We start from the raw sequence: 121,896 nt of genomic DNA, 5'->3' as shown, positions 1-121,896 counted from the left end.
TCTGGGGGCAGTCAGGGAGCCGGGGGAGAGGGGGGGTGGATGGGGCGGCAGGGAGAAGTTAGGGGTGGAGGGTCCGGGGGCAGCCAGGGGACAGAGAGCAGGGGGTGTGGATGGGGCGGGGGTCCGGGGGGTGCCGTCAGGGGGCGAGAAGCAGGGGAGGTCAGATAGGGGGCGGAGGCTGGACCACGCCTGGGTGTTTGGGGAGGCACAGCCTCCCCTAACTGGCCCTCCATACAATTTCTGAAACCTGATGCAGCCCTTGGCCAAAAAGTTTGCTCGCCCCTGTACAAGTCCCTTGGGAAGTTGGAATGAGGCTGTCTGAGTAGAACAAAACCCCAAACCTTGGTATCCTCACTCAGTCCGCGAAGGTTTGCAATCAGACACGGAAGGGGTAAGTGGCTGGAGAGGAGATGCAGCTAGGCCCTTAAACTCTACTGGATTCAGCATGAAAGGTCAGAAGAAAGGAATAGCTTCTCCGGGAGGGAACAAGACCAGATTCCACCTAATGTCCTGTTTGGGACTCAGGATATGATTGTTATTTGGGGAAGGGTTTTTATTGGGACAGAGAAGCCTTGTTTTTCTGGTCTGTGAATGGAAAGGAATGGAGAGCGAGGAGGAACCCAACCGTGTGATGAGCCCCATAAGAATCCGTTTACATGTGTTGAAAGCTAGTGTCTGGTCATTGCACCCACTGTTCTGCCAGTGTCCCAGAACCGACCGTGCCGGTGTGCTGTCTGTCCCAATGGACCTCCAGTCTGAGTGGGAGCCTGAGAGAGAGGACACATGCAGGGCAGTTTGCCTAATGAGCAGCTGGAGCTGACCATGCATGTGTTTGCAAACTGCTCAGCTGCTGAGGTCTGGTTTTTGGGAACACAGCTTTGCATGCCACCAAAAGTTGTCTGGGCCCTTTGTTCTTGCTCCTCAACGCCGTTCCAGCTGTGTAATATCCTGGCCGGGCTCTGTCATAGTGTCCAACATGGCTTTTGATTTACACATCCCAGTCTTCTGGCATTCAAGCACCATCTCCTTTCTTTTATGCCCGAGCTGGAAGCTTTGTGTGCTTTTCCCATCCACCACCTGCCAAAGAGAAAGCAGGGCAACTCTGGTAATGACCAGCGCTGGGAGGACTGTGAAGGTAAACCTGTGGGGGAAGATAAGCAAGCAGGGGAATTCCTCTAATGTAGCAGGGGAGTAAAGCACTGCGAAGGATCTGAGGGGAGATATCACAGCAGGGGAACTCCACACCCAGCCCTGCCAAGCTAGGGAAGCTGATCGCAGGGGAGAGATGGGGAAGCGGGGAAACTCAACTCAGTCCCACTGGCCCAAGAAATTCCCAGAACTCCATACAGCTGATAGAAAGAGCAGCTGTATGATGAATGGAAGTGGAGCCAGAGGGCTTCAGGAGGGACCTAGTTCAGTGTGGCCCCTGGGGGCTAAGGAATGCAAGCTGAGTCCAGCCGAAGGGAGAGTGGGGTTATAGGAGATTCTAGGGGGTTGGGGAGAGGCAGAAAGCTGACCAAGAGAGAACTCAGTTGGGGCCCAGTCACGCTAGGTGCTGAAGGCAGGAGAGGCACGAACCAGCGATGGCTGGGTTGTTCGGGGGTAATGCTAAGCCTGAGCATTGCTGAGCACGCTGGACTCTCATTGGTGGCGGGAGGAGTGCAGGCCCCGACTACTTCTTGGGTTTGGGCCTCTGGATTCACCCTGGGGGTCCGGGAAAGAATTCCACAGCATGGCACCGCTGGCCAGGTGCATTGTGGGTGTTGCACCGTCATCTGAAGCAGCATGTACTGGTCACTGCTGAAGGCAGGTTACTGGGTTAGATGGGTCCCCGGGGCAGTTCCTATGACCGTACTGTACCGTAGGCTGTTAGTGGAACATAAGAGAGGAGGGCGTGCTCCCTCACGCAATGGTGAGGAGCTTAGGTAGGCTTGTCTCTTCAAAGCAGTGACACACACACAGTACACCACATGTCAGCAGTGGCCAGTCGCTCCATTCGTCAGCCAAGCAGCTCCCGAAAACAGAACAGCGCACTCATTGTCGCCTGTCCTCCTCCTCTCCCTCTGGCATTCTCTAGTGAGCATCGCAGCCCCTGCTTGCCTGGCTCCAGCGCTGGCCCCAAAGTCACGCTTTCGCTCGTGGGGAATCTTCCAGGCCACCCACTCGCTGCAGCGTCCCTGAGAAAGGTCTTGGCTCACGGGAGGTTTAAGCCCGCAGGTGGACGTGACCGAAGACGACTATTGGTCCTGCATGAACGCCTCCAGCAGAGATCCCTACCCAGGGGCAGCAAGTCTTTTGTGACCATATTGCCACATCAGGGCCAGCAAACTCTCCTGCTGTGCAGGCGACATGCGTGTGATCTCCAGGGTCTCCCTGCTAAGCCTGGATCCTCCCTCAGGTCACTGCTGTCCCCTTTGGACGCCATTCACATGCTCCAGCAGGGTTGCCGTTGCCGTGCGGGAGGCCGTAATGATGCCAGGGCCGTCTTAGCCCTGTGCCCTGTTCATGTACCAGGACACACAAATGTGTATGGTTAACCAAGGGATGGTCAGTTAACCGCAATTTAGGCACTTATTGATTTTTTCACGCTAATTGCTTTAGTAACTGGAAATGGCTTTCCAATTAGCTGGAAGCCATGCTGCCAGGCTGCGTGACGCCTTATTCCTGGAGCAATGGCATCCTCCAGTGGCCAACTGGCACATTGCACCTACACACAGTTCGGCAGTACTCTAAGCCTGGGTGTTTGTGGTCTCAGGTACAGCTACAGCCTAGGTTGGCAGCTACACAGAGGTCTCTGTGAAATTCCCCCCTGCGGAAGTAGCTGCAGCAGATCTCCTTCGGTGGGAACAGGCGTGTAGACCAGGTGGGGCTAACCCTGCTCAGCAGCCCAAACAGAGGCTCCCGTGCCTGGCAGGTTGTGGTCAGTGCAGGACATGAAGGGAGGGAGAGGGGAGGGTGAAAGGGTTGGAACAAGTGCTTTACATCAGTTGTGGCTCCATTATTCAGAGGCCACCTGAGAGTTAGCATGACCCCTGACATAAGTTACAGCAGCCCCAGGGCTGCTCTAACCTATGCCTGGCAGCCCCAGCCACTATTCCAGCAGCAAGAAAGACAAATTTTCACTCTTCTCCAGCCCCCACACTGTGGAGGCGTGGCATAAAGTTGCTATGTCAGTTCTACATTGCTCCAGCCTTTGCCCTACTCCAGGGGAGGAGTGGTTAAGTTGGAGTGGTACAAAGGGGCTGCAGTGGATCTGAGGACAGGGCCCAGGGAGTTCCAGACATGAGACCCACTGTCAGAGAACTGGGGATCTGGAAGGAGTTGGGGCTCAGAGGGTTTGAGAAAGAAAAGTGATGCAGGGAGCAGGGGAATGGAGTCAGTTCACCTCAGGTAGACTGACCGTCTCATAAACAAACTAGGGGAAATGCAACCTTGATGGCGCTACTATAAGGTGGGTGCAAAACTGGTTGGAAACCCATTCCCAGATGGTAGTTATCAGTGGGTCACAGTCATGTTGGAAGGGCATAATGAGTGGGGTCCCGCAGGGATCGGTTCTGGGTCCAGTTCTGTTCAATATCTTTATCAGTGATTTAGATAACGGCATAGAGAGTACACTGATAAAGTTTGGGGACGATACCAAACTGGGAGGGGTTGCAAGTGCTTTGGAGGATAGGATTAAAATTCAAAATGATCTGGTCAAACTGGAGAAATGGTCTGAAGTAAACAGGATGAAATTGAATAAGGACAAATGCAAAGTACTCCACTTAGGAAGGAACAATCAGTTGCACACATACAAAATGGGAAATGACTGCCTAGGAAGGAGTACTGCAGAAAGGCATCTGGGGGACATAGTGGATCACAAGCTAAATATGAATAAACAGTGTAACACTGTTGTAGTAAAAGCAAACATCATTCTGGGATGTATTAGCAGGAGTGTTGTAAGCAAGACACGAGAAGTAATTCTTCTGTTCTACTCCCAGCCTGTTAGGTCTCAACTGGAGTATTGTGTCCAGTTCTGAGAGCCACATTTCAGGAAAGACGTGGACAAATTGCAGAAAGTCCAGAGAAGAGCAACCAAAATGATTATAGGTCTAGAAAACATGACCTATGAAGGAAGATTGAAAAAACTGGGTTTGTTTAGTCTGGAGAAGAGAAGACTGAGGGGGGACATGATAACAGTTTTCAAGGACATAAATGGTTGTTACAAGGAGCGGGGGGGGCAGGAAATAATTGTTCTTAATCTCTGAGGATAGGACAGGAAACAATGGGCTAAAATTGCAGCAAAGGTGGTTTAGGCTGGACATTAGGAAAAACTTCCTGTCAGGGTAGTTAAGCACTGGAATAAATTGCCTAGGGAGGTTGTGGAATCTCCATCATTGGAAGTTTTTAAGAGCAGGTTAGACAAACATCTGTCAGGGATGGTCTAGATAATACTTAGTCCTGCCATGAGTGCAGGGGACTGGACTAGATGACCTCTCGAGGTCCCTTCCAGTCCTATGATTCTATGAAGTGACAGAGGGAGGAAGAAGGTAATTCTGGGAAGGTTGGGAGAAGTATCAGGTGAGCGTCTAAACTCTCTTTTTTGGAGGGAGAGTCCTTCAGCTTGATGTGTGTGTGTGTTGATTCTCTGCCTGGCCATATTGCGGGTAACCTACAGCGAGGAGATACAAGTGTTCGCCAGGCTCTCCCCTACACTAGAACTAGTCAGGGAAGCCATGAGGTTGCAAACCCCACCAAAAGAGGTGGCTAGCATAACTCCTGGTGCACCACCCTCTTCTTCCTCGCTGCAATGCTTCCCGGACCCACTCCCTTTTCTGGGGCAGGAATAGAGGGGCCCACTGAACGGGGAACTCCCGAGCTGCACAAGATCTCTAGAGATTGCAGGCAGGACACGGAATATTGGGCAAAACACAGAGGGGGTGGATCAAAGAGCGAATGCTTGAACCAACTTCACTTTCAAACATAATTTCTCCTTCTTGGCCATTACTGCAGGATGCAAGACAGTCTGTTGCAGTATTTCATGAACAATCTATATGCAAACAGCAAGGCAAATTCTGCTCTCAGTTACCCAGACAACTCCCCATTAGCTTTGCTGGGGCTACACAGACAGAGCAGAATTCAGAGCAATGTATGCGAGATCAAGTAATGCTAAGGGATTTCTGATCTCATTTACATGGACTCAATAGGGCTGCTCTGGATTTATATCTGTTTAAATGAGATCAGGTTCTGGTCCCAGATATTCTCTTCCCCACCCCCAGGAAAGGAGAATAGGCTGCCTAGACATAACAGTGTGTCAGAAACAGATGCTGTTCTAATCACTTAGACCTGTGAAAGACCACTTTTGCTTTCAGCAAGTCTGGTTAATCTCTGTAGAAAATCCCTTCTGTTGTTTACCTTCCCTGACCTTTGTCTACCTGGCCAGCCTTAGCCTGTGAGCACCTTGGGGCAGGGACCAGTCCTTCTTGTGTGTCTGGAAAGCGCGTTGCTCACGGCTGCAAACAAAGGCATAATAACCATAGCAATGACTAGAAGTGTGGCACCACATGGACGCTCCCAGCCAAACTCTGCCCCCTGTCCCAGCTCTGCAGTCTCAGAAAGTTGACCCTTGTTTAAAATATAAGTGGGGGGGTCAAATCTTTCAACCCTTACTTGGAAGAGATTCTCAATGACTCCAGCTGACACCGGCAGGCATTTCCCCAGAGGGCTGCAAGTTTTAGACCTAATATTCAGCAAGGCCAATATCCTCAAAGGTATTTAGGCACTTAACTCCCACTGAAGTCTGTGGGAGTTAGGCACCTGAATACCTCTGAGGATCCAGGCCCAAGGGCCTTCAGCTTGTAAGTACTCACTTTAAGAGTGTAATTAGTCCCACAGGAATCAATGGGTAGCTCACGAAAGCTCGTGCTCAAATAAATTGGTTAGTCTCTAAGGTGCCACAAGTCCTCCTTTTCTTTTTGCGAATACAGACTAACACGGCTGTTACTCTGAAACCAATCAGGCCTGTGTGAGTGTACAAAGCAGAAAAAAAAAATCAGAACAAGGAAGTGTAAAAGATTAAAGTGTGGGGTTTTCTCTGCACTAAATGGAAACCCTGAACGCTCTGAGGCTGTTATTCAGGGGCATGTAAGGAGGGTGCTCATCTCTTGAGCCCCTCCTGCTGTTGTGTGCGAGACCGAAGTCTTTTCCCCACTCTTGGTGCCCCCTGTAGGTTATCAGCCTCCGTTGGCAGGTCACCAGTGGCTCAACCCTCCAGCCAGGCCGCTCAGTCAAAATGGCAAAGAGTCCACCAAGAACTGTCCATCTGCCCTCATCAGGGTCTTCAGCCCCAGCTCTGGGCCTTTTAAACTCAGCCCTTCTCTCAGGCTTCCAGAGGAGCCTTGTCCATTTCTCAGGATTTACACCACATTGTCGGTGGCTGTGCGGGAACCCAGGCCCACCCTCTACTCTGGGTTTGAACTCAGGGAGCCTATCTGCAGCTGCCCCATACCTCTCAATTCAATTCATTGCTGCTACTTCCCTGGGCCCCTTTTTCGCCACCATCTGACCCCTTTTTCGCCACCCCTGACTTTAGGGGTCAAGTTCTCAGGGTCTTTCTCTCCCAGCTTAAGAAATGCAGCTAGAGCCAAGCTCTGGTTGTCCCTTGAGCTCCTTGGGCCAGAGAGATGCTCCCTTCCTTATAAGCTCTGGTCCCAGCCAGGAACTGACCTGCTAAGGTCCTGCTGTGCCTTTTATCTAAGCCTGCTGTGCTCTGATTGACTGCTTCCATAAGGCCTCTCTTGGCAGGTCTGGAGAACTCACCTTTGCTGCTCCTTCCTGGGGGAGGGGGCAGAATAGTAGGGTCCCGGGGTCTCCCATAGGGAGCCACAACGGCCTGGTAGACCTTGTCACAGGGCACATGTTAACAAGGCGTTTGTTCCTAGAGAACACTCCAGCATGAAGGAAGACGGGGATAGACTCCTGTAGCGTCTCACTGGGAAAAGGGACATTGGCCCAGAAACTCAAAGCCGTTTAGGCTCCTAACTGCCATTGCAATCAATGGGCTCGAAGGGCTGCCTAAACTAGCCAATGGGAGACGACGACCAGTGGGGGCGGGAGTGTGCTAAGCCCCACCCCTCATGGAGATCAGCACCTGAATCCAGCCTGCAGGGGGGCCCGTGTGCTAGTGATTCCCAGCTGTGAACCCTCTCCTCACTCGCGGTTTGTGAATTGCAGTGATCTTCTAAGCACCTGAAAGGCAGGTGCTGTGACAGTCAGCGTCACAACACTTAACTCGTTTTGTGCATCCAGGCCCTCGCTCATTATTAGCTTAAGAACAAAGGTTCTTCACTAGCTCCCGTACATGTATTTTGTTGTCAGGAGTGTGACTGCTTGCTTCCCTGGGTTGGGTTCTGTTGACTGATTACTGATCTGCAGGTGAAACACTGCGAATCCGCCACGCACAGGAGGCGATTCCGCAGCGTTGCCAACTCTTGCGATTTGATTGCCAGCCTCGTGATATTTTCCTAAAGGCCACTTTTATGATTTCGTAAAATGTCATGATTTGCAAGCCAAGCTCATGGTTTTTGAACTCATGGGGTTGACAACCCCTGTTTTAAATAAGGGTCAATAAGATCGTTCCAAAAATACATGACTACACTTTGAGAGCCACAAACTACAAAAGCAGCAGCTCGGGACCCAGGTGAGTGGCCAGTGAGAACGAAGACAGAGGGACAGATGGACAAACGGAGGTGGAGAGAGGGTGAAATGCAGAGTGCCAGCATGAGGCCTAGGTACCATTTAATTCCCCATGAGGCTGGGCAAGTCACTTCATCACTCTGTGCCTCAGTTTCCCCATGTATACCTTGGGATTAGGAGACTGACCTCCTTTGTAAAGCACTGTGAGATCTACGAGGTATTATTACTTGAGCCAGGTCCTGGCTCTCAGTGGGGTTTAGACGCCCTGTAGGCAGGGGTGAATTAAACTCAGAGTCACTACTGAGAGAAGGGGAAAGCAGAAGTAAAACCCAGGTAGAAGGGAGTTGAATGGTTAGGGCTCTGTTACCTGCATATTTTGGGCTGGGCTCTTTTTGACCCTGTGCTGACCTGGCAGGTATCCTCCCTAAGGAAGTGTCTAGAGATCTGTATCTGTTCCCTGCTTTGTTTCAATCAGGACAGGGGATGAAACAATGGTCTGGTGTGCACATTCTTCCTGACCACTTCTTTCCACAGTGCATTTAAGGGTCAAGCCAGAACACGTTTCCCTTGAATTTCCCCTTCCCTATTTGCAGAATTAGGGTGTTTCTTTTTTTTTCTCCTGGTGCTTATGCACCGCAGAATTTCCATTCAGATGAAAAGGAAACCACAGCCAGGGCAGAGACTTTCTCAAGCTTCTAGAGGTTTAAGGTTGCAAATCAAGCCTCCCCTCCTGCCCTCCTTCCCCCCGGACACCCCGCCCCTGCAATGAAGAAATCTGTACGTGCTTGTGCAACCCAGGGAGAACAATGCTTATCGGGAGCTGCCAAGTTGCTAAACTGCACGGCAATGCTACAGCAGAAGCATCTTGGGAGTGTGCTGGTGGTGGGGAGGGAGAGTGGGGCCTGCTTCTGAGGGTCAATGGACCAGATCCTCAGCTGGTGTAAACTGATGTAGCTCTGTGGGCTTCAAGGGAGCTACACAGATTTACACCAGCAGAGGATCTGGCCCAAGGTGACCTGTTTATTCCCCACGTCATCTCACACCTCCCCCTCAACAGCCAAAATAGCCCCTGCCTCAATCTGTCCTGGGTTGATGGATGGTCTTGCTGCCCATGGGTCTGGGGCAGGTGTCAGTTCTTTCACATCATGGACCTCTCCATAGCACTCAGGAGGGTCTGTCACAACATGGCCTGAGGGAGGTGGGCTTGGGTTCAAGGAATCTCATGAACATGGTTTGAATTGTTCCTTGAAGGCCGGGGGTAGCGAAGGGAAACTGCACCTCAGCCCCTAGACCCATCCCGGCCTGAGTCCCGAAAGGCTCGGTTCTCTCCGTGACTCTATTCAGTATTTCCACAGGACTCCGTAGCTGAGTGGCCAGCATGATGCTGATGCTACACAACTCGATCTGCGCTTCACAATCTAAGGTAACACCACAGGCGTCCAGCTAGCACAGCAACTGACCGATAGCCGCACCGGGGGAGGAAGGGCTGCTAAAATCAAACAGAGATTGTGCTCGTAGGCAAACGGAGGCATTTCAAAGGGTCTGCAGCATGCAGGGTGATCACTGCTCTAGGATGTGTCCCCACAACCCCTACAATCAGCTCGCCGTCTAGGGGTTCCTCTGCAACCCCTCACAGAGGCAGAGCTCTCAGAGGGTCCAGTTCTCTACCAAAGTGTTGCACCATCTCTGGGTGGCTAGGAGAGTGCCTCCCAGCCTGGCGAGAAGACCTGGCCTTCATCACCACCCTCTGGATTACAGCAATGCAATCGCTCTGGGTTTCAAAGCATCAGTCCCCAGCAAACTGCAAGTGGTGAAAGAATTCAGCAGTTCACCACTCCAGCAACACAGTTTGATTGGGAGCAGGTCACCCCTGCCCTTTGCTCACTTCCTGTGGAACTGAGGGCCAAGTGTAGGGTCTCTGGCCCAGAGCTTCAAAGTTTTTTGGATTCCTAACAATACCTTTGAGGATCTGGGCTTCTGTCCATCCAGGAGACATCATACAATCCACTGTCTCCAGCCAAGCCTTAAGACACAACCATATTTGCTCCAATCCCTGAGACAGAGACAAACACCTACAAGATCTTTATCAAGCATTCTTAAAACTACAATACCCATCTGGGGAAGTGAGGAAACAGACTGACAGAGCGAGATGGGTACCCAGAAGTCACCTACTACAGGACAGGCCCAACAAGGAAAATAACAGAACACCACTGGCCATCACGTACAGCCCCCAGCTAAAATCTCTCCAGTATTATCAATGATCTACAACCTATCCTGGAAAAGGATCCCTCACTCTCACAGACCTTGGGAGGCAGGCCAGTCCTCGCTTACAGACAGCCCCCGAAACTGAAGCAAATAGTCACCAGCAACTACACACCACACCACAGAAACACTAACTCAGGAACCAATCCGTGTAACAAACCCTGTTGCCTACTCTGTCCCCATATCTACTCTAGTAACACCATCAGAGGACCCAACCACATCAGTTACACCATCAGGAGCTCATTCACCCGCACATCTACTAATGTGATATATGCCATCATGCTCCAGCAATGTCCCTCTGCCATGTACATTGGCCAAACCGGACAGCCTCTATGTAAAAGAATAAATGGACGCAAATCGGACGTCAGGAATGGTAACATACAAAAGCCAGTAGGAGAACACTTCAATCTCCCTGGACATTCAATAACAGATTTAAAAGTAGCCATCCTGCAGCAAAAAAACTTCAAAACCAGACTTCAAAGAGAAAATGCAGAGCTACAATTCATTTGCAAACTTAACACCATTAATTTGGGCTTGAATAGGGACTGGGAGTGGCTGGCTCACTACAAAAGCAATTTTCCCTCTTTTGGTATTGACACCTCCTACTCAATTATTGGGAGTGGACCACATCCACCCTGATTTATTTGGCCTTGTCATCACTGGTTCTCCACTTGTAAGGTAACTCCCTTCTCTTCATGTGCCAGTATATTTATGCTTGTATCTGTAATTTTCACTCCATGCATCTGACGAAGTGGTCTTTTTACCCACAAAAGCTTATGCCCAAATAAATCTGTTAGTCTTTAAGGTGCCACCAGACTCCTTGAAATGAATATATATATTTGTGCTTTATATTTGGTGTGAATACTCATTACATTCTTATTATTTACATCAACTGTGAGTGCGTGCAATCCACAGCAGAACCTAGGCCCAAGCTATCGTCCTTCTTCTCTGGGAAAGTCACCTGCATTTGGGAAGGGTTCCCAAGACACATGGATCAGGTTCCCCTAGGCCAACAACCAGGTCACCATCATCCACAACTTCATCTGCAGGACACTTTAGAGACATGACTCACTGCCTGCAATTCAGACCCCAGCCCTTCCTGGATCGTTAGGGAAAGCCAGGAGCAACTGGGTTCCTGCCAGGCAGAAACTGAGCCTCCTTGCCTTGGAAAAAAGCATGCACATCTCTGGCCAATGATGATGTAACCTTATTTGGATGCAATGTGCCACCCGATATCAAATCTTCCATTCCTGAGCTCGCTGCGAAGTTAGCAAAGAACCCTCTTCCAGCTCATCTCTCCACAGCTCCAGTACAAGAAGACAAGCCTTTGCATGCTATTTGCTGGTTTAATTCAGGATTTACTCCTGATTTCTATTTTGTCTTCAAGGTCCACTGGCTCACAAAACTTCACGGCCAGAAGAACTAAGAAGAAACGAAGGCAGAAGAGAGCAAAGGCTATGGTTCAGCAATGTCTGTAATCACAGGACTTGTGTTTGTATGGCCGGCTAGGCACAGCTAAGCACCACGGTTTTATTCCACACACAAAGGGCTTGTCTTCACGCACAGCGCTTCTCCCGTCCGCATAGTTAATCCACCTCCCCGAGAGGTGTCTATACCGGGGATTAGGTCGGGATAACAATGTTGCTCGGGAGGGTGAATATTTCACACCTCTGAGTGAGGTAGTTATACCAATATAGGTCTGTAGTGCAGACCTGGCCTAACTCTTAAACTCGTCCCAGCAACCACTGGGCTCCTTATAAAATCTGGGATGGATTCTCAGGACTGTTCTTTGACTGTTCCTAAAGCCTGGTCTGGTATTGGGAGGGGATAACCCCTGGACATTGCAAGGGTCCTTCCATAAAAGAGATCATCTCACATCCCACTCCCAGCCTCTTGCTTCCCTTGCCTTCCCCACTGCAGTTTGTAGTAGGTCATCAGGTCATTAGAGCAGGACATAAAGTGTTTTTTGGAACACGGTGATGTCCAGAGTTTGAAAAGCACTTGGATCAGACTGTCGAGCCACTAAGCCTAGCATCTGTGGTTACACAAGAGAGGACCCAAATTATACTTGCTATCAGTCCTCATCCTCCATGATATAAACTGGTCATCAGCTGAGCTCAGGAAGACCCTTCCACCTATTGTATAGGTTTGCGCAATTAACGGGGATGTGAAATGTGATCAGCCCTGTTGCTGGAAGCACGAGGTACCGATTTTATCTTGAACCAAGTCTAATTTAAGTTTTAGCACTAGAAAGCTTTTTATCTTTATTTCCCTTGTAACTATTTCTGGCTTCACTGCCTTGTACTTGGCACTCACTTAAAATCTCTCTCTTTGTAGTTAAATAAAACGGTTTTATTCTTTAATCAAAACTAATCCAGTGGTATGGTTCAACTGGGCAGGGTGGTAACTCCAATTAAAGTAGCAGACTGCTCGATATTATTTCCTTACGGGGTGACGGAGCTAAAATAGCTGAACTGCCCAAAAAAGGGCTGGATACACCTTTTTGTGCAGGAAATCCAGGACTGGGAGTCTGTGGAGGTCACCCTGCAAGTGGTAGCCAAAGCTGGCAGAAGCCAGGCTCTCAGAACAGTAGCTAGTTTACTCAGAATGGAGAAGTGAGGTGTTCTGGTTTCCAGGGCTGTTCTCAGGGTTTCCTTCCTCATGAGTTAAAATCAGACACATTTTGTGGAATCTCTCCACACTTTCCGGGTTGGTTTTTCTCCTGAACTCTGCCACATGGCTTGTGAAGGCAGCACAGACAGAATAAATTGCCTGCCTTTGCCTCCAAGATCTAACTTCACAGCTTCTTGGTGAAGAAAGGAACAGTTCTACAGCAGAAGACAACCCATTCCAAAGTCACCATGATCAGCCTGAGGACAGCTCTCCTAGCCGCCTTCATCCTGGGGGTTTCTTATCAATATGCAACAGGTAAGTAGGAACCTTGATACATGAGCAGAGGCCAGATCCTCAGCTGGTGTAGACAGGAGTAGTTCCATTGAAATCTGTGGACCTATATCCATTTACTTCAGCCAAGGTTCTAGCCCCAAGTGTCTGGAATTAGGGACTTGGTGGCCTGCAGCCATGGTTTTTGTGAGGGTTATAGAAACCACCTTAGAGAAGAATAGTAGAGAAAAATAGACTAGACATAATTCAGCCCTGAACTGAGCAGGTCCAGCTCTCAATGGAGTCAATGGAAATTGCTCCCACTTATGGCAGGGCTGAATATAACATTAAGATTTTATTCCTTCCTCTTTTATTAACGAGATTTGCATGTAAATAGGATTTGTGTTTAAGGGTTCATCTCCTCTTGCCGCTAGTCCCCCATTTGATTGCCATACTCCTCTTGTAACCTTATGATCATTCCCAGGGCAAGTAATTGTGACATGACAGACACAGGATTCTGACTTCAGGTTGGGGTTACGCAGCAGCAGAGAGCAAGCTTTTAGGAAACAAAAATCTGTTTTCATGGAAGTGTCCTTAAGTACTAGAGAATAAAGGGAGGGAAAGCCAAAATAATACATTTCAGCAAATTTGTTTCTAATGACTATAATGTACTGGCTACTGTGTATTTGAACCACTGCCCCCTACAGCATGGAATTAGTTTTATTCAACTGTGTGTCATGTGTCCTATATTGCTAACAGTTAATGGAGAGTTTCCTTTAGTTTAAGTGCTAAAGTAAAGGCTGGGCTTTTTTGAATCAGGAGAATCTGACCCACAGTTTCCAAAGTGCCAAGTTAGTTTGGGTACCTGAAGTTCTGGGTAAACAAAGGGAGACATTTTCCAGGGGTCTAGTTTTCAAATGTGGGGTGCTCAGCACTTTCTGAAAAGCAGGCCTCTTGAAGGCATCTCAAATTATGCACCCAAAACTGGAGACACTTGAAATCATTAGCCCGTTTGGAGAAAGATAGCCAGAGCTGAGCTCAAACCAGTGTAGCTGTGAAATTCATTGTAGCCATAGTGCGTCTCAGAATGACACCAGTGAAGTACCAGGTGGCCCAGGTGTGTTCCCATATGCAGCTTCGCCATTAACTTTAACTTGCGCTTTCAGATTCAGGTCTCCAATACAGTAGCCAAATGGACAGAGATTCTTAAACTTAACTGCCTTTGGTACCTGCATCTTAGCCTGGGAATTCCCACTCCTGTGGAGACTGTGTCTCAGCCACACTTTTCACCGGTTTAATGTAGTTTTTCTGAGGTGACTAAAAGGGAGAACAAAGACCCTGAGAAATCCCAATACCAGTCAGTTCTAATGCAATGGCTTTGGGATTAACTAACTCTCTCTTTCACAGCCAAATCGCCTACTCCCAAGGAATGTTGCTTTGATTACGTGACTGGAGCCATTCAGCTTGCTAAACTGGTGGATTTCTACAATACCCCCAGCGAGTGTCACTTACAAGCTGTTGTGTAAGTAAAGACCATTCCCTCCAAGGGCTGATTGTCCTCCGACCCTGTTACAGCGCACCTCACTGGCAAGCCAGAGAGGGTGTCAGCTTGAGATGCCAGCTGTCACATCCGGTTACAGAGACCACAGGGTCACATTAAGCTCTTGTATACGGGAGGTTTTCTTTATAAAAAGAGTAGTTTCAGAGTAGCAGCCGTGTTAGTCTGTATCCGCAAAAAGAACAGGAGGACTTAGAGACTCACCAATTTATTTAAGCATATGCTTTCGTGAGCTACAGCTCACACTGTGTAATCTCCAGAAGTGAGAAGTAATTTTGCTGCAGGGTTATTGAAAGAAACGGCCTAGCAAGAATCAAGAGGGTGACCTATCTGTATGAATGGCATAGCACTTATTAATACTAATTTGCATTATTATTGCATCTAAAGGCCCCAGTCTTGATCATGGCCACAATGTGCCAGGCGCTGTAGATACGTATATAAATTATAGTCCCTGCTCCAAAGAGTTTACAATCTAAATCTACAAGACAGACAAGGGTGTGGGAAACTGATGCAAGGAAAGGGAAGGGCAGGATGTTTCCAAATAAAAATAAAAAGGCGCCCCTTTAAAATGAGCTCTCTTGCTTTTCCATTTGCAGGTTGGAGACCCGTGCTGACCGCAAGGTCTGTGCTGACCCCTCAAAGCCTTGGGTGAAGAGGGCAATCAGAATCTTGCAGGCAAAGAGGAAACAAACCTCACGTTCTGAGAACCACCAATAAACGCTCCACCCCAGACCCTACTGCCTCCCCTTGTCTCTGAACATTTCCTGTCTTCATTCCACATACCTCACTGGACTGTTCTTGTTTCAGCACTGACAGACAGATAGCTCAGTCCTGAGAGAGCGAGCTCTGTGCACTTACAGAAGGACACACTGTGCAGTACAGCCAGATACGTTGTGTTTCAGACTGTAAGTGGCCTTGCAAGAACACCCACAAGCTGTAACAGACGCACAAATAATAAAGCTTCATTGCTACACTCCAAGCGTTTGTGGTTTTTCATGCTCCTCACAGGTTGGCATTAACGGCTGGTCGGGCTGATTCATTGAAAGAGCCACAATCAGGAAGCCTCATTGTGAGTGGGTGGAGGGGGGGGGCGGGGGGCTCCTTTCTGTCAAACTCCCAGCTCCAGCAGCAGGGGGCAGTGCTGCAGCTTATTGCCCTTGTGCACAGCAAATGAGGCCAGTAGGGGGCAGGCCAGGGGGTAGGAATTTAAAAAAAAAAAAAAGCCACCACCCAACCAAAGGTAATTCCTCATGGCACGATATGCATGTGCCCTGGGCAACTGGCTCCCTTGTCAAAGAGGTGTTTGATCAAGGGAAGCTACAGATCAGTGAAATGCTGCCCGGCCTCCAGCTTCTCATCTCTGGCACCTGCCTTCAAACAGGGTGATGCAGAGTTTAGCCCAGTGGTTCTCAAACTCTTGTACTGGTGCCTCTGAGTGAGACCCCCCCCCCGTGTTATAGATTATAAATTAAAAACACTTTTTATATATTTAACATGCTGGAGGCAAAGAGGGGTTTGGGGTGGAGACTGGCAGCTCACGACCCCCCACGTAATGACCTCGCGATCCCCTGAGGGGTCCTGGCCCCCAGTTTGAGAACCCCTGGTTTAGCCCAATCCTTCAACAGAGCCAGGGATATTCCCCATCTGTGACTACTTCACTGCCATTGCCGGACCATTTATTCTTATAGGTCCATCCTGCGTGTAGTCACAGGTTACCTCCATCCCCTTGGGAGTTACTGCTCTGCACTCATTTTGCACCCCCCAATATCTCTCCACTGTTGGCCTCCACACAAAAGGAGGGGCTGCCATTTCTCCACAGGAGCGGCCCATGGGATTAGGGGGCCAGCAAAGCAGGTGGAACCCCAGGTAGAGGTGCACCCTCACAGCTGTAAGGTAGCAGGAGCTGGCTTCCCTGTATAAGCCATGGGCCTGGGGTGGAGCCATAAAATCCTCTTAGTGCATTTCTGTGGCACGTGCCAAAAAGTTCATATAAACACACACACACACGGAAAAGGAGATTTTTGAATGCTCCAACACTCAGCTGGGCAGTGAGATCTTTGCTAGCACAGCTGCTAAGGGTTACAGGTTGTCCCAGGTCACACAGCGGATCAGAGGCAAAACCAGGACTGGACACTAAATCCCCTGACTCCCAGGCCAGCGCCCTATTCTTTGGGCCACACTGCCATCCTGTGGGCAAAGGGGGGAATTGAGCTCTTCCAGGAAGTGCTTAAGAATGAGGACACAGCCCCGTCGCTGACCCTCTTCCCCTCAGCTCCCTGGAAAGAGCCCTGCCCGTCAGCACCACATAGATAGAAACCCTGCCCCCACCTCAGCTTCATGGCTAAACCTGTCTCCCCCCAGCCCCTATTTGCTTGCTCTCACAACCTCAGTACATTTAGAAAGGATTTGGAGTGACAAAATGCGCGTGGAAAAAGAGACTCCCCAAGCCCCATAAGCACAGCAAGCTCACTGGGGCATGTAGCCCAGAGGGAACGGCCCCTGATGGCCTCTCCGGGGGAGGCAGGTAGCATGCACGAGGGAGCGGAGTTGATAATGGCGGGAAAAGCAGCCCACACATGCCAGGAGCGCTACAGTCCAGCAAACAGAGATACATGAAGAGAAAAGAGTGAGGCGGGATTTGATAGCAGCCATCAACTGCCTGAAAGGGGGTTCCAAAGAGGATGGATCTAGGCTGTTCTCGGTGGTGGCAGATGACAGAACAAGGAGCAAGGGTCTCCAGTTACAGTGGGGAAGGTCTACGTTGAATATTCGGAAACACTATTTCACTAGGCGGGTGGTGAAGCTCTGGAATGGGTTACCTAGGGAGATGGTGGAATGTCCCCCCTTAAAGGTTTTTAAGGCCTGGCTTGACAAAGCCCTGGCTGGGATGATTTAGTTGGTGTTGGTCCTGCTTTGAGCAGGGGGGGTTGGACTAGATGACCTCCTGAGGTCTCTTCCAAGCCTAATCTTCTATGATTCTATGTATTAAAATCTCAGCATCGGTCAGGGGGTCGGAGCCTTAGTCTCAGGCCCTAAGCGCTCTGGGTTTTTTATTGAGCCATTCGAAGATCTTGGGCTGTATTCTGCTCTCAGGAACTGAACTGTGCTTGAAGTGCCTCATTCCATCCAAACTAGGCCCCAGGGCGGGTGTCACATGGCAGAAGCATTCAGGGGTGTTGCGGGGGTGACCTTCTGTAAGTCATGATGGGCAGGGCTATGTCTGCATGCCACTCCCATTTTGCATGCCCCCCCCAGCCCAGGCCCCAGAATAGCCCTGAGTTTATCATTCCATGGACAGGAGTGCTCCATGGAAAGGCAGGCGACCAAACTAGACAGGGGTGCTGGTGGCAGGGACTGAAGGGCAAGCGATTTTGCTCGTGAGCTTCCGCACAGAGAGCAGCAAACGGCAGGACACCGGGTGATTGGATCAGGGCCAGGCTGTGCTCCCTGTATCCTCTCCGAAAAGGGGCCAGGATGCAGTGTACACGTCTGGGCGTGTCACCCTGGGAGGAGCTGCTGGTTTTGTTGCCTGAGCAATAGCCTCTACAGTGCTGCTTTGAAAACCCAGGACGACAACTCAGCAAATGAAGTCCACTGCCTGGGGCGGGAAGAAACCAGTGGGCTCACTTTGGGGGGGTTGGACTATTTGCCCTGCTGATGGTACAGTCGTAAGGTGGGCACCCACCCCCAGAGGCTGCTTCCACTCATTTTGGCCTGTAGCAATCAGTCTGCCATTCGTGAGCCTCTGCTGCCCACATCAGGCCCTTCTAAAGTACAGCAGCTCGTTCTCATGCCTCGGCCCCCCTGCAGTCATGCTGACACCAGCCCCTTTCACAGCTGTGACCCTCTGCTGCCCTCGTGCATCCACTTCTCTCCCCTGATGTAAAGCTACAGAACGTCTTTCCAAACTTCCTCCAGCAGCTCCTAACCGAAGTCACAGGGCTCTGTGCTGCTGGCTTTGCATGTGACGGTAGAGAGAAGACGCAGGAAACGTGAGCTGCTGAGAACAGGATTTCCCCAGGGTCAATACACCGCAGGGGCGGGGACTGCCTCTCTGGTCTTTAGTTCACTTTCACCGCTAACTTGGGGGCACCCTTTCTGCCCCAGCCACCTCCCACTCACCGCCTGTCCCCACTGAACTGTTTTATGACCCGGAGTGTTTACAGGCAGCTAGTTAAGCCCTGTTGACAAAGTGTATTTCAGACTGAGAAGCTACCTGACATTTAAGAATTCACAGGTCACTTGTTAACTTTCATTTTTACTTCAAAAACAAAGAAACAATCGGGCTCCACTGGAGTCAGATTTGTCCCTTTCCTGTTGGTAGGGCATGTCCAGTCTGAAAGGCACCTGTGCAAATACCTTTTAAGGGTCCATGTTTGCCATCTCAGGGACCCACTATTAAATGTGCTCAATTTACAATTAAAAACACGGGTTTGTTTCCCAGCTCCCAGGCCTGTAAACGGAGCCTGAGCTCTGAGAATGAAGCTGGGCCTTTTCCTCCTTATGCCTCATCGCCAGCACTAAAGGGCCCGCAGGCTCACTTATGCTCTCCCTGACACTTGTGCAGCAGTCCTATGGTCTTCTGTGCATTTGCACAAGTGTCACTGCTTGGAGCTTAGTAACCAATCTGGTAACTAGATGAGCTGGGTTTAGCAGGCACATGGAAGCTCACTGGCTGCTTGCCTTTTTGTCCTGGTTGCCATATTGTAACCCACACACCTCCGGGGTGTGGGGTTCTGTCCTATCTAGTGGTACAGAGACCCCTTAGAGAGAGATTAGGAGTCTGCTCTACAGCCGTAGCTAAGAGCCATATGGCTTTTGGCTCATGCACTAAGCTCCAGAGACTCCAGATTCGATCCTGCCCGCTGACGACCAGGGTCTGTCGGTGTTACATTATCATGCCTGTCTCTCCCGCGCTCAGGTTATTTCGAGCACTAGGAAGCCATAGAATGGTTTCGGGATAAGAGTGAAAAGGGAGGTAACTTTTCGGAAGTGCTGGTACTTTAGCCGAAAGGCACTGGCTGGGTTTTCTGATCAAAGCCAGTTCTTTCAGCCTTTCCCAGCACTGAGTCGCTAAAATGGGGATGATGCAATTTCCCACCATTCATTTTGCTGCTGTTGCAAAAAGCAGCCTCCAAGCACCTTGCGCTCCTCGGCCACAATTGGCCCGGCTGTAAGTGAGCACATGACGTGTCTCCAGTAGAGTTGCACTAGCTTATGCCAGGGCTGAATGTTTCGCGGGCCATTGTCCAGGCTGAAGCAGTTGTTACATCCCCTGAAAGCTGCTGTGGACTACAAGGCTCCTGCAGATTCCTAGGGTGTCAATCAGAGCAACCTCATGGTTGCTCTAACTCATGTTCTGCTTCCCATGGACCTTGGAAGTAGAGAATAAATTGCAGTGGGAATATGAATGGTGGGAATAATTGGGAATCAGGCCCCAAAAGCCTGCATTGTAACCCCATGCTCTTAAAAAGCAAGGAAAGACTGGCCAACATTTTCATTCCTGGGAGCCTCTAGTGTCCATATTCAGGCACGTAAATAAAGGCCTTTTCAGCAAGGGTGTGCAGGGAGGAAATGTAGAGCCATGCATGGAGCAGAAGGTGCTCACTTCCCTTAGCTCTTCCTAGATGAGGAAGGAAACGTGGACTGAATTTCTTGATTGGTGAATTTGCACAAAGGTTGATTTGCATCTAGCTCCTGTGGCAGACTGCAGGAAATGTAAAAATAGGCGAGAGCGATAGAGAGCGAGCGAGTGAGCGCATGCGCAAACTCAGGCCGGGCTAGGCAAGAACTTCCCCACAACATGGGCTAGTGGGCCTCAGGCTCACTGACTGGAGGGCGAACATGCAAGCACGAGTCTCCTCTTAGGGAAGCAGAGTTTATGCCCACAGCCACATGCCCCCACACCTGGGCCTCTCCTTCTTGATGACTGGGACCCCAGTGCCCAGCCTCGTTAGGCTCTAACTTGGCAGCATGGCTCTCTCCAGCCTGTCATCGAATAGAGGTGCAGGGAGGCCAAGACTCATCACAGTGTGACTTGCTGGCCAAGCACTGGGATGGTCATGTTGTGCCATCACGTCACCTTGGACATTGATATGACAGCCTGAAAGAGGCAGCCCAATGCTGCGTTAAGGCATCACGCCACGGAGGATTTGTGGCTCTCTCTGACCCAAAGTCACTTCTGTCTCTCCCCACCATCACCCTCCATCCCCTCCACCTTGCTGTCCTGGCTTCCCACCCTGCACCCATGAGCCCTGCCACCTGCTCTCCATGCCCCACCTCAGCATCCACCTGCTGATGCATCCTCTTGGTCTTGCAGATTTTCATCCACCCTCAACTTCTGTCTTCTGACGACACTCGCCCCCCACACATACCCCCATTCCCCCCTCCCTGCTCTGGGCTTGTCTGAGCTCCCCCGTAAGCCTGTCCATTAGAAAGCTTATGCCTACCGCATACTTTCCCCCTTACCTCCCGCTGTCTCCCAGCAACCCCGCTCCACCTCACTCCACTTCCACTTCTCCATGTTTCCTGCTCCCTGCCCTTTCTTCCCCACACTCCCCATCTCACTCAGCCTCTACAGCTGCTCCCTCCTCTCACCCACCCTGAACGAAGGTCTCAAGCTCCCATTCTCTGTTCCTGTTGCTTCTAGCCCTTTCCTGGCCAGCCTGCCCCAGTTTGCCCTTCTAAGTTCACTCCAACCATCACTTCTCTCTCTGTGGCTGTGATCAGGCGTCCCTGGGCTCTTCTTTCACATTTCGCTCCCTCGGTCTAGCTCATCAACACTTATGCCAGGCAACATCCTCTCCTGGGTTGCTGGCCCATCTGTCTCCACCCAGTCTCACTTCTTCTCTCTTACTTCCTTCTGTGTGTGCCGTAGGATTTCTAGAAAATGAGAAATCTCCAGTGGTGAGACTGAAGATAGAAAGTGGTCATGCTTTTCCCAGCTCCATGCACCAGACACTGCCCACGGCAGATTGCAGGTGTTCAAAATGTGATCACGTCTGTCTTTGTCTTCAGCTAGCTTTCTAGAAAACACAGGACACCCCCTTCCTGAGGGCCCTTCGGAGCCTTTGACAGACGCTAAACAGTCCTGCTTAAACAGCCAGACCAAACCAAAGACGGGATAGACTCTGCACAACACACATATACCCCTGCCCTCAGCTTCCCCTCCTTCCCCAGATGCCCAGGGAAAGTGAGGGGCTTTGGAGAATGACCTGAAGGTCAATAGATCTGGCTTATTTTGTGCCAAGGGAGCAGGGAGGGAGTTCCCAGGTCCTGGCCCGGTCACGGACAGCACCCTGCCAGCAGTCCCCTCTTTTAAATCCAGGAGGCTCTAGTTCAGTTTGAGATTCTTTCTTCACATCGTTTGCGCCCTGCCCTCTCTCCCCATGGTCTCACCAGCTTCCCCAAGGAGAACATGGAGGGTCTCTGGCGAGACTTTCCTTCTCCTCTCTACAATCCCCCTGAACTTGCCTCGTTTCCTCCCATTCCACCATGCTCATTTTTAACCTGGAGATGTCCCTCTTCTTCCGACTCCTTTTCCTGTCCCATTGTCCTTATCCCCGCCTCGTTGACTTCACTAGCTTCTTCTCTTGTGCCCTCCCTCATCCTCTCGATGATGTGCCTAGTACCAAAACTTTCCATCCCCCTTTAACAGCCACTGGTTCCCTCATAAAACCCTCTCTTGACCCCTTTCCCCTCTCCAAGGACTGGCCCATTGCCTCCCTCTCCTTTTACCCAACTCCCTCACCATGCAGCTCACACCCTCTGCTTTGATATCTTTTCCTGCATCGGCTGCAGTCTGGCTCAGCCCTTTCTGCTCCCGAGAGTCCAATGAGCCTCTCTTGGCCGAATCTAAAAGCCTTTCTCTGTCATGGTCCTTGCTCGATCTGCACCCTTTGCTATTGTTGGTCATTCCTTCATCCTCAGCTCCTCTGTGCTTTCCGGTTTCTCCTCTCTCCCCCTCCATCAGCAGCTGCTCCTGTGCTGCCAACAAGCCCCTTCCCCTCAGGGGTGGGCCTATGCCGCGCCACACAGCCCCCCGCCCAACACCTCCTGACTCCCTATGGCCAGAGCCCCCCCCAGACTCACTATGCCCAGCGCCCCTGCAGACCCACCCACAAATGCACAGCACCCTGCACAACACCACCCCTGCCCACAGCCCCACCACAACTGCCCAGCACCCCCCACAGAACCCCCACTCCCTAGTGCCCCAACACACCCAGATCCTCCCCGCCCCATCACAGCCCAGCAGCCCCCCAGACCCACTCCCCCAAGCCCTGCCTCCCAGCCGCACTCACTGGCCCCGCTGGGAGGCGACTGTGTCTGCCCAGCTGAGTCTGCAGCACAGCCAGGGCCGGTCCCAGGGCCGGGAATCACCCTGGCCCCTCGGGAGTGGCGTGATCAGCCAAGCCAGGGCAAGCCCGGCCAGGCTCCCTCAAGACACACTTGCCGGGAGGGTCCCAGCCAAGCCCTCCACCAACACACACACATGGCTGAGACTGACCAGTCTCCTGCACCAGTCCCAAGCGGCTCAGCTCCGGGGGGACAGGTGGGGGCCCACAGGTGGTGGGAAGCAGAGGCTGCCCAGAGCCAGAGGTGCACTGGGGTCCAGCCAGGGGGCAGAGAGGAGCAGGGGTGGGGGGCCAGAGAGGAGCCCTTGGCCAGCCAGCAGGCAGACTGAGAGGAGCAAGTGGTAGGCGGGGGGAAGCCAGCGGGGTCTTGGGGCGCAGGGCAAGCAGAGCACGCCGGGGCCCCTTCTGAGCATGGGCCCGGCTCCATGGCGCCACTGTAAACCCAGCACTGGCTCGCATCTCAACCTGTTGCTAAGACACCTCTCCCTGGATGTCCTGCCACCATCTCAAACTCACCTGATCTGAGAAACACCCTCACAGTCCATCCTTCCCTCTCAATACACACTGCCCACCCCCTCTTCCGAGCATCCCTTGTCTCGGACCTTCCCCTGTGCTCCTACCTTCTCCTCCTCTTGCTCCCCAGCCACCATCCTTCCTCCATCCTCTCAAAAGGCTGCTGCAGAAGTCCTCTTTCTCCCACTCATCCATCACGTTATTTCCGCCCTGTGGCAAGGCACCCCTTCTGCCTCGCCAGACTTAGCGCTCCCTCCTCTGGCAGGGCAGGGCCCGGGGAAAGTCAGCCACCCACTCTGGAGTGTGTCTGTCTTCCCTCTTCGGGGTTTGGTTCTCAGAGCCTTCCCAGCAGGCAGAGTGCTCCTCTGCCAAACAAAGGGGAAAAAGTCTATAATGCACCGAAACAAAAGGGGAATACCTTGCCTTGGCCCCCTCACTGGGGCAGGTGTTGTCCTGTCACTGGCCCCAGGGCACCAGTCCTTCCCCTAAACAGGTGCTGGGTTTTGGGTGTCTCTCCTATGGGGAGGGGTGCGGGCTCTACACTGGAGAAACCAATCCCCCTGCTGCCTTCAGCCTTGCAGCAGTTTGTCTCTCTCCAGCCCCGGCAGGAGAGATTTTAACAGGTTTCAGGCAGCCCTTAATTGGACTCAGGTGTCCCTAATTGACCTGAAGTAACCCCTTCCCAGCTTGTAGGGAAAAGGGCCTTTAGCATTCTAGGGCTAACGTAGCTGGTTCCTTAGCCCCTCCGGCAGCCGTCCGGCCTGACTGTGTCGTAATCCCTAAAGCCCAGACTCACACGGTTTTGTCTTCTACAAAAATTCAACACCTGCTGAATGTCTTGCCACCGACCCCAGTAGGAGCACAGATGGCGGGGTGGGCCTTCCAAGTGTCGAGAGGCAGCAGGCTCACTCAGGAAGTTGCCCTCAGTGCCGCCCAGAGGATTCGGGGGGCCTGGGGCAAAGCAATTTCGAGGGCCCCTTCCATAAAAAACAGTCGCAATACTCTAGTACTCTGCGGGACCCGGGGGCCTGGGGCAAATTGCCCCACTTGCCCCCTGCTCTGGGCAGCCCTGGCCCTCACTAGTAGATCCACACTTGTTTCGCTACATCTCCCTTTGACTTGTCACTCCAGATACTCCTGACGTCACAGTGAGTGGGGGCACTAGACGTCACTCGAATCGCTGGGTGCGGGTTTCTAGGAGACATTACAGTGACCTGTGAAAGCCACCGCTGAAAATAAAGTCCTCTTGGACAATTTTTTGGCTCTCTCTTTGACCAAGCATGAAACTGCATACAGAACCTAGCGACAAATAGAACTAACGTATGAAATCATATGTGATGGCAAGGAACCAGTACAAGAGGAAGCATGTGAGTAGAAAGGGGAACTAACTGCGAGAAAAGGGGGGAGCGGAGAGACAGAGCAATCTCCAGAATAGTGGCAGGAGAGAGAGGGCGCGTGAGCATTCGCTGACATCCCAGGCTCAAGAAGTGAATATTCTGGTAGAGAGAGAGAGAGAGACAGCAAACCTCAGACTCAGCGAGTGGCTCATAGAAGGCCCTGTTGTACGGTGGCGGCTGCAGAGTCCACGTCAAGGAAGGACTACATTGTACAAGCCAACATGAGCCTCAGGCTGGCAAACATCTTTCTGCCTTTGCTCTTCCACCTTTGTCTGCGTATGGGTGAGTTTCCCCTTTGAACGATGTGTTTTCATTGCGGTGTCAGAGTCAGGAGTCTCCATTGCTTGCAAAGTAAAAGCTTCTGAAAGAAAGAAACCCAATAAAACCCTTTCTCCCAGGGTACTCACAGAAGCTCTGTAAGCGGGTGATACCCAAAGCACATGGGAACTGGCAGAGTGAATGGTGTGAGCCAATGACATACAGATTTCTGATTGTCTTTGGATTTGGGGGTTTTTCTCTTTGGATTTTTGGTTTGGCCATTTCAAAGAGTGCAGGATTAGATGCTTGAGCCGCCCCAATGTTCCCAACTTCTTTTTATCCTAGTTAGTTTGCCATCAACTTAAAAAAAGGGGGTGGGGGTGGAATCACACATCTTTTTGAAAACTTTTGAACTTATTTTAGTCTGTACCAGCAACATAAATGAAAGAGATTTGAGATAAATATGACTATATATTTTTGAAAATTGGTTTTCTTGATGCATTTAACAACAACTTTTGTACGGTCAGTTTCACGGTTTCCCTTGCTTAGTTGTTTAGATCAATCAGATCCGCGCAGGCACAAGGGTCTGCTTGTGTGGCGGTGATTCAGGATCATGGCTTTAGCCAGCTACCCTTGCAATTTGCATGGGTCTTTCACTTGGAAAAAACAAGCTCATTTGACTATAACCACAAAAACTGGTAGGGGAGACTCAGAGGCATGGGTAGTGCCTAAAAATACTCACACTTTATTTGTTTGTTCATTGACTAGGTTTCAAGTTGACTGTGTCTCTGTAAATCCAAGCAGCTGGAAAGGTGGGAATTGGATTTTTGGTATAGTTTTGTTGTGCAGGAACCATCTAACTCATTCAATAAATACTATAAAGACATCTGAATATCATCTAAAATTGCAGAGCACATAATGTCTTTTTAGCTTTCTTCAATTCTGTTTCAAGACACTAAGCAATTCAAAGGTTAATTACTATGGAATGAGTGATTTTTATACCGCAAAACGGTGCTTAGCTTATCTGCGTATTTCTGCCTTGTGAAGTATCTGGTATCATGACACAAGTGGTGTCTGAACTTTCCTTTTCTGAGGGAAACTATCTGGGTTGTGAACTTACGTCATTTTATGCAGTCTGCACTCAAGAAGCTTTCCTCCCATTCCAAAACTCCCCTGGATGGGAAACGAGGGCGGCATGGCCTGGCTGCATTGCTCCTTCCACCCACAGAGCTTGCACTTGGGGGAAAGGAGTCGGAAGGTACTGGTAGAGAATCATAAAAGCATAGGGCTGGAGGGGACCTTGAGAATTCATCTAGTCCAGCTCCCTATGCTGACTCAGGGCCAAGTAAACCTCGACCATCCTTGATAAGTGTTTGTCTAACCAATTCTTAAAAACCTCCAGGCACAGAGATTCTAAAACCTCCCTTGGAAGCCAAGTCCAGAGCTTAACTACCCAGATAGTTAGAAAGTTTTCCCCGAGTATCTATCCTAATTCTCCCTTGCTGAGGATTAAGCCCACTAGGCCTTGTCCTACCTGCAGTGCCCACGGAGAGCAATTGATCTCAGTTCTCTTTAAAACAGTTCTTAATATTTGAAGACTGGAGGTGGGCCTGAAAACAGTCTTCTTTTCTCAAGACTAAAAATACCCAGTTTTTTCAACCTTTCCTCCAGGGTCAGGTTTTCGAAACCTTCTTTCATTTTTGTTGCTCTCCTCTGGACTCTGTCCACTTTGTCCATATCCTTCCGAAAGTGTGGTGCCCACTGCCCAGAACTGAACACAGAACTTCAGCTGGGGCCTCACCAGTGCTGAGTAGAGCGGGACAATTGCTCCTGTGGCTTACACACATCACTGCTGTTAATATACCCCAGACTGATATTAGCCTTTTTTGCAACTGTGCCACATTGTTGACTCATATTTAATTTGTGATCCACTGTAACCCCCAGATCCTTGTCACATTTTGCAGTTGTGCATTTGATTTTTCCTTCCTAAGCGTGGCGCTTGTCTCTATTGTGTGTATGCGCTAGTTTACTGATACGGCTACTGTCCAACTCTGCCCTGAACAGCTTAACATTTTACAGTTGATTGTATTTCCCTAAATATTTGGGCTAATTGAGGCCTAGGAAATTGAGGGGGGAAATTTCCAAACCGATTTTAGCTTTGGCAAACTGTCTCTTCTGTTTGCTTGTACAGGGAGGGCCTGGCAATATGTGGCCCAAATCCTCTGGGTGTCACTAGAAGACGCATAAGTCATCATCATCACAACCTCAAAAATAGGTCATTCCTCGACTTTCTTTGCTTCTGTCTCTTCATTCCTCACTCACTCATTCCTGGCCTGGGCCTCTCCTCGTGGCAGTCCTGTCTCAAGCTGCATGTGTGCAAACGTGACTGCTCTAGCGATAGAAAGAGCTGTTTTGCACATTACTTAGGGATTCAATCATCATCGCTAATCTGGTATTTCTGGACATGGTGTTCTTCCTCTCACGCAGGGCACATCTACCCTCACGGCAGTGTGGCGCGGACAGACATTACACGCCCAGGTAGCACGGCTATAAATACCAGTGCAGCCAGCGAGGCACACCTTGGGAAATAGCGCAGAGGGCCCGATCTGGCCAAACCCCCATGTTCTACTGTTTCAGAGTAGCAGCCGTGTTAGTCTGTGTTCGCAAAAAGAAAAGGAGGACTTGTGGCACCTTTGAGACTAACAAATTTATTTGAACATAAACTTTCGTGAGCTCAATTTCTTCATGTTCTACTGTGGCACTCTGTACCTCAAAATAGCACCCTGGAACGCCCATATTCACCACGGTGACACGATTCGATGCTTTGTCCAATGCATGCTTTGTGAGGTATCATTTAAGAAATCTTGATCGGTTGAACATTAATACCCCGATGAATTGTAGGCACTATCATTGTATCTGAAGTTACCAACTTTTGCCATGTGCACATTACTAAAATATGTAGTGAGGTTGGGAGCAACGAACACTGGCCAGAGAGGGGTTGATGGCCCAGGAAGGAGAATCCACTCTCCCAGTGGCCCTCTGAGAGACTCCTCAGGGAGGGCACATACGCAATGGGAACTGCCTAACCCCCATGTCACAGCAAGCATCGTTCTAGCACTTGGAGAGAAAGTATAAGTGAGGGCTGATGACTTCACCACGGGGCCTCTCTCCTCCCGCATCTCAACACCTGGAAGATCATTTGGAAGACCAAGACTTTGAACTGGGGAGACTGGTCCCCAGCTGAAAGGCAATTCAGCCTGTGTATTACGAGCTGCCTGTAACATCTACTAGAGTGAGAAACTGCTTGATTCAAATCTTGCTTATTCTGTAGAATTTAGACTGCAGATTAAATTTTTTTATTTCTTATGTAACCTACTCTGATCTCTATGCTTGCTACTTATAATCACTTAAAAACCTGTCTTTCTGTAGTTAATAAATCTGTTTTATATTTTATCTAAATCAGTGTGGTTTGGGGTGAAATGTTGGGGGAATCTCAGCTCAGGTTAACAAGGGCTGTTACATATCTACTCCCCTTTGTAGGAGTGGCAAACTAATTAATGAGCTTGCACTGTCTGAGGGATTGGAGTTGAGTGCAGGGGGAGTCCACAGTGCTGGACTGTGAGGGGGGAGGAGTGGAAGGCTGGGGGTAGAGACTGGAGCCAGGAGGTTGATAAGAGTGTGTTGGCGGTGTCTGGGGCGCGCATGGGAAAGAGCTTTGCGACAGCAGCTGCAGGGGAGGGTGGGCGTGGAGCTGCTCGGTTTGCAGTGCTCGTAGCGCCTGGAGCGTGTCCACGTGGCGCTCCATAACGTTTAAGAGCCGCTCCGTGGCTTCGTTCTGGCGCGCCGTGTTCTCCTTTCGGTCCCTCTTCTCACTGTCCCGCCGCTCCTTCAATTCCTGTTTCCTGGCGGCAGAAAGTCCTCCTTAGTTCTTCTTGGCCACTTTCTAATTCTGCGCAGCCGTTCTGCCGCCGATAACAAACAGGGACGCTGGGCTCCCAAGGTCATCTCTGTGAAGTTTACATGCAACATTTTATAGAAGCAGTATTCTTAGCAACACACAGACCGTGGATTCAGTGATTTAAAACACAGCCAGTCCTCAGACACCTGTCGCTATCTGGCTGACCCCAGGCAAGCACACAGGAGCCACAAGACCTCCAACAGGGTGAGTAGCCACAAGGGCAGGGGAAATCAGTGTTCCAGGACGCTGCTGTACACTGGGCACGTGGCTCTTGGGGCGAGCCAGCACTGTAGGGGGGGCCTGATAATCATTCTTGTCCCCACACTTTCCACAGGCTGTGTTCATTATGGAAGATCTCTCGCTGCTGAGGGGGAGCAGGGAATCCAGGGAGGGTCTTCTCCAAGCCTGCGGCTTCCACCCTGGCCCCTGTGTGGCTCGCCGGTGTGCAGCAGTGGTCCCCCCCACCCCGCCCTGTGACAGCACAGTGGTGTGGGAAAGTTAACGTTAATGGGGCAAGAAACAAAACAGCTCTGCCAAGGAACCTGCGGCAGCAGATTGCCCAGTATCTCCATGAGAGTTTCCTGGAGATCTTGGAGGGAGATTCCCATGAAGTGAGGGAGTCAGTCAACACCCTGTTCCGCTGCTCAGACGAGGCATGCGGTGGGAAACAAGCCTGCTTCCTGCAACCCTCCTACCCCCAATAACTCACTTCAGTGATTCTCAAAATCAGATCCACTTACGAGGGGCCTCCTCTCCTGTTTGCACTTTGCCAGTCTCTGACAGCTGTGACTGGCTCGGCTCCTCTGGGGTAGAGGAGAGCTCCTGGCTGCATGCATCTCTGACCTCCGAGTTGTCCTCTGCCTCTGGGTCCCCCTCCCCCTCCACAGCCTCGTCCAAGATTTCCTCCTCCTGGCTCACTCCACTCTCGACTGGCACAGGAGCCAACGAAGTATCCACAGTGGCCTTTGCAGTGGAGGTGGGGTCGCCGCCGAGTATCGCGTCCAGCTCTTTGTAGAACAGGCAGCTCGTGGGCACGGCACCTGAGCTGCGGTTTGCCTCCCGCGCCTTGTGGCAGGAGCTCCGCAGCTCCTTCACTTTGACCCTACGCCGGTCATGGCCCCTTTCTATCATGCATCGTGAAATCTGTCCGTAGGTATCATAATTCCTACGGCGGGAGCTCAGCTGGGACTGGACAGCCTCCTCTCCCCAAATGCTGATGAGGTCCAGCAGCTCGGCATTGCTCCAAGCCGGGGATCGCCTGGTGCGTGGAGCAGGCCTGGTCACCTGGAAAGATGCACTGAGGCCACTGCACGCGTCACCGAGCAAACAGGAAGGGGACTTTCAAAATGCCAAAGGAATTTACAGTGTGGGGATGATGGTTGGTCACCTGAGGGCAGGGCAGGGAGTTCAAACCGATGTCCAGAGAGGCGAGAACAGGCATTGTGGGACACCTCCCAGAGGCCAATCAGTGCTGTACTCACCACGGTGTCTACACTAGACACGCCAGAAAGAAAGACACAGCGCAGAAAGCTGTACGTCTCTCATCGGGGTGGGTTTTTACAGCGCTGCAAGTGCGCCGTTTCTGCGCACGAAGGGGCTTGGCCGTGTGTGCCCCTCGGGAGTTACAGCGCAGGACGCTGCTTTACTGCGCAGAAATTTGCCTCTGTAGGCGAGGCCCAACTCTGATCTCTGTGCCTCCTACTTATAATCACTGAAAATCTACCTTTCTGTAGTTAATAAATCTGTTTTATATTTTGTCAAAAACAGTGTGGTTTTGGTTGCCCTCGCTCGCCAGGGCACACTGCCCAGGGCAGGTGGAGGGTTCAGAGCTCCCCTCAGCAGACCAGACTGACCTGCTCCAGCCCAGGCTCCTGGGCCCCGGCCCGCAGTCGCTGCTCCCCAAGGACTCTGCTGGCCCTGGCGTCAGATCCCCCCCCCACCTCGGCAGCTCTTACTGACTGTGAACAGCCAGCGCCCTGCACTGACCGATTCCTGCCTCTGACCTGGCCAGGAGGCAGGGCCATCGAAAGGGGTGGGGCCTTGTGGCAAAGGGGATCACAGCCCCCCAATTTTCTGTCTGGTCATCCACAGCCCCCACACCAGGAAGAGGCTGGCGGTGCCCCGGTGTATAGGGACTATGTAGACTCCCCCCTTGTGTCTTTCTTCTCCCACTCTTTGTTTAGAGAGTGAGCTCCTCAGGGCAGGGACGGTCTCTTACAGTACGTACGTACAGGGCCTAAAACAGTGGGGCTCTACTGGTGGTTGAGGACTCTAGGTGCAATGGGAATAAATAATAACATGAACTGTCCTTTCCTTCCATCTCATACTTCCTTCCTCACCTCATTTCCTTTTTCTTTGTCTATTTTACTTCCCCTTTCCTTAGGCCCCCTCCATCTTTCTATCCCTCTACCTTGCTTTGCACACATTCTCTTTTTTCTCTCCCATCTGCTCTTTTCCACTCCCAGCTCTCTCTTTCCCTCAGTCTTCTCCCCCTCCACCTTCCTTTTGTCTCCTCTCTCCCATCTCTATCTCCCTTCTTTGAACCCTCCCCCGCAAGTCTTTGTTTGGCCCATTGCTGTTGAGATTTGGCTCCCTGGAGCAGACATTCCACCTTGGGGCCTGCAGGCCCAATTCACTGCATCTGGGCTTCTCTCTAGATCCCTAGGAGCCACCCAGTGCTCTCTCGATGGCCCCATGGAGCCCGTACGGCAGGCTGGAGCCAGTGGGAAGGCCAGCTAACAGTGCCAGTAGGGCAGGCCTGTGCAAACTGCCCAGTCTGAGCCCTCCCCACTCACCGCTCTGAACTTCATGCCATGGCCTTCAGTAGAGAGTTCATGCTCGTGCACTTGGTTTCCTTATAGAGAAATGGAAACATTTTGCAGTGGATCATTTCCAAACAATTTTGTTTGATTTAATTCTGCCTTCAGTTGCAATAATTTCAAATAGTGACACTGAACTTTGTGTTTCAGGAGCTGCAGAAAATACTGCTGTTGTCTTTGTGGTGAATCAGACGCCCCCTTGTATCCGTGCAATGGAAGGGTCAGAGTTCACCATCGAGTGTACATTCACCACAAGCAATAATTCAGACAAGTGGTTTGCTGAATGGTATAAAACCAGAAACAATGTAACAGAAAAGGTGTCCAATGAAACAGATCGAATCATATTATCAGCAGATAAAGAAAAGCGACCTTTTTCCCTCACTGTGAAGAAAGCTGACGTCACAGATTCTGGAACCTACGTGTGTGAGGCTGGGAGCAAACATGGGACATCTCCTGGGAATGGAACCCAAGTGACCATCGATGGTAAATACCAGCATTTCCTTCTCTGTTCCACAAAACCCTTCCGGGGGAGCTCAGGACACTGGCCTGTCCCAGAGAGCTGGGGCAGGTGGTGAAAAGGGCAGAGCAGTGGGCAAAACTGGGGGACATTCTGTGGTACGTACAATGGTCCTGATCCTGCATTCCACTGATTTCTGTGGGGGTTTTGTCTGCACAAGGAATGCAGGGTCAAGCCCCATATATTAAAAAACTGTTTTGAGATCGGGTGTGGGGGGAGGTTTCTAATTGGCTAAGCCTGTGAGGCCTTACACGCAACTTGAGAAACAAGGTGGGTGAGGGAATATCTTCTATTGGACCAACTGCTCTTGGTGAGAGAGACAAGCTTTCAAGCTTACACAGAGCTCGTCTTCAGCTCTTGAAAACTTACGTCTGGTCTACACTACAAACCTATGTCAGAATAACTACGTTGCTCAGGGGTGTGAAAATCCACACCCCTGAGCGACGTCATTAGTTACACCGACCGAACCTCCTGTGTAGACAGTGGTGCAGCTGTGCTGATGAAGTGTTTTCAGTGTAGACGTGCCCTTACTCAGAGTGTCCCAGGTAAATACAAGGTTGAATGGCTGGTTTAGTATAAGTAGTTAACACATTTCAAGGGACCATTCAAGGCGGGGTGGCCCGTTAACACTTCTGGGGTCACAGGACAAAAAGAGGGGTTAGGGGGTTACAGATTCTTGTAATAAGCCATAAATCCAGTGTCTGTTCAGTCCATGATTTTTAGTGTCTAGCAGAGTTATGAATTTAAGCTCCCAGGCTCGTCTTTTGAAAGTGTTGTGTAGGCTCCCTTTGAGGACGAGGACTACCCTGTATCTGACCTGTGAGAAGTGTTCCCCACAGGAGACAGGGTGGTTTTGTCTTGTATCATTTTCCTGTGTGATTGTCTGGTTTCACCCACATAGTTGTTGGGGCATTTAGTGCGTGGGATGAGGTACCCCACAGGTTGTGATAGGCTTGTGTAGGATCTTGAAAGGTGTGTTGTGGGGGGTGTTGATCATTGTAGCAGTGGAGTTATGTCCGCAGATTTTGCAGCTGTTGTTCTGGCAGGATCTGGTGCTGCTTTGAGTCGTCTCTCCTGGTCTGTGGGGAGCTTGCTTCTGATGTTGCCCTTGGAGAGGCTGGGGGGTTGTTTGAAGGTCAGAAGTGGGGGTTCAGGAAAGACTTTTCAGGTTGTGGTCCCCATCTGGGTTATAGTTGTTTGAGGATACCCAGTATGGGTTCCAGCATAGCGTGGTAGGTAGCAACTGGTGTGCAGTCAGAGGGGGTTTTATTTCTTTCTTCAAGCATGTTCTCTCAGGGTACTTGGACAGCCCATTCTAGGATGCAATCTACTGCTCTAGTAGAATGCCCTGAGTTGGTGCAGGTGGTTTTGAATGCGTTAAGGTGTGTATCCCAGACTTTCTCCTAGGAGCGTATTCTGTGCTATCTGAATGCCTGGTTGTAGATTACAGATTTCTTGGTTGTTTGGGATGGTTATGGGGTTTATGAAGGGAGCGAGGTGTGGTGATCTGTGGGTTTCTTGTCTAGGGTTGTCTGTAGGGTTCCATTGTTGAACCTGATGGTGGTGTCCAGGAAGTTGATGCTAGTGTGGGAGTGTTCCACAGAGTTTAGTGTCTGGCTGTCCGGGTGGTGGTTGTTGAAGTTGTGGTGGAAATCTATGCAGGAGTTTAAGCATTGCATTTTGCTGTGATGCTGGGAGGACCTCTCCCAGACCTGAGGAACAGCTCTATGTAGCTCGGAAGCTCATCTCTCTCACCAACAGAAGTTGGTCCAATAATAGCTATTACCTCACCCACCTTGTCGCTCTAATATCCTGGGACTGACACAGCTACAGTGCACTCAACTTGTTGGCATTTCTCTTTGTCTGTGACGCAATAATTTGGAACACCGCAGCCCATCAATTCCAAAATTTCAGGGAGTGTTGAAGGCATCACTGGGCAGAACTCTGTTGATATTGGGGAAATCAGAAAACCCAAAGGGGAAAAGCGGGGGACACATAGAGTGCCTGCTCCCCGTTTAGCAGAGTAACAGCTTGGAGCAAATCCACCTCTGTAACTGTGTAAATCAAAGAACCAGTTTAAGGCACCAATTAACACTTTCCAGTAGAAAAACATTCCCATCTCATCTCTGCTCCTTTCCCCAGGAGAGTGTAACATGCTGACACTCTGGATGATATATGTCCTGGTCAGAAAGAGGAGAAATAACAATAGTGGGGAAGGGAGGAGGGGAAGGCACACAGAGCCCCTGACATGGGGAGGATGGGGGACCTGGTCTGGGAATAACACTGGAGTGAGGGTACATCCAAAGCTCCGAGCATGCAGGGAGAATGGGGGACTCTGGAATGGTGGTAAGGGAGAGAATTAGGACACAGAGCTCCTGGCTTGGAGCAGAATTGGGGACTGTAGCATAGGGTGGGGGCAGGGGAAGAAATGGGGGACACACAGAGCTCCTGGCATGAGGGTGGGGGCTAGGGAGTCCCTGAAATAGAGGGGAATGGGAGGGTGGTACCCAGGGACCTTGTGGGGGACAGAGGGATGCAAAGAGTCCCATGTAGTGTGCTTGACCTACAGATGTAACAAACTGTGGGCATCCCTCTAGTTTAGACCCCAAAGAGTCTAACCCAAACCCACAAATGGTTTAGCAGAGTCAGGATGAAGTTGTATGATCAGTAATAGTTTATTATTGAGCGTTTGCTTTGCAATAGTGCTTAGAGTCCCCAACCAGCATGTCAGGCCCACTGAGCTAGGCCCTGTACACTAGAGCTGGCGGGTTCAGTTTGTGAGCCCCTAGAGACCTGGTTCTGCCACAGAGTGGGGAGCCTATCTGCCCCGAGACTCAACTCCCTGACTCCCCAAGCTGGGGCTCGCAGGACATAAGAACAGCCCTATTGGGTGAGATCAAAGGTCCATCTAGCCCAGTTCCTGTCTTCTGACAGTGGCCAGTGCCAGGTGCCCCAGAGGGAATGAACAGAACACGCAATCATCCAGTGATCCATCCCCTGTCGCCCATTCCCAGCTTCTGGCATCCCCATTCCCGCCCATCCTGGCTCATAGCCATTGATGGACCTATCCTCCAGGAACTTATCTAGTTCTTTTTTGAACCCTGTGGAGCTTGGAACACCAACAGAAACCTCTGTGTGTTTTCACGAAAGTAGAGTCAAATCTGTAGAAGATTTGGTAAATCGGTTCCCTTCAGCGCATTGGCATGTTCAGTCTCAGCTAAGTTTTGCCAGAACATCTGCAATCAGTTCCACTGTACATGGACATAGTGAGAGAGCCCCTTTGCCAACAAATTTACGCTCTAAACAGACAAGAGTGGGGAGAACGGGCAGACATACTAACAGTGGATTGGGAAGTGGGACACAGAGAGATTAAAGGATTAAATCCACACAGGGCTTTAGACCCTTAAATCCAACATCTGGGTGCCATGGAGATCCTCAAAACCCCTGCTCAGCTGCCACCTAGCCCTGGAACTGCTGAAGTTTCCACCAGTGAAACCAGTGTAAAGACTTGCTGACACTCTCTCGCGAGGCTGTAAGCACAGCCCTGCCCAGAATAACGGTTGCACCCCGATCCTCACTCCCCTGCCATTTCCAGCAGAAGTGCGTCACCTCTCAGAACTGCCCATTCCACATCCTTAGGGAATCCCATTTTCCTGTAACGAAGGAGAATTGACCACTGTCTCTCTTGCCCTGCATTGGGCTGGTGGAGCGAAATAGGTCTCAAGAAGGTTTTGAATGTAAGGGATTTGGCAGGCATGTCAGGTGCACACAAGGTTTGGGTAAGAAGTCACATTGTTGGAAGGGTCTAGACTGAAGCCTCTGTGGTTACCTGCTTACTAAGCAGAGCAGAAAAGTCTTGACATGCACGATACAGCTCTATATGGGGCCAAATGAAAGAACATCCATTTAAACTCTAAACAAGCAAGGGAAACTGAATGTCAGGACTCGAGAGATTGATTTTATACATCTGCCCTTGTCTGCTGGCACAATGAACTATTTCTCAACGAAGGGGTCATCATCTGTGTTTCTCTTTCTGCAGAAATTACCGACCTGATGGTGAATCAAAGCCCAACCAATTTCAGTGATTTAGAAGGCTCAGAACTTACCATGAATTGTACATTCAAGACAGTCAATAACCACAGCACCATGTGTGTGCGATGGTATGAGACCGAGGGACTAAAGAAAGAGCTGGTGAATGAGAGCGATGTGATCACAACCCTGCATTTGGACAATGGGTTTGCCTCGCTCACTTTGAAGAATGCAAATTCATCTAACACAGGAACCTACGTCTGTGAGGTGGGGATCACCGCAAGGAACCTCTATAATAACGGATCAGGAACCCAAGTGACTATCGAGAGTAAGGGCCAGAATTTCCTACCTGATCTTCTTGGGGAAATGGGGGCGAGCACATGAGAACAAGAGCACACATCTCCTGGAAGGTGTTGAGTGTCTTCAGTTCCACCTTCCAGGGGAGCTGAGGGTGCTCCACGCCTGCCCACAAGCACTAAATTCCTTGCTAGATAGAGCCCTGTAGCACGATATTAAGGGGGAACAATGTTTCAATTTTAGATCTTTCACAGCCAAATGTTTCACATGGCCTCAAATTAGTCTCTAAACGTATGCTTGCCCATGTTGCATGCACACCCATTGGTACATTCAAAGCCTGCCTGCCTGCATGGAATCCGGAATTTGTGAGAGATAACAGGGTAGTTAGACATGAATTCATGTCTGATTTGTGGATAGGTGAAACCTGGGGCTGCTTCTTATGTCAGATCTGGTTCACATAATGATCCATATTGCAGGAGGGAACCTCTCCAGACTGAACATTCGGGGTGGGGGTGGGGCTGGGTATGAGGGGATGGTTTGCTGGTTCCGGGCCAGAAACAGAAGTTTTGCCATGCATCATAAAGCTATGAATCAAACTAAGTGAAAGCATCACTTTAACCTCTGATAAGCAGGGGATGTTAAATGGCGAGGCTGGGAAAAGAACACAAAATACTGGAGGGGGAGACATTTATTTCAATACATCCCCAGTCATCAGCCATTGCCACTGAAATTCTCCTACATCAAGGTGCAATCGTCTGTGTTTCTCTCCTGCAGATTTTCCCAAGCTGATGGTGAATCAGACCCCAGTCAATATCGATGCATCTGAAGGGTCAGATCTCACCATGGAGTGTAGATTCACGGCATTGAAAAAACACAACACCTTGTATGTGAAATGGTATAAACATAACGGAACTGGGGGAACGAAGAAGGAGCTGATGAGCGAAAGAGGCTGGGGCTCAGCAGCCCTGGCTTTGGAAAAGGGTTTTGTTTCTTTCGCTCTGAAGAACGTGAACGTAACCGATACAGGAACCTACGTGTGTGAGGTGGGGAGCACAGCAAGGAACTGGTCTGCGTCAGGAGCCGGAACCCAAGTGACCATCACTCGTAAGTACCAGGATTTTCCTATCTGATCTTCAAGGGGTGAGAGATAGCGAATGACAGCCGAAAGGACAGAGAGTGAACGACTGTTGCTGGCAAAAGCAGGTAAGATCCAGAGGCGAGCGACAAAGATGATCAGAGGGATGGAATGCAGCCATATGAGCAACGGCTGCGTATGTTTAGTTTGGAAAAGAGAAGATTAAGGTGCCGGACATGATAGCGGTCTTCAAATCCTTGAAAGGCTGCCATAAAAAAGATGGAGAAAAGTTGTTCTCTCTTGCCACGGAGGGCAGGACAAGAGTCGATGGGTTCAAACTACAGCACGGCAGATTTAGAGTAAATCTCAGGAAAAACTTCCTAACTGTGAGCTTGGAACAGAGGCCCAGGGAGGGGGTGGAAGGGCCTTCACTGGAGGTTTTCAAAAGGAGGCTGGAGAGCATCTGTCTTGGATGGTTTAGCGGTTGTCAAACTGTGGGACAGGACCCCAAAGTGGGTTGCAACTGCATTTTAATGGGGTCGCTAGGGCTGGCTTAGACTTGCTGGGGCCTGGGGCCAAAGCAAAAGCCCGAGCCCCAGTGCCTGGGGCCAAAACCTGAGGGCTTCAGCCCTGGGCGGCGGGGCTCAGGTTACGGGCCCTCTGCCTGAGACTGAAGCCCTTGGGCTTTGCCCCCCGCCCCCCCATGCCTGGGCCAATGGGCCTTGGGCAGGCTCAGGCTTCGGTACCCCCCTCCTGGCATTCTGTAGTAATTTTTGTGGTCAGAAGGGGGTCGCGGTGCAGTGAAGTGTCAGACGCCCTGGTTTAGACACAACAAATCCTGCATCTTGGTGGGGGGTGGCGGGAAGACTAGCTGACCCTTGCAGTCCCGTCTAACCCTGTGGCTCTAGGATTCTATGCCAAGGGGGCATCTGCAATGTGTGGGCATGGCAAGACGTACAGAGAGAGGTTCTGCTGTAACTCTCGATGGCCATCCACTGAGCAGGTTCTAGCTCTAAAGGATCCTTCCCATCTGCAAAGTGAAAAGGAAAAGCTCATTTGAAAACCCCACATCCCGGTCACGATAGACCCAACATTTCTACTGCCGATTGCTGCGTCTGAGCTCACAATTCTCACTACTGGCAACGGGGTGAGCATATGCTGCTGGGAAAAGGGAGCGGCGATACATATTGTGTGTGTATTGGTCTGATGATTTCTGGTGCAAGTGGAAGATGCTCAGTTGACACCCTGAGATTATGAACGGGAGAGTGTAACACGGGCAGCTCTCAAGCACCAACTTGTGGCCAGAGGCCACTTTTCAGCACCTTACCCATTTCCCCCTCTTCAGGACCCTTTAACAACTCACTCAGTTTAAAGTTAGTTCAAACCATCACCTCCTGCAGTCCAGTAACCTGAGTCCCCAGGGGCGTATTGGCCCTCTAGGCCCCAGTGCAGTGTGTTGCTCCTGGTAATCCAAAACAACACAGACAAAACTAGAACACAAACTCACCCTGTCTTCATCCAAACTTCAGCTGGGCACAGCCCTACCTCCCCAAGGGACTGTCTTCCTGCTTCCCAGCACCTCCTCTTTGTCCTCCTCCACAGGCCTTTCCCACTGGGCCTTGGCAGTCTCTCCCCTGCTTGGACTGGGTCTCTCCCAGGCTACCCCGCCTGGAGACCTTTCCTCACTTTTTCCTGCTTCTTGAGCTTTCCCCCTGCTGGCTCAGAACCTAGCAGGTGTTGTCTCACTCGCTGCAGTGTCCACAGACATGGCCACCATTTCCTGGGCTTGCCCCTTTCTCAGCAACTTCCTGCTTCTTTTGTACTGGAAGCACCTGATTCTGCTCAGGTGGGACTTATCCTGTAATCAGGGTTAGCTTAGCCCAGGCTCTCCAGCCCATGGGGCAGGCCACCCTGTTGCAGGTGGGTACAGCAGAGGCAGTGCGGAAAGGCAGTATATTGTAGTGGTTTGAGCAGGAGACTAGGAATTAGGAGGTTTGCATTTTATTTCTGACTGTCACAGACTCCCTGTATGACCTCAGGCAAGTTATTTGGTCTCCCTGAGCCTCCATCTGTAAAATGGAGATAATATTTCCTCTCCCAGCTCCCAGTCTTGTCTATTTCGATTTTAAACTCCTTGGGCAGGTACTGGCTCTCTACGTGTACGTACACAGCTAGCACAAGATCAGGGTGTGCTTGGCAAATGCTCTGAAGCCTGGCATGTCAGTATTCACCTGTGATCGTTCTGAGTCACAACTGGAAATGCCAGCATGGGGCAGGTTTAATGCATGAACAGAAATGATGATTTGTTTGTACATGCGAATTCGAGTTTGTTTCCAGACACATTAGTCTGAGGACAATTTGTCCGCAACTCTAAAACAAGAGAAATGGAGTTGGGTTCTCAATTCGCAGTTCCTTTGTCTCCTCCGTTCTACTGAAGCATCTGATAGAGTGTGCAAACCTCAAAGATCCAAAGACCCGAATCCCATCCCACACTCCAGGCTCGGTAACTGTTCTCAAGCATCTTTCCAACGTCAGCCAGTTTTAATTTCCTCATTGCCATTTGCCCCCTTGTGCTCTAACGCTCCTCAGTAACTATATTGAGCTCAAGTTTCCCTCTCACCCATATCTAAGTGTGTAACACAGGAATCCACTAATTTCTCTGAGCGTCACCATAATCATAGATAACACCGTTAATATTATGGTAGATTTTTTCACCTTTTGAGAGCGCGTGAGATGCGAGCTCAGGGGTGGTGGGCAAAGCTCGAAAGATTTGGCGTATTCCTTCACACTCGGGATGCTTATCTGAATATTATCTGATCTGAACTTTTAGGAGGTTGTTTTCAGTCTCTGCGGCTTATAGTTCCCCCTCACTGCCCTCCCACGCTGCAGGGCCCTAGAGCCTGGACCACAGCTCGAGCCCAGAAGTCTACACAGCAATGAAACCGCCCCGCAGCCTCATCCCCGAGAGCTCAAGTTGGCTGGCATGGACCAGCTGCGGGTTTTTCTTTGCTGTGTCAGCATACCCTAAGTTAGTCCTCTTCCTTCTTCCCTTTCTCCAAGTACACTCAGCTGTCTTTGCTAATCTCTTGGGATGGGTTTGGTGACACCTCCCATTTCTAAACCTCTCCTCCCATGTGAAGGGAAATTGAGCTTCAAAGCCACATGAATGGGAGCCTCATTTCCCCTTGTAGTGATCTGTAAGTGTAGCTGGAAGTGACATGTACCCAGAAGGGTTTTTTGTGGTTCTTCTTTTGTGGCACTAACAAGATAAATTCCTGTTGTTCTCTTCAAAGCACGTATGATTCTCAAAGTTCAGGAATACTCTCCAGAGGGAAAAAATGAAGTCTCCACTGAAATTAGAACACAAGACAGCAAAGAGATCAGATTCACTCATTGTGCGACTCAGAAGAGGAGTTATCATCCCAGCACATGACTAGAGGAATTCTACAGTACATACAGAGCTTGCTATGGCACTTTGCCTCATCTTCTGTGGAGTCCTGCTTATGACTTTGTATCAAAAGGCTTTATATGAAAAGACGTTTGAAGATGATGTTTAGGAAGCTGTAATTTTCCTGCTTTTTGTCAATGGCCAGAATTGTTTCTGGAAAACACAGAAATCTTGCTGTGGCTACAAACTGGAGAGCATCAGTTAACTTCTTAACACCTACAGGGGATATTTTAATGGCCAAGCTTCATAAAGGGGCCTGAAATGCTGGAGAGAAAAACTGTTTCTTTAAATATTTCAGCTGATTGGCAGGGGAGTGAGGATCGGGGTGCAACTGTTATTCTGGGCAGGGCTGTGCTTACAGCCTAGCGAGAGAGTGTCAGTGTATGGACTAGCTTACACCCTCACCCAGAATCAAACTGGAACCTGTGCTGAGGTTCAACAAGATTTCTCTTATTTTTTTAAAAAAAATACAGTATTCTACAGTTATGGTCCAAACCACGGCAGTTTACAATAGTGGTACTGCAGTGAGTGGGTTTTTAGGACTGTCCTCTGTCTAGACACTTCTTGTTTTTGTCCAAGAGTGAAAGCAGAACCAGCAATATACTGAGAGGCATTTCCATCCTGCTCAAAATGTGGAAACACTGGAAATCTTCTTACAAGAGAGCCTATCATGGTGAAATTGACTGTTCAACATGGGCGAGAAGAGCTTCTGAACCTGGAGGTGCTTCTCTGAACCTCTGAACCTTTTGTGATTCGCCTGTCACCACATGGCTCAGAGAATTCTGGTGGGCAGCAATGCTGTGCTGCTGTGCGAGGGGCATCAGGAAAAGGGGGAGGGTTGCAAGTACTTGGATGACAAAAAAAAAAAAAAAAAAGAAAAGAAAAAGAGATGGGCAGGATCTGGAAAGCCACCGGGAATCACTGACTTCTCACTGCAAATCTTTCCATAGCTTTGCCTTCTCCGTCTGTTTGCCAGCAACTCCTGTCCAATCAATATCACACCATGCAAAGTATTAGCATTAGCTCTTCCTTTCCTGGTCCTTATTCTTCCCTAGGAAATACAGTGAAGATCTGAGAGGACAATGCTGCTATTTACCCTGGATGGTCACTCTGGTTCCATTTCCAACACCATTTTTACCAAAGTCACATCTGTAGAGCCCAGAGTCGTTCCTATTGATTTTGATCAAGGTGAGAGGCCAGGCCCTTTGAGGAATCTAGGACTGTTGTGACAATGCCTGTTCCATTCTTCAGCTCATTCTCGTGTCCATCAGCCCCCTTCTTATACCACGTAACACTGTACATGGTGCTGGAGTCTTTCACCACCTTGAACCTACACTCTACAGTGAGCTTTTTTCCTTCCAATCCATTCATTACGGCAGGCATCTGATTCACCAGCAGGTCAACAGCTGCAAAGAGAGAAGCAGAAGTGACTGTACCTTGGTGCAGGAACATTTCAGTTGATTGGTGTGTGTATATATACACATATAATTTATATAAAATTATATATATACACATATATTTTAAATGTCATGGATAAAGATGACTGGGCAAGATCTCCAATGGGAGGAAGCAAGATTGCTACTGTGGGTGGAAGGTGTTTCTGCAGGGCTCTGCCAGTAATTTGTTCTCATTTGTTTGCTTTTGGTTCCTCTTTAATCAAGAAGCATGTTGAGATTCTTGGGTGCCTTGTGTTTCGGTGTGGCTAGAATTACAGGTCTTTCATAGAAAATAGGTTCTGTTCTTCACACTCAGAGGCTCGGGAGGAGTTCTTGCTACAGCCCTCGTACCTGGGGTGGGGGTAATTTTAAGAAACTCTCTGTGACAGCCTCATTCAGGGTTTCTTCCTATCCCGGTTGTGAAGTTCCAGAACAAGAGCCTTTTCTGCTGTAATTCAGCATCACTCCTTTGGTATCAGCTGAGGAGAAGGACACTCTTTGCAAGCAGGACTTATATTACATTACTGTTTTGGGCTGGTGGAGCGAAATAGGTCTCAAGAAGGTTTTGAATGTAAGGGATTTGGCAGGCATGTCAGGTGTACACAAGGTTTGGGTAAGAAGTCACATTGTTGGAAGGGTCTAGACTGAAGCCTCTGGGGTTACCTGCTCACTGAACAAAGCAGAAAAGTCTTGACATGCACGATACAGCTCTATATGGGGCCAAACGAAAAAAAATCCATTTAAACCCTAAACAAGCAAGGGAAACTGAACGTCAGGACTCGAGAGATTCATTTTATACATCTGCCCTTGTCTGCTGGCACACTGAACTATTTCTCAACGAAGGGGTCATCATCTGTGTTTCTCTTTCTGCAGAAATTACCGACCTGATGGTGAATCAAACCCCAACCAATTTCAGCGATTTAGAAGGCTCAGAACTTACCATGAATTGTACATTCAAGACAGTCAATAACCACAGCACCATGCGTGTGCGATGGTATAACTATGGGACCGAGAGACTAAAGAAAGAGCTGGTGAATGAGAGCGATGTGATCACAACCCTGCATTTGGACAATGGGTTTGCCTCGCTCACTTTGAAGAATGCAAATTCATCTAACACAGGAACCTACGTCTGTGAGGTGGGGATCACAGCAAGGAACCTCTATAATAACGGATCAGGAACCCAAGTGACTATCGAGAGTAAGGGCCAGAATTTCCTACCTGATCTTCTTGGGGAAATGGGGGCGAGCACTGAGAACAAGAGCACACATCTCCTGGAAGGTGTTGAGCGTCTTCAGTTCCACCTTCCAGGGGAGCTGAGGGTGCTCCACGCCTGCCCACAAGCACTAAATTCCTTGCTAGATAGAGCCCTGTAGCACGGTATTAAGGGGGAACAATGTTTCAATTTTAGATCTTTCACAGCCAAATGTTTCACATGGCTTCAAATTAGTCTCTAAACGTATGCTTGCCCATGTTGCATGCACACCCATTGGTACATTCAAAGCCTGCCTGCCTGCATGGAATCCGGAATTTGTGAGAGATAACAGGGTAGTTAGACATGAATTCATGTCTGATTTGTGGATAGGTGAAACCTGGGGCTGCTTCTTATGTCAGATCTGGTTCACATAATGATCCATATTGCAGGAGGGAACCTCTCCAGACTGAACATTCGGGGTGGGGGTGGGGCTGGGTATGAGGGGATGGTTTGCTGGTTCCTGGCCAGAAACAGAAGTCTTGCCATGCATCATAAAGCTATGAATTAAACTAAGTGAAAGCATCACTTTAACCTCTGATAAGGAGGGGATGTTAAATGGCCAGGCTGGGAAAAGAACACAAAATACTGGAGGGGGAGACATTTATTTTAATACATCCCCAGTCATCAGCCATTGCCACTGAAATTCTCCTACATCAAGGTGCAATCATCTGTGTTTCTCTCCTGCAGATTTTCCCAAGCTGACGGTGAATCAGACCCCAGTCTATATCGATACATCTGAAGGGTCAGATCTCACCATGGAGTGTAGATTCACGGTATTGAAAAAACACAACACCTTGTATGTGAAATGGTATAAACATAACGGAACTGGGGGAACGAAGAAGGAGCTGATGAGCGAAAGAGGCTGGGGCTCAGCAGCCCTGGCTTTGGAAAAGGGTTTTGTTTCTTTCGCTCTGAAGAACGTGAACGTAACCGATACAGGAACCTACGTGTGTGAGGTGGGGAGCACAGCAAGGAACTGGTCTGTGTCAGGAGCCGGAACCCAAGTGACCATCACTCGTAAGTACCAGGATTTTCCTATCTGATCTTCATGGGGTGAGAGATAGCGAATGACAGCCGAAAGGACAGAGAGTGAACGACCGTTGCTGGCAAAAGCAGGTATGTATTCTCAGATGTGTACAAGTAACCCATAGAAAATAGGGGCTTCAGCCTGTAAGGAATTGAAGGTAACATAGTTCAAAGTACCTAAGTGTTTTAGGAGCCTCCAAGTTTCAGAGGGGTCTTAGGCACTCAGGGCCACATTTTTAAAGGCATTTAGGCACCAAAAGTTGTCGTTCGGATTTTCAAAAGCATCTCAGCACCTAACTCCCATTGAAATCAGTCACTTTTGCCAACAGGACTTAGGCTTCTAAGCCACGTAGGGACTTTTGAAAATTTCCCCCAAATGCCCCGAAGAGGGGTGTTCAGAACCTCCCAGGACTCAGGCCTCTAATAAGAACATTAAGGAGGGTGATGAACCTAACTCACCACTGCACCACAATCGCACTGGATGGGATAAGAAGCAGCCCCCAATGTTCATCTGCACCTGGAGCTAAACTGATGTTATGGCTAAAGAGTTGCTTCTTATTCTGTGAGAACATCTTCATCCATGCATAGAATGCATCCCTGTATGGAAAGTAGGTAGAAAACCTGGAAAAGATCCAGAGATGAGTGACAAAGATGATCAGAGGGATGGAATGCAGCCATATGAGCAACGGCTGGGTATGTTTAGTTTGGAAAAAGTGAAGATTAAGGTGCCGGACATGATAGCGGTCTTCAAATCCTTGAAAGGCTGCCATAAAAAAGATGGAGAAAAGTTGTTCTCTCTTGCCATGGAGGGCAGGACAAGAGTCGATGGGTTCAAACTACAGCACAGCAGATTTAGAGTAAATCTCAGGAAAAACTTCCTAACTGTGAGCTTGGAACAGAGGCCCGGGGAGGGTGTGGAAGGGCCTTCACTGGAGGTTTTCAAAAGGAGGCTGGAGAGCATCTGTCTTGGATGGTTTAGCGGTTGTCAAACTGTGGGACAGGACTCCAAAGTGGGTCGCAACTGCATTTTAATGGGGTCACTAGGGCTGGCTTAGACTTGCTGGGGCCAAAACTTGCTGGGGCCTGGGGCCAAAACTTAAACTTGCTGGGGCCTGGGGCTGAAACCTGAGGGCTTCAGCCCTGGGCAGTGGGGCTCAGGTTACGGGCCCTCTGCCTGAGGCTGAAGCCCTTGGGCTTTGCCCCCCGCCCCTCCATGCCTGGGCCAATGGGGCTCAGGCAGGCTCAGGCTTCGGTACCCCCCTCCTGGCATTGTGTAGTAATTTTTGTGGTCAGAAGGGGGTCACGGTGCAGTGAAGTGTCAGATGCCCTGGTTTAGACACAACAAATCCTGCATCTGGGCGGGGGGAAGACTAGCTGACCCTTGCAGTCCCGTCTAACCCTGTGGCTCTAGGATTCTATGCCAAGGGGGCATCTGCAATGTGTGGGCATGGCAATACGTACAGAGAGAGGTTCTGCTGTAACTCTCGATGGCCATCCACCGAGCTGGTTCTAGCTCTAAAGGATCCTTCCCATCTGTCAAGTGAAAAAGAAAAGCTCATTTGAAAACCCCACATCCCGGTCACGATAGACCCAACATTTCTACTGCCGATTGCTGTGTCTGAGCTCACAATTCTCACTACCAGCAATGGGGTGAGCACATGCTGCTGGGAAAAGGGAGCGGCGATACATATTGTGTGTGTATTGGTCTGATGATTTTTGGTGCAAGTGGAAGATGCTCAGTTGACACCCTGAGATTATGAACAGGAGAGTGTAACACAGGCAGCTCTCAAGCACCAACTTGTGGCCAGAGGCCACTTTTCAGCACCTTACCCATTTCCCCCTCTTCAGGACCCTTTAACAACTCACTCAGTTTAAAGTTAGTTCAAACCATCACCTCCTGAAGTCCAGTAACTTGAGTCCCCAGGGGCATATTGGCCCTCTAGGCCCCAGTGCAGTGTGTTGCTCCTGAGAATCCAAAACAACACAGACAAAACTAGAATACAAACTCACCCTGTCTTCATCCCAAATTCAGCTGGGCACAGCCCTACCTCCCCAAGGGACTGTCTTCCTGCTTCCCAGCACCTCCTCTTTGTCCTCCTCCACAGGCCTTTCCCACTGGGCCTTGGCAGTCTCTCCCCTGCTTGGACTGGGTCTCTCCCAGGCTTCCCCACCTGGAGACCTTTCCTCACTTTCTCCTGCTTCTTGAGCTTTCCCCCTGCTGGCTCAGAACCTTGCAGGCGTTGTCTCACTCGCTGCAGTGTCCACAGACATGGCCACCATTTCCTGGGCTTGCCCCCTTCTCAGCAACTTCCTGCTTCTTTTGTACTGGAAGCACCTGATTCTGCTCAGGTGGGACTTATCCTGTAATCAGGGTTAGCTTAGCCCAGGCTCTCCAGCCCATGGGGCAGGCCACCCTGTTGCAGATGGGTACAGCAGAGGCAGTGCAGAAAGGCAGTATATTGTAGTGGTTCGAGCAGGAGACTAGGAATTAGGAGGTTTTCATTTTATTTCTGACTGTCACAGACTCCCTGTATGACCTCAGGCAAGTCATTTAGTCTCCCTGAGCCTCCATCTGTAAAATGGAGATAATATTTCCTCTCCCAGCTTCTGTCTGTCTTGTCTATTTAGATTTTAAACTCCTTGGGCAGGTACTGGCTCTCTACATGTATGTACACAGCTAGCACAAGATCAGGGTGCGCTTGGCAAATGCTCTGAAGCCTGGCATGTCGGTATTCACCTGTGATAGTTCTGAGTCACAACTGGAAATGCCAGCATGGGGCAGGTTTAATGCATGAACAGAAATGATGATTTGTTTGTACATGCGAATTCGAGTTTGTTTCCAGACAGATTAGTCTGAGGACAATTTGTCCGCAACTCTAAAACAAGAGAAATGGAGTTGGGTTCTCAATTCGCAGTTCCTTTGTCTCCTCCGTTCTACTGAAGCATCTGATAGAGTGTGCAAACCTCAAAGATCCAAAGACCCGAATCCCATCCCACACTCCAGGCTCGGTAACTGTTCTCAAGCATCTTTCCAACGTCAGCCAGTTTTAATTTCCTCATTGCCATTTGCCCCCTTGTGCTCTAACGCTCCTCAGTAACTATATTGAGCTCAAGTTTCCCTCTCACCCATATCTAAGTGTGTAACACAGGAATCCACTAATTTCTCTGAGCGTCACCATAACCATAGATAACACCATTAATATTATGGTAGGTTTTTTCACCTTTTGAGAGCGCGTGAGATGCGAGCTCAGGGGTGGTGGGCAAAGCTCGAAAGATTTGGCGTATTCCTTCACACTCGGGATGCTTATCTGAATATTATCTGATCTGAACTTTTAGGAGGTTGCTTTCAGTCTCTGCGGCTTATAGTTCCCCCTCACTGCCCTCCCACGCTGCAGGGCCCTAGAGCCTGGACCACAGCTCAAGCCCGGAAGTCTACGCAGCAATGAAACCACCCCGTAGCCTCATCCCCGAGAGCTCAAGTTGGCTGGCATGGGCCAGCTGTGGGTTTTTCTTTGCTGTGTCAGCATACCCTAAGTTAGTCCTCTTCCTGCTTCCCTTTCTCCAAGTACAGTCACCTGTCTTTGCTAATCTCTTGGGATGGGTTTGGTGACACCTCCCATTTCTAAACCTCTCCTCCCATGTGAAGGGAAATTGAGCTTCAAAGCCACATGAATGGGAGCCTCATTTCCCCTTGTAGTGATCTGTAAGTGTAGCTGGAAGTGACATGTACCCAGAAGGGTTTTTTGTGGTTCTTCTTTTGTGGCACTAACAAGATAAATTCCTGTTGTTCTCTTCAAAGCACGTGTGATTCTCAAAGTTCAGGAATACTCTCCAGAGGGAGAAAATGAAGTCTCCACTGAAATTAGAACACAAGACAGCAAAGAGATCAGATTCACTCATTGTGCGACTCAGAAGAGGAATTATCATCCCAGCACATGACTAGAGGAATTCTACAGTACATACAGAGCTTGCTATGGCACTTTGCCTCATCTTCTGTGGAGTCCTGCTTATGACTTTGTATCAAAAGGCTTTATATGACAAGATGTTTGAAGATGATGTTAGGAAGCTATAATTTTCCTGCTTTTTGTCAATGGCCAGAATTGTTTCTGGGAAACACAGAAATCTTGCTGTGGCTACAAACTGGAGAGCATCAGTTAACTTCTTAACACCTACAGGGGATATTTTAATGGCCAAGCTTCATAAAGGGGCCTGAAATGCTGGAGAGAAAAACTGTTTCTTTAAATACTTCAGCTGATTGACATGTTTCTGCATCAAGGTGAAGTCACTTGTGTTTCTCTCTCTCTGCAGCTGTTGACCTGCTGGTGAATCAGAGCCCTGTCTTTGTCAATGAGGAGGAAGGGAAACAGCTGAACATAGCATGTAGATGCAGGGCTCTGGAGAAACCCGGCACCAAGTACTCTGTTAAATGGTATAAAACAGGGGCTGGTGGACACGAGAAGGAGCTGAAAAACTAAGCTGGCTCAGTCACAATAACTCTAGATTTCTCAGCGGGCCTGGCTTCTCTCACCTTGACTAAAGCCAGCATGAGCGATTCTGGGTTCTACAGATGTGACTTCGGCAAAAATGGCCGTGGGAATGGAACCAGAGTTTACCAGGGTAAACAGCAGCATTATCTTCTCTGATCTGCACTGTCAGGATAATACACTGTGGTCACCACTGACTCACACTTCCCACATGGTAACTGAAACCCCACAGCTACTTCCTAGTCTAGGACAGGGAGATGCAGTGGTATCTCAGAGATAGGCTGTGCGTAAATTATGGAGTGTTCTTGTAGCTGTGTGGGTCCCTGGATATTAGAGAGACAATGTGGGTCAGTGTGAGGGAGTGCACCAGGCCCCAGAAAAGGAGCAGTGAAGGTGGGTCCTCCAGACCTGCCTAGAAAGGCTGCAGGGTAGCAGCCAATCAGAGCTCAGCAGGCTCAGTTAAAAGGAACTGCTGGGCCTGAGCAGGTCAGTTCCTGGCAGGGACCAGAGGAGTAAGGAAGGGTGCTCCTTGATGAAGCTCAAGGGAGAACGAGGAGGTGGGTTCTGGTGGCACTGGCATTTGGTATGGAAAAAGAGGAGTTAAGAACTTCAGCCCTGAGATAAGGGTGAAGCGGAAGGGACTACATGGGAAGCAGCCCAGGGAACAACAACAACAACAACAGCAGCAGCTTGACAGGAAGCAGCATGTGGCTGCTATTTGTAGAGTCCCTGGCTTGGGACCCGGAGTAGTGGGGGGGGGGGGCCTGGGTCAGGGTGGCCAAAGCCCTGAGAAGGGGACAAGTTTATTTAGAAGCCCAAGCACAGGGCTGGAATTTAAAAGGCTGAAGACCCTGCAGAGGGCCATTTGCTGGACTTTGTTACCCCAGAAGGGGACTGAACTTGAAGGCGTGACCTAGCTGGGGCAATAAGAACTGATAAGGCAAAGAGTCTCCAGGGAGAAAGCCCTGGGGGCACCGCCCTATACCAGAGCAGGCACTCCTAGTTCCACCACCTATCCTATGCCAATGAGCGCCGTTAGCTATGTCGGCAGGAGAAGCTCTCCTGCGGACATAGTGCGCTCCACACCTACACTTTTGCCGGTAAAATTTTTGTCAGTCACGGGTGTGAAAAAATACCCCCTTGATCGACATAAGTTTCATCAGCAAAAGTGGTAATGTAGACAAAGGCTAAGTTTCCCAAAGCTGAAGATGAGCTCTGAGTAAGTTCAAAAACCTTGTCTCTCTCAAGTTGTCCCAGTAAAAGACATTACCTCACCCACCTTATGGGTAAGTACTGACATTTTAATAGTGACCATGAGAAAATAGTTTATTCTATTACTGCCTATTCAGAATTCTCATGTTACTAGAATATTAAATTGTCTGGCTTCTCACCTGCCGCTGTTGAACAGACCCATAATCTACACAGTAATTTTGTCATTGTGGTGTTGGTGGGGGAATTCCTGACTCCAGCTCTGTTGAAGTATTTCTGAATATTTGCCACTGGCCTTCGTTAAATAAGGCTGTATAGATGTATTGGGCTTGGCATGCTGCCCTATTATTCTTACAAGTCTGTATATACCAGGGCTTCTGCTGCATTGGGTTACTATTGACTAACCAATGTCTCATCTGGAGGAATTGCCAATCCTGCAGCTCCTTAAAGGTCTTTAAATGATCATTGGGGGGTGGGGGGATTTGGGATGGGAATAGAGGACTCTTCTCTATCCCCTGCTTCCCCATCACTGATTTGACTCCAATTAGCAAGGCTGAATTGCCCAAGAGTATTGACTCGTCATATGTCAATGGATGACATTTTAGTCTGGCTGCTAGATTCTTTGCGTAACATCAATTGCCAGTGATCGTTCCTGTGAATATCTGTAATATATGGACCTTAAGCACCACAGTAGAGCGGGGGTTCCTGTTCTATATGGATCCATAATGGGGCATTATGAGCTATGCCCACGTACCACTGGGGCTGACTTAAGAGGAAGAATGTATTATAATGCCTAATACAATCCTTCTTTGCTTGCAGGAAGGTATTGTTTTTCCATGGATATCAGAGCTCCACGTTTAAATGTGAGGTCTAATTTTTTTTAAGTAAAAAGCATGAACAAGAAGGGATGGGGCCAGAGGGACATTGGCAGAGCTTCCCCTTCGTTCTGATCTCTTGATGCTGTAGGAAGCAAGGGGTCAGGATTTCTTTTGATCATGTGAGTCAGTAGCTTCCCTCTGCCCAAAAATCAAAACAAAACTTAGATCCACAACCAAAAACGGGAAGAATTTCCAGGGCAGTGCAGTTTGTTTTGGATGATGGTGAGTAAATTGGGTTGAAATAGCAAGACCAGAGCATTTGAGAACATTTCAATGAATGTGCTGTACTGGTAAGTCCTGCTTGCAAAGAGTGTCCTTCACATCAGATCTGTGAGCCAAATCCTCAGCTGATACTAAAGGAGTGATGCTGATTTACACCAGAAAAGGCTCTGGTTCTGGAACTTCACAACTGGGATAGGAAGAAACCCTGAATGAGGCTGTAACAGAGAGTTTCTTAAATTACCCCCACCCCAGGTACGAGGGCTGTAGCAAGAACTCCTCCCGAGCCTCTGAGTGTGAAGAACAGAACCTATTTTCTACGAAAGACCTGTAATTCTAGCCACACCGAAACACAAGGCACCCAAGAATCTCAACATGCTTCTTGATTAAAGAGGAACCAAAAGCAAACAAATGAGAACAAATTACTGGCAGAGCCCTGCAGAAACACCTTCCACCCACAGTAGCAATCTTGCTTCCTCCCATTGGAGATCTTGCCCAGTCATCTTTATCCATGACATTTAAAATATATGTGTATATATAATTTTATATAAATTATATGTGTATATATACACACACCAATCAACTGAAATGTTCCTGCACCAAGGTACAGTCACTTCTGCTTCTCTCTTTGCAGCTGTTGACCTGCTGGTGAATCAGATGCCTGCCGTAATGAATGGATTGGAAGGAAAAAAAGCTCACTGTAGAGTGTAGGTTCAAGGTGGTGAAAGACTCCAGCACCATGTACAGTGTTACGTGGTATAAGAAGGGGGCTGATGGACACGAGAACAAGCTGAAGAATGGAACAGGCATTGTCACAACAGTCCTAGATTCCTCAAAGGGCCTGGCCTCTCTCACCTTGATCAAAATCAATAGGAACGACTCCGGGCTGTACAGATGTGACTTTGGTAAAAATGGTGTTGGAAATGGAACCAGAGTGACCATCCAGGGTAAATAGCAGCATTGTCCTCTCAGATCTTCACTGTATTTCCTAGGGAAGAATAAGGACCAGGAAAGGAAGAGCTAATGCTAATACTTTGCATGGTGTGATATTGATTGGACAGGAGTTGCTGGCAAACAGAAGGAGAAGGCAAAGCTATGGAAAGATTTGCAGTGAGAAGTCAGTGATTCCCGGTGGCTTTCCAGATCCTGCCCATCTCTTTTTCTTTTCTTTTTTTTTTTTTTTGTCATCCAAGTACTTGCAACCCTCCCCTTTTCCTGATGTCCCTCGCACAGCATTGCTGCCCACCAGAATTCTCTGAGCCATGTGGTGACAGGCGAATCACAAAAGGTTCAGAGGTTCGGAGAAGCACCTCCAGGTTCAGAAGCTCTTCTTGCCCATGTTGAACAGTCAATTTCACCATGATAGGCTCTCTTGTAAGAAGATTTCCAGTGTTTCCACATTTTGAGCAGGATGGAAATGCCTCTCAGTATATTGCTGGTTCTGCTTTCAGTCTTGGACAAAAACAAGAAGTGTCTAGACAGAGGACAGTCCTAAAAACCCACTCACTGCAGTACCACTATTGTACACTGCCGTGGTTTGGACCATAACTGTAGAATACTGTATTTTTTTTTTTCAAATAAGAGAAATCTTGTTGAACCTCAGCACAGGTTCCAGTTTGATTCTGGGTGAGGGTGTAAGCTAGTCCGTACTTTATCCTAACTGATTAGCCCATTGCAAATCATCTTCTGACAAATGAATCTACCAGGTTGGTGTCAGGTATCATTCTTCCAGCAGTGGTGGAGCAGAGACCCGGTTTCCCTTTTCTCCTTTGGCTGTTCTGCTGCGGGATGCCTCAGGTAGTGGTAGTGGTGGTCTAGTGACCTAGCTCACAGCATCTTCCCCTGCCACTCTCCAGCAGGACTCCTGTAGAGGTGGTAATGCATGACCCAACCTGTGTTGTCTTTCCCTAGAACTAGTGGTGATGGGAGTGCAATAACTCAACTTGCCCTGCCTCTGTAGCGCCTGTCTAGTAGGACAGCAGCCAATGAATGTGTCTTTCAACAGCACGTGCCCAATGGCTAACGAGCTCTTACATTGTTGCTGGAGCTGCGGCTGGGACAATTCTCCTCTTGCTGGTGCTCGGTATCCTTTTGTGGAGATGGAGACAGTGCTCCAAAGGTAAGATTTACTTGGACAATAAATGCAAGCAATTTCTGTATGAAGGGAGCTCATAGGATGCCGATAGATTCTTCTTTGTGTCCTTCCTTTAGCTGAATAAGGAGTAATTTGGGGAATTTTTGGCAGTGAATGTACAGCAGCAGTGGTGAACGGGCAGCCCTAGTTAGTGAAGTCTCATACCTAAGCACAGATACCGCCTGGGCAATGGTAGGACTATTCTATGTCTCCTCCCTGACCTGAGGAAGCACCTCAAGGTGTGAGGGGTGGATTCAGTCTCCACGTCTATTCCACCTTTGGCTGGATTGCCAACAAAGCCGCCAATTATTGGCAATTGCTCGGGTGGGAATGTGTGGGACGTAGATACTGCTCCACTATGAACTAACTAGACTGACAACTACCTCCTTCATTGAAGTGACCCAAAGGTCATCAGAGAATTACCAGCTTGGCCACAACTTCATTTTTTTTTTTCCAGAACCACTTCAAAGCAGGTCAGAGGCAGAGATGACTCAGATGGAGACGGTGAGTTGGAGAGCTTATCGTAAGAGCTGCATTTAATTTTTCTCTCTAGCATAGGGGTGTTGAGCATCAACTCCAGGAATACAAGGTAATAAAGAAATCGGTTCTCCTTTTACAGACTGCTCCAAGAACTTCAGAGTAACAGAAAATGAGCACTAGTCCTGAATAGGATCAGGGGTGGTACGACATTTAAAAAGTTAGAGGGGAATCAAGAATTAATTAGCCTTAGAGCAAAGATAAAGAGGACATAAATTAGCGATTGCGCAGGATCTTCAGCGATAATAGAGAATGCAACATTGGTTCCAGGCAGTTGGACTGGGAAGTTCAAGGCAGGGGGAATCTTATGCAGCTCCGGAAACCTCAAAATACTGGAGAATGCTGCATTTGTTCCATGAACTTTAGAGGTATCTCATAATCAGAATACAGCTTCCTAAAAAGTCAGCACACCCTTTTATAGTGCCTGTGTCAGTGGAAGATGGTCTAGCATTATAACAGTATGATATGGGCATGAAAGGAACGAGCAGTCTTCACTCATTTTCCTCTTGCTTTGCAGTCTTCCCCTCCACCAGCCGATGAGGTGACTTACGTTGACTTGAACTTCCACAAAAGGGACGCAAAAGCGGAGGAAGAGGTTGTTTACACGGAAGTGAAGATACGGCCAAAACAGAGAGATGACAATGTCATCTATGCAAAAGTCAACCCTCATCATCACTAGGGGAAGAGCTAGTGGGAATTAACAGAGGGGTGACCAGTATTTCACGTCTGTTAAATGCAAGTCTCCATGAAACAACGAATTAGCTCTTAGTAAATGACGGTCCTTGGAGATCAAAGTCCTCTAGTTATGAACAGAACAGGCAGCAATGCAAGATTCCCTCGTTTCCTGCTCCACCAACATGCCTCAACTCTGATGTGGAGAGACCAATTCTGTGAGCAAACGGCGAGTTCTTCTAACCCATCTACTCTTGGCCTGTGTGCCGTGATTGTAGCCAGGAAATGGGCCGGGCTGTGGACAGTGGTTCACTAGGAACTGAGTCGAGACCCGAAATTCATTTAACGAACTCACCAGCCATCAGAGTGTTGCAACTTTTAGTTGCTATTTACCAGCACTGTATTTGAACAAGTGACCGAGAGCCAAGCCCTTGAGCCACCCAAGTATGGAAAATGTTGCCATCTTGTTGCGGGAAGCCCTGTCCTCCACTGAAGATGCCAAGTGTGCTGAAAGAGGAAGGAAAAGCCTCCGAAGAGCCATGCTCCCTACACTGAAGGATGTACAGTAATGCTGAAAATGCTCAAGAGCAATTTCCCATACTTTCATGAATAAGACTGACATGATTGTTTCATCTTTCTAAGCACAAAGTAGGCTTCTCTGTTGGGAGTGAATTAAGCTTCCCTGGATTCCACCCACTTAAGAGCCAAACAACAACAATATGAATCGCTTTGCAAGCAGATTTTAAGTATTAACTAAAGCTTTTACAGCAAGTTTAGCTCAGGATTAAGTGTGTGCAATTGCACTGATTTAAATGGAGTTATACCTACTTACACCAGGAATGGATTTGTCCCCTTGTGTCTGCGTGGCTTTATTGTAAATTTAAAAAGGAAATGTGTAATTTTAAAAAAAAAACCAGCCATCATTTCTAGCGGTTTAAGTAGATTATGCTTTTGAAAATATCCCCAATAATTTTAGATAAACCCCCAGAAAAAATAACCAAAGGAGCTGTTGGGCTCCCAAAAATGCAGAGACCCCAAAAAATCAACAGGAGTGCCTTTGAAAGTCTCCCCATAATGCATTGATTTTTATGACTTCTGCAGATGAATGAGAGAGAACCCGTACAGACCACAACTCGTGGATGGCCATCAGGATACAACCAGAAGAAACAGCACAGCAGCCATGTGAACACCTGCAACATGTTCTGCTTATTATTAATACCCGTGTAAGCCTTCTGCCCGTCAGAGTTGGCAGCAACAAGGGCCGGGTTCAATATCTAGGGGATCCATTCCAATAACACAACGCAAAACCGGCTCGAGCCCCCACCCAGTGACCTGGGACAAATATATACCACCCCCGCTGGGCGCCTGTACTTCCCCTCTCGCAAGCACAGAGTCTGAGTGTGGCAAAAAAGCCTTTTAATAACAGAGAGAAACAATGTGGCATTATGTTGGGGAAACACCACCACCAGGATTCACAACACAACCCATGAGCAAAAACCCACCCCAAGCAAATTGGGTCGTGTCCTTTCCCTTTGGTTCTTGAGTCCAGCAACCTGAAATCACCCAAAGTCCCAAAAGTCCAATGACCCAAAAGTCTCTGTCCCTGGTCAGGGCAGCCCCAGAGTTTGAAAGTTTATCTGCAGAGCTTTACCTCCCAACCTGGGTGGAGATCGGGGGGTGGGGGGGGGGAGGGGAGGTAAGGGGGCACCTTACATGATCTGAAGCTGACTGCCCCACAGCTCCATAGGGCTCCGCTCCGCTCCACCAGCTCCGCATCCCATAAGCAGCTCCCACTGTCCCACGAAGTGCTCCACAATATATCTTCAGGCTCCCCCACTACTTAACACAACACCCAGTGATTTCAGCTCTTAGGTGAATTCAGCTTGTACTAGAGGAGCCTCAGTGCTGGTGCACCATTAGCCCAAAGTGAGCTCAGCAGCCTGTAACTAGACTCCTAATAGAATCAAAATTAGCTCTGATATTCCACAGTGAAGAGAAGAGGAAGTGCAATTAGCATATAAAGCCCTCACTAAGAGACCTATGCCACCAAATATTAATACTTGTCCCCAATCTTTCTCAATTCACAGAGTTTTGGAACCCATGACCCTTGCCTAGCGAGTGCTACTTAGTTGATGGTGAGTCCCTCCATCATAACAAAAGGCCAAGTACAGTTCCAAGCACAGTTCCCATAATCAGGGTAATAACAATTTATTCTTCCTGCCCCAATAACAGAGACACTGGGGATCCCACAGCAGCCAAAGTGACCATTTGGGCAGCTATGGCCTCATTCTAGGCAGGGTGGGTGTGCCTATGCAAATGAGATCGGCCCCTGAAGTTCTTTTCCACAACTTGCCACACCTCACCATCAGGTGTCAGGGTGGAGCTCATCCTGACTCTGCTTACACCTGCATCAATTCATTATTAACTAAGACATGGCATCAGCCATTTTCAATACTGAACTCCCAAAAGAAAAGGCAGCTATCAAATTGCATAAGGGGCTTGGGCCCCTTATGTGGGGTAGGTCTTTAGCCACATCAGTTTCATGAATGCGAATGATGGGTTATTCAGTGGTAACTGTTGTTCATTGGGTATATCACCTCTGCAGATCCACCCAGGGCAAATCTGCAGAGGCAGTCCTTCCAGAAGAAGAATTGGGTGACTAAATACCCATCACCAACACCACATATGCTGGGTGGAGACCAAATTCAAGCCTGGCTGAAGTCATTAAGGTTTTCACACATTTACACCAAGACTGTACATGTGCCTTACAATATAGATAAGAATGACCATGCTGGGTCAGATCAATGGTTCATCTAGCCCAGTGTCCTGTCTTTGACCAGTGCCAGATGCTTCAGAGGGAATGAACAATACAGGGCAATTTCAAGTGATCTATCCCCTGTTGTCTAGTCCCCCCTTATGACAGTTGGAGGTTGAGAGACACCACACTGAATGACTAAGCTGTATACAAAATATACAGCGGTTGCCCTAAACACTACAGCTTACAGTGGAATTACTGCTGGTGGTTTAGGCCATTACTGTGCAATACTGCATAGACTTCTTACCACACCAAATACTTCCACTTAAGGGCTTCTTAAAATGCCTCAAATGCCACAAGATTGGAAATAGCCTACTTCGGTTATGGACAAGACAGTGCGTCATTGTTATTTTTGCCATTAGCAAAAGCCAGATCCTGCCCAGCAAAGACTACTGCTGTTTGCTGTGGGAAAGTGAAGTTTATGAGTCACCGTGAAAGGGGGAAGTAAAGTCAAAGGGTAAATTCCTGCTGCTGCTAGGGCTTTTTTAGTCTTAACTGAACCAGAATCTGTATCAGCCTATCTGAAGAGGGAGAGTTTGGCAAGAAATCAGAAGTTGAGCAATGTTGATGAAAACAACTAACTAGAAAAAAAATTCTTTCATTCTTGGTCTTTCTTCTTTCCACTAGGAAATTAATTATGCCATTATTTTAAAAAGCAGCATATTTGAATAAAATGTAGGATTTCTAAAAAGTCCAGTGCGAGTTTTAGACACAACTCTCAGTGAAAGCCAAGGGAGCTGAGCACCGAGCTACATTATATCCCGTTGACATCCCCAGGCTAAGGCCAAAGGTACGTACATTGACTGTAGTGTGGGTCAGAGCCTCCATGGAGTCATAACTGACGAGGATCTGGTTCCATAACATTTAAAGAGGATTTTGTAAACAAGACGCTTTCTAAATGCTCTCGGACAGAGCTGCCCGTAACCATCATCCTGGATCTACTGGTGTAGCAGGATTTTTTGGCTTCCAAGGTCTCACATAAACTATGATCTGCCAACCTTTAAAAGTAACACAGAGTCAAATGAAAATGAACACACTGCAAGTGTGCAGAGATCTTGCTGCATATCCAGCTGATTGTCTAAAACAGGGGTGGGCAAACTACGGCCCGCAGGCCGTGTCCAGCCCATCAGAACTTCTAATCCATCCCTCGAGCTCCCACCAGGCAGCGGGGTTGGGGTCTTGCCCCGCTCTGGTGCTCCAACTGGGGAGCGGGGTCGGGGACTTTCTGCACGGCTCCTGGGCAAAAATCAAGGATATTCCTTTGATTGCAAGTTCCCCAGAGTGGGGAATCTCATCTGCATAGTCTCTGTCTGCGTGCCTGTAAAAGTTCCTGCCCTGGAGTCAATTCACAGGCTATCCCTGCTTCTCCCACACTGTGGGTGTTTCTGTTGCGGGCAGTAGACAGGTTGGTAGGAGACATCAGCTGGTTTCCTGTACCTTTACCTGCTCTTTGCCTCTGCTGCTGCCCTTACCTAGAGGATGAGGCTGCTCAAAAGTGAAACCAGAGGGAGGCGTTTTCACACCTTCTCCTGCCACCTGTGCTTTCTCCTCCTTTTGGGTTCTCCACCCTGTGCACCCCAACCCTCTCCCGAAGCACTGGCCCTGGCTGCTGCCTTTTTCACAAAGGCCTTGACTCCACCGAGCTGTATCAGGCTTTGCTCTGGCATCCGAGAGGGGGAGGGGAGAAGAAGAGTTAGAGGTTGGGCAGAGTCCCATGCACTGAACAGCAGGAACTCGCCAGGCCTTGGCATGCCCTCACCCTTATTCACAGGCAGAAATGACCCGGACCTGCCGACAGTGTGGGGGGGGCACAGAGTGAGGGCAGTGGCTTCAGCAGATGTTACTGAGCATGCTCAGTACAAACCAAGCAGCAAATCTGGGGGGCATGTGACCCCGTGTGCCACCCCCCCCCGCCATACGTCACCAGTGATAATGGAACAATTTGTATAGTGGGGGGGCTGAAAGCCGTCGAACAAAACTGTAAACCCCATATGTGATGGAAACCACTTCAAGCCAGGGGGTGTTGCCACACCCCCCCAGCACTCCTAGTTCCAGCACCCCTGCGCATGGCCTCTATTCTCAGGGTATAAAAGGAGCAGGGTGTGGGCAGATAGTCACATCGAGAACACACTCATTCCACATCATGTTAATGAGGCAGAGACTGGTAAGAGCTGGAATCAGCGCTCATTTCCGGTGAAGAACACCACCCTTATTGAAGTATACGTAGTACTGATCCTAAATGAATAGCTTATGTGCCAGTAGGTGGTGCTTTTTGCCTTGACTGTCTCCTAATACACATACAGGTGGGCGAGGTGATGTCTTTTCCTGGACCAACGTCTGCTGGTGAGAGAGAGAGACGAGCGTTCCAGCTGCACCAAGCTCTTCCTCGGGCCTGGGCAAGGTACTGAGAGTGTCACCGCAAACAACAAGAGCAAACCGATAGTTTAGCACAATCAGTTAGCACAGATTCTAAGGGACCGGTCAATTGTCTTTTATTGGACCAACTTCTGTTGGTGAGAGAGCGAGGGACAGTCCCCCCAGAATATGTGGTGAAGAAGAGCTCTGGGTAGTTCCAAAACTTTTGTCTCTCACCAACAGAAGCTGAGCCGATAAAAGATATGACCTCACCTGCCTTGTCTCGCTGATATCCTGGGACCCGCGTGGCTACACCAAGGCTGCCTACACATCGCGTTTGTATAGCGCTCTGGTAAAAGGGGAGCACGGAGCTAAATGTACAACTTGCTACTGCAGCTGGGTAGGAAGGGAGGAGGGATAGCTGAGTGGTTTGAGCATTGGCCTGCTAAACCCAGGGCTGTGAGTTCAATCCCTGAGGGGGCCATTTAGGGATCTGGGGCAAAAATTGGGGATTGGTCCTGCTTTGAGCAGGGGGTTGGACTAGATGACCTCCTGAGGTCCCTTCCAACCCTGATATTCTATGATTCTATGATTCTAAGGACTCGGCATCTACAGAGCAGCTCTTCCAATAAGGCAGGCTCAAGTTCTCCTGTCCCATTACTCATGCAGCGCCCTGCACCGGGAGGGCGTTAAGCACAGATCCTCCAAGGTGCTTAGGCACCTAATGCCCAGAGAAATCAATGGGCGTTAGGCACCTGCAACCTTGGAGGATCTGGGCCTGAACGCTTGCGAGCAGGCTTTGCCCTTCTGGCGCAGGTTCTCCTTTGGAGTGACACCGTTGCCGTGATATTACCGCTGTAATGAAGGATGGTTGGCTATTCGCGTTCTCGCTCTTACCGACATAGCTATGACCGTGTAGCCATTTTTTTCCTGATCCAGCAATTTTATGAAACTTCACTGACGTTATTTGTTCAATTGCACTTTTCTTTGTTAGAGAACAGACGTCAACGGGCTTTGAGAGCTAACTTGCTAATATTTCCTGTGTGCAAATAAACATTAAAAAACCAGCAGATACAGCAGTAGAAGTAAAAAGAAGAAATGTTTGTGATTGCCCCGAAAGGCTTCTTTCAAGCAGTAATCTATGGGGATTAGGAGGATGAGGATACAGGCCTCATAGGGGACTACAGCGGGATCCATTCTCCACCCCCCCACCCCGCCCCGGACCACGTTCTGAAAATGCCTAGGGCAAGTTGGCACCAGGGGCAGCAGGTTTGTGTAATTTTTGGTGGTGCCCAGAATGGGTCCCGCCCCCCCACACACCTGCCTTGTAAGCCGATATATATTTTTTAAAATAATGTAAAAATTTGAGGGCTCTGGGTGGACTGAGGATGACGGGTTTGGGCTGTGGGAGGGGGCTCAGAGCTAGGGCAGAGGGTTGAGGTGCGGGGCTGAGGACTGCGGGATGGGGCTGGGTACGAGGGGTTCATGGTGCAGGAGGGGGCTTAGGGTTGGGGCAGAGGGTTGGAGTGCGGGGGGGTGAGAGCTCTGGCTGCGGGTGCGGGGTGGGGGATGAGGAGTTTGGGGTGCAGGCAGGCTGCCCCTGGCTGGGGAAAGAGAGGAGGACACTCACCTTGCATCACTGTCACTGCATGTGCTCCTAGGGCCCCTCTCAGGTCCAGGAAGCCCCCTCGAATCCCCTATCATAGGTGCAGGGCCGGGGGCTGCCATCACATGTGTGTCTTCTCCCCTACTGTAGCCTCACTGGAGGGTGGGGGATGGGGCTGCCCCTTGCCCAGCGTAGGGCAGGAGCAGTGACTGTAGGCGCGGGTGGGGGGACTGTGCTGGTGGAAGGTCCTGCCGGAAAAGGGAAGGGTCCATCAGAGGGGGAAGGGCAGGGGCAGCCTGGGGCAGCCTGGGGCAGCCTGCCCTGGCACTAGTGTTGGGGGATGCTAGGACCCTGCGGCGGCAGTTGATGCCAGGAGCTGGCAGAGCAGAGCAGAGGGGCGGGGCAGGGGCAACTGATGATGGACGGACAAAACTGACTCAGAGCTGATGCTAAGAGTGAATTTGCAGCCAGGGTTGAAGCTTAGATATAGACGTTAGGGCAATGTCTAATTTGCCCTCTCTGAGCAGCCTCAGACCTGGATGCATAATGGGTGAAATCCTGACCTTATTGAAGTCAGTTGGAATTTATAAACTCCGGAGGTTGGAGATTTATAAACTCCGTACAGACAGCCGGATCCCACCCATGTGCAGACTGGTCCTGGTTCCCAGCATGCAAGGGAAATCAGGGATGCGATATACGCATGTATCTTGGCACAGCAGGGAGGCAAAGGATGACATCTGCCTGTGCCAAGGGACACCATCACACCCTGTCCAGCTGCTGGAAAAGCTCCTGAGGGAACATTGGCACACACCCAGGGGCTGAAGTAGGGGGATGGTGGGAGTGGTTCAGACAGGTGCAGTGGTTTCGCCCTTTTGGTTTACTCTGGCCCCAGCTGGGCCACAAAGTAGCTCAGTTCCCCTTCTGGGGGTTTCTCACTGTCTGATTGTAAGCCAATTCCACAGTGGCCTATTGGAGGGTTGGGGGAGACCCAGGCCCACCCACTACTCTGGGTCCCAGTCCAGGGATCTTAAGAATAGCAGCCACATGCCACCGTGTCCCTTTAACTACACTGCTTTCAGTTCCCTGGGCCACTTTCCCATGGCCCCAGCCTTTGCCAAAGCTTCACCCTTACCTCAGGGCTCACCTGAGTTCAGGCCCAGCAGCCAGCCAGGAGCCCTTTCTCACTCCCCCAGTCCCTGCCAGCACTGAGCTCTCTGTGGTGCTGCAGTTCCCTCTGGCCAGCCAGGAGCATCCTGTGCCCTCCTCTAGCTCCAGCAATCCTGCCTCTGTGCCTGCCTAACAACAGGGGAAAGCACAGGGAAAGAAAGAGACACTGCCCCTTTATTTGGTTCCCTGGAGCTTCGGAGCAGCACCACAGGCCCCTCACCTCTCCAGAGCAAAGGGACATCGCACTGTGTTTATCCAACTGCCAGACCGGCTTCCTTACGCACCCTCATTTCCGAACTTGTGCAGCATGGCTCAGTGCGGGGAGAAGCCAGACACCGGGGACAGGGGTAGCAGGATTTCGTAATCTTCCAAGGGAGAAAGGACGGCTGGGACTAACGTTTTCTCAGATAACCAGTGTCCACTTTCCCTCCCTGGACCTAACCCCCAAGCTCCACCTCTGTTCTGTGCAGCTCCTCGTTGTAAGTGGATAGAAAGAGTGCAGCGGGGGGGCGGGGAGGGAGAAGTGAAACACCGAAACTGAAAGGACAAAGGAAACGGCTATTAGACAAACAACTGTACGTTTTCTACAACGGTCCCACCCTCAACGGGAACTCTTCTAAACCCGCCCCCTCCCTTCGCCCAGTCTGTGCAGCCCCAGGATGTCACCGCCAGCGTTCTGGCCAAGAAATGCCCAGACAGCCGGGCACGATTGATCATTAATAATCTGCTTTATAGCTTCTGCGAAAGGTATAATAATGGTTGATTGGAAATCAATAAAATCATTGATCTATAGCCGCGTCTTGCTCAGGGGCCATTTAAGGACTGAAGTGAAGTCGGGCTTAGAATCAGGAATGTAGCACCAGAGCAAGAGGGATATTGGTGTGGGGGTGGGGGGTCCATTGAAACTTACCAGTTCTAGGTTCTCCTTGGGCTTGTTGCGGGGGGGGCTTCCTCATCCACCTTCTCTGGGTAGAGGTGCAGAATCACATGGTCCTCATCCTCCGGCTCTTCCGGTCCTCTCCTCTGCAGCTCCTGCTGCCTCCTTGCCCTGGCCCTCATCAGCATCCCGTCAGCCAATGAGGCCGCAGGGCTGAGGAAGGGGTCGTGAGCTGTGGACTGGGAGCCCTTGACAGCACCGGGTCCAGGTCATCATAGAAGGGGCATGGACGATGACGAGCCCTCCCGCAGCAACTGCTGGAGCCTTTTACTCTCCGCTGCAGGAGCCTCAAGTGTTTGACGTGTTCCACAACCCGCTCAAAGCCCACTTGCTCCAGCCTTCCTGGAGAGTCCTGATACAGGCGAATGTTCCTGCTGCTCCGGGCAACGTCGGGGAGGATGGTGTACTCCGACCGCACACTGATCAGCAACACCCACGTGTGGTCGGTGAGCCAGGTGGCTGCTCTTGGAGATCCAGGTTCACCTGTACTGATCAAAAGAGTGCAGCGGAAAGCTGATGTGATCAGCACAGTTCATGCCTACGGGTGAAAACGGGGGACGCGGCCCTTTATAGATTGGGTAAGGACCAGGCAGAAAAGGATTCAGTGCATTGTGGGGCTGGCGGTGGAGGACGATTGAAACGCGAGATCTGGTATACTCCCTTCCCGCCCCCACACCTCCCGTCCATGCTGCCAGTTGGCATGGGGACGGGGCCAGGCCACAGCCGGAGGCATGTACACCACACCCCTCAGGTGGCCTAGCTCCCTCGCTCTCTGTTCCCTGCAGACACTTGGTTCTGGGCGACAATGGGGGGTGATTGCACAACCACAGGCCTAGACACGGAAGACAGCCCCTAGTGTAGATCTCGCCTTAGTCTGTCTGAAGTAACGTGAGATTTCCTTTTGCCCATCTGCACTGCCTTCCTCTTGACAGGTGTGGCATACTTCATGGCCTCCGTCGTGACAGCTGACACCTGTTGCATTGCTCACATCTACACACACATGGCCAACGGTGCTGCCTTCTTCCCAAACTCTATCACCAGGGACATTCCCTGTCACGTCAGGTACAGCTGCTCTCCTCTTCCCTTCACAGCTGTGACCCCTTGCTTTGCTTACCCTCCACTGGGGCATTGCTTATTTACCAGTGGATGCTGCTCTTCTTGTTAAGTAAAACATACTCTTCATTTTAAACTTAGATTGCCAGGTCTGTGTCATTTCCTATGCAGAGTTAAGTTGCATCATTTTGTATGAAGGGACCTCACATCTGTGCACCTGGGTCTGCCATCTCCTGGACGTGGTGGCATGTATTAGGCATCAGGGATTTCCATTCTTAATCATGGATTTAATACCGCAGCTACCAAGGCCTTCCATATGCAGGCAGCATGTCAGTCTGAGGGACTGATGGGCCAACAGCAGAACTGCCCACCCAAACCCTTCATGATCTTTGGGGGCTCAGATAAGATAGGATTCAGGTGTGACCCATGGCTGGGTTTGGGGTTTAGTTTTGCAGAAGGGAATAGAACCTGATGAGATTTTCAAAAGCAAAGTTAAACCTGCCCCTCCATTTTGCTCGTTCTTTGTACTACAGCCCCTCTGCACCACTCTTTGGGAATGACACCTGTATTTTAAATGGTATATTTTTTATTCGGGACCCCGATCCACGCCCCGTCTGAGAGGATACAACTGGAATAGAAATTACTCAGACCTTGCAGAGGGAGATTCAGGGCCACGGGCATTGCTGGTCTGATACTTTCAAACTTTGGGAAGACTGGGTTAGATGCATCCGATGAAGTGAGCTGTAGCTCACGAAAGCTTATGCTCAAATAAATTGGTTAGTCTCTAAGGTGCCACAAGTACTCCTTTTCTTTTTGGGTTAGTAAAGAGCTTTCTAGAGAAGAAAGGAAGTTTAAAAAATTTATTCAACTGCAATATTTTTAAATTCACCGTGTGATTGAGAACGTTCAGTGTGACAGAATAGGGAAGTGGGCAGGGGATACTGGCAGGAAACTCACACGTGGAACAAAGAATCAGCAGAAAAAAATACCATAGAGCAGAGGAGAGTTCCCAAGAGCCAGCGCGGAAAGGGGACGGGGAGAAAGAGTGCAACAACGGCTCTGGTGTTAACTCAGACAATGAGCTGCAAGAAATAAGAGCACCGGCTGTTTTAGCAGCAGATCTGACACCTCCTCAATTAGGGACCCTGACAGTGCTGCCCAGGGAAAGGTTCTCTAAGGAACATGAGAGCCCAGCTGGAAAGGCTCTCTCTGCTTTGGCCACTTTTCCTGTCTCTGAGGATGGGTGAGTTTGTGGGGTTTGACGCTTTCAGAGGAGCGAGTGTTTGGAGGGGAAGGAGGGATGAACTGTAACAAATATTTCTGTGGCATTAAAGGGCGTAGAGAGGTAACGACTGTGGTATTGGTTTTGGTCTGAGCATCACCATTAAAAAAATCAATTGACAGCATTTTCTTCTTATGCCAGGTCTACACTAGAAACTCTTGCCAGGACAGCACTGTCAATGAGAGGTGTGATTTTTATGAAGATGCTCTGTATCAGCAAAAGCCCCAGTGTAGATGTGATACCAGCCGGAAAGTGCTGTTCCCAGTGTAGCTTATTTTGATGAAGGAACTGGTGGGAGCTGGACTTAGCAAGAGCACTTCCCCCCCTGCCATAAGCCGTGTCTCCTCGAGGAGGGTTTGCCGGTATAGTTAGAGTCGCAAAGCTTTTCTCGCACAGACCAGGTCATAGCTTAAAAAACAACGTACTGATCTGAATTCCCGGCTGGCAGAACTCCACTGACGTCTGTGGACGCAAATCAGTGGCCGCTGTGTCAGAAAAGCTGGTAAAGAAGCTGTTTTATGATCACCCTAGATTCTGCCACCCCTGCTCGTGCTGAGGAGCCCCATTGTGAACGATTCCACCTTGCCCCAGTCCCCTTTTGCAGCTAACTCCAGGGTTCCCATCCCACTTCCCCTGCCAGCACCCTAAGGCAGGGTCCCCAAACTTTTTCCATTGCACCCCCCATACCCATGATAGAATGTGTCTGGGTCCTCTCCGGGAATCGTGGTTGGGAGCCGCAGCTGGGAGCGGAGAGCTGAGCTGCAATCGGGGCCAGGAGCCGAGGCCGGGGTCGGAGCTGCAGCTGGGGCTGGGGCTGGGAGTGGAGTCATGGTTGTGGCCCAGGCTGCAGGGCTGGGAGTTGGGGGCTGAAGCCGGGACTGCGGCTGGGGATGAGGCTCAGAGTGGACCTGCCCCTGGGGCCAGGAGTGGGGCCGCAGCCAGGGCCCTAGCTGTGGTTGGGGAGCGCCCCCTCCCTGACCCCCATGGGGGCTGGCCTTGGCCCCACCTAGCCCCTCCCGCCGAACATTCCTGTACAGTTTGGGGCCCACTGCCCTAAGGATCCCACGACAGGCTCCCTGGCCTCAGTACCGCCCTGCTTGGGACCACTTTATATCACAGACACAGTGCATTGACCTGTAACAAACCTCCCTCACTCCCCCCGTTCCTCTCAGACAGGCCAGCAGCGAGGCCCTGCTGCCGCTCCACGGGCCCTCAGCAGACACGGCGGCAGAAATGTCCCAGGCGCCGGCTCCAGTTCTGGCGCTTGCTGTGATGCGGGACCTGCAGTGCCCTGCTCCCCACGGCCGTCCCCAGGCAGCCCCTCCGAGTATGGACCCAGGAGGTGCTGTAGCTCTCTGGCAGCATCGCCTCTTTCCGGTACCGGCCTCACCCCCAGGGTCACCTCTTGCCCTTCACCCAGTAGCTGGGTCTCCTCCTGATGCGGGGAGTGCCAGTCCCCACTCTGCAGATCATCGTGCAGGGGGGTGAGCTCTGCACTCGCTACGGTTCCCACCATCTGGTCAAATTCCTCGTAAGAGAAGCAGGGAGGTGGGGCGTCCCCGGAGGTGCAGTTAGAATCCTTGACTTTGCAGTAGTCTGTCTTGAGCCTCTTGGTTCGCTCTCCGCATGGTTCTGCGGCCCAGTGCTGTCAGCTGCTCACGGTTTTGTAGACACCATCGTTTCTCGCGCTCTTGCTGACGTCGAACCTCTTGCTCACCTTGCACCAGAAGTGAACCAGAATCGGGCTCTGTTCCTTTGGCCAGCCAGCAGCGAGCTTGATGTGGTGCTCCTTAGTACTGGCCATAGCCAATGCACATTGGGGTTGATTGTGTCTCCAGGTGAGCAGTCCAGGTAGAAATGAAGGGTTAAACGCCAGGCAGCTGCATTTGGACCAGGAGGTTGCTTCTGGTTCCCTGGAAGCAAAAGGGAAGTTTGGGGATGGAAGGGCTGAGAAGCACACCCCATGGGATTGTGGGATAGTGTTGGTGGATCCTCCAGACCAGAGTCTGGTGACCCAGCCTTCAGCTGCATCCAGACTGCAACACTCCTGGGCTTTGACCTGTGTCACAGTGGGACTCAGGCTCTGACTCACCCCCTAGCAGGGTCTGTGAGCCAGAGTCAGACATATTTCTGTGGGGATGGAAGAAGGGCTTGGGCTTAAACCTGAGTCAGAGCCCGGGCTTGGTGTGCTGTGTAGACATGACCTGGGGTACAATTGGTGTTAAGATCTCAATCAGGCCTGTGCTTCTTTGGGCAGACACTGTGAACCTGACACCGCCCCTCCCTCCCCCACCCCGCGTCTAAGCCTGCATCTTGTGTCATCATTTGCACCTGTGCAAAGGAAACAAAGCAGAATTGCTGTATTTTACACACACTTTGCACAGTAGAACTGACTGCACAAGGTGCAGCAGAATAATGGCCTGTGTTTCAGGCTTTCATAGTTTCATAGATTTTTAAGGTCAGGGAGGGACCATTATGAACATCTGGGATGACTTAACTGGGAATTGGTCCTGCTTCGAGCAGGGGGTTGGACTAGATGACCTTCTGGGGTCCCTTCCAACCCTGATATTCTATGATTCTATGATCTACACTGACCTCCTGCATAACACAGGTCATAGAATCTCACTTCGTAATTCCTGCATCAAGCCCAGAACTTCTTTGAGCTAAATCACATTAGAAGCAAGAAGACCAAGGGCAGGGCAGGCCCATTACTCAATGGGGGAGAAGGAGGGGTGGGGAGAACAGTAACAGAAAGTGTGGAAATGGCAGAAGTGCTAAACAACCTTTTTGTTTCAGTTTTCACCAAAAAGGTTAGTAGTGATTGGACGTCTAACATAGTGAATGCCAGTGAACATGAAGTAGGATCTAAGGCTAAAATAGGGACAGAACAAGTTAAAAATTACTAAGACAAGTTAGATGTCTTCAGGTCACCAGGGCCTGATGAAATACATCCCAGAATACTCAAGGAGCTGACTCAGGAGGTATCTGAGCCATTAGCGATTATCTTTGAGATGTCATGGAAGACGGGAGAGATTCCAGAGGACTGGAAGAGAGCAAATATAGTGCCATTCTATAAAAAGGGAAATAAGGACAACTTGGGGAATTACAGGCCAATCAGCTTAACTTCAGTACCCAGAAAGATAATGGAGCAAATAATTAAGCAATCAATTTGCAAATACCTAGAAGATAATAAGATGATAAGTAACAGTCAGCATGGATTTGTCAAGAACAAATCATGTCAAACCCACCTAATAGCTTTCTTTGACAGGTTAGCAAGCCTTGTGAATGGGGAGAAGCAATAGATGTGGTATATCTGGACTTTAGTAAGGCTTTTGATATCGTCTCCCATGACTCTCTCATAAACAAACTAGGGAAATACAACCTAGATGAAGCTACTATAAGGCGGGCGCATAACTAATTGGAAAAGCATTCCCAGAGAGTAGTTATTATCAGTGGTTCATAGTCATGGTGCAAGGGCATATCGAGTGGGGTCTGTAGCAGGGCAGTTACCCCACTCTGGTGGAAAGAGGCTAGGCTGATTGGGGAAGCAGCCACAACTGGGGACACACCCAATCAGGCCACACCTAGCCCTGTTATAGGTTGACCAGACAGCAAGTGTGAAAAATCAGGACGGGGGTAGGGGATAATAGGCACCCATATAAGAAAAAGCCCTGAATATCGGGACTGTCCCTGTAGAATCGGGACTTCTGGTCACCCTACCTAGGTTAAGGGAGGAGCTGGGTCAGAGTTTCTCTCCAGCCTTAGAGAGAGGAGGACTTAGCTGCCTGGGAATAGGATCCTTGATGCAGAGCAGGGCTGGGGAAAGGCAGGAGGAGCTGGGGATCTCCAGCCTGGCAACTCCCCAGGCTGAGGCCTTGACAGAGGTCAAGTACTGCAGGTACTGGGGCTCGGGGGTGCAGCCCAGGGTTAGGCAGAGGCAGCTGGTCCAACCCCCTTGCCAATGATGAGTGGCCATGACAGACTGCAGTTTGCCCTAGTGAGCGGGGGCTAGATGATGACTGGCAGTAACCACTGAGGCAACAGGGGCGTAGTGGGTTGGGGGTTCCCCTGGGAGGGAAGACCCAGAGCGTGGGGACTATCGGGGCATGCAGAACCCCAGGGTAAGGGGCACCAGGGTCCAGAAGGGACACAGGGGCCTGGTAAGTGAGACACCGGCCACCAGGAGGCGTGTCGACTGCTGGATGAGGCAATTCCCGAACGACCAGAAGGAGGTGCCACACCGGCGAGTCTCAACCCTGTTACAGGTCCCACAGGGATCAATTCTGGGTCCAGTGATATTCAATATGTTCTTAAATGATTTAAATAATGGCATCGAGGGTACACTTATAAAGTTTGCAGATGATACCACTCATCGTCCTGCTCTTTGTTCTGCAGAGTGCTGTGCTCATTAGCAGTACTTCTTAATAATAAATAATAATAATTAGGAGGAGGCGGTATGGTTTAGTGCATAGGCGGGGCAGCACTGGGGCAGGCTTTCAGGGGCTGTAGCCATCCCCAAAATTTGCCTTAGTTCCCCAGTAGCTTCTGCTGCTCTCCAGCTGCCCAGCTCTGAAGGCAGAGTGGGGAGAGCAGTGGCTGCTGGCCAGGCACCCAGCTCCAGCAGCAGCAGAGAAGTAAGCCTGAGTGAGGGACCGGGGGGCCTGAAAGCAGCCCCCGCCCCGTGTCCTCACTCACCAGGGGGCACTGCCCAGGGCAGGTGGAGGGTTCAGGGCTCCCCTCAGCAGACCAGACTGACCTGCTCCAGCCCAGACTCCTGGGCCGCGGCCCCACAATCGCTGCTCCCCAAGGACTCTGCTGGCCCTGGAGTCAGATCCCCCCCACCTGGGCAGCTCTTACTGACTGTGAACAGCCAGCGCCCCGCACTGCCCGATCCTTGCCTCTGACCTGGCCAGGAGGCAGGGCCATCGAGAGGGATGGGTCCTTGTGGCAAGGGGGGGCACAGCTCCCCAATTTTCTGTCTGGTCATCCACAGCCCCCACACCAGGAACAGGCTGGCGGTGCCCTAGTGCATAGGGACTATGTAGACTACCCCCTTGTGTCTTTCTTCTCCCACTCTTTGTTTAGACAGTGAGCTCCTCAGGGCAGGGACGGTCTCTTACAGTACGTACGTACAGGGCCTACAACAGTGGGGCTCTACTGGTGGTTGAGGACTCTAGGTGCAATGGGAATAAATAATAACATGAACTGTCCTTTCCTTCCATCTCATACTTCCTTCCTCACCACAATTCCTTTCTCTTTGTCTATTTTACTTCCCCTTTCCTTAGGCCCCCTCCATCTTTCTATCCCTCTCCCCTGCTTTGCACACATTCTCTTTTTTCTCTCCCATCTGCTCTTCTCCACTCCCAGCTCTCTCTTTCCCTCAGTCTTCTCCCCCCTCCACCTTCCTTTTGTCTCCTGTCTCCCATCTCTATCTCCCTTCTTTGAACTCTCACCCCCAAGTCTTTGTTTGGCCCATTGTTGTTGAGATTTGCCTCCCTGGAGCAGACACTCCACCCTGGGGCCTGCAGGCCCAATTCTCTGCATCTGGGCTTCTCTCTAGATCCCTAGGAGCCACCCAGTGCTCTCTCGATGGCCCCATGGAGCCCGTACGGCAGGCTGTAGCAAGAGGGGCAGGCCGGCTAACAGTGCCAGTAGGGCAGGCCTGTGCAAACTGCCCAGTCTGAGCCCTCCCCACTCACCGCTCTGAACTTCATGCCATGGCCTTCAGTAGAGAGTCCATGCTCGTGCACTTGGTTTCCTTATAGAGAAATGGAAACATTTTGCAGTGGATCATTTCCAAACAATTTTGTTTGATTTAATTCTTCCTTCGGTTGCAATAATTTAATCTAGTGACACTGAACTTTGTGTTTCAGGAGCTGCAGAAAATACTGCTGTTGTCCTTGGGGTGTATCAGACACCCCCTTGTATCCGTGCAATGGAAGGGTCAGAGTTCACCATCGAGTGTACATTCACCACAGACAATAATTCAGCCAAGTGGTTTGCTGAATGGAATAAAACCAGAAACAATGTAACAGAAAAGGTGTACAATGGAACAGATCGAATCATATTATCAGCAGATAAAGAAAAGCGATCTCTTTCCCTCACTGTGAAGAAAGCCGACGTCACAGATTCTGGAACCTACGTGTGTGGGGTTGGGAGCAAACATGGGACATCTCCTGGGAATGGAACCCAAGTGACCATCGATGGTAAATACCAGCATTTCCTTCTCTGTTCCACAAAACCCTTCTGCGGGAGCTCAGGACACTGGCCTTGTCCCAGAGAGCTGGGGCAGGTGGTGAAAAGGGCAGAGCAGTGGGCAAAACTGGGGGACATTCTGTGGTACGTACAATGGTCCTAATCCTGCATTCCACTGATTTCTGTGGGGGTTTTGTCTGCACAAGGAACGCAGGTCAAGCCCCATATATTCAAAAACTGTTTTGAGATGGGGTATGAGGGGAGGTTTCTAATTGGCTAAGCCTGTGAGGCCTTACACGTAACTTGAGAGACAAGGTGGGTGAGGGAATATCTTCTAATCAGACCAACTTCTGTCGGTGAGAGAGACAAGCTTTCGAGTTTACACAGAGCTCGTCTTCAGCTCTTGGAAATGTAGGTCTGGTCTACACTCAGACCTATGTTGCCATAACTATGTTGCTCAGGGGTGTGAAAAATCCACACCCCTGAGAGATGTAGTTAGTTACACTGACCGAACCTCCTGTGTAAACAGTGGTGCAGCTGTGCCGATGCAGTGTTTTCAGCAAAGATGTGCCCTCACTCAGAGTGTCCCAGGTAAATAGAAGGTAGAACGGCCAGTTTAGCAGAACTAGTTAACACATATTTCAAGGGACCATTCAAGGCAGGGTGGCCCGTTAACACTTCTGCAGTCATAGGACAAAAAGAGGGGTTGGGGGTTACAGATTCTTGTAATAAGCCATAAATCCAGTGTCTGTTCAGTCCATGATTTTTACTGTCTAGCAGAGTTATGAATTTAAGCTCCCAGGCTCGTCTTTTGAAAGTGTTGTGCAAGCTTCCTTTGAGGATGAAGACCACTCTGTATCTGACCTGTGAGAAGTGTTCCCCACAGGAGACAGGGTGGTTTTGTCTTGTATCATTTTCCTGTGTGATTGTCTGCTTTCACCCACATAGTTGTTATTGGGGCATTTAGTGCGTGGGATGAGGTACCCCACAGGTTGTGATAGGCTTGCGTAGGATCTGTGGATCTTGAAAGGTGTGTTGTGGGGGGTGTTGATCATTGTAGCAGTGGAGATACGTCTGCAGATTTTGCATCTGTTGTTCTGGCAGGATCTGGTGCTGCTTTGAGTTGGGGTGTCCTGATCTGTGGGGAGCTTGCTTCTGATTATGCCCTTGTAGAGGCTGGGGGTTCTTTGAAGGCCAGAAGTGAGGGTTCAGGAAAGACTTCTTTCAGGATGTGGTCCCCATTGAGTGTGGGTTATAGTTGTTTGTTGATACCCCGTACGGGTTCCAGTGTAGTGTGGTAGGTAGCAACTGGTGTGCAGTCAGAAAAGGTTTTATTTCTGTATTCAGACATGTTCTCTCAGGGCATTTGGACAGCGCGCTCCCTGGTACAATCTCTGCTCTAGTAGAATGTCCTTGTTTGGTGATGGTATTAAGGGGGAACAATGTTTCCTTCAGCGCTGGGCAGTGGGGCTCAGGTTATGTGCCCTCTGCCTGGGGCTGAAGCCCTTGGACTTTGGCTTTGCCCCCCACCCGCCCAGGCCAGTGGGGCTCAGGCAGGCTCAGGCTTTGGTCCCCCCTCCTGGGGTTGTCTAGTAATTTTTGTTGTCAGAAGGGGGTCGTGGTGCAATGAAGTTTGAGACCCCCTGATTTAGATACAACAAATCCTGCATCTTGGCAGGGGGAGACTAGCTGACCCTTGCGGTTCCATCTAACTCTGTGGCTCTAGGATTCTATGCCTAGGGGGCACCTGCAATGTGTGGGCATGGCAAGACGTACAGAGAGAGGTTTTGCTGTAACTCTTGATGGCCGTTCACCAAGCTGGTTCTAGAGGTAAAGGATCCTTCCCGTCTTCCAAGTGAAGAGGAAAAGCACAGTGGAAACTTATTTGAAAACCCCACATCTCGGTCACAACAGACCCAACACAAGGAATGCAGGGTCAAGTCCCAATATTCAAAAACTGTTTTGAGATGGGGTGTGGGGGGAGGTTCCTATCTGGCTGATCCTGTGAGACCTTCACTCAAGTTGATGGCATCTCTCTCTTTGTCTGTAATGCAACAACTTTTGCACAGGACATGCAATCAATTCCAAAATTTCAGGAACTATTGTAGGTATCAGTGGGCAGAACTCTATTGATATTGGGGAAAATCAGAAAACGCAAAGGGGAATAGTGGGGGACACATGGAGCCCCTGCTCTCCATTTAGCAGACCAACATTTCCAGCAAAGCCACCTCTGTAACTGTCTAGATCAAAGAGCCAGTTGATGTAGAGTGACCAGATAGCAAGTGTGAACAATCGGGACTGGGTGGGGTAGGAGTGTAACATATTGACACCCAGAATGATTGATCTCCCAGTCAGAAAGAGGAGAAATAAACAGCCAGTTTAGCAGGGCATCGAGAGAGGTGGGGCCTTGTGGCAAGGGGGGGGCACAGCCCCCTCAATTTTCTGTCTAGTCCACCAAAGCCCCCACACCAGGAACAGGCTGGCGGTGCCTCGGTGCATAGAGACTATGTAGACTCCCCCCTTGTGTCTTTCTTCTCCCACTCTTTGTTTAGACAGTGAGTTCCTCAGGGCAGGGACGGTCTCTTACAGTATGTACATACAGGGCCTAAAACAGTGGGGCTCTACTGGTGGTTGAGGACTCTAGGTGCAATGGGAATAAATAATAACATGAACTGTCCTTTCCTTCCATCTCATACTTCCTTCCTCACCTCATTTCCTTTCTCTTTGTCTATTTTACTTCCCCTTTCCTTAGGCCCCCTCCATCTTTCTACCCCTCTCCCCTGCTTTGCACACATTCTCTTTTTTCTCTCCCATCTGCTCTTCTCCACTCCCAGCTCTCTCTTTCCCTCAGTCTTCTCCCCCTCCACCTTCCTTTTGTCTCCTGTCTCCCATCTCTATCTCCCTTCTTTGAACCCTTCTCCCCAAGTCTTTGTTTGGCCCATTGTTGTTGAGATTTGCCTCCACCCTGGAGCAGACATTCCACCCTGGGGCCTGCAGGCCCAATTCTCTGCGTCTGGGCTTCTCTCTAGATCCCTAGGAGCCACCCAGTGCTCTCTCGATGGCCCCATGGAGCCCGTACGGCAGGCTGTAGCGAGAGGGGCAGGCCAGCTAACAGTGCCAGTAGGGCAGGCCTGTGCAAACTGCCCAGTCTGAGCCCTCCCCACTCACCGCTCTGAACTTCATGCCATGGCCTTCAGTAGAGAGTTCATGCTCGTGCACTTGGTTTCCTTATAGAGAAATGGAAACATTTTGCAGTGGATCATTTCCAAACAATTTTGTTTGATTTAATTCTTCCTTCGGTTGCAATAACTTCATCTAGTGACACTGAACTTTGTGTTTCAGGAGCTGCAGAAAATACTGCTGTTGTCCTTGGGGTGTATCAGACGCCCCCTTGTATCCGTGCAATGGAAGGGTCAGAGTTCACCATCGAGTGTACATTCACCACAGACAATAATTCAGCCAAGTGGTTTGCTGTATGGAATAAAACCAGAAACAATGTAACAGAAGAGGTATGCCATGGAACAGATCGAATCATATTATCAGCAGATAAAGAAAAGCGATCTCTTTCCCTCACTGTGAAGAAAGCCGACGTCACAGATTCTGGAACCTACGTGTGTGGGGTTGGGAGCAAACATGGGACATTTCCTGGGAAAGGAACCCAAGTGACCATCGATGGTAAATACCAGCATTTCCTTCTCTGTTCCACAAAACCCTTCTGGGGGCGCTCAGGACACTGGCCTTGTCCCAGAGAGCTGGGGCAGGTGGTGAAAAGGGCAGAGTAGTGGGCAAAACTGGGGGACATTCTGTGGTACGTACAATGGTCCTAATCCTGCATTCCACTGATTTCTGTGGGGGTTTTGTCTGCACAAGGAACGCAGGGTCAAGCCCCATATATTCATAAACTGTTTTGAGATGGGGTATGAGGGGAGGTTTCTAATGGGCTACGCCTGTGAGGCCTTACATGCAACTTGAGAGACAAGGTGGGTGAGGGAATATCTTCTAATCGGACCAACTTCTGTCGGTGAGAGAGACAAGGTTTCGAGTTTACACAGAGCTCGTCTTCAGCTCTTGGAAATGTAGGTCTGGTCTACACTCAGACCTATGTTGCCATAACTATGTTGCTCAGGGGTGTGAAAAATCCACACCCCTGAGCGATGTAGTTAGTTACACCGACTGAACCTCCTGTGTAGACAGTGGTGCAGCTGTGCCGATGCAGTGTTTTCAGCAGAGATGTGCCTCACTCAGAGTGTCCCAGGTAAATAGAAGGTAGAACGGCCGGTTTAGCAGAAGTAGTTAACACATATTTCAAGGGACCATTCAAGGCAGGGTGGCCCGTTAACATTTCTGGGGTCATAGGACAAAAAGAGGGGTTACGGGGTTACAGATTGTTGTAATAAGCCATAAATCCAGTGTCTGTTCAGTCCATGATTTTTACTGTCTAGCAGAGTTATGAATTTAAGCTCCCAGGCTCGTCTTTTGAAAGTGTTGTGCAAGCTTCCTTTGAGGATGAAGACCACTCTGTATCTGACCTGTGAGAAGTGTTCCCCACAGGAGACAGGGTGGTTTTGTCTTGTTTCACTTTCCTGTGTGAGTTCATTCAACAACATAGTGATTGTCTGCTTTCACCCACATAGTTGTTATTGGGGCATTTAGTGCGCGGGATGAGGTACCCCACAGGTTGTGATAGGCTTGCGTAGGATCTGTGGATCTTGAAAGGTGTGTTGTGGGGGGTGTTGATCATTGTAGCAGTGGAGATATGTCTGCAGATTTTGCATCTGTTGTTCTGGCAGGATCTGGTGCTGCTTTGAGTTGGGGTGTCCTGATCTGTGGGGAGCTTGCTTCTGATTATGCCCTTGTAGAGGCTGGGGGTTCTTTGAAGGTCAGAAGTGGGGGTTCAGGAAAGACTTCTTTCAGGATGTGGTCCCCATTGAGTGTGGGTTATAGTTGTTTGTTGATACCCCGTACGGGTTCCAGTGTAGTGTGGTAGGTAGCAACTGGTGTGCAGTCAGAAAAGGTTTTATTTCTGTATTCAGACATGTTCTCTCAGGGCATTTGGACAGCGCGCTCCCTGGTGCAATCTACTGCTCTAGTAGAATGTCCTTGTTTGGTGATGGTATTAAGGGGGAACAATGTTTCCTTCAGCCCTGGGCAGTGGGGCTCAGGTTATGTGCCCTCTGCCTGGGGCTGAAGCCCTTGGACTTTGGCTTTGCCCCCCACCCGCCCAGGCCAGTGGGGCTCAGGCAGGCTCAGGCTTTGGTCCCCCCTCCTGGGGTTGTCTAGTAATTTTTGTTGTCAGAAGGGGGTCGTGGTGCAATGAAGTTTGAGACCCCCTGGTTTAGATACAACAAATCCTGCATCTTGGCAGGGGGAGACTAGCTGACCCTTGCGGTTCCATCTAACTCTGTGGCTCTAGGATTCTATGCCTAGGGGGCACCTGCAATGTGTGGGCATGGCAAGACGTACAGAGAGAGGTTTTGCTGTAACTCTTGATGGCCGTTCACCAAGCTGGTTCTAGAGGTAAAGGATCCTTCCCGTCTTCCAAGTGAAGAGGAAAAGCACAGTGGAAACTTATTTGAAAACCCCACATCTCGGTCACAACAGACCCAACACAAGGAATGCAGGGTCAAGTCCCAATATTCAAAAACTGTTTTGAGATGGGGTGTGGGGGGAGGTTCCTATCTGGCTGATCCTGTGAGACCTTCACTCAAGTTGATGGCATCTCTCTCTTTGTCTGTAATGCAACAACTTTTGCACAGGACATGCAATCAATTCCAAAATTTCAGGAACTATTGTAGGCATCAGTGGGCAGAACTCTATTGATATTGGGGAAAATCAGAAAACGCAAAGGGGAATAGTGGGGGACACATGGAGCCCCTGCTCTCCATTTAGCAGACCAACATTTCCAGCAAAGCCACCTCTGTAACTGTCTAGATCAAAGAGCCAGTTGATGTAGAGTGACCAGATAGCAAGTGTGAAAAATCGGGACGGGGTGGGGTGGGAGGTAATAGGCATGGGGGTGCACACAGAGCACAGTGAACATTTAGTTGAATTTGTAATAGATTCAGTGAAACCTTTTGCTTCAGTGCGCCTTGGCTTTTCCCAACAAATCTAAGTTTTGCTAGAAAATTTGCCATCAGCTCTGCTGTGCATAGTGAGAGTCCCCGTGCCAAAGAATTTACAATCTAAATAGACAGGACAACAGACAAAGGGTGGGAGAAATGGGCAGACGTACTAACAGTAGATTGGGAAGTGAGACAGAGAGATAAAAGACTACATCCACAAAGGGGTTTAGGCCCTAGTCCATCGGTTAGGTGCCACTATGATCCTCAAAACTCCTGCTCAGCTGCCAACTAGCCCTGGAGGTACTTCGGTTTCCACTGGTAAAATCTGGCTAAAGAATGGTTGAAATACTCGCACTATCCTATAAGCAGAGTATAGAAACACTAGTATAATCAGGAATGGCTCGCTCAAGGAGGCACCTAACAGATGGGCAATACCACCCCTAGGAAGGGCAGATTCCACCTCTGATAAAAACGGAGAAACCCAGCGAACAGAATGAAAACTGAGCTTGGCAGCCAAGATATCCATGAGACCCAGCTAAAATTAGCTGCCTGATCATGTACTTTCGGTTCCAAAGGAGGTATGTGATTGACCAGTCAGTTCATAACTCAGGTGTTCATAATTCTGAGGTTCTACTGTACCTTAATGCAGGAGACAGACGTGGGCCCAAAACCAAAAGCACAAAGGATATGAAACAAATATCCACGATCTACATGATCAAAAGCCTTCTCTTGACCAAGGGAAATCAACCCAATGTGCAAATCATACATTTTTGAGGCTGAAATTACATCCGGCAATAGGAAAAGTTTATCAAAAATGGACCTGCTGGCAATGCAAGATATCTGATAAGGTTGCATGACCGAACCAATCACAGTTTTCTATTATTTGTCAAGGCCTTTGAAAAAAGTTTGTCCCTGCTTTGCTTAGACCATACAGGTCCACAGTTATTCCATCTCTCCAAGGTCCCCCTTCTTAGGCAACAGGGTAAGAACCACTCGATGAGAACTGAGTGGCAGAATCTTCTCTTTGATGCTCTCCTGAAACACCTGGAGTAAGTCAGGCCCAAGAAGGGTCCAAAAGGCCTTAAAAAACTCAACAAGCAAACCATCAATACCAGATGCCTTCCCTGGAACAAAGCCATTTAGGGCAGAAGTCAATTGTGAGAGTGTCAGGTTGTGCTCAAGTCTGTTCACATCCAACGTTGAGACCCTAGGTAGAGCCTTGAGGAACCATCAAGTCTCAGATGGACACTGGCTCTCCTGCATACAGGTCTGAGGAAAAAAATTCACAGCAAAGTTCCTAATCTCTGCAGGATCTGAAAGCTCTCTGCCCGTTGACGTCTTGAGGTGGCCAGTCATCTTCTGCTCCACATGTTCCTTTTCCAGGCTGAAGAAAAACCGAGTAGGTGCATCCATTTGGAAAGGCCCTGATATCGGGCTCCTTACCAGTGCACCCTGAACTTTGCTATCAAACAGGTCCCACAAGCGCTGGTTTTCATATTTCAAGCTTTCGTGCAACCCAGCGTCATTACTGCCATGAAAGGCTTTTTCCAGTTCCATGATCCCCAACTCTAACTTCTCCATACTCCGGCAAAGGTCCAGGGAGGTCTGCTTCATGTTTTGCTGACAAAAACATTGAAATATTAACTTTACCCACCTCCCGCCATTGCCACAAGGAGGGAAAACATTCTTTGAGGCAACCCAGGCTGCTAAAAGTGCACATCTTGTAAAAGGCGAGTGTTAAAATGTAAGTATGGACAGTGGTCTGGCACAGAAGGAAGAGGCAACATAAATAAGACCAAACCATGATCTGAAATCCCAGTAGGGACAATACAACTAGCCAGCAAATGAGACAAGTGATGAGTAAAAACAGAAAAACGGTCCAAACAGGCCATAGAGAATCCCTGAGCACTCAGTGGATGTGGTTCCAGATAATGAGAGATTAGGTAGGAATTAAGAGTAAAATTAAAATCAACCCCCCCCCCCTCAAAAATTAAAATATCACTTGTCAAACAATTTGTCAAAAGAGCATCCAAGCTCTGGAAAAAAAATACACCCGGTCTTTTCCTACAGTTGGAGAATAGACATTAATCAAAAAAAGACGAGATTGCTCTAAAATAGCTCAAACCATCAACAAACAGCCTGGAACAACTTCCTGCACAGCCATCGAATGAGGTTTCGCCATATCCGCAAACAGAATGGCAACCCCGGTGTTTCTGGAACCATGAATCCGAAAAACCTCCTCTCTCCAAGCAGCAAGACATCGGTTTGGTTGCCGCATCTGTGTGAGTCTCTTGAAAAAATGAAACGTCCCCCCTTTTTCTGGGATAGGTATTCAAAGAGCCATACATTTTTAAAAATGTCTCTGCACCCATTCACATTCAGAGAGCCCCATATAAAATTATCCATCAGACCAGTACTCATCAGAAAAAGCAAGAAAAAGACAAAACACCCCCTCCGCCCCCAACCTCAAACAAAACCACCAAATTCTCCTATATACTTTAATTCCCAACATTTCCATTGGTGAAAGAGACATGCACTTTGGTCATCAGTTTTTTCAATCTACACTGCTTCCATCTGTCAAACTCAGATACAGGGACACATCTCATCCTATACTGAGCAGACAACAAAAACGGATTAAGGTCAGGAAACCAATCTGCCACCTCTACTCCACGTTTCTCCTTAGTCTCATCCAGAAACCTACCCATAGTGTCTGGGTATATCCCCCCGCAGGGGGTTCAGAATCTGCGAGTTCATCATCCCCCATCTCTCAGACTCAGAGTCACGACCGACCTCTAAGGGGGAACCTCAGAGAGACTAGAGGGAGGTGCTGGGACTGAGGGGACAATACTAGTACCTGAGAAGTCTCCATGCCTACAACCAAAGAACCACCCTCAGCAGCCCCGGCCAGTTTCAGTGATTTAGAAGGCTCAGAACTTACCATGTACATTCAAGACAGTCAACCACAGCACCATGCGTGTGCGATGGTATAACTATGGGACCGAGGGACTAAAGAAAGAGCTGGTGAATGAGAGCGATGTAATCACAACCCTGCATTTGGACAATGGGTTTGCCTCGCTCACTTTGAAGAATGAGAATTCATCTAATACAGGAACCTACGTCTGTGAGGTGGGGAACACAGCAAGGAACCTGTCTGTCAGGAGCCGGAGCGCAGGTGACCATCAGTAAGTGTCAGCAGTCCCCTACGTGTTTCCTACTATGAGATCCAGATACTATCAGTTTCCTACAGAGAGATGGAGCAGGAGCAGGGAAAGCAGTGCTGAGAGCAGTGCTTAATCTGTGCCAGGGCTTGCCAGGCTTGGAAATCCATAGCCCCGGCACTCCTGGGCTTGCTGCATCAGTTATGAATGTAAAAACAAAAGAATTGCTTGAGCCCTGGCACCTCTTTCATGACAAATTAAGCCCTGCCTGAGAGACCCAGAGACAGACACTGGCAAGGATTCCTTTAAGCTGCTCTAAGTTATGCCCAGGACTAAGCTTCTTTATGACAGCCCCCCAAAGACTGGGCAGGGCAGGGCATAAAGGCATCTGGAGCAACCCTCGGTGCACCTGAGAATCTGTTCCTCTTCTCTACATAGGTTCTTTTACTGCCCTTATCATCCCAGTATCTGAGGCCCAGATTTGCGAAGGTATTGAGGCATTGCTACACTCAGCACTGGAAGGCCTAAGTGACTTAGGAGCCTCTCTCACTGGAAGAGAACGGGGCACTAAGTCACTTTTGAAAATGGAATGTGGGCTGCTACGTCACGTAGACTTTGCTCCACTCTCACTGCCATGCGTAAATACCTCTAAAAAAAATCGGGGCTTGATCAGCTTCCAGCCATGGATCAAGCAATGTGCAGAGCATCTGCCTGGTGTGGTCCAGTCTCGCTCATCCTCTCCCAAGAGGGGGAAGTGTGTGCACAGTGGAGCTTTTAGAGTGGGGTTTTTTTAATGCATTTAACCGACGCCCACAGCTGAACCTGATGCTTGTGTAAAGACACACGTTCAGCAGTTGTCAACAGAATTACTGTTTTGTGGAGGAGGTGAAGGGTCTAGTTAGTGCTGCAATCTGGTGCCAGTTCCAAGCATCAGGAAGCAGAGTGGCATCTCAGCACTGCTGTGTGCTGACTGGGGTAAATGCTGATTTTGTAATGGCGACCACTGGCAAGGAGCTTTAGATAATGTGTACATTCAGAATCCCCCTGTTATTCTATTGTTCTGTTAAGAGATATAAACCTTGTAGGGTTTCTGGTTTCTCTCCTCCCCTACTGAGCCAGTCCCTGCCCAGTGACAGATCCATCCCCCTAGCCTAGGTATGGAGTCATGTTTATCCTTTGGATTGGCAGGTGCAGAGTTAATGAAGCCATTTCCCCTTGGGATCAGGGGAATTGGTAGAGTTTTTGTGAGTCTAGGGTGGAAACCATAGATGGGGTCAGCCAGGGGAGCGTTGCTCTTGGTAAGGGCTCTGGCCAGGTCTCTAGTGTCTTGCTCTGCCAGGGATTTCCTACTCCTGCGGCAGAGTCAGCATGCTGGCTGGTCTCATGGAAAGGTTCCCCTAGGCGGAGGGCTGAACCCCTCCCGACGACCCCACAGGTCCCAGCAGCTGGCATATGAAGAGGAACCTGCTGGCAAAAAGGGAGGCCAAGCAAACTGGCTGTGACACAGAAGGGGGATGGGAAATTAAGTGGGCGGGGGAAGAGAGAGAGTTTTTCATCTTTAAACTGTCCCTGCTGTCTCTATTTATCCATCCGACTCTATCCCTCCTTTAGAGGCAAATCTGTCCCTCTCTCAGTCCCTGCATCCCACATTGACAGGTTTTTCTTGATTTCAGATAAAAGGAGCAATGCCTCCCACGTTGTTCTCATCATCCGGATGGTTCTCGGGGCCCTTGTTATAACCTTGGCTGTGATTATTGTTACAGAGTGTGCGATTTCAGAAAAGAGGGGTGAGTGAAATGTCTTCAACGCAGTCACTGTGCAGAGTCAGCCACAGAGCTTGAGTTAGACACGAGGTCCTTCTGCCTTTCCCTTCTGGACATCTTCCCAGTCCCACTGTGTTGAAATCTAAAAGCTGTTTCAGACCTGGCTGGGACTGTTTTCTCAGCCTGTCTGTTCTAGTTTGTGCCTAACGTTAAATCTGTGTCTCTCAGAATTAGAAGCACAGAGTTTAGGTCTCCTTCTTGTGAATGTTCCTGAAGGCCTTTAGCTCGCAGATCTCCCTTTCACAGCACCGACGATCTTTCCCTATCGCTGCGTCTGTCCAACGGGCCATGTTTATTTCTGGCTGGCTAGTGCCACCACTTGGCCTAATGTGATGCACGTACTGCAGGAGTATTCTTTAGGTTCTAACTTACCGAGTCTCATTTTTCCACAGCTGCTGTCAGCCAGACAATATGATGATCAGCTGTTGCAGCGTACACCTGGAGATGGAGCTCTCAGACACCGGTTACCCAGTCATTCCCCCAAACACCGTGTTGACCAACCAGCCTGCCAGATTCTGCACCTGCAAATAAACCTTGAACTGCATGGAAGGGAGGGGAAGGGATGCTGGATAACTGGAAAGGGAGTTCACAGGGGTTCAGAATAAAAAGACTCCTCTCTGACACCCCTCTGTGAGGCAGTAGAACCCGGTGATTGCTGATGGCCTGAGCCCCCTGCGGCACCCTGCACCCCCTTCCTGCACACTGCACCCCCTCCCACACCCTGCACTCCCTCCTGCACCTCACCATTCATGGCCCTGCATACAATTTCCCCACCCAAATGTGGCCCTCGGGCCAAAAGGTTTGCCCGCCCCTGCTTTAGAGGCTCATGGAACCCTTGAAGTGAAGATGCTCAGAACAAGGGCGAAAAACTCTTCCCTATAATTGGTTCAGCTCCTTGTCCGTCAAAGAGGAAATGGAAACACATTCGCTGGGAACTGCTGTTCCATGGGTTCAGATGGCCCCCTTGCTGAAGTCAACTATTTATTAGTGTACCTTAAGCATGTGCTTAACTGGTTTGCAGGACTGAAGCCTGTATAAAAGGACCATGATTTTACAACAGGTTTTGTTAATTGTTTTACACATGCTGCTCTAATAGTTAGATTGTCTTACACCCGAGGCCTAAGGCTATGAACTTCCAACGTGTTTTAATAAAATTCTGATAACTCTGGCTATTCTTGATGTCCCTATAAATATGCAATCCTTTTTTGAATCTTTCTATGCTCTTGCCTGCACTGATTTCTTGTGGCAGTGAGTTCCACAGTTTAATCACTCATTTTGTTATAGTATTTCCTTTTATCAGTTTGAATTTCCCACCTTCTAATTTAGTTGAATTTCCTCTTGTTCTCATGTTGCATGACAGGGAGAATAGAAGTTTCCAATCTACCTTCACTAGACCAGTTAGTATTTTACATGTCCCCTCCTATTCAATCACCTTTCAAAGGAAAACAATCTCAGTCTTTTCAACTTCTCCTCCTAGTAGAGTTTTTCAGTGACCTGGATCTCCCTCACCGCTGTTCTCTGAACTCCCCCCCAATATCGTTTTTGAGAGCAGGTGACAGACTGAAAATGATATTCCAGATGAGGCTGCACCATGGATGCATATAAAAGCATTATAATTTTGTTTGCATTATTCATCATCCTCTTCTTTCTGCATCCTAACCAGAAATATTTCTGCTGGGTCACTCTTTGAACAGTGGCAAGTGGCTTCACAGATGGCAGGTCCCATGGCACAAGGATTGTATTGACTTGTACTCAGTACAAATATTGGGCCAGATCCTGCTCCCATTAATTTCAATCCCTCCCCAGACCAAAAAACAAACAAACAACCCACCTCTCTCAACACCCCTCCCTTCAAGGTTACCATGGCTATGACCGGGTCCCTGTGTATTCAGTGTTTCTATATTCACAGACTCCAGCCCCTGCCCTCACCTTGCTGCAGAACTGTGCTCCAGCCTCTACATTTCCACTAAAAAAGCATCACACCATTCCCCCCTTCACCCTGAATTCAGTAAAACATGAATGAAGCAGCTGAGGGATTACCAACCTGCTACACCTGAGCACTGCATAATCCAGGGACCGTCTCATAGCATTTAGATACATCAGGCCATGGGGTAACAAGAGTCCTGGGTTAGCCTGAGGCCACTTATCACTTGATAATATAACCACTATTTTTCTCCCTTCCCAAGTTTGACCCCCTTGCATTCCAGGGGCATTGCTCATCTACCAATGGGTGTGCGGCGCTGTTCCTGTTAAACAGAGCAAACTCTTTCCTAAACCTATCCTGAAGGACGATCCCTAACTCTCACAGACCTTGGGAGACAAACCAGTCCTCACAGCCCCCGAACCTGAAGCAAATAGTCACCAGCAACTACACCCCTCTGCCATGTACATTGGCCAAACTGGACAGTCTCTATGCAAAAGAATAAATGGACACAAATCTGACATCAAGAATTATAACATTCATAAACCAGGAGGAGAACACTTCAATCTCCCTGGACACTCAATAACAGACTTAAAAGTGGCCATTCTTCAACAAAAAAAACTTCAAAAACAGAGTCCAACGAGAAAGGTGCAGAACTGAAATTAATTTGCAAACTGGACACCATCAAATTAGGCCTGAATAAAGACTGGGATTGGATGGGGGTCACTACAAAACTAATTTCCCCCTGCTGATACTCACCCCTTCTTGTCAACTGTTTGAAATGGGCCACCTTGATTGCATTGAACTCATTAGCACTACAAAAGTAATTTTCCTCCCTTCTTGTCAACTGTTGAGAATAGCCCACTTCCACCTCAACTGAATTGACTTGTTAGCACTGACCCTCCCCCCCCCCACACACTTGGTAAGGCAACTCCCATCTTTTCATGTGCTGTGTATTTATACCTGCCTCTGTATTTTTCCCTCCATGCATCTGATGAAGTGGGTTTTAGACCATGAAAGCTTATGCCCAAATAAATGTGTTAGTCTCTAAGGTGCCAGATAAAATGGGAGAAAGAGCCCAGCCAACTCTGAGTTTACAAAACAGACCGTAAACTGATGAGACTTTCGAAACCCTGAACTAGGGCTGTGCATCATTTTGCTCTTCTTTAGCATTCAGATCCCCCCTCTCCCCGCACCCTAAGCGGTTTGTAGTTTAAGTGTCATCGTTACCATCTGGGGGGCTATTTCCCCACATGCCCTGGGACACAAGTTGAATGGGGTTACTCGTAATGTGGGGGGAGAGAATGAGGGCCCTGCGCAGGGATGGCTTGATACCATTAAGCTTTGGCAAGGCTGGATTCATGCAGGATTCCCCCGAGAAGAAAGGAAGCGGTAGAAGTTGAGCAACAAAAGTTTTTGCTCTTCCCCATGATCTGGGTTCAATTTTTCTCAGTATACAGCCCTGCAGAGAGACACAGGATGCTGTAAAAGACAACAGGAAACCAAGATGCAGAAGAGAGAATCAGCCTGCAAAAATGCCCCAAAGAGAAGAATTAGCAAGACACAGCACGGATGGGGAAGTGAGGAGAGAGTGGGATTCAGCCTGGGGTTACTTTACTCCTGAGAACAAAAACATCTGCACAGGCACAGTTCAGGCAACTGCACCTAGACTTCAGTGGCCCAGCAAGGGCACCTGTTCCCCAGCTGTCACCTCTTGGGTGGAGACTGCAGCCTTCTCCCCTCTGACCAGGGTATTTCCAGGCTGTGCAATTTCCTGCCTTCACTATATTTCCCAGCACAGACAGGTCGGCCAAGGAGATCTGCTTGCCTCCTTTCAGAGGAAGATAATAGGTGTAATTGCTATATTTATAAGATACCAAACAGCACTGCTTGCGTGTGAGACCCTGTACCCCATGTTCACCACTTTTATAGGGTTATGATAGATTTTGTACAAAGTAGGCCTTGTGAGGTATCAGTTGAAAACTCATAATCTGCTGAGCATCATTGTCCTGTTAAGATGTGTGTATCAACAATGTATATGGCATTATACAACTTTTGTTCTGTTGGTTACTGAAACATGTTGTAATTCTGGAGAATGCCCACAGACTAGCTCCCCAGTGTCAACAAAGGACTGACCACGGGTGTTAGAAAACTATTACCTATTGAAGCAACCATTTGCTAGCAGTGGGGAGTGGGGACTGTAAACAAAAGATTTGCATGTCATCCCTCATGTACAAAGACAGTGTGAACAAAAGATTTACAGTTCACCTGGAAGATGCTTCAAATCTCCCATAAACCACAGATGGATTGTCTGCACCCCAGCAAGAGGTGGAGGTAATCCTCGCAGAGAGGGGGAGGGTATAAAAAAAGACCTTCCACTCCCTCCCCCCCAGACACACTTCAGTGATGGTCCTTTGTCTTTCACATGCTCTTGCTGCCATGTGTTGAGATGGGGAGGACAGCATCTAGGAAAGCCATTGTCTCTTATTTTATACCATCTTAGCTAAGATGTTGAACTGCAGCCAGCAGCTCTTAGCCTTTACAGGTTGACACCTAGCACAAGAGCTAGAACCAAAATCTGTTCCAGTTCTGAATAGATTTTATTGTTTTCCAAGAGTTTAAATTGAGTCACTATTCTTTTCCCTCCTTTTATCCACCCCTTCCTTTGTCCATTCTTCTCTCTTCCTTTCTGGAGTTTGTTCATGCAACAGTCATCCCCAGCTAGGTAAATACCAGTGCACCCCATTATCAATTATTTCTTCATCTTCAACCTAGTTCTTCTCTCTCCCTTTTCACCTCTGTCCCTTTATTCAGCCAGTGTCTCTACCCCCCACTGTTCCATGGGGAAAACCCAGTTGTGGGTTTGGAAGGACTGACTGCTACCAGAGCCCAAGACTGAAGTTGGGATGACCTCTGGTAAGCGTCTTAGCATGGGTGTTGGTTCCTTTAGTGTTGTTAATGTTTTTTGTAATGCTTTCGACTTAGGAATATCGGTGCTTGCTTAGAAAGAGCTGTTTGGTAACTTGTAATTGTGGGAAATACACTGGACATAGCCTAGTGAGAGGAAGAAGGCTGGGTTGTGAAGAATATCAAAGTGTAAATCAGGGGGGCTCTTCAGTCTTAACATGCCAGTCAAGGGAGAGTGTGTGTGGGGGGTTGTAGTGGGGTGGCTGCCCCACTCCCACAGAATGTTTTTTTTTAAAGCAGAAAAGAATTTTATTTGTGTAACACTTACAAAGAATCACCAAAGAGGATAAAGCAAAACTATGCAACAAAACAAAAGCAAACAGAAGGTATGACACAGCAGCCTTCAGGAGGGAGAAGTGTTCAGGCTAGCCTGGGCCCAGAGCGGGGGGGCTTCCTCGACACTTGTGGTCTTCTACCCTCCTGAGTTACCTGGTGGCCTAGAGCGGGGGGGCTTCCTCGACACTCGTGGTCTTCCACCCCCTGGAGTTACCTAGTGCCACTCCCAGTGTCACCCATTATTCCTCTCCTGAGAGTGCCCAACACACAGAATGGTTTTTTTTTTTTTTGAAACAGAAAAGAATTTTATTGTGACAGTTACAAGAAATTACCAAAGAAATAAACCATAGTATGCAACAAAACAACGCAAACAGAAGGTATAACACAGCAGCTTTCAGGAGGGAGAAGTGTTCAGGCTAGCCTGGGCCCAGAGCGGGGGGGCTTCCTCGACACTCGTGGTCTTCCACCCCCTGGAGTTACCTAGTGCCACGCCCAGTGTCACCAATTATTCCTCTCCTGAGAGTGCCCAATACACAGAATGGGGGTTAAAAGCAGCCTTGGAGAAGGCTGTAGCTGGGAAAAGGAGTGAAAGCACCTGCGTAGCTGACCACAGGTGTGGCCAGCTCAGTCAGGGCCCAGCTGGCCCTGATAAGAGGGCTGTGGGCCAGGAGCTGAAGGAATCTCTCTCTAGCAGTGGAAGGAGAAGGACCTAGCTGCCTGGGAGTAGGGTACTTGTGACAGAGCAGTGCTGGGGAAAGGGAGGAGCAGCTGGGGAGCTCCAGCCTGGCAATGCCCCAGGCTGCAGGCCTTGACAGAGGCCTATGCAGGTACGGAGGCTGGGAGGAGCAGCCTGGGGTTAGGCAGAGGCAGCTGGTCCAACCTCCTTGACAATGATAAGTAGCCATGACAGACTACAGTTTGCCCCAGTGAGCAGGGGCTAGATGATGACTGGCAGTAGCCACTGAGGCAAGGTGGGTGAGAGGGTTGGGGGTTCCCCTGGGAGGTGAGACCCAGAGTAAGGGGGTACTGCTAGGGCAGAACCCTGAGGAAAGGGGCAGAACCCTGAGGAAAGGGGCACCGGGGTCTGGGAGGGACATGGGGGCCAGCATCAGGTGAGACACTGGCCTGCAGAGGGCACTCCATATGCTGGAGAGCTAATTCCTGAGAGGACCGGCAGGAGGTTCCGTCCCCGTGAGTCTCAACTTTGCTGCAGGGGGGGAAATAGTCTCCCCAACAGCAGTGATGGCTGGGAGCTTGGAGCCTAGAGCAGGTGCCCTTGGTGGACCAGGGGAGGGGAATACTGGTACAGTTACCCTGACCTGTTCTCCTTGTGCTTTGGACAAACACAGGACCAGATCGTGCCTCTTCAAGGTTATTATGGTTATGACCAGGGCTCTGTTTCTTGGCCCAGAGCCAAGGGTGGGGGTTCAGGGTGCTGTTTAGTAGCCTGTGATCTACAGGAGGTCAGATTAGATGATCTATGGTCCCTTCTGGCCTTAAACTCTAGGCCTACAGCTCTAAATAGGACAATATAAGTGTCCACACTGCTACCTATTTGACTCGATTGTTCTAGCAGAAAACAGCTGGCTGATGTGCTTACCCTCCAGCTTCTTGCCTGCGGTTACATATTGTCAAGAGTCTTCGGTAGACTGAAGCTGAAAACACAAGGGCAGGGTGAGATATATGGAATGGAAAACCTGACCCGGGCAGGGGCTGCTGCTCTGATTCTATTATGCTCCTATTCAATTCACTCAAAATATTAATTGTTAATAGGGTGAATGAAGCTGCTGCAAAATTTTCCAACCCGCTTGACCCACGCAGAGCGCAAGGATTTTTGTCACAGAATAGACCCAGCTGGCCCTGGAGTAACCAGGGCCCTAATTAGTTCTAAAGACCTTATCCATAATGGTTAGTTTGGTTTCAAAGTCTTTATGTCTTCCACAGTTACCAAAATCCTTCACACTGAAAAACAACGAGTAAGGATATAAATATGCCCCATGCATCAACCTCATAGTGTCGAATATTTCCATAAATTGCTCATAAGGAACACTGGGGAACATCCTGAACTGGTAGAAGTGGCATTTTGCTTGCTTCTATCTTCTTTCCTGCTTGTGTTTTATGGATTTAGGTTTCTGAGTGAGATAATCAGAGACCATTGAGAGATCTGTCTTTCCCTCTCCCTCCCCTTCAGTTCTAGCTCTTATTAAGATCCCCTCTACAATATAGTTGAACAACTCTATTTCATCTCCACTTCCTGTTGACACTCAATAGCCTCTGACCACATCTCTAATTCTCACAGACATTGTCCTTTCACCATCACAGACTGAACCCAAACCACACAGTGAAGTACAAATGGTTGTGATAGAATTAGTTTGCAGAGCTGACTCTTTGCTCACTTGCAAACTCTATAAGCCCAACCTTCTGAGAGGTTCAGGCCAGCAATGCTGGGGCTTGATGCTGTCTGGAGGGTAAGAGTATCTTCAAGCGGAAATCAATGGGGGTTGCTCCTGCCCGGGGCATCAGGGTGAACAACAGATCTGGGAGTTCAAGGCAACCCAAGTTACAGGGGGGTCACTCACAGACAAGGCTGGAGAGGCCCTAACACTAAAGAGCAAGAGGGGAGATGGTTTGGGGCTTGGTTTTGCAAACTCATCGGCCGGAAAAACCAAAGCCAAACATGGGATGGTTGAGATATGGGTGTTGTAGTAGAAAGAGCCTGAAACACAGGGCCTGGTACAAGATGAGGCCTGAACCAAAAATCAGCCAGAGTCAGACTATGAGCAAGACCCAGGCCATGCTACAAAGCAAATGACTGCTTACACCTTCACTGTCCAGTACATGAACTTGGTAAAGATGTAGTTGGTGTTGCTAAAACACAGACACTCCTAATAAATACTAGGCACTAGCTGGTCAGTAAAAACCTTGGAGAAGGGTAGAACAGGAATACCCCGCTACAGAGTTATAGAATAAATACACTCCCCAAAGATGGTACAGGGACACACTGACCCCTCCTAGGGTTTTAACCAACAGCTACAGGGTGTAGGGTGGTAAGTAACCACGTGAGAGGGGTAATACACAACTTGTCTGTATCAGTGTATAAAAGGGATCACGGAAGGTACATCTGGCCAAGGGGGCAGTGGAAAGTCCCACTGCTGACTGAGCTGGTCCATTCTCATGGGCGTCCGTGTCCCAGTGTCCACGCAGAGTCTATGGGGTGCGAGTACAAGTGCTTTGTTGACAACGGTGCCAAAGGCGCTTAGCCAGCTTTGAACAAGTCTGTGGTCTTTTGGGCAGTTTGACTGAGGTCTGCTGGGCCAGCTACCTGGCCAGAGCCACGACAACGTATGGGCCCACACAGCCAACAACAGGTGCCCTTTTATCAGAGCCCCCAGCGATCATGGAAGGGTGGAGTGATGGGTCTGGTATCTGCCCATCTCCAGCTAACACTGAAACCCCTGCCTGGTTCCCCGGTACAGGAGGCGCTGGCTGTCAGTCCCCTGGTGGGTCTGCAGCGATCGACCTAGACCACAAGATGGATGGCACAGCACGGTGCCATGAAATGCAGCTAACAGGGTTAGTCCTGAGAGGGGCTGGGCACCTGCAGCTCCCACTAGTTCCCGAGGGAGATGCAGGAACTCAGCCCTGCTCAGAATTGGCCCATTGTGATGGAAGTGGAACATTCCACCGTAGGGGTGGTGACCGAGACAAACCCAGAGGTGGAGACAGGCAGGGGAAGGGAACTATGACGTAAGCTTTCAAAGGTGAGGGCTGCGTAAGTCCCACTCCATCCATGTCACAGGGAAAGGAGCCGTTCTTGACCCTGAAACTCACTGTCACAGACAGAGCCCCAGCTGGTGACTCTAGATCTAACGTGTAATTTGACTCATTTGAGAGTTCAGAGCCAGCCAGAGCCTTCCCCCTACAACTCCCCTGGTGGGATGTGGGGCAGGTCACTTTGCCCAGATGAGGAGGTGGTGACAATGAAATGCGACTGTTGTGATGCAGTGATTGTTGGGTTGGTCACCAGGGGCTGCAGCATTTCACACCAGGACGTCGCCCAGAGCACATGGCTGCTGCCTGTGGGTCTGAGTACAGGGACCAGGGTGATGGAGTAGGGCCTTCTGCAACCAACCTGCTTCCATTGCTAAAGAAGGGAACGTTACATACAGAAGGATGAAGGAAAGAATTCTTGTAAGGAGGAAGGAAACAAGGCAGGGACAAGGCATCAGATAACTGGTGGGGGGGGGCAGGGAAATGAAGACGTTAGTGAGAAAAAACAGCCGGGAACTGAGGAAAGGACAGAGAAGAAAGAGGGAAGGGAAGTGGATGAAGAGAGAGAAATGAAAAAGGAATGGGCAAAGAGGCTACAAGAGAAGAGAAAGGAGAAGCCCAGAGGAAGTGGATGGGGGTAAGAATCTGGATGGATTTCTTAAGCTTCAGGTAGAATCCTGATTGCTTTTGTCAAGACGTAGGCAAAGCAGCCAGGTGTAACGACTAGGGGGTAATAATGGAGGCATTTGTACAATTCAGAAAGGAAAGGGTACAAGTGGCCGTAGCTGTGAGGTGGCATCAGCTTGGTTTTCACCTTTCAAGAGACGACATTGCACTTGGTCCGATTTCCTTTGATTGGATCATTGCAGCTTGTCTGTCAGAAGTTCTTATTGTACCACTTCAGTAGTCAGAGAAACTGTTCCTCTCAAGAGGTAAGGGAAACACCTTCTCCTAGCAATGGAGTGGAAATAAATCAATCTGAGTGTACTTTCAGGTGAAGGAAGTGAATCTATCCTTTGCTGTCAAAGGCTACCAGCAGTTTCGTCAGAAAAAAACAATATACAGAACCAAAGCTTCTGAGAGGTTACAGAAATATCTACTTCTGCTAGTCAAGAATAAGGAAGCCACTTGTACCGACTAGATTGGTAAGAAAACAGCTGATTGTAAGGAGAGAAAAAGGATAAACCAATACAGCCATTCATCCCACAGGTGGTGTGCATTTATACTCACCGTTACAAAATGAATCCGAGGACAAATCATTGACATTTGTTGCCTGACTAAAATACTCTGTCAAACATTGATCTTTGCAGCAGGTCATATTTTGAGATGCAAGGATGACAGATGGCTGTAGGATACCGGAAGGAATCAGCGGATCCATCCCTTTAAGGAGGTAAGAAATACAACACGCCATTGCCCAAAAAAACAGTCAATGGTTCTGGTCATACTTTCAGGTGGAAGAAATGTAACGGATGAAATCGTCACCTCTCAAAAGAGCACAAGAAGTTGCTGTCCTGAATAACGCAATAAAAAAGTGGGAGTTACCTGTTCAGAGGCAAGAAAAGTTGGTAATTATAACTGATGATCATGACATCTGCTCCTTTCCCCTTCCCGGCTAATGGTTGGTTGTTCCTACAAGGATGTATCAGAGAAAATGTGAAACTAACCAGCGTGTGAAGATGAGCATTTAAGCTCTTACATTTGCAGAGATGAGTTGTCCAGCTGATTCTCTTTGTGCAGAATTGATCATTGTTGCTTATTTCTCAAATGTGAAGAAGAAGTCAGTGGAATTGATCATTTCTATCAAGAGGTCAGGAACGCACCTCCTCTCAGCACAGGGGCAGGAATAAATGGCTCTATTTCTATTTTTAGGTGAAATGAAGGTCTGACCATTAAGGGGGCGGGGGAAGATAAGAGGTTGCTGAATTTAATAATAGTCAGACAGGTAACAATATCTGGCCGGGGGAAGAAAAGCATCTTTTACTTCTAGCTCAGAAAGAGGAAAGCAGCCCATTATACGCTTCAAGTTGTAACCAGTGTAGCTGGCTGTACCTCGAAGAATCAAAGCCTTGTGGTGGAACATCACTGACAAATAGGTGAGCACTGGAAAGTCTGCAGAAGCCTAATGATCTGGATGCTATGGAACCGTTTCTATTCATGACTCTTCATAACTGGTAATGAGTAATAATAAATAATTGTCAGGTTTGCTAATTGGAGATGTGAACAGACCAGGTGGCCATTCCTACCAGAGAGAAGTGAGGGTAAGTGGCTGTCCCGGGCAAGGAGGTAAGAAATACCAGTCCCCAAACATCCATGTGTATATCAAGTGGTGTGGAGTTTACTTTCAGGGAGAAGAACTGTGGTGGACCTTACTTCTCATGGGGAGAGTGTGAAAAGCAGAGGCAAGACAAAGCAACATGGACTTGCCAGCTGCTGAATCCATGGAGGACTCCAATGAGAAGACGCTGTTATTTCAAGGAACAACAAGCAGAATACAAACAGTCACTTCAAATAGTTCAGCTAGTTGCAAATCTGAATAAGAAGCAAGTCAGCAGAACACAGACATGGAGGTAAGCACTGACGTTTCCCTGGTTGTCAAATGAACCTCATGCCAAAGCAACACTTACAGACCAAATAAATAGGTCACACGTCGCACATCTCCAGAGGGAAGAAGACCAGGGGGCTGTTGTGCTCTTGTAGGGATTAATGCAAATGCAACTAGCTGAACCAGCCATGTCAGTTGGGAAGGAAAAAAGCACATTTCTTTAACATGCAAGTGGAAATGAATAGATCCTGTTATACTTTCAGATGAGAGAAATGCAGCTGATTTGAACTTTGAGGGTGTGAAAACTACAGGAAGTTGCGAGAAGATCTGTGATATCTACAGGAAGGAAACAAGTGAAACTCATCACTGCTGTCAAGAGGTAAGGAACTCACCTCATAATGGAGAAATTAATGGATCTGGTTTCTCTTCAGGTGAAAGAAATGCAGCTGATATGATCTCCGAGGGATTGAGGACTATAAGCAGTCATGTTACTGAAGAATAAAGGAACACATGTTCCCAGACCTGCAGAGAGGGAAAAAAGTTGCCTTCCTTGACTAGAATGGGTAGACAATCCCTTATCACCGTCAAGTTTCAAACCCACAATGCAGGAGACCGTCCCTGACAGAGGTGAGTGCTTAGGATTCTCTTATTGCTAAATGGAGCAGATCATGACATATCGTGTACATTTATGGGCCTGTAAAACTGATAATAAGCAAACAAGTTACCTGTCAAATGCTGCTCTCTACAGCCACAGCTGTGCTCTGCAGGAACTAGTTTGTGAAGCTGATTTGTCTTTTCAGGAGAAGAGTTACAGACGCTCAGGATTTGAGCACAAAGGAATAGGAATGGAGCTGAACAGATCCAACACCTGAAAGGACAATTGGATGTCATAAGATATGAAACCATGAAAAAGACCCTTCATTCAATAAAGCAACAGAATTGGCTCTGAGGAGAGGTAAGAAGCATTTGGTAAGTCTACCAAATGGTCATACAATCAACTCTACAAAATTACTAACTTATGTTGTGTCAAAGAGTTTGTTACAGCTGATCACACATCTCAGGATCGAAGAGGAGCTCAGGGGCATGCCAGACCTCAGGGGATTCATCTTTATGAGGAGATGATGAACCTGCTTGTCAGTGGCTTTGGCTAGACTTTCAGATGAAGGAAACACAGCCAGTGTGGTCAGTATTCAAGAAATAATGTTCAAAAGTTGCTTGGGGTCACCTCTTTCTCTAAGGGGAGCAGCTGGTCCCATCTGCTGAGATGGAAGCAAAGAAGAAAGAACTGGCCACTGGTTAGTACTGGGACACAGACAATACCCTGGAGGGGTTTGGGACAGGGTGTGTAACCATAGTGACCGGTTGGTCCTTTCCCCACTGTGGTCCTGGCTCGCATGCACAGGGTGAAACTGATCGCCATGTTTGGGGTCAGGAAGGAATTTTCCTCCAGGGCAGATTGGCCAGAGACCCTGGAGGTTTTTCGCCTTCCTCTGGGGCATCGAGCAGGGACCAGCCCTTTGGGCTTTTTAGAAACTGACAATAAAATCCATTCGAGAGATCTTGCCTCCCTTCATTTTTTGCATTTTCTATAAACCCATCCTGTGCTCCTCTGCCAGGCCCCTGCTCTCAGCCACACAGCAGAGCAGAGTCCCTCCCTGTTAGGCTGCTCCTCCCATCAGAGCCAGCATGGCCCCCCGTGTCGCTCTTCCACCCCAGCAGGGCCCCAGCACAGGGGAGACCAGCCTGCCATCCCAGAGAGGGAACAGCCATGTGCTCGGCCCCCCAGGGATAGGGAGGGGAAATGGCCGGGTGCACCGGTCGAGGGGAACGCAGGAAGCACAGCGGCACTGTTACCACGTTCCTCTCCCAGGATGCCCCGAGGGGCTAGGACAAGGCCTTTGGTCGGCCACATCCAAGTGCTCTGCCCCTCTGCTGTAGTCATAAGAGCCCCTCTGGCCAAGCCACTGATGAGCGGCTCTGAAAGGGATGGTCAATGACCCCAAAGCAGTTCTTCCATTGGCAAGGTGGAGCCACCGCTTCCTGAGTGTCTGAACGGGGTTCACAGGCTAGCAGCAAAAAATAGTCCCCCAGGGTTGGTTCAGCTCAGGGAACCATGAGGTATCCACGAAGCTCTTGCCTTCAGCCAGCCCTTTCCCCGGATCTGGGGGCTGGAAGCCTCTTTCCTCTGCAGTCTGCTCCAGCTGTGCTGTCTTCTCCTTTCGCCCCCGCTCCAAGTCTGGCACCTCTCAGGGCAGTGCTGGGTTGGCCCACATGAGCTCATTCCCCCTGTATTGCCCAGCGTGGGGTCTGTAGATCTCCTTGCAGGCATTCTGGGAAATCAGAACTCCATCATCTGCCCCAGGGGGACTGGGAGCACGACCCGGGGACACGGGACAGGGTCAGTTAGTATTAGTAGCACACGGCTGGCGGGGATGGAAAAGGGAGAGGGGCCAGCAACACGTTACTTCAGTTGTGCACTTCTGTTTAACCTCCAGTTCCTGCTGCCTGCCTATCACCCCCCCTGCGTCCACTTCCTGCCCCCCCAATCAGATCTGCAGCCGCACGCTGAACCCAAACCACAGGGTAACGGACAAAACGTTCTTGTGGGGCCTGAAACCTCTATGAACCCGTCTCCTGGAAGCCATTGGAGCCCGATTCTCCCTGCAGGGAGACAGCGTCTCCAAGGTGAAGTCAATAGGAATGACTCGTACCTTGGGAAGGCGGTTGGGGGGAGAATGCGATATCCTGTGCTAAGATACCATGGGAATTGTAGGCGTGGCTCCCAAACTGCAGTGCAGGAAGGGACCTAACAGTAGAGAAGAGGAAAATGGGGGCAGGCCGTGGTCTTGGTTTTCAGCTTCTATTTGGTAAAATGAACCCAAACCTAAGGTGGTGGAGGAAGGTCAGATCAGGGTTTTATTTTATTGTAATCCCCCAGAGATCATGGAGCGGTGGAGTGATGGTTCCGGCCCGTCTCAGCCTGGCCCTCTTACGGCACCACGGTCTGTACACGCCCTGCCTAGGAGGAGCTGGCTGCAGGGCTATAAAACCACCAGTTAAAACCCCAGAGCCCAACAAGTGAGATATTCTGCAGTGTTGGTGATCACAGCCCCACCGACAACACAAAGAGCTGCTCCCTCCCTCCATGGAGAAGGGCAGAGCTTAACTGTGCATCAGGCTGCCACACAAACTGCAGGCCCAAGCGTTAGCCAGGGTCAAACACCCCAAGACACAAAGCAGAGAGGGGCTGACGGCACAAAGGCACAGGGCAGACACAGAGGCCTGACACCTGCAGCTCCATATTGGTTTCAGAGGGAGGAGCTCAATATGTGGCCAGGGACAGAGACACACGAGTGGGGAGAGTGAGGGAGACCCTGGCAGGGGAGGGGAGATCGGATTGAAGGCAGTGTCTGTCACAGCCTAGGGCTACAGGAGACTCCTTGCAAAGGGCGCAATGGGAACCATGGCACGGCCGGGCTTCTCCCCAGCTTGCCAAGGGCTCACTACCACACCCAGGCTCTGACACAGTTTGGTCCCAAACTGGAACAAATCAAGACAGTTTCTCAGCTCATTTTCTGCATCTCCGGGGACTCTGGCAGATGCTTCCTGCCATCTCCTACCTCAGTCTCCCTCAGCCAGTTCCTCCTCACAGCCCCTCCCTCTCAGAAATGCCCTCTGCCCTTTATAGGCCCAGGTGCTGCCTTGCCCCCTTCAGTAACACTCCTTAACACCAGTCTTCGTCTCAGTCAGTCTATAGAGTTTCATCTTCTGCAGGGTTTCGAGGTCTCTGCAACGCAGTGTCTCCAGCTCTGGCTCAAGCTCCTAACTGTCAGGTTCAGGCCACCCCTCTCCTTCCCAGTGGCCTGATGTCCTGCAGACAGCTGCTCCTTCTGTCGCTGAACCATCGGTACCTCCATTCTGCAGCCTCCAGTCCTCCTGGGGCACCTCCCGACCTCACTACGGGAACCATAAAATGTGTGTCCCATTTTCCCTTCTGCAAGGGATCACTGCTTTCCCTTGGCCCTGGAGGCTCCACCTGGGTCCCCATGCCCCACCCCCCCCCCGCCACACACACAGAGCCCTGAGTTCTGTCTGGGTCCGGGAACCCCTTTTCATGGACCCAAAAAACTTCAAAAGTATTAAGCAGTGTCCTCTGCAGACAGGATGGAGCTGGTTTTTCAGACATTATTTTGGGAAATTCAGCAAAGAGCCCTTTTTATTGGGCACTCACTGCTCCTTCCTGAATTAGCACAGGGAAAGCCCATCACTTCTCTGCCTCTCCCCCCACAAGAGGCACCACCAGCCGTGGCTACAAATGCCATTTGTGCTGCCGAGTCCTCCAGGGTCTCCCCTCCACAGCCTGCTTGTGGCTACAGCTCCCCTGCTGCATGGGCTGTGTCAGCACTCCCTTTCCCCGCTTCAGGAGAGTCACTCCCCAAAGATGGTACAGGGACACACTGACCCCTTCTAGGGTTCAAACCCACAGCTAGAAGCTGGTAACTAATGTTAGGGGGCTTATTCCTACACCCACTTACTTTCCTGGTCTTCCTTGCATGAACAGAGAGCAACCATACCCCAAGTCCAAAGGTGCAAACAATTTGATGTTTATTGGGGTGAACTTCCAGCAAGCATGATTCCAGTTTCCTTCCTTAGTGTCCCCCTTCCCAGCTCTGACACCACAGAGCCTGACACCTGTGTCCCTGTTCCCATTCCTGCCCTTAGCCAAACATGATTCCAATTTCCTTACCCCCATTCCCTGTTCCCATTTCCCCTCCCAACACACCCCCACTTCCTGATTGACTGCAGACTATATAGTAAAACTTGAGTTCCGCTTAGCTATACTTTAACCAATCATTTTCCTGAAATTTAACTAACCAATCCTAACGTATTGTAACATGACTATGTAACGAATTATATCCTACCACCTTAATTAGTTTACACCCAGGAAAATTAATTATACAGCAGACAGCAACAATCACAGAACCAGACAGAGATTATACAGACAAACAATAGCAAAGTGACAGGTGTCAGAGTAGCAGCCGTGTTAGTCTGTATTTGCAAAAAGAAAAGTGGGAACTATAATGACAAAACAATACAGAAGTGAGGATTTCACATCCCAGCTATTGATAAGTGAGTTCTTGCCAGACAGGATGCTATCAAACTAAGTTTCCTTTTACATCTTCTAGGCACTTCCCTTTCTCTGGAGGTGATAGGAATACAATCCTGTCCTGATAGTATCTAAGAGCCCAGTAGCACCTTCTTTCAATGGGACTAGTTTGGAATGGGAGGAGGTGACCGGTCGCTGCCCAGCTTATGGCTGCCTCTTCTGCTTAGCCAAAGGCCTTAGCCTAAGCACAGGGCCTCAGACTGTCACTGTAAGAGAAAGCCCTTACACCAGCAGACAGTGATTTTGATTCTTTTATATCTCTATAACTAGCTAAGTGATAAGAATGCACCTAAATTCTTAAAGTACAGGCCTTTGCAGACAGGCCTGAATATCTATATCCTAACACTCCACCCCTTTTTTCCTTTTTCTTTTGGGATCCTCCTGCCCAGGTATCCCTGGAAAAGCATAGGACATATGGCGACACATTTCCTGATAGGGCCAGGCATCAAGGTGGAAGGTGTCGATATTCCATTTGTCCCACTGCCCCCTGTGTAGTCTAGTGCCCTGCACCTTCTCTCATACGGGCATACCACACCTATTCCAATTAGTGTTCCAGACTTCCCATTATATGGGCCCGAGAAGGTTGAGTCCGGGTTGTCTAGTACACTGTAGGGTTTGGAGGGCTTACTACATTACTTAGAGATTATCTCCATATGCAACGTAACACAAGTACAGTTAACAATACAAAATCCACAGCAACATTGAGAACCTGACCACTGCAGTATGGTCCAACATCCGAGACACCCCCAAAACACTGCCTCTCCTCCTTCGACGGGGTCACGATCTTATGTGTCCAGTTGCTGGCAGTTGCAACAAGCTGCCCCTGCAGGTTTTGCTTGCTTTTGTCCATATCATAAGTCCATTGAATGTTCACAGAGAAATGGGATATTGTCCAAACCAGCTTGAACACTTGGTATGGAATCAGGCAGTAGGCCCTGGTTTGATTATTCACAGCAATAAGATTCACAGATCCATTTGTGCACCAAAGTCCAGATAGCAGCATGTAGATGTGTGTAGTTTGGTTATGGGCTGGTGTAATTGTGCCCCCAGTAATATGTACATTCCCAGCAAAACACCTTATACACAGTACACCCAACTGTCCACCCCTTGCATAGACCATTGATCCTGCTCCTCCATAGTCACAGGAGAGGGGCACATCCAAACATCTTCTGTTGATTTACACTACTTTACACACCCCTCCATTGATTCCCAGTGAGCTCCTCCCCTTCTCATTATTTCCATAGGGCTTGTGGGGGCCACCTTAGCTGCCATTCCATTTCCAGGTACCACGGTAGCTATTACACAGGTGCTGGCCTCCTAGTGGAGCATTTTGCATTCCCATACACATCTCCCCCCCAAGGTCAGCCTTTTGAAGCCATCCCCCACTCATGTCATGAGGTTTTCTGTTCATTAAAACACAACAATGCTCGCAACAAGGCAAACACCACAGACAAACACAGATCCATGGTATTGTGGGTTATTTTTCCCACTGGTGCCAGCTTGCTTGTAGAGTGTCTGAAAAACAAAAGAAACAATTTCCACCCTCCTGGTGGGGACAGATTATTGCTTAATAATAAATAATAATAATACCACTTTCTTTTACAAATCTCCTTGTGTGAAAGTAGAATGAATTATATTGAAATTATAATTCATTAAAGAAATGCTACTTGAAGGGTTTGTTGAAATATAGTTGTCAGGAAGAGAAACATTAAGGTGTGTGAGACAATGGGTCCTCAAACTAATTTACTTTGAGCTCCTACTGAGCTAGGAGATTGGTAAACGTGAGTATGCAAATAAGATATGTATGTATATTTGTCAGTTTCTGCTTTCTTTTGTCTCTTATGTTAAATTGGCTTTGGCTTAGCTGTATAAATAAGTTATCCTGAGCCTCAGAGAGGGGCTCACATCTGGGTGCATTAGCAAAGCGCTTTGCTAATAAACAGAGTGGTCTGACAAATTATGTGAGTCCTGAATCTGACTTTGACACTTGCTAATTGCAGGAAAAACAGAAGAATTACCTCCAGGCTGTCCTTATTTTGTTCTATAGTCAGGCTAGTGAATTACCCCACTCACTGGTCATTTATGAAATTCATGAGGTGGTGTACCTCAGTTTCCCCTCTTGTACAACAGACCAAGTTTGCAATAGTTTCTCTGCTGTACCAAGCTTTAAGTTTATTCTCAGGTAATAGCTGAGACACAGCTTCAGATTTTAGTACTGCACACGCATGCACACACACACACACACACACACACACACACACACACACACACACACACACACACACACACACCCCTTAAAGTTAACCTGTCCCCCTTATTTTCAGGCTTGACTTGTTTTTTCACCTCCCTTTCTTTGGAGGGCCATAATCAGAGTCTTCTAGTAGCCTGTTTGCTGATCAGATGTATTCATTATTTGCAGCTCCTTTGTGCCCATCAGCTAGGTAATTTGCATTTACACAGAGGCTTACTAGCTTGCTTCTGGATCCAAAGCTGTTAGCAGCTCAGACACTGTCTTAAAAGGGAAACATTTTACTTCCACCAGAGTTCTGATTACTTTCCACTTTCATCTCCTGCTCCAAAACACACACAGATCTGAAAAAGAAAGCACAACCTATTGTGGCCCCTTTTGGAGCCCTAATAGGATTTTAATTAAGTACCAAGTTTTATTTGCATTTCTTTTACCCCTTCTCCAATATACATTGCACACGTCCTGGGAAAATGCACATTCCTTCCATACAGTTTAACCTCCATAACATTATATTAGCCATATTAATTTTACACAAGGTGTAACTGCCTCCCCCATGCCCACAGAGTTTTCATGCACACCCACCAAAGCAACAATCTGATCCCCCAGAGCCACCCCAAGGCTCAGTGTTCCCATCATTCCTCCCCTTTTCCTTTTACCTGTGCACACACAAAATTCTCTTTTGCCTAACATCCCTTGCACTGTGATTACTCTTTTACACAACTGTACCCCGATTACACTTCCATCTTGTACAGCAAGACACAACTAGGGGCAGCCAAGTTAAGTTCCAATAGAAACCCCTTACATCCTTTAGTGATTTTGATTACATTACCCAATAGTCAAATAATTTTGATCAGATTCTCTCTCTGCCTGCAGCAGTCCCTTATAGACCATTTCTGTAGGAAAAGGGCCCATTTTCGCTCAGAAGAGCTGTAGAGGCTTCTGGGGACAGAAGCCTAGTGGTGGTAGTAGCCACTCGACCTGACCCCCTTGGATAATTTAATTACCAAGCTTCCATCCAATGTGACTGCACAGAGTTGCACATACAGTTACGTTTATATAACTGGGTTTTATCATTAAACAAAAACTTCCTTCTTGACATCTCACAAAAGGATCCAAAGTACCCTCCATTAAAACTTCAGAAAAACAAAAGAGTGTGGAAAGGCCGGTTGCACTTTGAAACTTCCCCCCCCCCCCCCGCCCTTCTTTCTCTCCACTCCCCCAGGACCAAGTCCCAGCTCCAGTCTCTAAAGGTCGTCTGTTAACTCTGCTTTTGACTATAAACGCTTTTGGGCCACATCATCTTCCACTACCCCTAACTAATTTACAACCCTTCAGCAGCCCTTGCTGAAGCAGTACCAAACTTGAAAGATTCCTGGCAGCTTCCCATAATGCTGCCCTTACTTCAAACTTCTCACAAGCAGACTGAAGTGCCTCCTTTCCCTGGAAGGCATTCAGTCCCCATGGGCAGGGACTTTCTTCCACTACCCACATATCAAGGAGGGTGGGCTCCTCAGCCACCCCCCATCCCTCTGGGTCCCCTAACACTTCCTCCATTTCCTTTTTAATCTCATCCCAGGTTGACCCCTGCACCTGGTATGGGCCCTGGTTCTTCCTCATCCATTTATCCAAAAAATCCTTTACGCTTGCTTGCCAGAACCCGCAACTACCATCACAAGAGTTCGCGATACCCCCTCCAAGCAGCTGCGCGGCCTGTTGGGGAGGGGGACTTACAGGCTGCCACTCACCTATCCAGTGCGATGCATCTGAGTCAGTCACCGGCACCAATATGTTAGGGGGCTTATTCCTTCACCCACTTACTTCCCTGGTCCTTCTCGCATGAAGAGAGAGCAACAATACCCCAAGTCCAAAGGCGCAAACAATTCGATGTTTATTGTCGTAAACTTCCAGCAAGCATGATTCCAGTTTCCTTCCTTAGTGTCCCCCTTTCCAGCTCTGACACCACAGAGCCTTACACCTGTGTCCCTGTTCCCATTCCTGCCCTTAGCCAAACATGATTCCAGTTTCCCCATCCCCATTCCCTGTTCCCATTTCCCCTCCCCACACACCACCACTTCCTGATTGACTGCAGACTATTTAGTAAAACTTGAGTTCCGCTTAGCTATACCTTAACCAATCATTTTCCTGAAATTTAACGAACCAATCCTAACGTATTGTAACATGACTACGTAACCAATTAGATCCCACCACCTTAATTAGTTTACACCCAGCAAAATTAATTATACAGCAGACAGCAACAATCACAGAACCAGACAGAGATTATACAGAGAAACAATAGCAAAGTGGGAACTATAATGACAAAACAATACAGAAGTGAGGATTTCACATCCCAGTATTGATAAGTGAGTTCTTGCCAGACAGGATGCTATCAAACTAAGTTTCCTTTTACATCTTCTAGGCACTTCCCTTTCTCTGGAGGTGATAGGCACTCTCAGGACAGGATTGTATTCCTAAGAGCCCAGTAGCACCTTCTTTCAATGGGACTAGTTTGGAATGGGAGGAGGGGACCGGTCGCTTCGCAGCTTATGGCCGCCTCTGCTGCTTAGCCAAAGGCCTTAGCCTAAGAACAGGGCCTCAGACTGTCACGGTAAGAGAAGGTCCTTACACCGGCAAACAGTGATTTTGATTCTTTTACATCTCTATAACTAGCCAAGTGATAAGGATACACCTAAATTCTTGAAATACAGGCCTTTGCAGACAGGCCTGAATATCTATATCCGAAGAACTAACCACGTGAGGGGGTAATACACAACTTGTCTGTATCAGTGTATAAAAGAGGGGTCACGGAAGGTACATCTGGTCAAGGGGGCAGTGGAAAGTCCCACTGCTGACTGAGCTGGTCCATTCTCATGGGCGTCCGTGTCCCAGTGTCCACGCAGAGTACGGGTGGGAGTACAAGTGCTTTGTTGACAACGGTGGCAAAGGGGCTTAGCCAGTTTTGAACGAGTCTGTGGTCTTTCAGGCAGTTTGACTGAGGTCTGCTGGGCCAGCTACCTGGCCAGAGCCAGGACAACGTATGGGCCCACAAAGCCAACAATGCTGGGGGCTCTGATAAAAGGACACCTGATCATGGAAGGGGGGAGTGATGGGTCTGGTATCTGCCCATCTCCAGCTAACACTGAAACCCCTGCCTGGATTCCCGGGTACAGGAGGCGCTGGCTTTCAGTCCCCTGGTGGGTCGGCAGCGATCGGCCTAGACCCCAAGATGGAGGGCACAGCACGGTGCCATGAAATGCAGCCAACAGGGTTAGTCCTGAGAGGGGCTGATCACCTGCAGCTCCCACTGGTTCCCGAGGAAGATGCAGGAACTCAGCTCTGCTCAGCATTGGCCCATTCTGATGGAAGTGGAACATTCCACCGTAGGGGTGGTGACCAAGTCAAACCCAGAGGTGGAGACAGGCAGGGGAAGGGAACTATGACGTAAGCTTTCATAGGTGAGGGCTGCGTAAGTCCCACTCCATTCATGTCACAGGGAAAGGAGCCGTTCTTGACCCTGAAACTCACTGTCACAGACAGAGCCCCAGCTGGTGACTCTAGATCTAAAGTGTAATTTGACTCATTTGAGAGTTCAGAGCCAGCCAGAGCCTTCCCCCTACATCTCCCCTGGTGGGATGGGGGGCAGATCACTTTGCCCAGATAAGAAGGTGGTGACAATGACCTACGACTGTTGTGATGCAGTGATTGTTGGGTTGGCCACTAGGGGCTGCAGCATTTCACACCAGGACATCGCCCAGAGCACATGGCAGCTGCCTGTGGGTCTGAGTACGGAGACCAGGGTGATGGAGCAGGAAATTCTCTTACCAACCTGCTTCCATTGCTAAAGAAGGGAACGTGACTAAGGAAGCCACTTACACCTACTAGATTGGTAAGAAAACAGCTGATTGTAAGGAGAGAAAAAGGATAAACCAATACAGCCATTCATCCCACAGAAGGTGTGCATTTATACGAACTGTTACAAAACCAATCCAAGGACAAATCATTTATATTTGTTGCCTGACAAAAATACTCTATCAAACATTGCTCTTTGCAGCAGGTCATATTTTGAGAGGCAAGGATGACAGATGGCTGTAAGATACCGGAAGGAATGAGCAGATCCGGCCCTTTAAGGAGGTAAATAATACAACACGCCATTGCCCAAACAGTCAATGGTTCTGGTCATACTTTCAGGGGGAAGAAATGTAATGGATGAAATCGTCACCTCTCGAAAGAGCACAAGAAGTTGCTGTACTGAATAAAGCAGTAAAAAAGTAGGAGTTACCTGTTCAGATGTAAGGAAAGTTGGTAATTCTAACTGATGATCATGACATCCGCTCCTTTCCCCTGTCCGGCTATTGGTTGGTTGTTCCGACAAGGATGTATCACAGAAAATGTGCAACTAACCAGAGTGTGAAGATGAGCATTTAACCTGCTCTTATATTTGCAGAGATGAGTTGTCCAGCTGATTCTCTTTGTGCAGAATGGATCATTGTTGCTTATTTATCAAATGTCAAGAAGTAGTCAGTGGAATTGATCATTTCTATCAAGAGGTAAGGAACCCACCTCCTCTCAGCACAGAGGCAGGAATAACTGGCTCTATTTCTATTTTCAGGTGAAATGAAGGTCTGACCATTAAGGGGGCGTGGGAAGATAAGAGGCTGCTGAATTTAATAATAGTCAGACAGGTAACGATATCTGGCCAGGGGGAAGAAAAGCATCTTTTCTTCTAGCTCAGAAAGAGGAAAGAAGCCAGTTTTATGCTTCAAGTTGTAACCAGTGTAGCTGGCTGTACCTCTAAGAATCAAAGCCTTGTGGTGAACATCACTGACAAGTAGGTGAGAACTGGAAAGTCTGTAGAAGCCTAATGATTTGGATGCTAAGTTTCTATTCGTGACTCTTCATAACTGGTAATGAGTAATAAATAATTGTCAGGTTTGCTAATTGGAGATGTGAACAGACCAGGTGGCCATTCCTACCAAGGAGAAGTGAGGGTAAGTGGCTGTCCCGGGCAAGGAGGTAAGAAATACCAGTCTCCAAACATCCATGTGTATATCAAGTGGTGTGGAGTTTACTTTCAGGGAGAAGAACTGTGGTGGACCTTACTTCTCATGGGGAGAGTGTGAAAAGCAGAGGCAAGAGAAAGCAACATGGACTAGCCAGCTGCTCAATCCATGGAGGACTCCAATGAGAAGACGCTGTTATTTCAAGGAACAACAAACAGTCACTTCAAATAGTTCAGCTAGTTGCAAATCTGAATAAGAAGCAAGTCAGCAGAACACAGACATGGAGGTAAGCACTGAAGTTTCCCTGGTTGTCAAATGAACCTCATGCTAAAGCAACACTTACAGACCATATAAATAGGTCACACATCGCACATCTCCAGAGGAAAGACGAGCAGAGGGCTGTTGTGCTCTTGTAGGGATTAATGCAAATGCAACTAGCTGAACCAGGCATCTCAGTTGGGAGGGGGAAAAGCACATGTCTTTAACATTCAGGTGGAAATGAATAGATCCTGTTATACTTTCAGATGAGAGAAATGCAGCTGATTTGAACCTTGAGGGTGGAAAACTTCAGGAAGTTGCGAGAAGATCTGAGATATCTGCAGGAAGGAAACCAGTGAAACTGATCACTGCTGCCAAGAGGTAAGGAACTCACCTCATAATGGAGAAATTAATGGATCTGGTTTCCCTTCAGGTGACAGAAATGCAGCTGATCTGATCTCCCAGGGATTGAGGACTATAAGCAGTCATGTTACTTAAGAATACAGGAACACATGTTCCCAGACCTGCAGAGAGGGGGAAAAGTTGCCTTCCTTGACTAGAATGGGAAGACCATCCCTTATCACTGTCAAGTTTCAAACCCACAATGCAGGAGACAATCCCTGACAGAGGTGAGCGTTTAGGACTCTCTTATTGCCAAATGGAGCAGATCATGACACATCGTGTACATTTATGGGCCTGTAAAACTGATAATAAGCAAACAAGTTACCTGTCAAATGCTGCTCTCTACAGCCACAGCTGTGCTCTGCAGGAACTAGTTTGTGAAGCTGATTTGTCTTTTCAGGAGAAGAGTTACAGACGCTCAGGATTTGAGCACAAAGGAATAGGAATGGAGCTGAACAGATCCAACACCTGAAAGGACAATAGGATCTCATAAGATATGAGACCATGAAAAAGACCCTTCATTCAATAAAGCAACAGAATTGGCTCTGAGGAGAGGTAAGAAGCATTTGGTAAGTCTACCAAATGAGCATATAATCAACTCTACAAAATTACTAACTTAAGTTGTGTCAAAGAGTTTGTTACAGCTGATCACACATCTCAGGATCAAAGAGGAGCTCAGGGGCATGGCAGACCTCAGGGGATTCAACTTTATCAGGAGGTGTTGAGCCTGCTTGTCACTTCTGAGTGACAGCAGTGGCTTTGGTAAGACTTTCAGATAAAGGAAACACAGCCAGTGTGGTCAGTATTCAAAAAACAATGTTCAAAAGTTTCCTGGGGTCACCTCTTGGGCTAAGGGGAGCAGCTGGTCCCATCTGCTGGGATGGAAGCAAAGAAGAAAGCACTGGCCACTGGTTAGTATTGGGACAGAGACAATACCCTGGAGGGGCCCAGGACAGGGTGTGTAACCATAGTGACCAGTGGGTCGTTTCCCCACTGTGGTCCTGGCTCGCATGCACAGGGTGAAACTGATCGCCATGTTTGGGGTCAGGAAGGAATTTTCCTCCAGGGCAGATTGGCCAGAGACCCTGGAGGTTTTTCGCCTTCCTCTGGGGCATCGAGCAGGGACCAGCCCTTTGGGCGATTTAGAAACTGACAATAAAATCCATTAGAGAGAACTTGTCTCCCTTCGTTTTTGGCATTTTCTATAAACCGGTCTTATGCCCGTCTGCCAGGCCCCTGCTTCCAGACACACAGCAGGGCAGAGTCCCTCCCCGGTGCACTGCTCCTCCCCCTCAGAGCCAGCCTGGCCCAGCCCCATGTCCCTCTTCCACTCCAGCAGTGCCCCAGCACAGGGGAGACCAGCTTGCCATCCCAGAGAGGGAACAGCCGTGTGCATAGCCCCCCAGGGATAGGGAGGGGAAATGGCCGGGTGCACCGGTCAAGGGGAAAGCAGGAAGCACAGCGGCACTGTTACCACGTTCCTCTCCAGGATACCCCGAGGGGCCAGGGCAAGGCCTTTGGTTGGCCACATCCAAGCGCTCTGCCCCTCTGCTGTGGTCAAAAGAGCCCCTCTGGCCAAGCCACTGATGAGCGGCTCTGAAAGGGGTGGTCAACGACCCCAAAGCAGATCTTCCATTGGCAAGATGGAGCCACCGCTTCCTGAGCGTCCGAACGGGGCTCACAGTCTAGCAGGAAATAATAGTCCCCCAGGGCTGGTTCAGCTCAGGGAGCCATCGGGCATCCACGAAGCTCTTGCCTTCAGCCAGCCCTTTCCCAGGAGCTGGGGGCCGGAAGTTTCTATCCTCTGCAGTCTGCTCCAGCTGTCCTGTCTTCTCCTTAAACCCCCCGCTCCAAGTCTGGCACCTCTCAGGGCAGTGCTGGGTTGGCCCACACGAGCTCATTCCCCCCGTATTGCCCAGCGTGGGGTCTGTAGATCTCCTTGCAGGCATTCTGGGAAATCAGAACTCCATCCTCTGCCCCAGGGGGACTGGGAGCACGACCCGGGGACACGGGACAGGGTCAGTTAGTATTAGTAGCACACGGCTGGCGGGGATGGAGAAGGGAGAGGGGCCAGCAACACGTTACTTCAGTTCTGCATTTCTGTTTAACCTCCAGTTCCTGCTGCCGGCCTATCACCCCCCCAGCGTCCACGTCCTGCCCCCCGAATCAGCTTCGCAGCCGCACGCTGAGCCCAAACCACAGGGCAATCCCCACAACGTTGTTGTGGGGCCTGAAACCTCTATAACCCGTCTCCCGAAAGCCATTGGGGCCTGATTCTCCCCGCAGGGAGACAGCGTCTCCAAGGTGAAGTCAATGGAAGTGACTCGTACCTTGGGAAGGCGGTTGCGGGGAGAATGCGATATCCTGGGCTAAGATACCATGGGAATTGGGAACCTAACAGTAGAGGAGAGCAAAATGGGGTCAGGCTGTGGTCTTGGTTTTCCGCTTCTATTTGGCAAAATGAACCCAAACCTAGGGTGAGGGGAAGAAGGTCAGATCAGGGTTTTATTTTATTGTAACCCCCCAGAGATCATGGAGCGGTGGAGTGATGGTTCCGGCCCGTCTCAGCCTGGCCCTCTCACGGCACCACGGTCTGTACTCGCCCTGCCTAGGAGGAACTGGCTGCAGGGCTATAAAACCACCAGTTAAAACCCCAGAGCCCAACACGTGACACATTCTGCACATTGGTGATCACAGCCCCACCAACAACACAAAGAGCTGCTCCCTCCCTCCATGGAGAAGGGCAGAGCTTAACTGTGCATCCGGCTGCCACACACACTGCAGCCCCAAGCGTTAGCCAGGGTCAAACACCCCAAGACACAAAGCAGAGAGGGGCTGACGGCACAAAGGCACAGGGCAGACACAGAGGCTGAACACCTGCAGCTCCGTATTGATTTCAGAGGGAGATGCAGGAGCTCAGCATGTGGCCACGGGCAGAGACACATGAGTGGGGAGAGTGACAGAGACCCCGGCATGGGAGGGGAGATCGGATTGAAGGCAGAGTCTGTCACAGCCTAGGGCTACAGGACACTCCTTCCAAAGGACGGTATAGGAACCGTCCCAGGGCTGGGCTTCTCCCCAGCTTGCCGAGGGATCGCTGCCACACCCAGGCTCTGACACAGTTTAGTCCCAATCTGGAACAAATCAAGACAGTTTCTCAGCTCACTTTCTGAATCTCCGGGGACTCTGGCAGATGCTTCCTGCCATTTCCTACCTCAGTCTCCCTCAGCCAGTTCCTCCTCACAGCCCCTCCCTCTCGGGAATGCCCTCTGCCCTTTATAGGCCCAGGTGCTGCCTTGCCCCCTTCAGTAACACTCCTTAACGCCAGTCTTCCTCTCAGTCAGTCTATAGAGTTTCATCTTCTCCAGGGTTTCGAGGTCTCTGCACGCAGTGTCTCCAGCTCTGCCTCAAGCTCCTGACCATCAGGATCAGGCCACCCCTCTCCTCCCCCGTGGCCTGATGTCCTGCAGACAGCTGCTCCTTCTGTCGCTGAACCATCCGTACCTCCATCCTGCAGCCTCCAGTCCTCCTGCGGCACCTCCCACCCTCACTATGGGAACCATAAAGTGGGTGTCCCATTTCCCCTTCTGCACAGGATCACTGTTTTTACCTTGGCCCTGGAGGCTCCACCTGGGTCCCCATGCCCCCCCCCCCGCACCCCTCCCCCTACACAGAGCCCTGAGCTCTGCCTGGGTCAGGGAACCCCTTTTCATGAACCCAAAAATCTTCAAAAGTATTAAGCAGTGTCCTCTGGAGACAGGACAGAGCTGGTTTTTCAGAGACATGATTTTGGGAAATTCAGCGAAGAGCCCTTTTTACTGGGCACTCACTGCTCCTTCCTGAATTAGCACAGGGAAAGCCCGTCACTTCTCTGCCTCTCCCCCCACAAGAGGCACCACCAGCCGTGGCTACAAATGCCGTTTGTCCTGCCGAGTCCTCCAGGGTCTCCCCTCCACAGCCTGCTTGTGGCTACAGCTCCCCTGCTGCATGGGCTGTGTCAGCACTCCCTTCCCCCGCTTCAGGAGAGTCACTCCCCAAAGATGGTACAGGGACACACTGACCCCTCCTAGGGTTCAAACCCACAGCTACAGAATGGTAACTAATGTTAGGGGGCTGATTCCTTCACCCACTTACTTCCCTGGTCCTTCTCGCTTGACCAGAGAGCAACAATACCCCAAGTCCAAAGGTGCAAACAATTCGATGTTTATTGGGGTGAACTTCCAGCAAGCATGATTCCAGTTTCCTTCCTTAGTGTCCCCCTTCCCAGCTCTGACACCACGGAGCCTTACACCTGTGTCCCTGTTCCCATTCCTGCCCTTAGCCAAACATGATTCCAGTTTCCCCATCCCCATTCCCTGTTCCCATTTCCCCTCCCCACACCCACCCCCCCCCACTTCCTGATTGACTGCAGACTATATAGTAAAACTTGAGTTCCGCTTAGCTATACCTTAACCAATCATTTTCCTGAAATTTAACGAACCAATCCTAACGTATTGTAACATGACTATGTAACCAATTAGATCCCACCACCTTAATTAGTTTACACCCAGCAAAATTAATTATACAGCAGACAGCAACAATCACAGAACCAGACAGAGATTATACAGACAAACAATAGCAAAGTGACAGGTTTCAGAGTAGCAGCCGTGTTAGTCTGTATTCGCAAAAAGAAAAGTGGGAACTATAATGATAAAACAGTACAGAAGTGAGGATTTCACATCCCAGCTATTGATCAGTGAGTTGTTGCAGGACAGGATGCTATCAAACTAAGTTTCCTTTTACATCTTCTAGGCACTTCCCTTTCTCTGGAGGTGATAGGAATACAATCGTGTCCTGATAGTGCCTCAGGGTATGTCTACACTACGGAATAAGGTCGAATTTATAGAAGTCGGTTTTTTAGAAATCGGTTTTATATATTCGAGTGTGTGTGTCCCCACAGAAAATGCTCTAAGTGCGTTAAGTGCATTAACTCGGCGGAGTGCTTCCACAGTACCGAGGCTAGAGTCGACTTCCGGAGCGTTGCACTGGGGATAGCTATCCCACAGTTCCAGCAGTCTCCGCTGCCCATTGGAATTCTGGGTTGAGATCCCAATGCCTGATGGGGCTAAAACATTGTCGCGCGTAGTTCTGGGTACATATCGTCAGGCCCCCCTTCCCTCCCTCCCTCCGTGAAAGCAAGGGCAGACAATCATTTCACGCCTTTTTTCTGAGTTACCTGTGGAGACGCCATACCACGGCAAGCATGGAGCCCACTCAGGTAACCGTCACCGTATGTCTCCTGGGTGCTGGCAGACGCGGTACGGCATTGCTACACAGTAGCAGCAACCCATTGCCTTGTGGCAGCAGACGGTGCAATACGACTGGTAGCCGTCCTCGTCATGTCCGAGGTGCTCCTGGCCACGTTGGCTGGGAGCGCCTGGGCAGACATGGGCGCAGGGACTAAATTTGGAGTGACTTGACCAGGTCATTCTCTTTAGTCCTGCAGTCAGTCCTATTGAACCGTCTTATGGTGAGCAGGCAGGCGATATGGACTGCTAGCAGTCCTACTGCACCATCTTCTGCCGGGCAGGCAAGAGATGAGGATGGCATGCAGTCCTACTGCACCATCTTCTGCCGAGCAGCCATGAGATGTGGATGGCATGCAGTCCTTCTGCACCGTCTGCTGCCAGCCAAAGATGTAAAAGATAGATGGAGTGGATCAAAACAAGAAACAGACCAGATTTGTTTTGTACTCATTTGCCTCCTCCCCCGTCTAGGGGACTCATTCCTCTAGGTCACACTGTAGTCACTCAGAGAGAAGGTGCAGGTTTCAGAGTAACAGCCGTGTTAGTCTGTATTCGCAAAAAGAAAAGGAGTACTTGTGGCACCTTGGAGACGAACCAATTTATTTGAGCATGAGCTTTTGTGAGCTACAGCTCACTTCACGAAAGCTCATGCTCAAATAAATTGGTTAGTCTCTAAGGTGCCACAAGTACTCCTTTTCTTTTAGAGAAGGTGCAGCGAGCTAAATCTAGCCATGTATCAATCAGAGGCCAGACTAATCTCCTTGTTCCAATAAGAACAATAACTTAGGTGCACCATTTCTTATTGGAACCCTCCGTGAAGTCCTGCCTGAAATACTCCTTGATGTAAAGCCACCCCCTTTGTTGATTTTAGCTCCCTGAAGCCAACCCTGTAAGCCGTGTCGTCAGTCGCCCCTCCCTCCATCAGAGCAACGGCAGACAATCGTTCCGCGCCTTTTTTCTGTGCGGATGCCATACCAAGGCAAGCATGGAGGCCGCTCAGCTCACTTTGGCAATTAAGAGCACATTAAACACCACACGCACTATCCAGCAGTATATGCAGCACCAGAACCTGACAAAGCGATACCGGGCGAGGAGGCGACGTCAGCGCGGTCACGTGAGTGATCAGGACATGGACACAGATTTCTCTGAAAGCATGGGCCCTGCCAATGCATGCATAATGGTGCTAATGGGGCAGGTTCATGCTGTGGAACGCCGATTCTGGGCTCGGGAAACAAGCACAGACTGGTGGGACCGCCTAGTGTTGCAGGTCTGGGACGATTCCCAGTGGCTGCCAAACTTTCGCATGCGTAAGGGCACTTTCATGGAACTTTGTGACTTGCTTTCCCCTGCCCTGAAGCGCATGAATACCAAGATGAGAGCAGCTCTCACAGTTGAGAAGTGAGTGGAGATAGCCCTGTGGAAGCTTGCAACGCCAGACAGCTACCGGTCAGTTGGGAATCAATTTGGAGTGGGCAAATCTACTGTTGGGGCTGCTGTGATGCAAGTAGCCCACGCAATCAGAGATCTGCTGATATCAAGGGTAGTGACCCTGGGAAATGTGCAGGTCATAGTGGATGGCTTTGCTGCAATGGGATTCCCTACTGTGGTGGGGCCATAGACGGAACCCATATCCCTATCTTGGCACCAGAGCACCAAGCCGCCGAGTACATAAACCGCAAGGGGTACTTTTCAATAGTGCTGCAAGCTCTGGTGGATCACAAGGGACGTTTCACCAACATCAACGTGGGATGGCCGGGAAAGGTACACGACACTCGCATCTTCAGGAACTCTGGTCTGTTTCAAAAGCTGCAGGAAGGGACTTTATTCCCAGACCAGAAAATAACTGTTGGGGATGTTGAAATGCCTATATGTATCCTTGGGGACCCAGCCTACCCCTTAAGCTGTACACAGGCAGCCTAGACAGTGGTCAGGAGCTGTTCAACTACAGGCTGAGCAAGTGCAGAATGGTGGTAGAATGTGCATTTGGATGTTTAAAGGCGCGCTGGCGCAGTTTACTGACTCACTTAGACCTCAGTGAAACCAATATTCCCACTGTTATTACTGCTTGCTGTGTGCTCCACAATATCTGTGAGAGTAAGGGGGAGACGTTTATGGCGGGGTGGGAGGTTGAGGCAAATCGCCTGGCTGCTGGTTACGCGCAGCCGGACACCAGGGCGGTTAGAAGAGCACAGGAGGGCGTGGTACGCATCAGAAAAGCTTTGAAAACCAGTTTCATGACTGGCCAGGCTACGGTGTGAAAGTTCTGTTTGTTTCTCCCTGATGAAACCCCCCGCCCCTTGGTTCACTCTACTTCCCTGTAAGCTAACTACCCTCCCCTCCTCCCTTCGATCACAGCTTGCAGAGGCAATAAAGTCATTGTTGCTTCACATTCATGCATTCTTTATTCATTCATCACACAAATAGGGGGATGAGTACCAAGGTAGCCCAGGAGGGGTGGTGGAGGAGGGAAAGAAAATGCCACACAACACTTTAAAAGTTTACAACTTTAAAATTTATTGAATGACAACCTTCTTTTTTTTTTGGGCAATCCTCTGTGGTGGAGTGGCTGATTGGCCAGTGGCCCCCCCCCCCACCGCGTTCTTGGGCGTCTGGGTGTGGAGGCTATGGAACTTGGGGAGGAGGGCGGTTGGTTACACAGGGGCTGTAGTGGCAGTCTGTGCTCCAGCTGCCTTTGCTGCAGCTCAACCATACATTGGAGCATACTGGTTTGGTCCTCCAGCAGCCTCAGCATTGAATCCTGCCTCCTCTCATCACGCTGCCGCCACATTTGAGCTTCAGCCCTGTCTTCAGCCCGCCACTTACTCTCTTCAGCCCGCCACCTCTCCTCCCGGTCATTTTGTGCTTTCCTGCACTCTGACATTATTTGCCTCCACGCATTCGTCTGTGCTCTGTCAGTGTGGGAGGATAGCATGAGCTCGGAGAACATTTCATCTCGAGTGCGTTTTTTTTTCTTTCTAATCTTCACTAGCCTCTGGGAAGGAGAAGATCCTGTGATCATTGAAACACATGCAGCTGGTGGAGAAAAAAAAAGGGACAGCGGTATTTAAAAAGACACATTTTATAAAACACTGGCTACACTCTTTCAGGGTAAACCTTGCTGTTAACTTTACATACATAGCACATGTGCTTTCGTTACAAGGTCGCATTTTGCCTCCCCCCACCGCGTGGCTACCCCCTCAACCCTCCCCCCTCCCCGTGGCTAACAGTGGGGAACATTTCTGTTTAGCCACAGGCAAACAGCCCAGCAGGAACGGGCTCCTCTGAGTGTCCCCTGAAGAAAAGCACCCTATTTCAACCAGGTGACCATGGATTATATCTCACTCTCCTGAGGATAACACAGAGAAGATAACACAGATAAAGAATGGATGTTGTTTGAATGCCAGCAAACATACACTGCAATGCTTTGTTGTACAATGATTCCCGAGTATGTGTTACTGGCCTCGAGTGGTAAAGTGTCCTACCATGAAGGACGCAATAAAGCTGCCCTCCCCAGAAACCTTTTGCAAAGGCTTTGGGAGTACATCCAGGAGAGCCGCGAATGCCAGGGCAAATTAGTCCTTTCACATGCTTGCTTTTAAACCATGTATAGTATTTTAAAAGGTACACTCACTGGAGGTCCCTTCTCCGCCTGCCGGGTCCAGGAGGCAGCCTTGGGTGGGTTCGGGGGGTACTGGCTCCAGGTCCAGGGTGAGAAACAGTTTCTGGCTGTCGGGAAAACCGGTTTCTCCGCTTGCTTGCTGTGAGCTATCTACAACCTCCTCCTCATCATCATCATCTTCTTTGTCCCCAAAACCTGCTTCCGTATTGCCTCCATCTCCATTGAAGGAGTCAAACAACACGGCTGGGGTAGTGGTGGCTGAACCCCCTAAAATGGCATGCAGCTCATCATAGAAGCGGCATGTTTGGGGCTCTGACCCGGAGCGGCCGTTCGCCTCTCTGGTTTGCTGGTAGGCTTGCCTCAGCTCCTTAAGTTTCACGCGGCACTGCTTCGGGTCCCTGTTATGGCCTCTGTCTTTCATGCCCTGGGAGATTTTGACAAAGGTTTTGGCATTTCGAAAACTGGAACGGAGTTCTGATAGCACGGATTCCTCTCCCCATACAGCGATCAGATCCCATACCTCCCGTTCGGTCCATGCTGGAGCTCTTTTGCGTTTCTGGGACTCCATCATGGTCACCTGTGCTGATGAGCTCTCCATGGTCACCTGCAGCTTGCCACGCTGGCCAAACAGGAAATGAGATTCAAAAGTTCGCGGTTCTTTTCCTGTCTACCTGGCCAGTGCATCTGAGTTGAGAGTGTTGTCCAGAGCGGTCACAATGGAGCACTCTGGGATAGCTCCCAGAGGCCAATACCGTCGAACTGTGTCCACAGTACCCCAAATTCGAGCCGGCAAGGCAGATTTAAGCCCTAATCCACTTGTCAGGGGTGGAGTAAGGAAATCGATTTTAAGAGCCCTTTAAGTCGAAATAAAGGGCTTCATCGTGTGGACGGGTGCAGGTTTACATGGATTTAACACTGCTAAATTTGACCTAAAGTCCTAGTGTAGACCAGGGCTCAGAGCCCAGTAGCACCTTCTTTCAATGGGACTAGTTTGGAATGGGAGGAGGTGACCAGTCGCTTCCCAGCTTATGGCCGCCTCTGCTGCTTAGGCAAAGGCCTTAGCCTAAGAACAGGGCCTCAGACTGTCACGGTAAGAGAAGGTCCTTACACCGGCAAACAGTGATTTTGATTCTTTTACATCTCTATAACTAGCCAAGTGATAAGAATAAACCTAAATTCTTGAAATACAGGCCTTTGCAGACAGGCCTGAATAATTATATCCTAACACTCCACCCCTTTTTTTTCTTTTGGGATCCTCCTGCCCAGGTATCCCTGGAAAAGCATAGGACATATGGCGACACATTTCCTGATAGGGCCAGGCATCAAGGTGGAAGGTGTCGATATTCCATTTGTCCCACTGCCCCTTGTGTAGTCTAGTGCCCTGCACCTTCTCTCATACGGGCATACCACACCTATTCCAATTAGTGTTCCAGACTTCCCATTACAGTGGGCCCGAGAAGGTTGAGTCCGGGTTGTCTAGTACACTGTAGGGTTTGGAGGGCTTACTACATTACTTAGAGGTTATCTCCATATGCAACGTAACACAAGTACAGTTAACGGTACAAAACCCACAGCAACATCGAGAACCTGACCACTGCAGTATGGTCCAACATCCGAGACACCCCCAAAACACTGCCTCCCCTTCTTCGACGGGGTCACGATTTTATGTGTCCAGTTGCTGGCAGTTGCAACAAGCTGCCCCTGCAGGTTTTGCTTGCTTTTGTCCATATCATAAGTCCATTGAATGTTCACAGAGAAATGGGATATTGTCCAAACCAGCTTGACCACTTGGTATGGAATCAGGCAGTAGGCCCTGGTTTGATTATTTACAGCAATAAGATTCACAGATCCATTTGTGCACCAAAGTCCAGATAGCAGCATGTAGATGTGTGTAGTTGTCCACCCCTTGCATAGGCCATTGATCCTGCTCCTCCATAGTCACAGGAGAGGGGCACATCCAAACATCTTCTGTTGATTTACACTATTTTACACACCCCTCCATTGATTCCCAGTGAGCTCTTCCCCTTCTCATTATTTCTATAGGGCTTGTGGGGGCCACCTTAGCTGCCATTCCACTTCCAGGTACCACGGTAGCTATTACACAGGTGCTGGCCTCCTAGTGGAGCATTTTGCATTCCCATACACACCTTCCCCCCCAAGGTCAGCCTTTTGAAGCCATCCCCCACCCATGTCATGAGGTTTTCTGTTCATTAAAACACAACAATGCTAGCAACAAGACAAACACAAAACACAGATCCATGGTATTGTGGGTTATTTTTCCCACTGGCGCGAGCTTGCTTGTAGAGTGTCTGAAAAACAAAAGAAACAATTTCCACCCCCCTGGTAGGGACACATTATTGCTTAATAATAATAATAATAATCATACCACTTTCTTTTACAAATTTCCTTGCTAATTGCAGGAAAAACAGGAGAATTACCTCCAGGCTGTCCTTATTTTGTTCTATAGTCAGGCTAGTGAATTACCCCACTCACTGGTCATTTATGAAATTCATGAGGTGGTGTACCTCAGTTTCCCCTCTTGTACAACAGACCAAGTTTGCAATAGTTTCTCTGCTGTACCAAGCTTTAGTTTATTCTCAGGTAATAGCTGAGACACAGCTTCAGATTTTAGCACTGCACACGCGCACACACACACACACACCTTAAAGTTAACCTGTCCCCCTTATTTTCAGGCTTGACTTGTTTTTTCACCTCCCTTTCCTGGAGGGCCATAATCTGAGTCTTCTAGTAGCTTGTTTGCTGATCAGATGTATTCATTATTTGCAGCTCCTTTGTGCCCATCAGCTAGGTAATTTGCATTTACACTGAGGCTTACTAGCTTGCTTCTGGATCCAAAGCTGTTAGCAGCTCAGACACTGTCTTAAAAGGGAAACATTTTACTTCCACCAGAGTTCTGATTACTTTCCACTTTCATCTCCTGCTCCAAACCACACACAGATCTGATAGGCACTCTAAGGACAGGATTGTATTCCTAACAGCCCAGTAGCACCTTCTTTCAGTGTGACTAGTTTGGAATGTGAGGAGGTGACCGGTCGCTTCCCAGGTTATGGCTGCCTCTGCTGCTTAGCCAAAGGCCTTAGCCTAAGCACAGGGCCTCAGACTGTCGCAGTAAGAGAAGGTCCTTACACTGGCAGACAGTGATTTTGATTCTTTTATATCTCTATAACTAGCCAAGTGATAAGAATACACCTAAATTCTTGAAATACAGGCCTTTGCAGAAAGGCCTGAATAACTATATCCGAACAACTAACCACGTGGGAGGGGTAATACACATCTTGTCTGTATCAGTGTATAAAAGGGGTCACGGAAGCCACATCTGGCCAAGGGGGCAGTGGAAAGTCCCACTGCTGACTGAGCTGGTCCATTCTCATGGGCGTCCGTGTCCCAGTGTCCACCCAGAGTCTATGGGGTGCAAGTACAAGTGCTTTGTCGACAAACCTGGCCAAGCACCTTTGCCACCGAATGAGTCTGTGGTCTTTCGGGCAGTTTGACTGAGGTCTGCTGAGCCAGCTACCTGGCCAGAGCCAGGACAACGTCTGGGCCCGCACAGCCAATAACAGGTGCCCTTTTATCGGAGCCCCCAGCGATCATGGAAGGCTGGAGTGATGGGTCTGGTATCAGCCCATCTCCAGCTAACACTGAAACCCCTGCCTGGATTCCCCGGTACAGGAGGCGCTGGCTGTCAGTCCCCTGGTGGGTCTGCAGCGATCGGCCTAGACCCCAAGATGGAGGGCACTGCACGGTGCCATGAAATGCAGCCAACAGGGTTAGTCCTGAGAGGGGCTGGGCACCTGCAGCTCCCACTGGTTCCCGAGGGAGATGCAGGAACTCAGCCCTGCTCAGCATTGGCCCACTGTGATGGGGGTGGAACATTCCACCGTAGGGGTGGTGACCGAGACAAACCCAGAGGTGGAGACAGGCAGGGGAAGGGAACTATGACGTAAGCTTTCATAGGTGAGGGCTGCATAAGTCCCACTCCATCCAAGTCACAGGGAAAGGAGCCGTTCGTGACCCTGGAACTCACTGTCAAAGACAGAGCCCCAGCTAGTGACTCTAGATCTGAAGTGTCATTTGACTCATTTGAGAGTTCAGAGCCATCCAGAGCTTTCCCCCTACACCTCCACTGGGAGGACGTGGGGCAGGTCTCTTTGCCCAGATGAGGAGATGATGATGATGACCTGGTACTCTGTTGTGATGCAGTGATTGTTGGGTTGGCCACCAGGGACTGCAGCATTTCACACCAGGATGTCACCCAGATCACATGTCTGCTGCCTGTGGGTCTGAGTACAGGGACCAGGGTGATGGAGTAGGGCCTTCTGCGACCAACCTGCTCCCATTGCTAAAGAAGGGAAAGTGAGACACAGAAGGATGAAGGAAAGAATTCTTGTAAAGAGGAAGGAAACAAGGCAGAGACAAGGCATCAGATAACTGGCGGGGGAGGGAGGGAGTATGAAGTTAGTGAGGAAAAACACCAGGGAACTGAGGAAGGGAGGAAGAAGAAAGAGGGAAAGGAAATGGGTGAGGAGAGAGACATGAAAAAGGAATGGGCAAAGAGGCTGCAAGAGAAGAGAAAGGAGAAGCACAGAGGAAGTGGGTGCGGGTAAGAACCTGGACGGATTTCTTTAGCTTCAGATAGAATCCTGATTGCCTTTGTCAAGATGTAGGCAAAGCAGCCAGGTGTAACCACTAGGGGGTAATAATGGAGGCATTTGTACAATTCAGAAAGGAAAGGGTACAAGTGGCCGTAGCTGAGAGGTGGCATCAGCTTGGTTTTCACCTTTCAAGAGACGACATTGCACTTGGTCCAATTTCCATTGATTGGATCATTGCAGCTTGTCTGTCAGAAGTTCTTATTGTACCACTTCAGCAGTCAGAAAAACTGTTCCTCTCAAGAGGTAAGGCATGCACCTTCTCCTAGCAATGGAGTGGAAACAAATCAATCTGAGTGTACTTTCAGGTGAAGGAAGTGACTCTATCCTTTGCTGTCAAAGGCTACCAGCAGTTTCGTCAGAATAAAACAATATACAGAACCAAAACTTCTGAGAGGTTACAGAAATATCTACTTCTTCTAGTCAAGAAT

At 49.4% G+C, this 121,896-nt stretch overlaps 3 protein-coding genes across 3 annotated transcripts; all 3 read left to right on the top strand.

The window, feature by feature from the left end:
* The first annotated feature begins 12,495 nt into the window (after positions 1-12,495).
* On the top strand, positions 12,496-15,394 carry LOC141996783 (C-C motif chemokine 17-like). Its single transcript, XM_074969079.1, has 3 exons — positions 12,496-12,864; positions 14,227-14,341; positions 14,974-15,394. Exons 1-3 carry the CDS (start codon positions 12,798-12,800, stop codon positions 15,092-15,094), a joined length of 303 nt encoding a protein of 100 aa, XP_074825180.1. The 5' UTR covers positions 12,496-12,797; the 3' UTR covers positions 15,095-15,394.
* Positions 15,395-24,766: 9,372 nt separating this feature from the next.
* Positions 24,767-55,590, top strand: LOC141996782 (neural cell adhesion molecule 2-like). The gene is made up of 9 exons (XM_074969078.1): positions 24,767-24,923; positions 31,827-32,159; positions 36,233-36,550; positions 37,294-37,623; positions 43,352-43,675; positions 44,418-44,747; positions 53,552-53,665; positions 54,138-54,184; positions 54,735-55,590. The coding sequence occupies exons 1-9, from the start codon at positions 24,863-24,865 to the stop codon at positions 54,894-54,896; spliced, it is 2,019 nt and encodes a 672-aa protein (XP_074825179.1). The 5' UTR covers positions 24,767-24,862; the 3' UTR covers positions 54,897-55,590.
* A 10,344-nt stretch (positions 55,591-65,934) lies between these two features.
* Positions 65,935-83,852, top strand: LOC141996781 (uncharacterized). Its single transcript, XM_074969077.1, has 5 exons — positions 65,935-66,065; positions 71,978-72,310; positions 75,642-75,974; positions 83,193-83,306; positions 83,735-83,852. Exons 1-5 carry the CDS (start codon positions 66,005-66,007, stop codon positions 83,755-83,757), a joined length of 864 nt encoding a protein of 287 aa, XP_074825178.1. The 5' UTR covers positions 65,935-66,004; the 3' UTR covers positions 83,758-83,852.
* The last annotated feature ends 38,044 nt before the right edge of the window (positions 83,853-121,896 follow it).

This window comes from Natator depressus, chromosome 12, assembly GCF_965152275.1.
Source record: "Natator depressus isolate rNatDep1 chromosome 12, rNatDep2.hap1, whole genome shotgun sequence".
Classification (NCBI taxonomy): domain Eukaryota; kingdom Metazoa; phylum Chordata; order Testudines; family Cheloniidae; genus Natator; species Natator depressus.
The sequence above is the reverse complement of the archived record's forward strand: the minus strand, read 5'-3'. Positions and strand labels throughout refer to the sequence as shown.

Coding starts and splice junctions, on each gene's coding strand:
- LOC141996783 (XM_074969079.1), top strand. CDS start 12,798: ATGATCAGCCTGAGGACAGCTCTCCTAGCCGCCTTCATCCTGGGGGTT. Junction 12,865..14,226: donor TTCTTATCAATATGCAACAG/GTAAGTAGGAAC, acceptor TCTCTTTCACAG/CCAAATCGCCTACTCCCAAG. Junction 14,342..14,973: donor TGTCACTTACAAGCTGTTGT/GTAAGTAAAGAC, acceptor TTCCATTTGCAG/GTTGGAGACCCGTGCTGACC.
- LOC141996782 (XM_074969078.1), top strand. CDS start 24,863: ATGAGCCTCAGGCTGGCAAACATCTTTCTGCCTTTGCTCTTCCACCTT. Junction 24,924..31,826: donor CCACCTTTGTCTGCGTATGG/GTGAGTTTCCCC, acceptor TTTGTGTTTCAG/GAGCTGCAGAAAATACTGCT. Junction 36,551..37,293: donor AACCCAAGTGACTATCGAGA/GTAAGGGCCAGA, acceptor TCTCTCCTGCAG/ATTTTCCCAAGCTGATGGTG.
- LOC141996781 (XM_074969077.1), top strand. CDS start 66,005: ATGAGAGCCCAGCTGGAAAGGCTCTCTCTGCTTTGGCCACTTTTCCTG. Junction 75,975..83,192: donor AACCCAAGTGACCATCGATG/GTAAATACCAGC, acceptor TCTTGATTTCAG/ATAAAAGGAGCAATGCCTCC. Junction 83,307..83,734: donor TGCGATTTCAGAAAAGAGGG/GTGAGTGAAATG, acceptor ATTTTTCCACAG/CTGCTGTCAGCCAGACAATA.